The 144,179-nt window shown below is 45.7% G+C and overlaps 3 protein-coding genes across 6 annotated transcripts; 1 reads left to right on the top strand and 2 right to left on the bottom strand.

The window, feature by feature from the left end:
* Nucleotides 1-44,610: 44,610 nt before the first annotated feature.
* Nucleotides 44,611-66,413, bottom strand: FAM76B (family with sequence similarity 76 member B). Of its 2 annotated transcripts, none has more exons than XM_044285144.1 (10): nt 66,009-66,413; nt 64,105-64,169; nt 60,550-60,604; nt 58,993-59,148; nt 58,704-58,903; nt 57,508-57,555; nt 56,399-56,479; nt 55,024-55,174; nt 51,172-51,273; nt 44,611-50,039 (listed from the first exon to the last, which is right to left on the bottom strand). In XM_044285144.1, the coding sequence occupies exons 1-10, from the start codon at nt 66,090-66,092 to the stop codon at nt 49,950-49,952; spliced, it is 1,032 nt and encodes a 343-aa protein (XP_044141079.1). In that variant the 5' UTR covers nt 66,093-66,413; the 3' UTR covers nt 44,611-49,949. The 2 variants fall into 2 exon arrangements, with proteins under 2 accessions (XP_044141079.1, XP_044141080.1); XM_044285145.1 differs by having other exon boundaries at nt 55,024-55,159.
* Nucleotides 66,414-66,962: 549 nt separating this feature from the next.
* CEP57 (centrosomal protein 57) lies at nt 66,963-88,981 on the top strand. Of its 2 annotated transcripts, none has more exons than XM_044287237.1 (11): nt 66,963-67,020; nt 67,420-67,564; nt 71,816-71,995; nt 72,727-72,848; nt 77,671-77,787; nt 78,640-78,717; nt 79,786-79,884; nt 81,605-81,682; nt 82,857-83,083; nt 83,166-83,310; nt 84,996-88,981. In XM_044287237.1, exons 1-11 carry the CDS (start codon nt 66,988-66,990, stop codon nt 85,203-85,205), a joined length of 1,434 nt encoding a protein of 477 aa, XP_044143172.1. In that variant the 5' UTR covers nt 66,963-66,987; the 3' UTR covers nt 85,206-88,981. The 2 variants fall into 2 exon arrangements, with proteins under 2 accessions (XP_044143172.1, XP_044143171.1); XM_044287236.1 differs by having other exon boundaries at nt 81,602-81,682.
* Nucleotides 88,982-95,875: 6,894 nt separating this feature from the next.
* On the bottom strand, nt 95,876-138,614 carry MTMR2 (myotubularin related protein 2). Of its 2 annotated transcripts, none has more exons than XM_044284065.1 (15): nt 138,483-138,614; nt 113,307-113,425; nt 112,688-112,753; nt 111,462-111,556; nt 110,907-111,017; nt 110,711-110,812; nt 107,558-107,641; nt 107,300-107,449; nt 105,260-105,448; nt 104,739-104,924; nt 101,084-101,290; nt 100,854-100,946; nt 100,570-100,683; nt 97,664-97,840; nt 95,876-96,529 (listed from the first exon to the last, which is right to left on the bottom strand). In XM_044284065.1, exons 3-15 carry the CDS (start codon nt 112,743-112,745, stop codon nt 96,380-96,382), a joined length of 1,716 nt encoding a protein of 571 aa, XP_044140000.1. In that variant the 5' UTR covers nt 112,746-112,753; nt 113,307-113,425; nt 138,483-138,614; the 3' UTR covers nt 95,876-96,379. The 2 variants fall into 2 exon arrangements, with proteins under 2 accessions (XP_044140000.1, XP_044139999.1); XM_044284064.1 differs by lacking the exon at nt 138,483-138,614 and adding an exon at nt 118,614-118,681.
* Between the last annotated feature and the right edge of the window lie 5,565 nt (nt 138,615-144,179).

Below are 144,179 nucleotides of genomic sequence, written 5' to 3'. Positions count from 1 at the left end.
AAATATTGGTGCCAGAGAAAGGACTTGCCCCGGTTGCCAAACACCCTAGGCACGCTACTGTTTGTGGGAGCAGGTCAAACACATATAGGTCTGCCAGCTGCCCACATTGCTGGAGCTTTAGCATAATGATTGTAAAGATGATCATGTTTGCTCTCTCCTAAAAGTCCCTGCCTGCCTCCTATTCCTCCAATCATTGGATAATGAAAAGATGTGTAACTTCCTTGTGCTCCCAAAGAGTCCTGCTTTCTTCCTTTGTGTCTCCCGCTGCTCTCCCACAAACCCCTTCCTACCACGTTATCCCCTTGCCTTCAGAGATCGCCTGCCTGCTGCCTTGGGCTTCCCTCTGTTTCCGCACAGATCCTGCTAATTTGTGCCTCCTTGCCTCAACAGATCCCGTCTGCCACCTAGTGCCTCCCTCTGCTCCCCCCACAGAACCAGTGCCTACTGCCTCCCTCTGTTCCCATACTGAACCCCGCCTACCACTTTATGTACCCCGTACCCCCCAAATCCCTGCTTGGTGACTTCTATCTCCTTCTGCTCCCCAACAAAACCCCAAACACTTTGTCACCACCCAAAGATCCCGCTTTGTACCTCCCTTTGCTCCCCCACAAAATCCCTGCTTATTCCTTGTCACCCCCTGTGCTGGAAGTTGTTGTGCTGTAAACGGTCGGGCGCACTACTGGGGTTTTCTTAAAGTACATAATTGTCTTGATGCCAGTTGCAGTGAAGCAACAAGGGCACAGGACCCCTTTTAGTGGTAGTTGATGGTACCCAGGTGTAGGAATGCCAGAGTGGTGTAGGGTGGCCTACAATGTCCCTCACTGGTGTTGCAGTTGTCACTGTGCTCCTACCTGGATATGCTAGAACCCCAGGCGTGGCCCTCCAGGACCGCAGAAAAGGGATAGTTGATGAAGGGGATGATGAAATAAATTGAGTCCAGACTTTGTGATGAAGTTGAAAAAACGGCTTTACTTGAATAAACTCTTCTCCAAACTATTTACAGACTTTGTCTTGGTTTCCAGCAGGCTTTGGCATTAACTGTGGCAGGCAAAGTCCTCACTGCTACATCTGTTGCTCTCTGGCTCTGCTGTGATAACAGGATAACTATATAACTTAGCTTCTTCTTTATGCTGTACTTCACTTTCTGTAGTCGGGACCCTAACTTTATCCAGCAGGAGGTACTCTAGACTCACTTCTAACTAACTAAACTCCTCCCTAAAGGGAGAAAAGAGAATGTAAAGAAGGATCTATCCTCTGCAAGTGTAGCTCTGCCATACTTACCGCCATCCGCTGGTGAACCAGTCATATTACATGAACAATAACAGTTACAGAATAGGAAATGCATAGTGTGACGGTCCTGCAATAAATACATATGATGACATAAGGTTAACCATAGGAGATAGCAGCAAGGCGCAAAGGTGGTAACGGCACTCTGGGGCGTTACATTTGTCACTTTGGATAGGAATATAAATAATGTGTAAATTATTTGGGGCATGTGGTTTTGTCATCTTATAATACTCGGAATGCTTGTGCCTCCGCCAGTCGGTATATTATTCCCTCGATAGACTATATTTAGAATTATTTCTTCATCCTCTTAATCGTGGCTAAGTCAACTCCAGGATAGATTTACTTAGAAGTATTAATTACAGCTGGGTGACAGGGCACTTCTGCCGCTTCGACTTCACACTGAAGAAGCCTTAGCCAAGTATATAGCGGGCAGCACAAGACATGTCCAGTCAGGAAACTTAGGGGGGTCTTTAACCTGGAGACCATGACCATGATATGAAGGTTTGGTAAACCTTAGGCCTTGTGAACACGGCATAGTCATGTGCATGGAGCATGTCCTGAGGCCCCACCCAGTTTCTTGTGCCACTGTATTATGGAACCGTAGGCACTTCATGTGCCATGGTGCCTCCCTCTAAGGGACGGGGCTTCTAGCATGTGGCATTGTGGACTGCGCCTGCGCTCAAACTAGCAGGTGCTTAGTTGACCTCCAAGGATAGGTGTGCTCCATCTAAGATGATCGGGCTACAAGTGGAGCAAGCCACAGAGCATCATACCGCCTGTGGGTACTCTAGATCGTTGTGGTCACATCACTGGGGGTCAAAAAGGGAAGTTGGAGTGAAATGTTTAATGGAAACATAATTTATGTCTATGGGGTTTCATATGACTGCCCAGCCTCTTTAAGGTGCTCAATAAAATGACTTTGCTAATCAAATATGATCTGATTGTTATCAATCGATATGTAAATCCAGGTCATTTCAAAGGGGTCACTTACTTTTTTTCTTGCAACTGTAAATAGTAAAAATCAAACTTTGCCATTGTTTGAAGCAACCAAGCGAATACAGGTTTAGGCCTCATGCACACGGGGGTCCACAATCTGGAAGGTCGGTGCAGAACGGAGGCACAGAAGCACCACAGAGTGCTTCCGTGGAGTTTCTGTCCGTGCCTCCGCACTGCAAAAAAGTAGTGCATCCACCGTCGGATGCAGATCGCAGACCCCATGCAAGGGTCTGCGTCCATATGCGGCGGCCTTACGGTCGGTGCCAATGCATTGCGGACAGCACGTGCATGAGGCCTTACTCTTAGATTATTTAACTCTAGAAAACATTAATGAGAATTGGTTGGGTCCCAATGATTAACTCATTCAATTTCTTCAGGACGGTTTTATAAATGTCCTCGGTTGTTGCAAATAAACCTTTCAACAGACACTTTTATGGCGTTACATGAGCATTTAATCACTCCGAAGTCCTCACATATTTACAATGTTTAAAGTGATGTGAAACATTAGCGCCCCCTAGACGCCAGCAACAGACAATAATATAAGAGTGCAGAACGTTCAACTCTATTAACCAATAACTAATGAGAAATATTTCAGATGTGAAAGATAAGACAGACACAGGATGTGGAAATTTACAGAGGCGCTCGAAAGTTTGCTTATGGATTAAGTGCTTTTTCTCCAGGATGAAGCAACGGATCGCTAAGTGATCACTGCATTCAGCTGACCTATCCCTACAGGCCTGGACTATCAGTGAATCTTCTGGCGACACAGTCCCTTTAAATGTGAATTGTAAAACTTCAACTGAGACTTCGAGCACACAACTATATCCGTATTTCGGATCTGCAAAATACATATATCATCCGTGTGCATTCTGTATTTTCTCACTCCCATCAATAGAATTGACTTTTCTCATTCGGACCAGAATAGAACATGTTTTATAAATTGATGACTGGACATATGGATCTGCAAAAAATACGGATGCGTGCACGACCCTATAAAAATGAACGGATCAGCGTGCTATCGCCAAAAAATGCGGATAGCACACGGATGAAAAATACATTGTGTGCATGAGGCCTAATACTACAAATCGGAACAGTTTCCCATTGAACCCTGCCTGACATATCATATAATGTGTTGTGTAATACTGCTTTGAATGCTGTCAGTCTACCTATAAGCTGAGGGTCTCAGATGCCATTGGGCCATTGTAGAAAACAGTGTTTTACATGCAGCTCTGGGATCTGACTCAAAATACTCAAATAACCCCAAATCAGTACAATTTACTGTAAAACGGTAGTTAACAATCAGGTCATTTTTAGATCCAATTAATTCTGTAATCCATCCTTTTATAATAGTCAATACCATGTTTTTTTATACAAAGATCCAAATCCCCTGCATAGACATGGATGTAAATGATGAAATTCTCACTGGCTGCAGCCACCACTAGAGGGAGCCCAGGAGTTTGATTACTGAGATCAGTGTATAAAGAGTAATCTCCTCCTTCGCTCCCTCTAGTGGTGGCTGGCAGAATGGAGTTGCTTAAGAAAAGCAGAAGAGACACAACTTGCAGATCACTGGTGCAGACAGATTCATATTTTTAACTCTAATTCTTAAGGTGGCCACGTATATAGCCACATAGCAAAAGTGTAGCCGTATATTTCGCCATATGTTTCAGAGAGCGTAGGGCTTATGCTTTCGTTAAATCACTGTGGATAAGCTGAGCAGTGACATATGATACTTTGCTGGAGGTCATAGAGGAGCCAAGATTTACACAGACGCTAAGAATCTCACAGCTGCTCCTTCGCGCCTCCAACCATCTTCTATTCTGCATTGTATAAAGTGCTTAAAAATCACAGATAAGGTCAATTTCTGTGATTATTTTGCACAATTTTTTTTCCCACCGCACATGGATAAAATTTTGTAAATTATCACTTTTACTGCTACTGTAAAAAGCAGCTCTTCTGTCTGCAATTCTGCAGCGGAAGATCCACAGTGCTTCATCCTATGGGAGCATACCCTAAAGAACACGCTGCAGTGCCACTAATTCCTTTCCAAATTGCCCCATGTGGGTGTGACATAGGGAACGCAGACTGTGAGCCATACTAGGGTCTCAGCCTTATCCAGGGGCGGACTGGGAACTTAAAGTGGCCCTGAAAAAAATACTAAAAGTGGCCCCGTTTTGTATGTTGGGTCCAAATTAACAGAAGGCAGGGCCAGTAATACCATATTGCTGCACATTATACCACCTCAACAGAGCCAAGTACCACAGTCCATCACAAAATACTGCCAGCAGCACAAAATACATCCCCAAAAACTTCCACTGGCCGGCTGTGAGGAGGGCCCAGGTAGCCCTCTGGGCATCAGCCCGCCAGGAAATTTCCCTGTATGGCCAATCAACCCCTGGCCTTAGTTGAGTGAACATATATGATGTAGCTAAACAAATAATTAGGGGCTTCTATTTTTTTTTAGTTTGGGTTGTGACTTTAAAACTTTTCCACTAAAAAGATGCCGCCATTTTTTCATCGCTCTAACGTGTCTAAAAATAAAAAGTACATCAACTTAGCAAATTGTGTTGATTAAAAATCTACAGTTTTAAGTAGGAAAAAATTCCACGGCACCTCCAAGGCGTAAAATAAATTCAGGCTTTATTCACCAGACACGCAGCGTTTCGATCCGCTCCCTGGGCTCTTTCTCAAGCAGTGACAAAAAAGTGAATTTTTTCCTGCTTATTATCTGAAGGGAGGTCGCCTTCTCAGCCGCTGGCACTCCGTCTACACTTGATATACAGCGGTGGTGCCCCAATCTTTTTATTTTTTGTACCGTTTTAAGTATACAGTTCCTATGCAGAGAGGTGTGTTTCCATAGTGAAAAACCACAGCAAACTTAGGCTGATCCTGGTTGCAAAAGTGCTCTTTACATTTAGCTGTTTTACAAAACAGCCTTTCATTAAATGGGTTGTTGAGAATCAGAGGCAATGCGTGTGGAACCACTGTGTCAACCAATCTTCTTGACTGTGGACTAAACTTAAGTGCGTTATCCTGGCAGTCCCCTGGTATTGACACCTGTACAGGGATCTAGACTTCGCTTCAGAGGACAACCTCCTGGAGTAGTCCTGGTGTGGTTGACAGCTGATCCATGGGGGGCAGAGACACAGGTGTGAAGCACTGAGGGATCAGGCAAAGCTTATGGTCAGTGACAGGCTGAGGTTAGGAAGGGAAGACTTCATGCAAATCCAAGAAACAGTCCAAAGGTCAGGACAGGCAGCACGTGGAACGGTGAACTTGCACAAGTCAGGTGGCACAGAGTCAAACTCCGGGACTCAGGTAGAAGTTGATACAGAGGCAGACAAACGAATTATAAGGCATGGATCAGGTGGCAGAGAGTCAGAATCTAGGAGTCAGGCAGAAGTCAGTACACAGACAGACAAAAGGATCATAAGGCACTGGTAAGGTCAAGTGGCAAAGAGTCAGAATCCAGAATTCAGGTAGTTAGATAGATAGATAGATAGATAGTAGAGTTAACATGTTTTAGATATCACTATCAGGGGCGTAGCTATAGGGGGTGCAGAGGTAGCAGTTGCTACCGGGCCCAGGAGCCTGAGGGGGCCCAAAAACCCTTGTGCCACATAAGACCCTGGCATTAAAGAAAGTGCATTCTGGTCAATTTACACCTCTGGCTGGAGGGAAGGGGTTAGGTCAAGAATTTAGATTGAGGGGGTGCCCTTTCAATGTTTGCTTCTGGCAGTAGGAAGGCTTTGTGCTCCCCTGCCCCTTGCCAACAATGGAAGGGGGGCCAAGCTGAACTCAGGGGGCCCATGAGCCTTTAGCTACGCCCCTGATCACTATCCTTATTCATAGCAAAAAACTGCCCGATACCAAGAGAGCTTTTGAATCCATTACCTTCATATAATGCGCCCACTGAGCTCCATCACAAGCGTCAGCATGTGCTGCCCCATTAAATGAACCCAAACAGCACCACAATAAACAACCCCAGCTGTCACATAACAGATAGGCGTTGTTCACATTATGCAGGTACTGCACTCAAATACACATAATACATAATAGCCAGAAGACATGTTGCCACATAATCTGTAAACCACATTGCATAACTAAAACATATAAAACTTCACTAATAACAATAGATCAGATGTCTGATATACAGGCCTGATGGTTGTCTAGTCCCCAGGGTTTCTCTAGCTTCCTCCTGTGATCGTCTCCTGGATTGGTCTATATACTTTTTCTATGGCACAGAAAGAAAAACCCGACAACTCTTTTATGGACGTCCCTAAAGTGTCGGGATAACATAGAGATATTATAAGTGATAGTACCAGTAACATCGGACAAGTGTCGGCTCATCCTGACCTTTAAAGGGGTTTTCTGGAATTTTTCTACTGATGTCCTATCCTCTGGATAGGTCATCAGTACCTGATCGGTGGGGGTCTAACACCCAGGACCCCGCTGATCAGCTGTTTGAAAAGACACCAAGCTGCTCCTAGGTCACGTCACTGATGAATGTGTTGTCACTGGCCTAGGAAAAGCTGGATAAGGCCACGGCCACAGCACTCACAGTGCCGGTGTCTTCTCAAACAGCTGATCGGCAGGGGTCCCAAGCGTTGGACCCCCACCGATCAGAAGAAAAATCCCAGACAACCCCAGTAATGGAAGTGAAGTCTGCCCTACTGCTTTTTACAAACAGTGCACAATGCCAAGTAAATGACATTAGCTGAATTACAATCAATGTCATCTTTCATCTTATGTTCTTTGTGGGTAACAAAAAAACCAAAAATATCACCAACCTTCAGGAAAGAACAAACCTTACACTTATCATGGCCACATTAAGGGCCCTTTACACTGGCCGACAATTGAACAGATCATTGCTAACCATCGTTACAAGTAACACTCGTTAGCGATGATCTGGCGGTGTAAATGCTCCGCCGATTAGCCAATGAACGGGCAAAACGCTCGTTCATCAGGTAATTGTATCTTTTGTGCAGCACAAAAGACCGCTACCGTTCTCCTCTGCTAGTGATCAGCAGATTGTCGGGAAGGAACGCTTCTTTCCCGACAATCTGGTAGATCATCATCCCATATAAAGGAACCATTACTGGGGGAAAGATAAGAGCCTAATGTAGGAGCTCTTCAGGCCGGAAATCGAAGCCCGGCAGAAAATGTTATCCTTTGGGGCTCATTCAGACGGCCGTATGCTGTCCGCAAAAATGCGGATACATTTTTTGGCGGATTAGATGCTGCTGACCCATTCACTTCTATGGAGCCCTTTTCTTCCAATCCATGGCTCGGCAAAACAAATGAACCCTTCCTATACTTGTCAGTGAAAATCAGGACATGGCCCCATTGAAGTCTATGGGTCCGCAAAAATACTGAATGCTATCCATTATATTTTTTTTGCGGACATGCTGAACTGTCTGCAAAAAACGGATCCGCATTTTTGCGGACAGCATACGGCAGTCTGAATGAGCCCTTGGTCTATCATCCTGCATTAATATAGGTAGATACTTATTTATAATATGCTTGATTTCACCCAACTGTCTACTGTCATTAGTTACAAAACAATAATTAATATCTGGTGTCAGTATCCTCATTCACTAAGCCTGTTCCATAGCATTTCAGATTCGGCAAAAACGACCTCTTCAGATGTACAATTTCTGCGTCTTATTCACTTCCCATATGAAATAACACGCCTCGGATGGCAAGAACTGGCTAACAATATTAAATTTCCTGTAGTTTTCTTAAGATATGGTTCAACCAAAACCCTTTCCTCATGACCTACTAAACGTACATCCAAAAATGGAATGTTGGTGTTATTAAACCTGGCTGGAATAGAAAAAAAAATATCTATCTATGGTATACATTTTCTGATATGAATCCATTCATTAAACACATCGTATGGCTGCAGCGTTTTAACGCCCATTTGGTGGTAATTTGGAGAGTTTCAGAAATCTCTGATTTTGTCACCTATATCAATCATAACCATATGAGTTTGGCTTTGACATCCAGATTTAATCACACCAACATTCCATTTTTGGATTTATGTTTAGTAGATCATGAGGAAAGGGTTTTGGTTGACCCATATTGTAAGAAAATTAGATACTGTGAGTGGCAAAAGTATGCTTTCAGTATCTGGTGTGACCCTCCTTGTGCACAAACTATGATACCAAACTATTTTGGTCTCATCTGTCCACAAAACATTGTTTCAATAGCTTTCTGGCTTGTCCAGGGGATCTTTAGCAAACTGCAGTCGGGCAGCAACATTCGTTCTGTAGAGTAGAAGCTTCTGCTTGCAATCCTTCATACCATTGTTGTTCAATGTCTCCCTGATGGTGGACTCATGAACATTAACATTAGTTGCTTAGAGGTTACCTTGAATTCCTTTGAGACCTTGTGGACTATTACAGTACATGCAAGATCACTGTAGGTTGACCACACCTGGGGAGGGTAATAATGGTTGAATTTCCTCCATTTGTACACAATGCGTCTGAGTGCGTATTGGTGGAGTCTAAACCCTTTACAAATGGTTTTGTAACCTTTTCCAGCCTGATGAGCATCAACAACTCATCTTCTGAGGTCTTTAGAAATCGCAATAGTTCGTGTCATGAAACACTTTGAGAAACATGTTGTGAAGATCAAACTTTGCTAGATCCCTGTCCTTTAAATAAAACATGTCGCCCACTCACACCTGATTGTCACCCCATAGACGGAAAACACCTGACTCTAATTTCACCTTCAAATTATCTGCTAATCCTAAAGACTCACATACTTTTACCACTCACAGACACGTGATATTGGATCATTTTCCTCAATAAATAAATGGCCAAGTCTAATATGTTTACTCATTTGTTTGATTTGGTTATCTCTATCTACTTTTAGGACTTGTGTGAAAATCTGATTTAGTTTTAGGTTCAATTTATGCAGAAATATGGAACATTCTGAAGGGTTCTCAAACTTTGAAGTAGGTAGCTAGAGACAGGTAGATAGATAGATAGATAGATAGACAGACTGACGAGCAAAAGGGTAACAATGTTTTGAACTTTCAGGCTCCATATCTCACCATGCATTACAGCTTCAAACGTGAGACTACCATCATTTTATAGACAATCACCTTGGCTATCTCATACATAAATTGGACTTGCAACTATTTAGCATATGGTTATTTATGCAGATTCTTGTCATGTGACTGCATTGTTACTGTTTTGCTCCTAAAATTCTAAATTTAAAATGTTATTATTTTGTTAGTATTTTGTAAATTCACCTTTGGCTTTCATCACTGCCTGAATACTTCTGGGCATGCTCTCGATCAGATTCAAGCATGTCTTGAACGAAATCTGTTCCCAGGTCTCTTCTACACATTCCCAATGTTGGTCCATACTGGTTGACTAACTTGGGTACAAATACAGCTTTTTCTTCATCTCTGCCAACAAGTGTTCAATTGGTTGAGGTCTGGGGACTGTGGGAGCCAATCCAGCATCTCTACTTCATTGTCACTGAAACATTTCTCTGCCAATCTTGACTTATGCTTCAGGTCGTTGTCCTGCTGGAACACTAATAACACAACTGTCTTGTAGGACAGCGGTCCCCAACCGCAGGGCCGCAGCCCAGGACCGGGCCCTGGAAGATTGTTTGCCGGGCCGCGGCGATCAGGGCCGTCTTTAACGCGGTATTAATGAAGCGCTTCCATTATGGAAGTGCTTCATTAGTACAAGAGGACCAGGAAGCGGTGAAGGATCTGTACTCACCGCTTCCTGGTCCTCGGCTCGGCTATCGGCTGTGCTGGGCTGCGCACAGCATGAGGTCGCTCTGTGACCTCACACTGTGCGCCGCAATACACAGCCGACAGCAGAATGAAGAGGATCGCGATGGTGCGAGCAGGTGAGGTAAGTGGTTTTTTTTTTATTTGCACTGTGGGTTGATATAAGGGCTGATGGCTGACCTGGGGGCTGACATGGGGGGGCTTATGGCTGACATAAGGGGCTGATGGCTGACATAAGGAGCTGATGGCTGATATAAGGGAGGATGGCTGACATAGGGGGCTGATGGCTGACATGGGGGTCTTATGGCTGACATGGGGGCTTATGGCTACCCGGTGGGGTCTTCTGCTGTTGTAGCCCACCTTTCTTTTCCATTCTGACATTCAGTTTGGAGTTCAGGAGATTGTCTTGCCCAGGACCACAACCCTACATGCATTGAAGCAACTGCCATGTGATTGGTTGACTAGATAATCGCATTAATGAGAAATAGAACAGGTGTTCCTAATAATTCTTTAGGTGAGTGTATATTTTAATATGCACCTTGTGTTTTGTTATGCGCATGAATCAGTCAGTGCCGACTAGCACAACCTAAACCCCCCCCCCCCCCAAGCCCCGCCCAAGTCCCTGGGAAAATTGTCTTGCATGAAACTGGTCCATGGTGCAAAAAAGGTTGGGGACCACTGAGTAGGATACTCACATATAGCTCAGCATTGAGACCACCATCAATCCTGGTCAAGTATCCATGTCTATAAAATGATGGGAGTCTCACGTTCGAAGCTGTGGTGGATGGTGAGATATGGAGCTTAAAAGTCAAAAGTTCAAAACATCGTTACCCTTTTGCTCGTCAGTGTAGATCGATATGTGGATGTGGATCCACTGTGCCAACCACCCAGGAGTGGTAGGCCTGCTGACCCAAGGGAATCAGGGACACCATAGCGGAGTATCAAAGCAATCAGGGTAACTCATAGTCAGGAACAGGCTCACATCAAAGACCAGGAAGGCAACTATCAGAATACTGACAGGTAAATGGATTATAGCTCAGATAGCAACGTAAAACAGACTAGCAGAACCTAGCAGGACCTGTATTGATCAGGCAAAGAGTGAGAGAGACAAGCAGGTATTTATAATGAGCTAGTTAGTGAGCATCTGGACAGCAACACACAAAGCAGGAAAAGAAATGGTGCCTTCAGGGCTGAACCTGAGGTGAGATACACTGAACTAAGCTCCTGTTCACACATACACACCGGACAGACAGACAACTAGCGAGTGGAGTGGCAGACACAGGCTGCCAGCGTAACAGATATTAGATAATTTGTTCTCTTTCTGTTGTTTTTTTTTATTGTATTATGAAATGAAAGGTTCAATATCTGCTGCTTCTGCATTCTTGTGTCCCCATGACAACACTTCCAGCATTTTCCTCTTTCAGATCTCTTAGATCTGATTCTATCTCAACAACAAGATGCAATTGCTAATTGCGGCAGGGACCTCTGGCAGGCTGTTCTGTCGGGTGAACAGCCTGCCGGATCCGTCCTGCCACTAGTGACCATGTGACCCCGGACTGCGGCTCCGTCCCCATTGACTATAATCGTGGGGGTGCGGAGTTCCGGCGGCATGGCAGCGCACGGCGAGAGGCTGCCGAAATAAATGTCGGACATGTCGTAGTTTTATTTCGGCAGCCTCTCGCCGTGAAAATATACCGTATACCAAAAGTGTGGGGGAAATAGCAATGCGTCTTATACGGCGAATGCTGCTGATTTGGCGAGTTTTCAATGATACACCCGCCACGATGCCGCGTATCAGCTGTGAGGGAGGAGGGGCTGGCATCTGCTTTTATAATGACAGCGGGGCCCGTGCAGTGACTGTATTCTACTACACGGGCCCCGCTCACTGTATAATCGTATCTCTAATAGTAAATTGTTATGTATATAATCGCATAAGGAGCGCTGTGTATTACTTACAACTACAAGCGCTCGCCGCTCGGTAGGTAGCAGAGAGGAGGGAGGAGGCAGGCTGGGAGGACGGGCGCTGGCAGTGTGAGTCATACGTCACGCGCCTGCGCCACCCACTTTATGAATGAAGCAGGCGGCGTGGGCGCATGACGTATGACTCACGCTGCCAGCGCCCGTCCTCCCGGCCTGCCTCCTGCCTCCTCTCTGCACTGAGCGGCAAGCGCTTGTAGTTGTAAGTAATACACAGCGCTCATTATGCGATTACGGTATATACATAACAATTAACTATTAGAGATACAATTATACAGTGAGCGGGGCCCGTGTAGTAGAATAGTCACTGCACGGGCCCCGCTGTCATTATAAAAGCAGATGCCGGCCCCCAGCCCTGTATTGAGGGTCATTCACTACAGGGGCACTTATGGAGGGGATCTGTGGATGACACATAGCATAAGATGCTATATATGTGTCATCCACAGATCCCCCCCATAACTGTCATACACAGATCCTCATAACAGTGCCATCCAGAGAGCCCAATAAGAGCCACCCACAGATCCCCCATAAGTGTCACCCACAGATCCCCCATAAGTGTCACCCACAGATCCCCCATAAGTGTCACCACAGATCCCCCATAAGTGTCACCCACAGATCCCCCATAAGTGTCACCCACAGATCCCCCATAAGTGTCACCACAGATCCTCCATAAGTGTCACCCACAGATCCCCCATAAGTGTCACCCTACAGATCCACCATAAGAGCCACCCACAGATCCCCCATAAGTGTCACCACAGATCCCCCATAAGTGTCACCACAGATCCCCCATAACAGTGCGTCACCCACAGATCCCCCATAACAGTTTGTCACCCACAGATCCCCCATAACAGTGTGCCATCCACAGACCACAATTAGTTCAAAACCCACCAAAAGCACACCTTTTGGTTCAAAATATTTTTTTTCTTATTTTCCTCCTCAAAAACCTAGGTGCGTCTTATGGGCCGGTGCGTCTTATACGTCGAAAAATACGGTAGTCAATGGGGATGGAGCGGCAGTCCGAGGGCACACGGTCACTAGCGGCAGGACGGATCCAGCAGGCTGTTCACCCGACGGAACAGCCTGCCGGAGGTCCGTGCCGCTAGTGTGAAAGTAGCCTAACACAAAGCAGTATTGACACGGGGACACACCGGAAAGGTTTGTGTCCTCAGAGTTTGTATTTTTTTTACCATCACATTTTTAGGATCTAATGAAACTGAAAAGTTTTGGAAAGTGACATGAAATCTGTCTTGAGAACATTTCTGAAATAGAAGTTCAATGGGAGATTAAAATCGCGGCTTAACATTTCACAGTACTTATTAGCGGTGCTACAGAGATTCTTATTCAAGCACTTCGTGGATGAGGTCCAGCTGGAGGGGTCACAAGGAGTTCAAGTCATCGCCTTCATTTCATGGTGGACTTGGAGGAGCAAATCAACCATCCAACTTCCAGTGGAGCAGATAAGCAGCGTAAGCTATCATAAACAACATGTTAAAGGAACCAGGAACTCTCCATTTACATGGCTGTGAGTGATCAGCTGGATTTGTTTGCAAGGCTTGTCTCGATCAGTCCAGATTTATAGCTTGAAGATACTTCCATGATGCACTGGACGCTCCTTTCTGATCCAGATCTTAGATGTCTCTGTTGTTGTCCAAATAAAACATTGCTGAATGTTAAGCGACTATATGATTTTCCACTGGGGTGGCCAGGACCGCGGTGGGGTTACTGCAGATCTGCCGGTTACTGGGATGCAATGAACTCAGGATCATTATTATGAAAGATGTGGGATTTCTGGTTATGGAATTGGAACACTGTGTAAGGAAAAGTTCTGAAAACTTTCTAATATACTTGGTGTATTAATTATTTGCAGGGCTCAAGATTAATGCTTGCTGGCAGGGAATGAAAACCCACCCTCATCATGTCCAACTTCAGCTCTGTTCTGACATACAGGTCAAACCTATGAACTGATAAAGAGCTCCACGGTGATTGACCCAAACTAGCAAGAGATCGTGCAAGTGCGCCCATCGAACCTGTGCCAAAACTATTTAAAGGGGTTGTCACCATTACATGTCTTATTCACGTTATAAATTAGAAAAAAAAAACATATTTTCCGTTTCCGTTCCCGTTCCCGTTCCAGTGAAGAGTTGTGACATTTACACAATCACTATGCAGAGAATTGGCTCTAAGAAGAGCAACTGAGCATGTGTGACCAGAAGCACTCAGCTCAGTAGATGGACATGCACATTGGTAAACATTGTGAACACCAGGTGGCGCCCTACCATGTAAGAAAATATTATAACTATTCCATCGACCTTCACTGGAGCTTCATTTTTTTTAATCTATAAAATGAGAATGACATAAAATGGTGGGACAGTTCCTTCAAGGGACAGCCTTTCCAACCAAAAGCAAGTTGGGCGTATGCTAAAGCTGAGCTGGAAGGTCTGATCAGGAAGGGACTATGGCTGGCGCTGAGGTCACCTAACCTGTAAGGGGGACTCGCCAGCAGTGTTGTGTCTTCACGAGGCACTGCTGAGATTGTACCAAGGAGGCATCATACAAGCTGGAGAACCTCCACTTACAGTCCACTAAGTTCACTGCTGAAGAATGTTTTGTGCTCCCTTAAGTTAATCCTCAATATCTTTAATAAGATATCAGCTTTTTCAGAAATGTATGTGATTATTAGTTTTTTCCTAATATTACATTTGAAATATGTTATTCTTTTAAAGTACCTTTTTGAGGGTTTTTTTCCGGGATCCAACAATTGCTGACCTATCCCTAGGACAGGTAATCAATATCAGATGGGTGGGAATCCAACACCCCGATCGGCTGTTTGGGAGTGGATCTGGTGCTGGGGGTGGGTACGGCACTGCAGTAACCAGCTCTATCTACTACACTGGAGCTGTGCTGGAGCTGCTCCGGGACCACTGATCAGCAGGTGTGCAGGGTGTGAGAATCCAGGCCCCTATCTGATCTGATATTGATAACTGAGGCCAATAAGATTATAGGATTATTTATCCCCAGGACGGTGACTGTGACGAGGGGACATCCTCTGTGTCTGGAAGAAAGAAGGTTTGTACACAAACATAGAAGAGGATTCTTTACGGTAAGAGCAGTGAGACTATGGAACTCTCTGCCAGAGGAGGTGGTGATGGTGAGTCCAATAAAGGAATTCAAGAGGGGCCTGGATGTATTTCTGGAGTGTAATAATATTACAGGCTATAGCTACTAGAGAGGGGTCGTTGATCCAGGGAGTTATTCTGATTGTCTGATTGGTGTCTGGAAGGAATTTATTTTCCCTAAAATGCGGAAAATTGGTTTCTACCTCACAGGGGTTCAACTTGCAGGATAACAGGCTGAACTGGATGGACAGATGTCTTCTTCAGCCTTATATACTATGTCATTATGTAAGTTATGTGTACGGGTCAGCTCCTAGAATGTGCATCTCCAGTGATAATATTTCACACACACTGGTATGCCTTCTTCCGGCCACAAGAGGCCACTGTGTCTTTAAGAAAGAAAGAAAGAAATGAAGTTGTTGTTCCAGAGGATGTAGGAGGAGTTGAAGTTCCCAGGCCGCAGAGAGAGCTGGAGGCTGCGTCCTTGCTGAGGTGTACAGAGAGTGTCTGCTGTTGTGGGACAGAGCTACAGGGACTATAAAGTGATTTTTCCTGGCTGCTGTGGGACAGATCAACAGAGACTGTGAAGTGTGTCCAAGTGTTGTAGATCGTGCAATTCAGAGACCAGTACAGGACGGGTTACTCCTGTCAGAGCTGAACCAGTTCAGACAGAGAGAAAGGAAAAGACCGCACTGGGACAAGCAAGCGACCGGATAAGGAGCCAGACTGCACCTGCCTTCACGTACCAGACCAAGACAAGCAGCTACCTGCAGAACTGTGAGTGTGCACCGGTGCTAATCTGTGGTAGGGCATAGAGCAGGGAACAGTCAGTGCGTTGTATAAACGTGCCCTGGTGAGCAGGGGCAGACAGGAAAATATTAGAGGAGAGTAGCCTGCATTTTTATGTGTTTGCTGTTTGGAGCGCATTTTTGTGGATGCAAAGTTCAGTTATCCTTCCTATAAATTTATGTAAACCTGTTAACACTGATCCTGTCATTTGTCGATTGCGCCTCTGGTGCATCGGCACAATACTGTTAATCCCTCCGTTATATTTTGTCCTTTAATAAAGCCGGTATCTGCTTCAGCCTCCTTGTCTGCTGTACTGTATTTGAATCTTGCCCTGTGGCTGCGGGAAGCTACAGTTCATTGAGGGAACTATGAATGCCAACATGTACTGTGACATACTGAAGCAGAACATGATCTCCTCTCTCTGAAACTGGGCTGCAGGGCAGTATTCCAACATGATAATGATCCCAAACACCTCCAAGATGACCACTGCCTTTGCTAAAGAAACTGAGGATAAAGGTGCCTGACTGGCCAAGCATATCTCCAGACCTAAACCCTATTGAGCATCTGTGGGGCCTCCTCAAACAAAAGGTGGAGGAGCACAAGGTCTCTAACATCCACCAGCTCCGTGATGTCGTCATGGAGTGGTGGAAGAGGATTCCAGTGGCAACCTGTTAAGCTCTAGCGAACTAACTTAGACATTAATGGCTGTGTGTTGAGTTATTTTGAGGACACAGCAAATTTATTTGACTACTGTACATTGTATCAAAGTGTCAGATCTTCAGTGTTATCCTATGAAAAGATAGAATAAAATATTTACAAAGATTTGAGGGGTGTACTCACTTTTGTGAGATACTATATACTTGGTGTGAACATAGCCCTACGGAGCTGCAGGGCTTATTAGACAAAGAGTAATTGCAGATAAAATAAAAAAAATCTGTGCAACTGTGTCTTGTGGATATGATCAGGATGCAGATGCAAAGACTGTTTTGATTCCCTGACAGAAAGCAGAGATCTTGAAAATTGTGATCTACTAAAACATAAAATATGTAAGAAAGTTCATCATGTCCATTAAGGAAAGGCTGCAACACTTTCTATCCTCGCCTATTTCAGTTTCTGCTCCTGTCACATTCAGCTCTGTCTTCGCTAGCACACAGTACATGCGTGAACAAGTCACTGCTTTCCCCAAGATCAGCACACTCCTCTCCAGCTGCTGTCATCATTCCCATCATGTAAAAGGCTAAAAAGTGTTCTAAACAACATGACTATAAAATCATCCTTTCTGGCTGTAGTTACGCAGGGGATCGGATAAGCAGACTACATAACACTGCAGTGCCGTTTGTTTACTACCATAGTGTCAGCAGCACCAACCCTTCTAAAATACTCTGCACTGCTGTGATGCTCCTTACATTCTGATTTTCATCTGACTATGATATCACAGATCACTGAACAATATAGAAGTGATAAATGAAAACACTGAGACCTGTCCCCTTTAAAACACAGCCTTTAAAATTATAAACACGTGGTCAAGTAAGATGAGACAGATGAGGATCAGAAGGGAGGGGATAACTCACAAATACAGAAACTGGTAAGAAGATTACTTTCACTACAGATTATTACATGTACCTACAGGTCAGAGAATAAAACTTTTTGTAGGAGTGTTTCTTTAAGTGTTGGAGGGTGTCTGAGACTTCCTTCCCTGATCACTATGCAGTGAAGTCCAAAACACACACACATATACAGTGCTGCCCATAATTATTCATACCGCTGGCAAATTTTTACTTAAAGTTACTTTTATTCAACCAGCAAGTCATTTTTTGACCGTTGCAAAAGCTCATCTTGACAGAGAAGAAGACTTCTGGTCTTCTGTGTTATGGTCAGATGAAACAAAAATTTAATTGTTTGGTCACAATGATGTTTTCTTCATTTGGCGTAAAAAATTTGAAGCCTTCAACCCAAAGAACACCGTCCCCACTGTCAAACATGGTGGTGGGAACCTAATGCTTTGGGGGTGTTTTTCAGGCAATGGACCAGGGAACCTAATCACAGTAAACGGCACCATGAAAAAAGAGCAATACATGAGGATTCTCAACAACAACATCAGGCAAACGCAACCTTTCGGAAGAACAGTGTTTAAAGTACAGTGCACAAAACCCCTTTTGCAGTGGGCTTCTAGGACACTGCATCATCAACATCAGATTGGCAGAAGTCCGACTTCTGGCAACCCACCGTCCCCGCTCAGCCTGTGATCCATCAGTTACATGGCCTAGCCCTAGACGCAGCTCAGTCCCATTCAAAAGAAAGGGGCTGAGCTACAGTACCAAGAACAGCCATTATCTATTGGACAGCGCTGTGCTTGATAGGCTGTGGCCCTCACTGGAGTGCTGTGGCCTCTTTAAACAGCTGATCGGAGGTGCTGACCCCCGCCAATCTGAAATAGATGACCTATCCAGAGGAAAACCCCTTTAAATGCCCTCAACAGGGCCGTAGCTATAGGGAAAGCAGGGGAAGCTGCACCTTTGGGGCCCTGACCCAGAATGGGCCCATCCAGGAGGAGGACTAAAGGATTTTGTCAGGGCCCCCTCAACAGTATTACACAATTACATTATATACAGTGGCAGTATAGACGGTGTAGAAAACGGATGGAACAGCTGCCGGGCCTGGTCTGAGAGAGCGATCTTTACTAGCCATAGGAATGGGGGCGGCATGAAAGGAAGGGGTCGCTAAAAAATGTATGTGGGATAGAAAAATTTGATGTGGGGCCCAGTCATTTCTAGCTACGCCACTGTCCCTCAATTTAGCTTTTTACGTGTTACTGAGTATGGAACAGTCTTCTCTGAAATGCAAAAGAATGAGGCTTTTAGCGAGGGAGCCTGTTGGGACTTCAAAGAGCATGCCCATGACTTCATGTTTACTGATGGCTGGCGCATTATAAAGGGGAGCAAGATCATGCCAGATACTGGCTCAGCATGAGACGACAAGGCTCCGAGCCAGAGATGAAGCAATTCCACAATTACTTGACCGACACATTTGTATTTAGACTGCAGAACCAGCACAATACAAAGAGAAGAGTACTGTGCGCAGCCGGAGGATTAAAGTCTTAAGTGTTTCTCTGCTTATTGTCCCCTGCAGAGGTTGTATGTGACATAAGGAGGGTAGATCGGGTTACGTATGGTGGTTTAGTTTCACTAAGGTCACCTCCAGAAATACTTCAAAAACATTGGTGATCAACCAGTAGACATCCCCGTAATACATTTCCTGCAGTACAATCCCGACATTTATGGCATATCCACAGATTATGCCATAAATGTTCGATAGGTGCAGGTCCCACCTCTGGAGACCGGTGCTCCCTCTCACAGTGAATGGAGAGGTGGCCGCTCATGCGCGGATCTCTCTACAGCCGAGTATGTTCGGACATTTTTGGAGCTTCCATAGACGTGAATGGAGAGAGCCACACACGCAGGTTCACCACCTCATTCACTGAGGCTGCGAGATAAATCCTGAGATAGGAGCAGACCCAGAGATGGGCATCTGTGCCTGTTGGATATTTATGGCATATCCTGACATTTATGGCATGTCTAAATAAGAATACCCTTTAAAGAGGACCTTTCACCGGTCCTGACATTACAATATAAGTACCTGGCACTGTAGGACATGTTGAGATGTCTTTGCGCTTTTTCTCCAATGGGCTGCTCCGTTCCCCCGCTGTGCCCCCCGTTCTGGCTAATCAATAGCATCGGTACAGGGAGGAGGAGACGGCCGAGTTTCTCAGGGGACGTCTCCTTCTCTCTGGCTGTGAGCTGTCTGATCGTTGCAGGATCGTGTCACAGCCAGAGAGAAGGTGAGCTTTTTTTCCTCACTGGCTGTGAAACACGGCCGTCTCCTTCTCCCTGTACCGATGGTATGGATTAGGCATACAGGGCGGCAAACCAGAACGGGGGGCACAGCGGGAGAACAAAGCAGCCCATAGGAAACAAAAAAGCGCGAGGACATCTCCTCAACAGTGTCCTACAGTGCCAGGTACTTATATTGTAATGTCAGGACCGGTGGAAGGTCCTCTTTAAAGTGAATTCCAAAATTCAAAGCCTGATATATTTTTTATATCGCAAGTTTATAGGTTTTAGTTTTTAAAAGTAACAACACCATACAAGTTGTCATCAAAAAGGCCCATAGAGACAAATTGGACCATCTAGATATATATCTATCAGACAACACATTATTATGTCCAACATTGTTTACAGAAGATTGTCATCATGGTGCATAGTGAGAACAGTGAACTTTTGTTTTAAAAGAAATGTTTTGTCTCAAGTGAACAAACTGTAATGACATAGCAAAAAGTACAGATAAGGCCTCATGCACACGACCGTTCAGTTTTTTTGCGGTCCGCAAACAGTGGATCCGCAAAAAACGGAAGCCGCCCGTGTGCCTTCCGCAATTTGCGGAACGGAACGGGAGGCCCATTGTAGAAATGCCTATTCTTGTCCGCAAAACGGACAAGAATAGGACATGCTAAAAAAAAATTGACGGGCCACGGAATGGAGCAAAGGATGCGGACAGCACACAGAGTTCTGTCTGCATCTTTTGTGGCCCCATTGAAGTGAATTGGTCCGCACCCGAGTCGCAAAAACTGCAGCTCGGATGCGGACCTGAAAAACGGTCGTGTGCATGAGGCCTAAAGCTGAGTTTTGTGAAAGAGTATTAGAGTACAAGGTGTTCAAATAAACTAGGTGGCTAACTGAGTTTTCTAAATTTCTTCCATCCACCCCAAATACGTTCAAACATATAAGCAGTGTTCAATTCCCAGTGTGCTAGTTGCTCCATTCTATAAATCTGGCCACATTTGGTGAGCCATTGTGAGATTGTTGGGGACGACGTATCCTTCCAGTTTGATGTAATTATTAGACGTGCTGCCGCTAACAATGCTGTTGTAGACGTTCTTCTTGTCTGGTATTAGTGGTTATTGGGATCAATCCTAAAAGGCAGAACTGAGGTGTTTCACATACCTTCTTAGTCAGTGTCTCACAGACACCAGTCCAGAAAGGAACAATCAATGGACATGACCACCAAATGTGGAGTAAAAGTACCTGTGCTCCGGAGGCACCTCCACGTTGTAGGGAAAAAGCTTGTGTAGCTTCTCCGGGGTGTAATACCATCTAGTAAGTATTTTATAGTAATTCTCTTGGAGACGTACACATCTGGATACTTTAGGGGTGCGGGCTAGTAGCAACTTCACTTCAACCTCTGTAAAGGAATTATTTCGTTCTTCCTCCCACTTTGTTATAAAAGGTGGTTTCTCAAATATATCTCTAGAGAGAAGGAAGTAATATATTTTGGATATTTTCTTTAAAGGCTCCCCCCTTTCCATTACCATATGTTCGAAACCTGTGTAAAGAGTGTCTCCTGATACCTGTATTTTCTTCAAAGCTTGAAGAAGATGCAGCTGGTGGATGCTAGAGAGATTTGTAGGTGAGAAATTCTCAATACCAGAGTCATCTGTCCCAGTGTGATGTCCTATTACATCCCATATTGTGTTTTTATTGCTTTTGCCAGCTTCAGTAATGGTGGACCTAAACTCTACTGTGGAGTCCCATAAAACGTCCCTGACCTGAAGCATGGGAGTTAGAGGGTTTGTGAGTAAGCAGGTCGGCTAGCCATGTGTACCAAGTCTTAACTGTATTATACGTTTGAACATTAGAAACTGCCTTAACCCCTTAAGGACCGGGCTAATTTTCACCTTAAGGACCAGGCCATTTTTTGCAAATCTGACCAGTGTCACTTTATGTGTGAATAACTTTAAAACACTTTTACTTATCCAGGCCTATTCTGAGACTGTTTTTTCGTCACATATTGTACTTCATGACACTGGTAAAATGGAGTCAAAAAAATTCATTTTTATTTATAAAAAAATACCAAATTTACCCAAAAAATTGAAAAAATTAGCAAATTTCCAAGTTTCAATTTCTCTTCTTCTATAATACATAGTAATACCTCCAAAAATAGTTATTAATTTACATTCCCCATATGTCTACTTCATGTTTGGATCATTTTGGGAATTACATTTTATTGTTTGGGGACATTACAAGGCTTAGAAGTTTAGAAGCAAATCAGAAATTTTCCATAACCCACTTTTTAGGGACCAGTTCAGGTCTGAAGTCACTTTGTGAGGCTTACATAATAGAACCCACCCAAAAATGACCCGATTTTAGAAACTACACCCCTCAAGGTATGCAAAACTGATTTTACAAACTTTGTTAACCCTTTAGGTGTTCCACAAGAGTTATTGGCAAATGGAGATGAAAGTTCAGAATTTAAATTTTTGGGCAAATTTTCCATTTTAATCCATTTTTTCCAGTAACAAAGCAAGGGTTAACAGCCAAACAAAACTCAATATTTATTGCCCTGATTCTGTAGTTTATAGAAACACCCCATATGTGGTCGTAAACTACTGTATGGGCACATGGCAGGGCGCAGAAGGAAAGGAACACCTTATGGTTTCTGGAAGGCAGATTTTGCTGGACTGGTTTATTTACACAAATGGGACATGGTGTCAAAAAAACAGTCCAGCAAAATCTGCCTTCCAAAAACCAAATGGCGCTCCTTTCCTTGTGCGCCCTGCCGTTTGGCCATACAGCATTTTACGACCACATATGGGGTGTTTCTGTAAACTACAGAATCAGGGAAATAAATATAGAGTTTTGTTTGACTGTTAACCCTTGCTTTGTTAACGGAAAAAATGTATTAAAATGGAAAATTTGGCAAAAAATAGCTGTTTTGGCACCGTTTTTTGGGGGGGACTATGTTCATTTGAGGGGTTAGGTCATGTGTTATTTTTATAGAGCAGATTCTTACAGATGCTGCAATACCTAATATGTCTACTTTTTAAATTTATTTAGGTTTTACACTATAATATTCTTTTTTTAACAGTTTTTTTTTTTTAGCCGATTGTCTTAGGTAGGGGCTCATTTTTTGCAGGATGAGAAGATGGTTTTATTGGCACAGCCGATTGTCTTAGGTAGGGGCTCATTTTTTGCAGGGATGAGAACACTGTTTAATTGGCACTATTTTGGGGTGCATATGACTTTTTGATCGCTTGCTATTACACTTTTAGTTAGTTGATACTTATAGTTCAGGTTCTTATGGACGCGGCGATACCTAATATGTATACTTTTTATTTTATTTTAGTTTTACAAAATAATACCATTTAAAAAAAAAAGTCTGAGAGCCATATTTTTATTTTATTTTTTTTCTGGGCGATTGTCTGTGGCCAAATAGAAGAAAAATTGGGGAAGGGGATTATAAATTTAGTACTCCATGGAAGTGTGGTACTCCCTGAAGCAAACGTCAATGCCCGGATGATAGGGGCACGTGTCACACTGAGTGGTGGTGTCCTTCCGTATCCCCCTCCTGTGACACACTCTGCACTTTTATTGGGACCGTCCCTTCTTTCCAGTATGGGGGACCACACCTGGAAAGTGTTGGCCAGGGACGATCCGGGCGCCTCCAGTTCCCGAGGTACTCCGGCCTGCTCTTTCCCGGTCAGAAAAGATCAGGGCCTTGAGGACTGCCTCATAGAACTGGAGGAATGTCCCTGTGTTGCCAGCGCTCCGGGACAGCACAAAAGAGTTGTACAATGGCAACCTGTACCAAGTAGACCGCAACTTTTTTGTACCATGCATGGGTTTTGTGCATGGCGTTGTATGGCTTGAGGACTTGATCAGAGAGATCAACTCCTCGCATATACCGATTGTAGTCGACGATACAATCGGGCTTGAGGACCGTTGCCGCGGAACCTCGCACAGGGACAGGGGTGATGCCGGTACTGTGAATTGTGGACAGTACAAGGACATCCCTCTTGTCCTTATATCTGACCAGCAACAGGTTCCACTGGTAAGGGCACGGTTCTCACCCCTGGGGATAGGTACCTGGAGGAGGTGGGTAGGGAGGCCGCGTTGATTTTTTCGCACGGTCCCACAAGTGGACGTGGATCTGGCGGCGAGGGACTGGAATAAGGGGATACTGGTATAAAAGTTATCCACGTACAGGTGGTAACGCTTATCTAGCAGTGGGTACATAAGGTCCCACACAAGTTTCCCGCTAACACCCAGAGTGGGGGGACATTCTGGGGGTTGAATACGCCCCTCGTACACACGAAACTTGTAAGTGTACCCTGAGGTACTCTCACAAAGTTTGTACAGCTTCACGCCATACCTCGCCCGCTTAGAGGGAACATATTGGCGGAAAATTAGTCTCCCCTTGAAAGCAATGAGAGACTCATCAACAGCGACCTCCCTTCCAGGTACATAGGCCTCCAAAAATTTGGCCCTGAAGTGATTGATGACCGGCCTGATTTTGTACAGGCGGTCATAGGCAGGATCACCTCGGGGGGGGGGACGACATGCTGCATTATCTGCATAATGCAGGCATTTCCAAATGGCCTCAAAACAGGAACGTGTCATGGCCGTACAGTAGAGTGGGGTCTGGTAGAGGACGTCCCCACTCCAGTACTGCCTGACACTGGGTTTTTTGACTATGCCCATGTGCAGCACAAGGCCCCAAAACATCCTCATCTCGGCTGCACTGACCGGAGTCCAGCCACCGGACCTAGCCAAAAAGGAGCCCGGGTGTTGAGCAATAAACTACTGGGCGTACAGGTTTGTTTGCTCCACAAAGTGGTCACTGAAGAAAAAAAAAAAAATGTCATATTCAGTGAAGCCCACTGTGGGAATCTGGATTCCTGGTTGGCCTCGGGGGCTCATCATTACTAGATGATGAGGAGGATGACAAGAGGAAAGTGGGGTCATCCTTGTCCTCACTGGGGCTCTCGGAGTCGGAGACAAGCAGGGCGTATGATTACTCGGCCAGGAAAGTCTGGCGGGCCATAGGGGAGTGTGTGTGTGTGTGTGTGTGTGTGTGTGCGTGTGTGTGTGCGTGTGTGTGGGGGGGACGGGTATTAACGTTCACTTATAAACCTAATAGAAAATAAATAAATAAAACTAAATAAAAAAAAATGAAAGCCCCAAAGATTTGAAAAAAAAAACAAACGATTCAAAATCGCTGATTAGCGGTCCGAAGCTGATCAGCGGTGGCGTGGGCGATGCGCTAACAGTGGCCGGATGCTGAGAGTGTGGGCCACAGTCAGCGCACGCACACAAAAAAAGAAAAAGCGCTTGCGCCCCACAAAATGTGTGTGTGTGTGTGTGGGGGGGGGGGGCAGGTTGGAAAGCTGCAGCACCCCTGGGGGGTCTAGGGTCGCACAGCTGTGTGTGCTGTGGACCCCAGACATCCGATCAGGATGAAGCCCAAAAAAAAACCTTTTTTTCCCCTAAAACTATCCCTCAGTCTTCCTGCCTAATCTAACCTTTCCCAAAACCTGTCCCTGCAAACTTTTGAGTGCCAGATGGCACTATGGTGGCTCACGCGGGGGTGCTGGGCTCAGAGGTGGACGGACAGGCTCCTCTCTCCTGGCTCCACGGAAGCAGTGTGGAAGAGGAGAGCAGAGCTGGGGGAAGTTAACCCCCGCCCGCCCGTCCAGCCAATAGGATGCGATCCTGAGAGGTGATGTCAGGATCTAAGGATGGTGATTGGTGGTGTATTATCACACCACTGATCACCATCCTATTCCGGGTTATCGGGTCACCGGAGACCCGGAAACGCAGCAAACTGCAGGTCTGAATTGACCTGCGGTTTGCTGCGATCGCTGATACGGGGGGGGGGGGGGTCACAGAACCCCCTCGGCATTGTCATAGAGTGCCTGCTGAATAATTGCGCGGCGGTGAACGGAAATACACAGGCCTGTGTCTTTAAGGACTCGAACATCAGGCTGTGGCCTCGTGCACACGACCGTGCCATTTTTTGCGGTCTGCAAACCGCGGATCCGCAAAAAACGGAAGGCACCCGTGTTGCCTTCCGCAATTTGCGGAACGGAACGGGCGCCGGCAATATAAATGCCTATTCTTGTCCGCAAAACGGAGTGCTGTCCACATCTTTTGTGGCTCCATTGAAATGAATGGGTCCGCATCCGAGCCGCCAAAACGGCGGCTCGGATGCGGACCCAAACAACGGCCGTGTGCATGAGGCCTGTACCTGTACGCCCTGTGTCCTTAAGAGGTTAAGCATATCAAGTTTATGATTCCTGGCCAGGACCAGTGCTCATAAGGGTACCTTGGACATAGCTTATAATACAGAAGAAAGTCCGGTACTTCTAATCCTCCCTCCCTAAGGCTGGGCTCAGACCTGAGCGTTTTACAGCGCGTTCCTACGCGCTGTAAACGCTCAACAGGCAAGAACCAATGATTCCCTATGGGAATGGTTCTCACCTGAGCGTTTTACAGCGCATACGATCGCGCTGTAAAACGCCCGACGCCCCAAGAAGTACAGGAGCTTCTTTGGGGCGTCTTGTCGTGCGTTCCCGTACATAGACTTCGGCGGGAACGCGCGACAATGGGCGTTCGCTTGTTCCGGAGCCGCGATTGTAAACGCGCATACAATCGCGCATAAAGAGCGCTCCATCCCGAACGCTCAGGTCTGAACCCAGCGTCACTGGTTTGATTATATGGAAGTGTGAGAGCTTTGGTCTAGAACCGTTCCAGAAAAAGCGAGTGATTATTTTCTTCACTTGTGTAAAGAAAACCTTAGGAAGGGGTATAGGCAGAACTAGTAAGTAATATAATACTTTTGGGAGAATGACTGTTTTAATTAGGGCTCTACGCCCGAACCAGGATGTATATGAAACATCCCATGACTTGAGGAGGGTATCGATAGTGATAGGGAGATTTCTGTAATTTTCTCTATATAGATCCTTAGGTTTAGGAGTGAGATGGATCCCTAGGAAAGGGATGCTACTCGTTACCCATTTAAATGGCGAGCACCTCTCCAACTTTATCTGTGTCAAAGGGTCCATGGTAATGTTTAAGACTTGCGATTTAGCAAGGTTCCCTTTAAAATTAGAGTAAGTGCCATATTGATCCAGCAATGCATGAATCGCAGGGAAAGCTTCCGTGGGTTTAGAGGCGATTAGCAGCAGGTCGTCAGCAAAGGCTGCTTGTGTGTGTGTTTCGCCCTGTATCTGCATTCCCTGAATACTAGTATCTAGTCGGAAGGCCTGAAGAAGTGGTTCCAGAGAAAGAACGAAACAAAAATGGGGACAACGGGCACCCCTGCCTCGTTCCATTGCTTATTTTAAAAGAGGGTGCTAATGTGTTATTAACTAAGACCCGGGCGCTGGGATTACTGTACGTTGCCATAACAACTTTTATGAAGCTTTCAGGTATTTGAAAATTAAGCAAAGCTTTCTCCATGTACACCCAATCCACCCTATCAAAGGCCTTCCCGGCATCAGTGCCATGAAGTACCATAGGTGTTGGTGTATTGTGGGCACTGAATTAGGCTGATAATGCGGCTAGTGTTCATTCTACCTTCACACCCACTTATGAATCCCACTTGGTCCGCATGTATCAGCCCAGGAAGTAAGGGTTGGAGAATCAAGGCCAATATTTTTGCCAACAACTTCAAATCGTTGTTTAGCAACGAGATCGGCCTGTAACTCGAGCAGGAGGTTGGATCCTTTCCCTCTTTTGGATTTATCATAATTTGAGCTGCTAACAAGTTTAGAGGTTTTAAGAGCTTTGTTTTTCTGATACAGAGCTGCAAATTACCTCTATAGGCATAGATTTAAATGACAGAATTTTGACTGCCTGCAGCCACCACTAGAGGGAGCTGTACTATATTCTGTTTTCTCATTCAGTTCAATGTATAGATAGCATGCAATAAGCTTAGAATCTCTTCAAGGCTTTAGGGTTAACAATCACAAAATGAAAGCTACAAAAAAAAAAATTTGAAAAGGAAAACCAGTGCTGCTGCCCTTTGTGTTGTCACGTTCGTGAAAATGGCGGGTGCAACAAAACATAAAAATTTTCACCAGGGAGTCCCCTTATTCTTTACCTATAACCCCTGCAAGAAGTCATGGTCTCTATGGTCCTGGTCGGATTCTCAGGTCATGGTTCTCAGAATAATAACCCAACTGGAACTGTAGTCTTGCCAGGACCACAGTCAATGGTCATCACCAGGAAAGTGATCTGAATGTGACAAGTGGGTGGATGAGACAAAGACATAGTCAGAGTCTATTTCAGGGATCATAACCAGAAGTAGGACAACAGGTACCAGGTGAAAAATCCAAGGGGTGAGAAAGAAGCAAAATGAAGTAATGCTACTTTCACACTCGCGTTTTGGCTTTCCGTTTGTGAGATCCGTCATGGGCTCTCAGAAGCGGTCCAAAACAGATCAGTTTTACCCTAATGCATTCTGATTGGAAAAGGATCCGCTCAGAATGCATCAGTTTGCCTCCGTTCAGTCACCATTCCGCTCTGGAGGTGGACACCAAAACGCTGCCTGCAGCGTATTGCTGTCCGCCTGACGAAGCGGAGCACAATAGAAAACGGATTCGTCCCTTATTGACTTTCAATGGTGTTCAAGACAGATCCGTCATGGCTGTAGAAGACGTAAGACAACCGAATCCGTTCATGACGGATGCATGCGGTTGTATTATTGTAACAGAGGCGTTTTTGCAGATCCATGACGGATCCGCCAAAAAACGCTAGTGTGAAAGTAGCCTTAGAGTCAGCAATAAACTGGTCACTGCACTGGGGTGAAGTAACAGGCTTCTGCTCTAACTTCTGACTTAATAATATATGGACAGTTTTACATTTCAGATGGAAATCTCAACAATAATTCCAGGCACTCTGTTGTTTACAGACTTTAAAGTGCACCTATAGTTGACGTTTCTTTTCCATAAATCAATAGTGTATGCAAATATCTCATTTAAAGGGACTCTGTCCCCAGCGACCTCACCATCCAACTGTAGACACATAGCTGTGGATCACCTGATCAAAACAGTTCAAAGTTGTATGGAGATCACTCACGTTTCTCTCATTTTGTTCAGTAGTCCCTGCAAATCCTATTCATGTGAGTGTGGGAGAACCTTGCCGACCCCTACAAGGAAGTCCAGGAAAACTTGAATCAAAAAGATACCGCACCTCTAATCCATACAAGCAATCAGCTTTATTCCATATTTAATTGAAATGGTTGCATATATCTGCACACTTATGCTTTTCGAACAGACTTGTTCTTAATCATGGCACTTAAAGGGAACCTGTCATCAACGTTATGGTGACCTCACTGAGGGCAGCATAAAATAGTGACAGAAATGCTGATGTCAGCGGTGTGTCACTCATGAGCTAAAAGTCAGTGGTTGCCGAGAATCAGCATCATAATCATTGCAGCCCAGGCCTTGAGAAGAGTCCAATCTACCTGAGAAGAGTCCTGGTTATTCCTAATCTCCTGCTCTCTCGCCCATCTGCTGATGATTGGCAGTTCTCTCCTAGAGAGGAAGGGAGAAAACTCGGTAGAAGACGGTCAGCCATCAGCAGGAGAGCAGGAATTCATCAATAACCAGGACTCTTCTCAGGTGGCCATGACTCTTTTCCAGGCCCAGTCTGCAATGATTGTGATGTTGGTTCTCGGCAGCCACTTACTTTTAAATTTTAAATGACAGACCGCTGAAATCCACTCACCTGTCTCTACTTTTTGCAGCCGTTAGTATGGGCAGCATAAAGTTGATGACAGGTTCCCTTTAAGGCTGAACAATAGGTTGTCAACCTTGCTAGTTCCCTTTAAAGGTGTGGTGTATTAATCTTTCTGCCCGTGTACAAATAGCTGACCATTTACTAAATTATGACCCTCTGCTGCCTGTCCTGACCTTGGACTGTTCATCGGTTACTCGTACTCTGCCTGTCCTGACATCAGCCTATCTGTGACTATGGTTTTGTCTGATCCTTCGGTGCGTCTCACCAGTGTCTCTGGCCCCTGTTGGTCAACTGTCAACCACACAGAGACTACTCCAGGATGTAGCAGCCTGGTGATATCCCTGCAGTGAAGTCTAGGTCTCTGTATTAGGGTAAAAGTGTGAAAACCAGGGAACTGCCAGAATAACAAACTTAGGAATACTCCAAAGCCAAATCTGTTGGTTGACACAGTGGTTCCATACTGACTGCACTAACAGATCTATTACGTAAATGTATAAAGTCAACCATGAATAACTAACATGTATAAAGGTATTGATTGTGCCCTTGTGAAGCAAAGCAATCTGTGGTACTCAGAGGGTTATTGGCTCACCAAAGTGGCCCTGACTCTGACACAATAATGGACTCCAAAATTCAAGCAGAAGACAACTCCATTTGAGGTGACTCTGAAGCCAGTGACTTGCCACTAGGGTCTATTGGGGTGATTCACAATTAGAATTTACTGATGTGTACAATGGGATTAATAAAGATTAGGATAATTATAGGTGGACGCACACATGTTCTGTATAGATGGAGGGTGGTCCTTAGAATCATCTCCTCTGGTGGGCCCAAGGAACCCCGGTGTGATAATGCTGACATATAACAGTACTGCGTAATTGGACAGTGAAATCTTAAGCAGGAGGGCTGAAATGTGTGGAGGAAAGCAGGATTACATAGGTACACTGTAGCAAAAGACTTGAAATATTCCCATAGCGGGGAGATTAACAATCACGAAGAAGCCTGTACGAGATAGATTTATACCACTGATACAACATGATGTGGTACCACAGGGGTCAGTACTGGGCCCTATCCTCTTCAATATATTTATTAATGATCTTGTAGAAGGCTTGCATAGTAAAATAAAACTGAGTAAAACTAAACTGTGTAAAGTAATTGACACAGAAGAGGACAGTATACTGCTACAGATAGATTGGAGGTTTGGGCAGAGAAGTGGCAGATGAGGTTTAACACTGACAAATGTAAGGTTATGCACATGGGAAGGAATAATGCAAGTCACCCGTACATACTAAATGGTAAAACACTCGGTAACACTGACATGGAAAAGGACCTAGGAATTTTAGTGAACAGCAAACTAAACTGTAGAAACCAGTGTCAGGCAGCTGCTGCCAAGGCCAATAAGATAATGGGTTACATCAAAAGGGGCATAGATGCCAGTGATGAGAACATAGTCCTACCACTTTACAAATCACACATGGAGTACTGTGTACAGTTCTGGGCTCCTGTGAACAAGGCAGATATAGCAGAGCTGGAGAGGGTCCAGAGGAGGGCAACTAAAGTAATAACTGGAATGGGGCAACTACAGTACCCTGAAAGATTATTAAAATTAGGATTATTCACTTTAGGGTACTTTCACACTTGCGGCACAGGATTCCGGCAAGCAGTTCCGTCGCCCGTAACTGCCTGTTGCAGTCATCAAAACGTATGCAAACTGATGGCATTTGTCAGACGGATCAGGATCCGTATGACAAATGCATTGAAATGCCGGATCCTTCTCTTCGCAACCAATGACGCCGTGTGCTCCTGCTCTGAACAGGAATCCAGCCCGGCATACCACGGACCGCTCTCGACCGCGGAACACGGCCATGTGCATTCGGCCTAAAACTGATCAGTTCTTTTCCGGTATAGAGCCCCTAGGACGGAACTTAATGCTGGAAAAGAATAACGCTAGTGTGAAAGTACCCTTAGAAAAAAGACGACTGAGGGGAGATCTAATTACTATGTATGAATATATCAGGGGTCAGTACAGAGATCTCTCCCATCAGCTATTTATCCCCAGGACGGTGACTGTGATGAGGGGACATCCTCTGCGTCTGGAGGAAAGAAGGTTTGTACACAAACATAGAAGAGGATTCTTTACGGTGAGAGCAGTGAGACTATTGACCTCTCTGCCTGAGGAGGTGGTGATGGGGAGTTCAATAAAGGAATTCAAGAGGGGCCTGGATGTATTTCTGGAGCGTAATAATATTACAGGCTATAGCTACTAGAGAGGGGTCGCTGATCATGGGAGTTATTCTGATGCCTGATTGGAGTCGGGAAGGAATTTTTATTCCCCTAAAGTGAGGAAAATTGGCTTCTACCTCACAGGTTTTTTTGCCTTCCTCTGGATCAACTTGCAGGATAACAGGCCGAACTGGGTGGACAAATGTATTTTTTCTGCCTTATAAACTATGTTACTATTGCCCCGAAAAGAAGTGTCACCGGTACCCAAGAAAATGAGCCATTCAGTGCCCCAATAAATAATTGTATAGTGCCTCCAGCCCACGGGCAAAAATAAAGTACTAAACTGTAGTCTCTTGCCCCAGTTCTTGTCAATTAACACTGTGATTATTATGTCTCCCAGTGTAAATGATTTAACCGTCTGTCAGTGGCTGATGGCGGCGAAACCGGATTTTATAACAAGACACGGAGGCTTCGTATTGCATAACTCTTTCTTTACTCAAAACCACAGCAGCAAAGAATTTACATAAAAAATTAAGGACAACCCCCAGTAGAACCCCTCCCATTGGATAGTCCATAAATAGGCTCTCCTCATCCATATCATCCTCTTTCTTTGCTGCTGCCCAGCAGATAAGTACTTGTATTTACTTTGTACAGTGCTCTTGTACAATTCGTATTTTCCTTGTGGGGCTTATTACTGTCCAATTTATGAATATTCGATATACATATATTGTTTTTCGCATGTAATTCGTTGACCGGTTCTTGAGCTATTATTATAATTGTTAATTGTTAATTTTTCCGCGTTGTTGGGGTCACTCATTCTATTGTCCCTTGCTATTGAGTCAGCCTGCCTGCGATTGTCCCGGTCCCTGTTATATACCTATATTGGTTGCGTCCCCCTCCTCAGTCCGGTCCGCTCTCTACACTTACCTTATCTTAGACCGGCGCCATCTTCGCGTCTTCCCCTATCTGTTTTCGCGCGCTCTGTGCCGGCCGAAGTCTCGCGATTCGCGGGATTTCGGCCCGGTGCGAGATTCTCGGACGCCATTTTGTTTTTCTAATGCGGGGAATGTAGCGCCTGAGACTGGGATCTCGGGCGCCATCTTGGTACACCTTTTGGGGTTGAGGGACGTCTTAGCTTGCCCCGCCCCTTCCGGTCTCTGTCGGCGCCTTTTCTCTTCACCGGACAGCGGTACCTGACTGCCAGCTTCCCAGCTAAGTACAGTTTTTCAGTCTGATCTGTCCCTGCTTGCTCTGGAGTGACTACTCCTGCAACTATGTCCCTGCCTAGCGATGCCCCTTCTGACCCCACCACTAGCTCTGCTCCAGTCCCTGTTACTCAATGCCTGAATGAGCCCCAAGTTGGGGATCTGCAACTGTCAATCTCAACGGCTATTGCTAATGCCATGGGCAATATGTCATCTATGATTAGCCAGTCGATCACCCAAGCGCTCAGAGCGCAAGCTCCGGTTTCTACTCCGGCTGCAATTCCGGTCTCTGATACCTCCAGAACACTTAATGCGGATAGCATAGTTCTATCAAAAGACGGCGTGCCAAGGTCACGCAAAAGAGCCTGTCAGCGCCAGGCGGAAAAATCGCGCTCCTGGAAATCCGCTCGAGCTCAGCCCGAGCCCAGATCTGACTCAGATATAGAGTCTAATGAGGAGGTTTTTGATGAGGGTCACTATGATTCAGAGGCGGATCTGGATGGGATCCAAGTAGCTGATGCGTTGGAAGGGGTCTCCCAACCCGCTTCTTCTGCGGCTCAGGTGTCCAATGCCCCGGGACCTAGCTCCCTTGTTGACCCACAGGGCGACCCCCTGTTTGACCCAGACAGCCTGCACCATCCTCGGTCGGCTGAGTGGCTCCCCATTCCGCATGTGGCCCGCTATCTAGAGGATAGGGTCAGGAAGCCACTGTCTAAGGAGACCCGGAACAAATTGAAGGCGGAATGTCCCCGCCCCTTGATACCAAATAAGGTATGTGAGACGCCTAATGTAGACCCCAAGATGGTGCAATTCTTATCTAAGACGGGGTTTAACCCCCGCAAGGGCCTAGATTCCGCACTACGGGCTTGTCAAGACAAGCTGTTAGACAGTCTGGGGCCTCTTACAAAAATTTTTGAATTGGCTGAGTCAGCCAGGACGGAGGGCACGTCCATTGACCCGGAGGAGCTCAGCGGCTGGGCCCAGCGCGCTATTTGCCTAGTGGGGAACGTCAATTCCTCCCTCTCTATCGAACGGAGGAAGGCGCTCCTAATGAAAATAGAACCCAAGCTGTCAAACATGGCGCTGACTGAGATGGGTAAAGAGGCCCAGGGTCTCCTTTTTGGGGACGGCTTTATAAAGGATTTAGGCAAATTTGTAGGAGCATTTACTGCGCTGGACAAAGCCCAGTCATCAATGCGCAAAGTGTTCCGAGGGCGTGTCTCTTCTAGGGCCGGCAGCTTCAGGGGCCGTCTGTCCGGCCGTGCCCACTTCCAGACCCGTGGAAACGGTCGAGGTCCCTTTCATCAACACTCCTCGTTCCAGGACCAGAGACAGCAGTCCTCTTTCTTCCCGTCCAGAGGCACACCTTTTCGTTCCAGGGGATTCAGAGGCAACTCGGGATCTAGGCGTCCCCTTGGTAAGTCTCATAAATCCACTGTCTTCTTCCAACCTTTGCATAGGGGGCAGACTCCGACATTTTTTACCTGCTTGGAATCGAGTCACCTCCGATCCGTGGGTGCTGGCCACGGTTCAAGGCTTTCAGATAGATCTGACGGACGCCCGTCTATCCCTGCCAGAGGCCCCGCCCTTAGTGCTGTCTGGGCCTGCCCGGGCCTGCATGAACCTGGAACTTCGGTCCCTTTTGGTCAAGGAGGCAATAGAGAGGGCCCCCCCACTCTCACTGGGAGTGGTCAGCAACATATTCCTGGTGGAAAAGAAGGGAGGCCAGTTCCGACCAGTGATAAATTTGAGGAACCTAAACAGGTTCGTTCGATACCGTCATTTCAAAATGGAGGGTATCCATTTACTGCGAGACCTTCTGCTCCCGGGGGACTGGATGGTAAAGTTGGACCTGAAGGATGCCTACCTGACGGTGCCTGTAGCTCCCCAGTCCCGACGCCTCCTCCAGTTTCGTTGGCACGGCCATCTCTGGCAATTCACGTGCCTGCCGTTTGGCCTCTCATCTGCCCCTTGGTGTTTTACCAAGTTATTGAGGCCTGTAGCAGCGTGGCTTCGCGGCCAGGGTATTCGTCTGGTGATCTATCTGGACGATATCCTCTTCATGGCTCGCTCTCCGTCGGAGCTTCTTCTCCACCTGCGATCGGCGTTGTACCTTCTTACCGGGCTCGGGTTTGTCATCAACGCCGAGAAGTCATGTCTTCAACCTTCCAGATCGATGGAATTCCTGGGGTTTGTAGTGAACTCCATAGATCAGACCCTGTACCTTCCGGGCTCCAAGATCAAAGCCATCCGCAAAGAGTTGCGTCAGGTCCTGAAGCTCCCTCGGATTTCCTTGCGTCACCTGGCACGCATCATCGGTCTCCTCTCTTCCTCCATACAAGCGATTTTTCCTGCACCTCTTCATTATCGGGCGTTGCAGCGGTTGAAGATCGCACACCTTCAAGCGGGAGCGTCCTACGCGGACGAGGTGGATCTGGATCGAGAGACGAGAGACGAGATATTGTGGTGGATCGCCAACCTCGACGCATGGAATGGCAAGGCCATCGTGGGACCCCAACCGGACCTGATCGTGGAGTCGGATGCCAGCCTCCTCGGTTGGGGCGCTTACTGCGACGGGATTTCCACCGGAGGACCTTGGTCGGACGGCGAATCTCATCTCCACATAAACGCCCTGGAGTTACTGGCGGGATCCTTCGCCATCCGCAGCTTCACCAGTCACAAGATATCGGCGTGTATCAAGCTCCGGATGGACAACGTGGCAGCCGTGCGGTATGTCAATGCCATGGGCGGCACTCACTCTTCGGTCCTCTCCCACTTAGCGAAGGAATTTTGGTCCTTCTGCTTGGACAGGGGTTTCACGGTGGTTGCGGAATATCTTCCGGGCCTCCACAACACATTCGCAGATTGGAGTTCTCGTCACTCTTCGGACTTCAGCGATTGGAGGTTAGATCCGGCGGTTTTCTCTTCCATCGCATCGATCTGGGGTTCCCTCTCTATGGATCTCTTCGCCTCCCGTTGGAACGCCCAGCTTCCACGTTTTTACAGTTGGAGGCCGGACCCTCTGTCGGAGGCTGTGGACGCCCTGCTTCAGGATTGGTCGGGTCAGCTGGCCTATGCTTTTCCTCCTTTTTCACTCATACCTCGGGTGCTGTCTCAAGTTCGCCTACAGGTGGCAGAGTTGGTTCTGGTGGTTCCGTTTTGGCAAGCCCAATCATGGTTCCCTCATCTTCTGGAACTCCTTATGGACGATCCCCGTCTCCTTCCAACTTTTCCGGACCTCCTCGGCGGACCAATGGGCCAGCGTCATCCGCTGGTAACAGACGGTTCGCTCCGCCTATTGGCGTGCAGGATCTCGGGGAACGCTGGGATGTCGCAGGCGTATCGTATACGACTCGTGTCCTCTTGGAGAGCGCATGGGCCCCCGGCACCAGGAGAGCATACCTTTCAGCCTGGCGACGTTGGGCTGACTGGTGCGTGGGACGGGGTTTGGATCCCCTTTCGGCTCCTGTGAACGACCTGCTCGATTTCTTGTCCTCTCTGTTTGATGAGGGCAAGGCTTATCGGTCGATAAACCTTTTTAGGTCAGCCATCTCTTCTCGTCACTTGGGTTTTGCGGGCTGTCCAGCGGGCCAGCATCCCCTGGTGTGTCGACTTCTCAAGGGGTCACGTTTGTCTCGTCCTCCGAGACCCCGCTTTACTAGCACTTGGGACGTGCTTTTGGTTCTGCAGTTTTTCTCTGGTTGGCCTCACAATTCGGACTTGTCTCTGCGCCAGCTTTCTGCTAAGCTGGTCACCTTGCTGTGTCTGATATCCTGCAAGAGGGTTTCGGATGTTCGAGCCTTGGATTTTGACGCACTATCTTTTACCCCAGATGGTGTGTCCTTTAACATCTCTCGCCGCACGAAGACTAATATCCGGTCGGTGTCCTATCCAACATTCCCAGATAATCCGGCTCTTTGCCCGGTGGAATGTTTGAAAGAATATTTGGAACGTACGTCCTCTCTGCGTTCCGCTTCGGCTTTTCAATTGTTCATTTCCTTCCGCAGACCGTTTCTTCCGGTTGCTGCTGTCACCTTATCCCGTTGGGTGAAGTGGGTTCTGTCCTTGGCCGGTGTGGATACTTCGGTATTCACGGCGCATTCGGTTAGGGGAGCTTCCGCTACCTCCATGACTGTCGCAGGGGCCCGCCTGGAGGATGTGCTGCGGTTAGCTGATTGGTCTAGAGCCTCCACTTTTAGGGAGTTTTATTTCAGACCTCCCCGTCATGCTTTTTCTTCGGTTATTTCGTCACTTTAAACTTGCAATACGAAGCCTCCGTGTCTTGTTATAAAATTGCATGATTTTCCTATTCTATGACGTAAAGTCATGATTTTATTAAAGACACGGAGGCGAGTATTGCCCCCCCTTTTTTCTTCTCCCTCCCTTTTATTGACCAGTTCCAGGTACTCGAGTGTATATGTGTTGATTTGTATATGTTTCTTCCGCATTATATCATAATATTTATGTTTGCTGACTTTGTTCTTTCCTATTCAGCTACTCTGATGGGTTTCGAGTCCTATGTATTACCCGTACTCTCCTGTTTTCTCTTCTCGTAGGTTGATTCCTGGTCCGGTGTTCCTGACTGCACTCTAGGTTGGAGGTGTCCTTCCCATGCCTTTTCGTTTTCGGTTATCATCTGCTCCGGTTGAGCTCGGGTTCTGGAGGCCGGTTCGTGGTTCCGGTTTGGAGTTTGTTCCGTGATGGTGGGAGATGGTTCCAGTGTTCGTGTATGGTTCGGCTGATCACATCAAAGAAAGAGGATGATATGGATGAGGAGAGCCTATTTATGGACTATCCAATGGGAGGGGTTCTACTGGGGGTTGTCCTTAATTTTTTATGTAAATTCTTTGCTGCTGTGGTTTTGAGTAAAGAAAGAGTTATGCAATACTCGCCTCCGTGTCTTTAATAAAATCATGACTTTACGTCATAGAATAGGAAAATCATGCAATTGTGATCTAGTCAAAACTGGCTGTGTGCGCTCCATTGTTGATATTGACAAGTAGATTGAGAACAAGGACCTGCTGATTCCTATCTCTGGAGCCTGACTTATTTATTTAGGTGGAGATGTCCCATATCTGATACATGTATATGTGACAGCACAAATCCATCTATGAAATAAACCCTTGAAGCGGGGTTTGATTTTTTTTTTTAAACATTTTGGAGAACACATCCACTGCCTTATATTTTGACTTAGTAATTAATTTCTGTTATTGTACAATTTTGTGCAGTTCCTGTTTTCATGTACTTGGGTGGAGCGCAGTGAAGTCATCGTGAAATTATTTGATTTAATTCCACTTTGGAAAAGCTTTGTTGTTAATAGCCTTACATTATGAAAAAAAAATTACGAGAAAATTTTTGCTTTGTATCGAATAAGTAAAACCAACATGGCTGACATGGGTTTAAATTATGCCAACTATCCCAGATAGGCAAAGGCTAGTAGCAGACAACAGGACTGGAGCCAGATGAAGCACCAGGGAGATCCTTAGGGGAAACACTGGTGCTACTTCATCCTCGGCATATAGAAGCCACATACTACTACCATGCAGCTACAAAAAGGAATTCTCATAGTGTGCCCAAACACTACTGCCTGTGGGATGTGGAAGAGTGTTACATACATTAGTGTCCTTGGATTAATGTACTGCACCTGGTGTTACCCTACTGTCCAGTCAATGAGAGGAGAGCAAATGCAAACTACACTGGTGGCTGAGACTAATGACATCAACTGGTCAGCACAATGACTAATAATAATGCTGCCAGTGAGGGAGGAGAAGGAAGAAGGGGTGGGAAGGAGGACAATGCTGCTGTCAGTGTCGGAGGATGTTGGATAGGTGACAATGCTGCTGTCAGTGTGGGAGGCATGGGAAAGAGGGCAATTCTGCTGTCAGTGTCAGAGGGGTGGGAAAAAGGTAAAATGCTGCTGTCAGTGGGGAGGCACAAGAAATAGGATAATGCTGCTGTTATTGTCAGGGGACAATGCTGCTGTCGGCTGGGGTGGACTGGGAAGGGGGACACTGCTGCTGTCAGTGTTGCTGCACTGTGGCATTTGACTCTTCTTGTGAAGTATATCATGATGGGCTGCTGTATTTTTGGGTAATTCTGGGGAAGTGTTATGTTATGTACTGTGATGTGGCATATATTTTGTAACTTTTAGGCCGCACAAACACAACTGTGTTTTGTAGTCTGCAAACCGCGGATCCTCGAAACACGGTTACCGCCTGTGTGCACGTCGCATAACGGTGCGGACTCATTGACTTCAATGGATCCGTGCTCCGTATGTTGTGGCGAAGATCACAAAGAATTGCTTCCACATCGGTGTGGCCAGGCCTCAAAAGATAGGACAAGTCCTATACTTTGCCGCAACATGAGGAGCATAGATCCATTGAAGTCAATGACTCCGAACCATGGTGCAGCATGCACACAGTTGGTAACCGTGATTTGCGGATCGCAAAACACTTATGGTTGTGTGAATAAGCCCTTAGGGTAGTGTTTGGTACCGCTTGGAGGGGTATTTTATAGTGCATTGTGGTGTTTGTTGCTAGGGAGGTATTTTTGCTGCATTGTAGTGTTTGGCAATAGTGTGGAAGAATTCTGTGCTTCATTATGATATTTTTGGAGTGATATTTTGTGCTGCACTGTGATAGCTGTTGCTGCTATGAGGTAATGGAGAGGCACAGCGGTATTTGGCATTGTACGGTAGTATTTGTTCACCAGCCTCAAGTATAAAAAGTGATAGAAGCCCTACTCTAGGACATCGCTTACTATTCGTTTTTTTTCTGCTTGTCCCCTCTGATGACCCGCACTAGCAGCTGTATAAATGGAGGATGTGTACAACTCGTTTTATTTTTAAAATTGTGTTGGTTGCAGTCCCGATAAACATCACATAAGACCTATAAACAAGTCATTTTCAAGTTTGACATCACAAAAACGAGCATTTCCAAGACGGTTGTGAATACTTTCTACACCCACCTTTTCGTACAGTGTAAATAACTTACCTCGTACGTGTTATGTTAGCAGCACCTAGTGGCGCAATGAGTACATTATTCATTTATACACACCCTCTTCAGATTTAGGATGCACTGCCCTATCCTCATAACCCCTTAAGGACCAGGTCAATTTTCATTTTTTTTCTCTCCGCCTTCCAGAAGAAGAAATATAAAAAAAAAAAAAAAAAAAAATGGATTTTCAGGTTTTGTTTTTTTCTATACATTAAATAAAAAGGACAAGCTTATTCAGTGCAGTGGGTAAGCACGATTATGTCAATACAAAATTTAGATACATTTTTTGTTTTACTACTTTTAAATAAATTGCAAACATTTTTTTGTATTGCATTATCACGAAACCCATAAAGGCACATTCACTAGAACGTGGTTTGGTTCCGCATCCGAACCGTATTTTTTGTGGCTCGGAAACCTTCACTTCAACGGGGCTGCAAAAGAAAAACTGGAAAAAATGTTTTCTATTTTATGACACAGCCGACACCAGTCACATAGGGAGTAGGATCAGCTGACGACCCTTCTTCATATACCTCTCGTGCCCCACTGACATACAATTATGTCAGGCATCGCACAGGGTTTAACAACCAGACCCATTTAAATTTTTAGTTTTTCTTCCTTGCCTTCCAAGAGCCATAACGTCAGTGTTCTGTTCACATTGTCGCACGGGGCTTCTTTTTTGCGTGAAGAATTGTACTTTCTAATGTCTCCATTTAATATTCACATATGTCAAAAAAAAAAAAAAGGACCTTATCTGGGTAACTGTATATTAGCAGAACCAAACGAATAGCCACATGGGCTTTTTACCAAACTTGACCCAGATTATTAATTTCGACAATGATAAAATATAACTTATTTACGTATAAAAACAGTGATTATTTTTAAAACTTTTCTTTTTGCTCACAAACTGTTCCCTAAATCCAGTATCTGATTATTGTGTATATTTGCTAATAAACACTGGCTAGTAAACCGGCAGAGAGAGCTGAAAACAGGAGAATAGCTTTAGGTTTTAAGATCTGTGCTCCTGTTTTCAGCTCTCTATGCCAAAAGGAGGGTGGGCTGGGCACTAGAGGGGGGGGGGGCTGGGCACTTTTTACTGACAAGAACGCGCCTCTGGGCACCTCACTCCCTAATTTGCATAATATTTTTTTTAATTTACGTGAAAATGAAAGCAAAAAGAACAGAATGACGGGTACATCCAGAAATTAGTTATTTTATTCTACATGCCAATAGTTGTACTTTCATATTGCTAATCAACGTGACAGATTTTGCGGTCACTTTTGCACCTTTTTAATCTGCAGCATGGAAAAGATCTCAATCTTATCCACTTTGCCTGCTACTGTAAATGCTGTGGATTTCCACCAGTAATTCTGCTGCATAAAATCCACACAAAAACAAAACAAGGACCTGCCTTGTGTGGTCTCATCCATAGGCCACTTTCATACGTCAGTATTTGGGAGCCAAATCCAGGAATGGGTCCCGGACACAGAAACTGCACAAATCTTCCCATCATATATTTCTGTGTAGGTTTCGCTCCTGGTATTACAAATACTGATGCAAAGTACTGACTGTGTGAAAGCGGCCTTAGGCCTCATGCACACGACCGTTGTGTGCATCCGTGGCCGTTGTGCCGTTTTCTTTCGCGGACCCATTGACTTTCAATGGGTCCGTTGAAAAATCGGAAAATGCACCGTTTTGCAGCCGAGTCCGTGATCCGTGTATCCTGTCAGTCAAAAAAATATGACCTGTCCTATTTTTTTGACGGACAACGGTTCACGGACCCATTCAAGTCAATGGGTCCGTGAAAGAACACGGATGCACACAAGATTGGCATCCGTGATCTGTGGCCGTAGGTTGCTTTCATACAGACGGATCCGAAGATACGTCTGCATAAAAGCTTTTTCAGATCTAAGTTTTCACTTCGTGAAAACTCATATCCGACAGTATATTCTAACACAGAGGCGTTCCCATGGTGATGGGGACGCTTCTAGTTAGAATACACTACAAACTGTGTACGTGACTGCCCCCTGCTGCCTGGCAGCACCCGATCTCTACAGGGGGCCGTGATCAGCACAATTAACCCCTTCAGGTGCGGCACCTGAAGGGGTTAATTGTACTATCATATCCCCCTGTAAGAGATCAGGGCTGCCAGGCAGCAGACCCCCCCTCCCCAGTTTGAATATCATTGGTGGCCAGTGCGGGCCTCCCTCTATTGTAATAAATCGTTGGTGGCACAGTGTGCGCCCCCCATCCCTCTATAGCAGTAACAACATTGGTGGCCAGTGTGCGCCCCCCATCCCTCTATAGCAGTAACAACATTGGTGGCCAGTGTGCGGGGCCCCCCCAATCATTGGTGGCAGCGGAGTTCCGATCGGAGTCCCAGTTTAATCGCTGGGGCTCCGATCAGTAACCATGGCAACCAGGACGCTACTGCAGTCCCGGCCGGGGGGGGGGGGGGGGTCCAGATGGGAGGCCGCACACTGCCACCAATGTTGTTACTGCTATAGAGGGAGGGGGGCGGACACTGTGCCACCAACGATTTATTACAATAGAGGGAGGGGGGGGGGGGCACACTGTGCCACCAACGATTTATTACAATAGAGGGAGGGAGGCAATGGGGGGGAGCACACTGTGCCACCAACGATTTATTACAATAGAGGGGGGGGGGGGGGCCACACTGGCCACCAATGATATTCAAACTGGGGAGGGTCTGCCCCCTGCTGCCTGGCAGCCCTGATCTCTTACAGGGGGATATGATAGTACAATTAACCCCTTCAGGTGCGGCACCTGAGGAGTTAATTGTGCTGATCACCGCCCCCTGTAAGAGATCGGGTGCTGCCAGGCAGCAGTCATGTACACAGTTTGTAGTATATTCTAACCTGAAGCGTCCCCATCATCATGGGAACGCCTGTGTTAGAATATACTGTCGGATCTGAGTTTCACGCTGTAGCTCATATCAGACAGTATATTCTAACAGAGGCGTTCCCATGGGGACGCTTCAAGTTAAAATATACCATCGGATTGGAGAAAACTCCAATCCAATGGTATAAAAGAACTCCAGACTTTACATTGAAAGTCAATGGGGACGGATCCGTTTGAAATGGCACCATATTGTGTCAACGTCAAACGGATCCGTCCCCATTGACTTGCATTGTAATTCAGGACGGATCCGTTTGGCTCCGCACAGCCAGGCGGACACCAAAACGACTTTTTTTTCATGTCCGTGGATTCCTCCAAAAATCAAGGAAGACCCACAGACGAAAAAACGGTCACGGATCCCGGACCCCGTTTTTGCGGACTGTGAAAATAAACTGTCGTGTGCATGAGGCCTTAGGGAAAGGTCCACACAGGTTGGATGTGCTGCAGATTATTTCCTTCCACTATCTCAAACCAAATTGTACCGACTATGGTGCGGACTTCCTCTGTAGATTTGCCCAGCCAGCTATTTTAGGCCGGGATCTGGAAACAACTGATGTGTGTACTGCATGTCAGTGCACAGATCTGCTGACTATAGACTGATAGCATCTTTTCTGCCACCGTGATGAGTGTGGGTGGTACAAGCAATGAAAAACTGAACTCGCTGTAATCATTTCCCTACCGACATGTAGAATTCCAGTGAGAGAGATGCAATAGATGTACCTTGAGAAACAAATGGGGTCATTTATCAAACTGGTGTTAAGTAGAGCTGGCTTAGTTGCCCATAGCGACCAATCTGACTCCAACTTTCATTTGACAGCTCCTTTGGAAAATGAAAAGTGGAATCTGATTGGCTGCTATGGACAACTAAGCCAGTTCTACTTTTGATAAATGACCGCCAGCTCTGTGATGCACTTCTGACATACCGAAAAATACTGAAGGACATAGGTTGTGAGCTCACAGAGGAGGAAGAGTCACAAGATGAATGACATAAGGAAATTACAACTGTAGATAACTTCATAAACCAAATATAACAATGGCCACAAGATAGCAGCAAAGTACAGTAGATAGAAACATGGGTCAACATTTATTGTAAGAGAAGAAAACCATGTCCACTATGTAAATGGTAAGCACAGTCCTCTGAGAAACATCTGAATCATGTTATGTATTATTTACAGACCAAATAAAATACACAGCTTTTTTTTATCACTGTTTTTATTGTGAAATATTGGATTGGATTTAGAAAAAAAAATTTTTTTTTTTACAAAATGCCAACAGTAAGATGTGCAAGTACTGTATTCAAATAATCTATACAGGTGAAAAGCAGATTTTGTCAAGTTTCAGACTGCATATTTGGGACAGATATACATGATGGAAGTTCGGAAAATGCATATTCACAAGCGTCAAATGCACAAAAAGAAAAAAAAAAAAGTGAGAAAATAATTCCTCACTGTATAATACCACTAAACATCTGAAAATATCCTGAACAAGCACAACATAATACATCTTAATCCATTCCACATGAAATAAAACTCCCATTCAGTTCACTACAGAGCCAAGATCAAGAATAGAATTCCAATATATCTTTTTAATCTTTATTTAATACAATTTTAAAAGTTAAAATAAAAAAAATATGAGGTTACGATATAGTAGTAGTAGTAACATGTACTGAGGACTTAATACTGTGAAGCCCCTAAAAAAAAGTATATATAAAAGAAATTTTAAATAAAAAAAAATAAAAAAAATTAGAACACAATAAAATACTTAGATATATCTGGGAAAAGGTACTTGCTGTTATTTATATGACCTTATGATAAAAAAAGGAAAAGGAGGGATAAAATAAAAATTAAAAAAAGCTTATTACAGTCTTCACATAAAATAAACCTGTACAATGTGTGTATTTTTTAAAATCTTTATTTTTTTTTAAATATGCTAAATAAAATTCAGACAAATCCAGTTCATTGCTCGGTTTAATTAGACAACTAACAGTGTTGGGCTCTAAATATATACATATACGGTAACTTTATCCTGATTCTCGCCAGACTAAAATTAAATAAAAAAACCTGTACTAACTCCCAAACTATTTAATAATTCTACATAAATAAGTGAAGCCCGCCCCCCCATAGCAGATTGATTCGATTTTAAATTATGTAAAATTGGCCAAGTATTAAGGAGTACTCTACCCATACAACACAGACTAATTGAAGACTAAATGTGGGCAAATTCCAAGACTGGCCTAAACTTAAAAGGGCTGTGCCACCATTAAATATTACTTACAGCATGAATTACTAGTTCTTTAGAAATTGCTATTGCAGCCCAACTCCATTGATTTGGATGTGGCTGAGCTGCAAGTAGGCCATGTGACCTGATGTACAGTGACATCACATGGGTCCTGGGCATCAGACCCATGCCAATCTGTTATTGATGACCTATCCTGAGGATATAATTTCCCGGATAATATACTTTGGTAAAAAAAATGCTCCAGTTGTGAGATATTCTCTTAACTTCACTAATGTCTCCCCCTGGTGTTTAATCTGTATAGTAATGTGCACGTCCAGCTACTGAGGTCGGTTGCACATGCTCAGTTCCACCCTTGAACTGTCAGCAGCTGTATCTTAAGTTATAAGCTGTGATAGTTAAGGGGTGGGGGGGGGGGGGGGGGGGGGTGGGAACTGCAGCAGAAAGGACACAGCCCCTGAGCCGTCTGCCTAAACTACATCTAGAAGAGCAATTGAAGCAATGAATGTGGAGATCTCTGATCCATGTAAGGTACAGGGCTGGTTCTAGCTTTGTTATAAAAAGATTGGCATGTACTGTACGACGTATGATTTTCATTTTTAGATCAATCATGGGAGAACCCCTTTAAGGATACACTACTACATTGGTTTATGTAGCTTATATGGGTAACACCAATGATCTGTATGGTTATTGGCAAGTAATTTCTCTCTCAGGATGGGCAGCCCATGACCTCGTCCAGTCAAAATGTGGTGGCCAGAACTAAGGAAACAGCCGACTGTGCCGCGCTAGACTTTACATGGCTCCATATAACTAAATGGGAGTTACCGAAACGGCATAGGACAGCGAGCACCTCGCTTTTAGGGAGGGCTATGGAAGCGTACACTTAGGTGTGGGTCCTAAAGGCGAGACGTGCCTTTCAGACATTTATAGATATGCTATAAACATTTGAGACAGGAATACTCCATTAAGGAGAGAGAACCAGAGAGTCCCTCCACGAAGCAGCTCTTTGCCCTGGCTAATAGCCCCCCATCCCACATTTACATCCATATGCCCAAATAGTGCAAAAAAAAAACAAAAAAAAACATAATCGTGTGAATGTCCCCTTATACAAATTCCTTTACTGTGGCATCTGACGAACCTAATTAACAGGTCGCATACAAACGGGCCGTATAAACTAGCGCTGCAGCTGCTGACCTTTTTTTAATGCACTGCTCACAGAAATAGAATATCTGGATGTAAAAAGCAAGATGGGGGACCGGGAATATGGTTGCCTCATACACAGGACCAAATGTTAACACCATTTCACCTGGGCATATAACACCACAAGTCTTCAATGCAAGACTTATGTAAAAGAATGAAATTGCAGCATGATCTGAGAACAACAAAAATAAAAAACAGGTTCTGACCATTTCACCCCAAAATAACAACTGCACCTGCAAATAAAAAAATCATTCCAAAATGAAAAATAACATTCGGCACAAAATAAAACCTAATAGGGTCATTTATCAAACTGGTGTAAAGTAGAAATTACTTAGTTGCCCCTAGCAACCAATCAGATTCCACCCTTCATTTTTCAAAAGAGCTCTCAAAAATTAAAAGGTGGAATCAGTTCTACTTTACACTAGTTTCATAAATTACCCCATAAATACTTTATTAAATCCATATTAAAAGATGCCTTACCAACACGTTTCAGGGCTTCACCCAAAACACGCTAGTAAGAGAGTACCTACATCGCCTTTTAATATGGATGAAATAAATTATTTGGACTTTTTTTTTTGGCGAGTGCTGAAGGTTTTTCTCTTTTTGGAAGCTTTAGGCGGTACAAGCTGACACGGATCTGCAGAGCGCCGCGACCACAGCCCAGTGAAAGGATCACGATTGGGCGAAATATGGATTAAAATTCCCCAATGTTTTATCTATTACTAAGTGTATTAAGCGAACTGTGGTCGTTCTAGTGTTTGATGGGATTTAACTTGCATTCATTAGTCACAGGGGTTGGACATCTGGTCTTACAAGCCATGTAACAACTGGCCATTCACAGGTTTAGGGGCTATACACGAGCGTATCAGTTTCACCGATGTTGTCTGTGTGCATCCCACACTTTTTGCGGGCCCCATTGTAACAATATTCTTGTCTGCAAAACGGTGCGCTGCAGTCCACATGTTTTGCAGCCCCATTGAAATGAACGGGTCTGTGTGTGATCCGCAAAATATTTGCATTGGACACAAACCGAAAATACGGTCATGTGAATAGCCACTTATTGCTGTGACCAAGCCAAGAAAGCGGAGCGCTGCGGCCGTAATCCCCAGCCTCCCGCTGACAACGATGGGAGGCAATTTCCACCCCACGTTTAGCCTTCAAAGAAGTCCGTCTGGACAGTGACCGGGAAGAATAGGCAAACGTCATGCAGGTGACCTGGTTCAGGCAACAGTAAAGGTCATTCCTAGTCCTGATCACTTCTACGCCAGAATGGAGCAATCCTTTCCCTGGCCCTTTGGCACAAGAGAGGTTAAACGCCTGACCGCTAGATACATGTACAAAAATGAAAACATGATTTCAATACAGACAAAGATTTCTATGTACACGACTCCCTCAACACTCCTATAAATTAAAAGGAACACCAAAGGCACTTGCAAGTAAAAATCCACAACATATCTTACAAAAGCACGCAGGCACTGTACAAAAGTGAGGAATAGTCTTCATTCTGGTAACTACTACAAAGATGGCGGATCGCTGCATTCTCCTTAATGCGAATGGCCGCACTGGAAAATCATCCACAACAGTCCAAAATGCTGGTCTTTGTGCAGATTGCATGGGGGGAAAAAAAATATAAAATCTTTACATGGTTTCCATGTTTTCTAATACAGAGCTCCAAATCCCCTGCTCAGAGACAGGTAAATACAAATCGGGCTCAGTTTCAATAGTGTACCACCCAATTCTATTTTCTGTGCATCATGGGGGCAGCCATCTTGCCTGAGCAGCTGTGACAGGCGATATCGGTCATTGCAATCCTGCCTGTGACAACAATGAGATGTCTGCTGAGAAGCGCTCGCTACAGAGGTGTCAGCCTTAAATGAGGCTCAGTAAATACTGTTGGATTTCAGGGTTATGTTAAAATACAGTTACGGAAAATTTGTGATGTGTAAAATTTTTTATTTTTTTTAGGAAATATGAGCGACATAAAAACTTGTAAAAAGCTGTAGGAAGTCAGAATTTAATGAATTAGGCTGGGGATTCGGAGGTCTGTATCAGAAAAACTGGAAGTTAGTCGAGATTAAGAAATAATTTCCTCGGAATGTACCGGTAGGACTTACAAATGTTGCTATAGGTGGATATTCAGTAAATACAAGTCCTTGAATGATCCTCCTGTCAAGATAACCTGTTTCTGGAATAGCTGGATGTCACCGAAGCACTTAGGGCCCTATTACACCTAATGATTTTGGGGACAATTATGGGGAACAAGCCTTCCTAGGACTGCACATTCCCAGTAATTGGCCAGTATAAATCGTGCCGCTGATCAATGAGCAACTGCTTGGCATCTTTCATCAGGATTGGGCAGCATATACCCCTATGTAATCAGGTAGGGGCTGCCAATAACCATCAGAACGGAACGAGAGGAACGCCTATGACAGCCATCATTTCTCCAACATTCACTTAGCATCGGCCGTTGTAATGGGCTGCTGCAAACGAGTGCCATGTTTGTCAGCCATTGGCGCTAGTCCTGCTCGAATAGCGGGCACTGTCAGAGCCCTTAGATGTCTGGTCACCAGTCTTTCCCTGGGAAATGCAGTAATTGCCTGTCTCAATCTCTCTTGTAAGGAGTCTATTAAGCCAAGGGAGCTGGAAAGGTAAAAAAGCTTTGCTCCAGTTTCCCTGAAACAGATAGAACTGCATGTAAAGGGGGATCATTCACAAGGATTTATATTTAAATACTTTATTTCTTCTTAACTAAAATGGAAAGACTTTATATACTGACTAAAGAGGGGGTTTCCATTAGATATTGATGGATAGGTAATCAACAAAAGATCAGTGGGGGTCCAACACCCCGCTCCCCCCACGATCAGCTATAAGTGGAGAGAGGCAGAATGTTTTGTCCCATATAGTGGCATGTCGGGGTACCATGTCTGAGCTCCCAAAACTAGAGTGGACGGAGCCTTCCACCCACTGTATAGTTTCCAGAGGCTGCCCGACTGGTGAGGTGCCAGGTGTCGGACTCCCACCGATCCAATACTGATGACGTATCCTGAGGAAAGGCCATCAATATCTATTAACCGGAAAACCCCTTCATGGCTCTGTTCATACGTCTGACTGACACCATGATGGAAATCTGATGGACCTCCACTTGGGCCTGTCGTATGATGAATCCAGCCAGCAGTTATTTTCTTTTCTCTCATCCAATTACAGAGCCGAAAAAAAGGAAATTTTAACATAAGTGTGAACAGAGCCACTGGCAAAGCAACCGTTTTTGTCTTGTCAGCAGAAGGTGAAAGGACGGGGAGGTTTGAGAACCAGCAATAATCCAGTAATGAGATTGTAAAATAAAAAAATAATAATCTCATCCCCCCAAAAGCAAATACTGTAGTCATGTATTTGTCACAGCAGATGTCAGCCGCCTAATAGCACAAGGCCAGCAGCTGTTTAGCTTACGTTTTATTGCCGTATGTATTTCTGAAAATGGCGCGATGCGTTCTGCAGAAATAACCAGGTGTCCTCAAGCCAGTTGAAGTTGCTTTTTGTCTCATTAAAATTGATTACTAAGTCTGGTAAAAAACTAAAAGATAAAGGCTAGAAGATTCCCTTGTTACTAGATCATTTTTAAGGGCTTCACAGAATAGTAGTAAAAAAAAAAAATCTAAACCAAGTCCTCCAAGCTAGACAGGTCCTCAAGGAGAGGTCAGGATGCTGCCGCTTTTGTCAAACTTTTTACCCTTTGATAAAGCTGCGACCTGCTTCAGCAATTCTCGATTTTTGCCCTAAAAAGAATAAATAAAAAAATTAAAATGGAATCTAAGTAGTGGAAACTTAACACACCGGCTTATAGTCCTCGGATCCCCCATTCACTGAAAGTCTCAGCAGCCCACCTCCATACAGATGGGGTATTCCCATCTGAGACATGCCCCCATTATCTGATAGGTGCGGGTCCCCACATTTGGGAAGGTGGTGGCGAGGACCACCAAGCGCTCTCCCCGTAGTAGTGAATGGGAGCGCACCACGCTTGTTAGGCTACAGTTCCCATTGATTTCTATGGGGCCGACGGAAATAGAGTCAGCACTTAGCTATTCTCGGCTGCCCCATAGAAAAGAATGGAGGGCAGATGTACACGCAGTGCGCCCTCCATAACTTTCCAGGCTCCGTACTCAAGTGTAGGTGGGGGTCCCAGAGGTGGGACCCGCACCTATCAAACAATGGGAGCATATCCTAGTGATATGCACCCATTGTCCGAGATGGGAAAACACCTTTAAGGGCTCATGCACATGGCAGTTGCGTGCAATGGGGACTGCAATTTTTGGTCCCCAATGCACGGGCGACATCCGTGCGGCTGCCGCAGACGGATCCAGACCCATTCAACTTGAATGGATCCGTGGTCCGTCCGCACCACAAAAAATGAAATAAAAAATTATAACATGTTCTATATTTTTGCGGTGTGGAGGCATGGAGAGAAACCCCACGGATGCACTCTGTAGTGCTTCCGTACCTTCCAGATTGCGGACCCATTCAGGTGCGCATCCATGACGCGATGCAAAAATGGCCGTCTGTATGGGCCCTTAGGCTCACATGTATGTCAACTGGTTGAGTATACAAGTGCATACAACTGGACCAAATTAGCTGCTGGGATTGCAATCAGTAAATCTAAGTGTCTGTGGGCAGCTTAATAGGTTTTCTGGTACTTTTTTTATTGATGGCCTGCCCTAAGGATGAGGGGGGGGGGGGGGGGTGCTACAGCAGAACAGCTGATCGGTGGAGGTGCAGGGGTGTTCAATCCTCAGGATAGGCCATCAATATAAAATACCAGACAACCCCTTTAAAGTGCAACCACTCAAGACATAATGCAAGTGCCCAATGAGAGCCTGCCCTAAAGGGGGAGGGGGTAGCGTCAGACCATACCTGCAACTGCTCCACAGATTCTTTGTGAGCTTTTTCCATGCCATTCATCTTTGTCCTCAAATTATTCTCTTGATACTGGAAATCTGCCTTCAGTTCTGTAAGCTGAGGAAAATAATAAGATCAAAGGATTTAATATCAAGTAAAAATGAACGAATCACCTTGTAGTGGGATGCCCCTTTCTAAAGCCACACAGGCAACTTTCCAACACAGTGGATGAGACTCAAATGGGGTGCAGGAAACAGACAATCACAGGTCTTTAAAAAGGAAGGGGGGGGGGGGGGGGGGGATTTCGTAGCCAAGTTGCATAACCTACAGCCAATCAACTGCTATTGATGTCAACAAAAGGAGTTTTCCCCCTCATCTTCTGCAAAGCCTCTACAGTACAATCAACTTAAAGAGACACTGACAGGCCCAAAAAGCATGCATGCATATGTATATATATATATATATATATATATATATATATATATATATATATATATATATATATATATATATATATATATAACAGTACAGGTCATATAAAGTGTATTAGAATCATCTAAGTATCCCCCCTGTCCACCTTATAAATACAGTAAAAAGAAGTTTTATAACCTGCTTTCATCGTGTTCAATCTGCCCAAGGGTCGGTGTTTCATCTCAACTTGCGCCCAGCCAGCCTCGCCACAACTGCCGTTTGAAGCGCCGCCCAGCTAATCAATATTCACTTAGCTGGGCGGCTACTCTGAAGCGCTGCTGTGCCCGGCGCATGCGCATTAAACAGACTGCATCGGCCTCTAGGAATCAGACTGTGCGCAGGCGCGATGCGATCCTGGCCAGTGAGGGTGCCGGGCGCATGCGCTGAAGATGGCCGGGGACACTAGTAGCCGCCCAGCGAAGTGAATATTGATTAGCTGGGCGGCGCTTCAAACGGCAGTTGTGGCGAGGCTGGCTGGGCGCAAGTTGAGATGAAACACCGACCCTTGGGCAGATTGAACACGATGAAAGCAGGTTATAAAACCTTTTTACTGTATTTATAAGGTGGACAGGGGGGATACTTAGATGATTCGAATACACTTTATATGACCTGTACTGTCATATATATACCTAAATATGCTTTTTGGGCCTGTCAGTGTCCCTTTAAGATTACTGATGTAATAATGTTCAGTAAGTGAGAATCCACAAAGAAATGCGATTTAGCCTCTATAAGTGAAACGTTTTACAGGATCCAGAAAACCTCAGATGATCCGGCGACTGAATAAAAGTGGATTTTGGTGGACCAGCATGCTGCGGTGTACTTCAAATAAAATGTTTGGAAACTGTTAAACTATCCCTAAAGGGATAGATGGCTCCCATCCTGTGTATAGGTGGTAGGTATCTGATCAGTGAGGGTCTGACCTGTGGGATCCCTTCTGAGAACTAGGACAGGGTCCTAAAGTGAATGGAGAGGCGCTCATGCAAGGGTGATGCGGCTCCATTCATTCTCTATAGGTGCCCAGTCAAGACTGCCGTCTATTTACTCTGGGGTCTCCGTTCTAGTGATTGTGGGGGACCCAGAGGTTGGACCCCACTGACCAGAGTCTTTCGTGTTCGGTCAGTGGGAATTCCCTTTTCTTCCTACCAGTGCACGTACAATACAGATGACAAAAACTGACACAACAGACCCTTCACAAATATGACGGATACAGATGTGTGAGGCCTCTGTTTATAGAATGGGAAATACATAAAAAGTTGAATTCTGCCCGGGCAAAATGATGATTGGGCTACTGGACTCTGGAGGGTGTTGAGTGGTAATAAATAGTCCATTTATTGAAGCGATTTAAGGGGTGTTTGACAGGACAGTTTTTTTTTTTTTTTTTTACCAGCTACAGTCGAGTATCAAAGTGTGCTGAGGTTGATTAACTACTTCCCGACCGCTCATTGACTATAAACGTTCTGGGCTGTCGGGTTTATCTCTGATCGGACATTTCTGAACGTCCTTTCAGAGATGGCAGCTGCACGCTAATCATGCGGCTGCCAAGTGGGGGGCCTGCTGTCGGTGTGACAGCAGGGCACCCCAGAGAGAAGGCAGGGACCGTTCCTGGGGGGTCCCTGCCTTGTAGATCGCTGTAAACAATGTGCTGAACGAGCGCTGTGTATACAGCTGAAGAAGCGATCTGCTGCTTCCTGTCCGTCATGTAAACACCGGAGAAGCAAAGGAGCTCCTGGGTCTTCCACAGACCTCGATCAGCCCTGCACTGAGGCTGTACAGTATAGGATAATGCTGTACAGCCTCTCCTGGTGGTGTATTTACCCTGTAACTAGGGCTACTATGTCAGCTCCAGTTACAAGAGAAATCAATAGTAAAAAAATAAATTAAAAAAAATGATACAAACATGTCCTCCAGAGGTCTTGTATGACCTTATGGGGGACACAGTGTAAAATAAAATAAATAGTGTTTAAAAAAAAAAAAATTTACAGCCAAGGGCTATAAATGCTATGAAACGCCTGTTGGGTGAAAGTGCTCACTACACCCCTTAGAAATTCCTTGGGTGGTGTATTTTACAAAATGTGGTCACTTTTTGGGGGTTTTCACTGTGGGGATACCTCAGGGTCTCTTCAAATGTAACATGGCACCCTAAGACCATTGCAGCAAAATCTGCCCTCCAAAAATCATATGGCGTTCCTTGCCTTCTGAGCCCTGCAGTGTGCCCAAACAGGCATTTCTGTAAATTGCAGAATCACGGTAGGGGTTTGTTTTGTTGTTAACCCTTGATGTAAAGAGTTCAATAGCCAAAGGCCCTCCTCATTGGTTCAGTCTGTCAATGTGGCCCCCAACCAGGAAACGTTGTGCACCCCTGCTTTAAATCATAGATTGAGTCACTACACTTTATGTGCCTTTCATCTGAGATTATACTAAGTAAGGCTAGTTTCACACTAGCGTTCGGCTGTCCGCTCGTGAGCTCCGTTTGAAGGGGCTCACGAGCGGACCCGAACGCTTCCGTCCAGCCCTGATGCAGTCTGAATGGATGCGGATCCGCTCAGACTGCATCAGTCTGGCGGCGTTCAGCCTCCGCTTCGCTCAGCAGGCGGACACCCGAACGCTGCTTGCAACGTTCGGGTGTCCGCCTGGCCGTGCGGAGGCGTGCGGATCCGTCCAGACTTACAATGTAAGTCAATGGGGAAGGATCAGTTTGAAGATGCCACAATATGGCTCAATCTTCAAGCGGATCCGTCCCCCATTGACTTTCAATGTAAAAGTCTGGACGGATCAGCTCAGGCTACTTTCACACTTAGCTTTTTTTTGCCAATATAATGCAGACGGATCCGTTCTGAACGGAGCCTCCGTCTGCATTAATATGATCGGATCCGTTCAGAACGGATCCGATCGAACGCTAGTGTGAAAGTAGCCTAATACTATGTCATACATAATGATAACATACCACTCTAGTGTAGTCACCATAGCCAATATTACAATTGATCAATAAGCTCCATTTATTTATCCCGTATCATTATCTTCCTGACTTATGTCTGTAGTATATGAAATTGCACAAGTGATAAATGTTATTTTAATATCTATAAAATAAATGCATCAAAGCTTTATATATATCACCTTTATTTTTATTTTTCTTCTGGTTATTGCACACTGTTTAAATGACTTATGTCTATATTATGGGGGTTCTTTTTAAGCTGTTACAGTATTAATGCACCACTATACATTTTTGTATTACCCCCAAAATGTTTTTTTTTCTTTGGCTGCCAGTATTTGTAAGAGATATGAATAGTCCTAAAACTGACACCACTCCATAGGCAGTGGACGGGCCCCTGCCATGGACAGCTAAGTGTGAAAAGTTTTCTTGTGACACATGCGCTTTTGGAGCAGCGGGTGACTTACCTTTTTATCCTTTTCTAGAATAGTCTGATCTCTCTGCTGCAGGAGACGCTTCAGCGACATAACTTCCTCTTTCAATTGACTGATAAGGACAAAGTTGTCTGTACCGCTGCTGTCCGTCGACTGATTGATCGAACTACTAAAATAATACATGCTGGAATTCAAATATTTATTGTAATATCAAAAATAATATGAGGTTGGTAACATGAGCATAATTAACATGGTGGTGGAAAAATCTCACAGCACATAGGTAAACAGCTTTACAAATAGGCCTAGCCTAGTGAGTGGTAGGTGCACCAGCATCCCCCCCCCCCCCAACCCCAAAAAAAAACCCACAACAAACATCGGGGGCCAAAATGATAGAACCTACTCTGACCACAGCTGGCCATACAGTTGAGATAATGATCAGGTGCATTGTGGCTGATCAGTCGTCCATGGGATCATTCGTATGAAGGATTCCAACTAAACTGCCCGACTAGGGATTCAGTTTTTTATAAAACCAGACTCCCTGGTGCTTGAGCACAATGACAAGTGATTTGCTGAATTCAGCTGATCATGCCATCAACTTGCAGTTTCGGCTGAAGGTTTTCAGCACGGCGAATTGCATTTTCGGCAGGCAAGTCTGCTGTTGGCGATTTTTCTAATGACAATAGGCAGGAATGGACGAAATCCACTATTATGTCCGACTTTGATCTTATGTGAATGGCAACCCTTTAGGTGCACGTCCCTTCCAGATGCCTCCACTCGTAGAGCCATATTTATCAGGAGGACAATTTCATACGGCACACAGTTTCTTTTTACTATACCCATCTTTATTTCAACCAGCCAGATAAAGTGCAGCGGCAAAGTTTAGACCTCTAGTTTAAACTGTCCTTTTTCAAGCTATTGAGCGCAATCCTCTGTGTGTATGGCTGTCGATGGGGGGGGAAACCAAAGGATTCACCATGCAAATGACAGCATTTAAGTCCCGCTGATACTTTTTACTGGCAGAAGAGATCTCATGACCTCATGAAGAAGTTGAGAAGTGCAGCTGAATTTTTGAAGGAAGGTAAATAAAAGGAAAATAACTTGAACTGAGCCTAGAAAGTCAGAAACAAATACACAACTGAAAATTGCTGTTCTATGTCCTTTGACCCTCCAATCCCCTAAAACATCTCTGCAGCCCACATTTTGATAGATCTCATCCATAAGCGCTTGTCTCAGGGTCACAGGGGCAGCAGCTGTGATTTTGTTTGATAAAACCAGGAATGCTGTTTTGCAGGGCGCACCTACCGCCCCAAAAGTAGCAGGACATGTTAGAGTCTCTAAAAAAATAATTGCTGTACCATATCTAAATGAAGAGATACAGGGATCAAACCCACAATTTTAATACGCATACCTGTCTCCATTGGATGGCTTGGTTTCCAATTTGGGCTTTTTCTTTGGAGTTTCGTTCTGAATTGCTGTAGTGGATTTATGACTGCAACAAAGAGTTCACATAACTCACTGGTCTGAATGATGTAGTATCAGATATTCACAGCCGTACCAACAGGACAAAATTTCTTCAAGCCAGCAGCCATCTACTGACCATTGCAAGCCCAGCTGCTGAAAACCCCAGTAATCATCTATGCTGCCCCAAGTTTTCCCTGCAGCAAGGGCAAGGTAATCATAAATGGGACTATTTAAATGAATGGGCAGCCATGTAATACCGTGCAATCTGGACATAGGTGATCCAACCACTGACGCAGAAAACATTCTTAAGGCTCATGGATACTAATGTTGCAGTTTTTCCGCAAAACGTGGGTACCGGCCATGTGCGTTCCGCATTTTGCCCATTATTGAAATAGTCTTACCCTTGTCCATAATACAGACAAAAATAAGACATGTTCTATATTTTTGCCGATGTCATGGAACGGACATATGGATGCAGACAGCACATGGTGTGCTGTCCACATCTTTTGTGGCCCCATTAGAGCCGCAAAAAATGCAGATTGGATGTGGACAAAAAATAAATAAATGTAAGTTTGTTTGCACGAGACCTTAAAGGAATATGCAGGATTGGGTCTTTTTCAAAGTAAGCACCCTAACATGTGGTACCTAAGGAAAGATCATACCTGATCCCCACCACTTCAGCCCTGTGCCCTGGCTCCATTATGCGACCTTCTGGTACTTGGCTTGCTTACCTCTGGCCAGGGTACAGACAGATGACATGCGTGGTATAAGCCAATAACCAACCTCAGCGGTGAAGTGTCCCATAGCAGTATGTCACTGCTGGGTCATGTGCCACATGGGGACACGTGACTGCGGAGGCCATTCACTGGCTGAAGTGGTGCATATGACCTGGCCTGAGGTAGACATGCTGGGAACCAGAAGATCGCTTAAGCACCGAAGCTGCACACTATGGAGCCTACTTAAAAAAAAAAATAAATAAATAAAAAGACCCAAAGCAAAGTAGTATTACTTTGCTTCACATTTCTTTTGTTTAGTGTATTGTAACCTTGTACGTACCTTTGCTTCCAAATTCCCTGGTCTACTTCAGGGCTTAGGCTACTTAATCTAAAGGAGACAAGATACAGATTGTGTTAAAATAAAACATACTTCTAATAAAAATGCAAAAACACCTACTATCAAGTATGAAAAAAAAAAAAAATTGTTACAAACAATTTGTTGACAACCAAGAAACGATCACATTACATAGACAAATAGACATGATAGCCCATAAAAAAAAAAAAAAAAAAAAAAAAAGAAAACAGCTCATGTTCCAGAGGAAAAAAGCAACACATTTTACCAGTGTAGTTTAGACAATAAGTTATACAGTATATTTCACTTTATGGGCGATGAGGCCACATATATAGTGGTCTGATCTCCACAGATCATGAAGTGATTGCATACCCTAGTGATTTGCCATCACTTTATAGGAAGAGAATACCCCTTTAAAATTTTATTTTCCGCTATATTCTGCAGTCAATGAAATACTAGTAGCAACAAAGCAACCTGTAGTCCCGGGGACAGCAACCATCGGCACTCCAGCTGTAGAAACGACAACTCCCAGAATGTATACTTGCTCAGTTGTTCCTGAAATGCCCATAGAAGTAAATTGAGCATGCTGGAAACTGCAGTGCCGAAGGTTGCCGGCTGCAGTCTATAGGCATCAATTTCCAAAGCTGTGTAGATTACCAGTTAAAGGGGCGGTCTCACTTCAGGAAATGGCATTTATCATGTAGAGAAAGTTAATACAAGGCACTTACTAATGTATTGTGATTATCTATATTGCCTCCTCTGCTGGCTGGATTCATTTTTCCCATCATATTATACACAGCTCGTAACCAGGGGTTACAACCACCCTGCAATCCAGCCGTAGTGGCTATGCTTGTACACTATAGGAAAAAGAGCCGGCCTATGCGTGCTCCCGGCTGGTGCTGTTAACTAGTGTGCAAGCACGACCACCGTTGCTGGATTGCAGGGTGGTCGTAACCAAGGAAACGAGCAGTGTATAATGTAATAGAAAAATGAATCCAGGCAGCAAAGGAGGCAATATGGACATTCACAATACATTAGTAAGTGCCTTGTATTAACTTTCTCTACATGATAAATGTCATTTCCTGAAGTGAGACAACCCCTTTAAGGGTTACAAATACATAAAATTATGGCAAAATACTGTGAAAGCTGATCTGTAGCTCACTGTGAAAGGAGTCGACACTTACTTGTGGTGGCTGCTGCTATGCCGGTGGTGGTGATGATGGTGGTGATGATGGTGTTTAGAATGATGCTGGTCTTTCTCGGTAAGAGAAGAGGATGAAGAATTAGAGTGGGTGGAGCCCAAGCTTTTCCGCTGCTCCTTAGTCTTCTGGAGAACCCTCTTGTAGGAGAGCGTGCAAAGCCAACACAGCAACTTCCCATCAACCTGAACGCAGAAATGAGCGGATCAGAACTGTAACCACATTAGACGCCTTGGAGAAGCGTTTGGCATTGGATGCTCTACGATGCGCTTACCTTTCTTCTACCTTCTTCCTTCCGGTCAAAAGCGCACTGCTGTTTGCATTGTTCACAGGTTTGTGGAGGTCCGTATTTTTTCTCTGAGTTGGTGCAGCGCTGACACTTGGTGCCAATGAACGCTGCTATAATATTACAGTATTGACAAGGCTTAGGCTGCAAAGAATAAATGGAGGAAAAATGGTAAAGAAAACACAGTAGGAGATTCTTATGTACTACACAATGTTTGATTTTCATTTTAGTCATGAGGTAACCACTTTAAGGAACATCCTAGTTTGGGCTTTCAGGACAAATCTATTTTTCTCATCCATCTCCCCCAATGGGGAACAAAAGGATAACCATCCAGAATCTACAGTACAAGAATATGTTTTTACAAAACTAACTTTATTAAAGGGTAACGGTCATATATTTTTATAAATTTGCTAGTTTGTTAGAGCTAGGCATGTATACCAGAGTTAGTCTGTCAACTATTGTCACAGGATCTGTAATTGCCTTATAATAACAGCTTTCATTAATGTCCCCTGTCCCTTTCCTCTGCTCCCTTAAAAGACTGTTGCTAGGGCTTGTCTGTCTTCCTTTTAGTGTAAACAGAAGACAGAGGGGCGGTCCTTCACACTGCATGGCTGCATTAGGCTTCAGAGTGAGGAGGCGTGTCTCAGTAATCCAATCTGATTGGCTGGCAGGGAGCTGCTGGCTACAGCAAGTGTGAATGGGAAGTGAGAGAATGTTTAAACAGCCGTAACTAAGGGAAAAACTCAAGGAAAACAGTGGTAAGTGAAGAAACTAAAGATTGCGTTATGCATAATGCTGCTGCAGCACTAACAAATGTTAAATAGATTTGATGAAAACATGACGGTTACCCTTTAAAAAAGTTTTCCCTATTACCCAAAGCAACCACAATAATTCTAGGATCATCAAGTCTATTGAAAGTTATCCTAATGGGCAGAATGCTCATGTTTAAAAAGTTATATTTTTTTTCCTTCTGCTGTTCTCTGAGCAATTCGGAGGTGGGACCCACACTCATTGGACATATCCCATCCATATGCCAAAGATGTCGAGATGGGAAAAGCCTTTTAACAGGTTAATAAACATGTCCCACAGAGAAAGAAGGCTGCACAGAGGAAAGCATGCAGACTGCAATATTACACAAGTGTTCGCAGTGAAGCACAGGGGCCACATTTTTTGGGCAGGTCCTCTGTCATGTACACGGGTGGTGGGTGTAAATGTCACACAGCAAAGTTGGGTGCCTGGTTAATATTACCAAGTTACAGAGCTATGGGCACTGAGGGCCTACATGAGGCACTGCAAATAAACAGTGATCAGGGTTTTCACATGGCTGTGGTTAGAACAGATCCATAGGAAGTCCAATCTGTGGCGTCTTTGGGTGTAATCAACCTTAGGGGACAGTGGCAGATGTCCCAGCAAGGTATGGAGCTAGACTGGGTAGAAACCTGGGCTCCTTCCATGTATATCATGTACTATATAGAAATCTGTGACTTTGAAGTCATCTACACATCCGTCCTAGTAAAAGTACGAATAAATAAAAATGCAACTTACCGTCCCAAACTGCTTAACATTTTGCGCACATTTCTTGCATATAGTGTTGGTTTTACTAGAGATAGTCAGAAAAGAGGACAAAATAAGAAACGGCATGAAAAAGGTGAAAGCGAGGCACAAAACGTTGGTGGTACACCACTCACGTCAGTATTCAGGACGGCATTTTTGTCTTGATAAGGGCTCATGCACACGAACGTATTTCCTTTCTGTGTTCGTTCTGTTTTTTTTTTTTGCGGACTGTATGCATAACGATTCATTTTAATGGGTCCGCACAAAAAAACTGAAGTTACTCTGTGTGCATTCCATTTCTGTTCCACAAAAAATAAATAAAACATGTCCTATTATTGTCCGCATTACGGACAAGGATAGGACTGTTCTATTAGGGCCCGGTTCTGTAAAATACAGAATGCACACGGATGTCATCTGTAATTTTTGCGGATTGTAAAATACATACGGTCATGTGCATGTTAAAAGATAACTAAATACAGCATGGTAAGGCCATGTCCACCCGCACTATCAGTGTATTATTGCGCCAATGCATCTAAAACAAAAAATATATATAATCTAACTATGCGATAGGTCTCGATTAAAATATTCCTATCAATTTGGGTCTATACAAACCTGTGTCTCCATGGTAACAGACAGACAAACATGTGTAGTTTGATCCTGTGCCCAGTTTCTTCCATCAGTTCCCCACTTATTGGAAAACAGCTTTCTCCCCACGAGGAATAAATGCTGCACCACAGAATTACAGGCGTGAAAACAGCGGCAAAGTGGATGATTAAATCCGCAGAATGTCAATTTGTGCTACGGATATATCTCTTTCAATGCCTTGGCAAATCTGCAGGAACAGTTTGAAGTGATGGGGGGGGGGAACTCCGCTTCCTGTGGTATAAGGGAGCATAGGATGGGTTGGAAGGTGTTTATTTCTTAAAGTGGTAAATTTATGTATGTTGTAATTGTCTTATTGAATTAAAGAAAAAATATATATATAAAAATAGTCAGGAATATATGAAAGTTCTTCATGCCGATTTGTCATCGATTTTCTGCAGCAAAATGAGTGCATGATCAGACTACACAGAGTTTGCTTGTGGTCTGTTACCACGGAGACACACAGGTTTGCCCAGTAGCTGTAGAAACCAATGACGGGATATTGAATGCGTTTTTTTTTTTATAGGATAATCGCTTCCCTATTCTTCCTAATACATTACATCATAAGAAAGATGTTACATTATAAATTAAATAAAAATATATATAAAATAACAAATATAAAAAGTAAAAAAGGGATGATCTAAATGATGTTAGATTATTGAATTTCAGGAATAAAACTATCTAATCAAGACAATGGATATTCACTTATTATGGTATTCCTATCTCTCATAGTATGTGTCAGTCTCGCCGTCTTTCTTATTCTGCGTATGCGGGAAGCAATAGCCATTTGTATATACTTGCATATTCTCCCTTTTGTTTTATGTATTTTATATTTAATTTTTTAATCAAGAAATTAATATTTGAATGATATGGATAGGGCTTCTCTGGATTCCTCCAAGTAAAGTGTGCATGTCTAAGGTTTGTGTAATTTATTGTTATTATATGAACGGGGCGAGTCATAGTCAGAGCACCTTATACATAGAGAAAAGGGAGGCGAGCTGCTACCCAGTTAATAAAATAAATAATAACATTGTCCTGAATGCTGATGATTCCATTTCTGGGAGATACGCCAACTTCCCTGTCGGCCATTATGTCTCTTATAGACCAGTTTGGTAGGTTGTCTCAGGCCTTACTATCAACTGGCAAATCGGCACCGATTCCCATTGACGGACAGGCTGTGTCTGCCACGGCCATCGCCAACAACATCCCATGTGTTGAGAGTATTAAGGGATTCAAATTTCGCCCAGGCTCATGGACTTTGAGGAGCTAAATTTGTATCTGCCGTTGGCAAAATTTAGTGAAGATTAGAGCATGGTGTAAGTTGTTTCTATCAGTAGTGGGAAGAGTTAATCTCCTCAAGATCGTAATGATGCCCCAACTTCTATACATACTCCACAGCGCCCCAGTCTGGTTGCCCCTGGATCGATTCCATAGAATTAATTCCATCTTCGGGGATTTAGGGTCCATTCACACATCCGTGGTGTATTGCCGATCCACAATACACCAGGCCGCACATGGACGGCATGAAATAGAGGAGCGCTATTTATGTCCGCAGCTGCGGACAAGAATAGTACATGCTCTATTTTCTTGCGGAGCTATGGACCGGAAGTTCGGCGCCACAGAATGGTAATATGGATGCGGAGAGGACACAGTATGCTCACTGCATCCATTCCGTCACCATAGAGAATGAATTGGTCCGCACAATTGCGAAATGGATGCGGACCACACTTGCGGACGTGTTAATGGAGCCTTAGTATGGTGGTGGTTGGGGGAAGGGTTCAGCCTAGGATAAAATTGGAGACATTGCAGTATGCCAAGACGGCGAGGGGACTGGCTGTACTGAATCCTTGAGTCTATTCCTTCGCAGCGCAGTGTCAACATTTTAAAAGCTGCAAGGACTACACGGTCAGATTCTGCTGCAAAACATAGGTGGGAAAGATCTTATGTTGATTCTGGAAGGAGCAGGGACCCCTATTCTGGAGGAAAACATTCCCTTGATCGGTAAAAATGTAAGAGAGAAAAAAAAAAAAAAAAAAAAAAAAAAAGAAGAGAAGGATACAGGACGGATCCGTCTGTCCGCATGACAAGCGGAGAAACGGATATGTTCTTGCAATGCATTTGTGAGACGCATCCGGATGCGTCTCACAAATGCTTTCAGACACATGCAAATCGGCGGATCTGGCGGGCAGTTCAGACGATGGAACTGCCCGCCGGATCACACTGCCGCAAGTGTGAAAGTTACACTGGATACAGGCGAGCCTCCGACACTTGAGGAAGTCCGCTTAAAGGGAACCTGTCACCGGGATTTTGGGTATAGAGCTGAGGACATGGGTTGCTAGATGGCCGCTAGCACTTCGGCAATACCCAGTCCCCATAGCTCTGTGTGCTTTTATTGTGTCAAAAAAACGATTTGATACATATGCAAATTAACCTGAGATGAGTCCTGTATGTGAGATGAGTCAGGGACAGGACTCATCTCAGGTTAATTTGCATATGTATCAAATCGTTCTTTTTACACAATAAAAGCACATAGAGCTATGGAGACTGGGTATTGCGGATGTGCTAGCGGCCATCTAGCAACCCATGTCCTCAGCTCTATACACAAAATCCCGGTGACAGGTTCCCTTTAAAAGTTAACATGGTGCATGAAAAAGCCATATTCCTAAAAAACGGCTGCCGACAAAAGTTCGACAAGCTATGGAGTAACTGGATGTCTCATAACCACATTGTGATCTAAGAGTATCGGGTAAAGAGACGAACCATTGCCAGAGTGAGAAAGGGTAAGAGGGGGGGGAAATTTGTCTTTGATTTGTTTTTTTTCTGTGGCTTGTAAAGCGAGAGATTCGGCCAATGTAAGACCGCAAATAGCACAAACTCCTTTATAGCTGAGATGTAAATCCTTACCTCTCCTGCTGAAATTCGGATCGGCAGTACGTGCACTTGACCATAGGATGAGCGATGCGACACTCCTAAAGAAAGAAAAGAAGAAATGTTATGGTTAATATCTGCAAATTACACAGCAGGACCTATTCCTGGCCATTGTGCAGGACAAGAACAGTCATTTCTAGCAATTCAGACTGTATTCTGCAGACAAGGCCGAACGCTGCACCTACCGCAGAGGTCAGACCGCCAGCGGCCCCACACTTACCACCGATCCCTCGCATAGATGATAAATGGTGGCGAGTAAAACCCTTCTGTAAATGATCCCTGTGATCACATCCTGACCTCCGACACTAAGACCCCACTCACACGACCGTATGTTTGGTCCCCATCTGATCTGCAGTTTTTGCAGATGAGGACCTATTCATTACATATGTGGACGGCACACAGTGCGCTATCCGCATGTCCGTCCTGCAAAAAAGACAGAACATGTCCCGTTCTTCTCCATCTTGCAGACAAGAATAGACAAACCTCTCCACGCGCCCCCCTCGCCTGCCGCGCAAACCTCTCCACGCGCCCCCCTCGCAAACCTCTCCACGCGCCCCCCTCGCAAACCTCTCCACGCGCCCCCCTCGCCTGCCGCGCAAACCTCTCCACGCGCCCCCCCTCGCCTGCCGCGCAAACCTCTCCACGCGCCCCCCTCGCCTGCCGCGCAAACCTCTCCACGCGCCCCCCTCGCCTGCCGCGCAAACCTCTCCACGCGCCCCCCTCGCCTGCCGCGCAAACCTCTCCACGCGCCCCCCTCGCCTGCCGCGCAAACCTCTCCACGCGCCCCCCTCGCCTGCCGCGCAAACCTCTCCACGCGCCCCCCTCGCCTGCCGCGCAAACCTCTCCACGCGCCCCCCTCGCCTGCCGCGCAAACCTCTCCACGCGCCCCCCTCGCCTGCCGCGCAAACCTCTCCACGCGCCCCCCTCGCCTGCCGCGCAAACCTCTCCACGCGCCCCCCTCGCCTGCCGCGCAAACCTCTCCACGCGCCCCCCTCGCCTGCCGCGCAAACCTCTCCACGCGCCCCCCTCGCCTGCCGCGCAAACCTCTCCACGCGCCCCCCTCGCCTGCCGCGCAAACCTCTCCACGCGCCCCCCTCGCCTGCCGCGCAAACCTCTCCACGCGCCCCCCTCGCAAACCTCTCCACGCGCCCCCCTCGCAATCCTCTCCACGCGCCCCCCTCGCCTGCCGCGCAAACCTCTCCACGCGCCCCCCTCGCCTGCCGCGCAAACCTCTCCACGCGCCCCCCTCGCCTGCCGCGCAAACCTCTCCACGCGCCCCCCTCGCCTGCCGCGCAAACCTCTCCACGCGCCCCCCTCGCCTGCCGCGCAAACCTCTCCACGCGCCCCCCTCGCCTGCCGCGCAAACCTCTCCACGCGCCCCCCTCGCAAACCTCTCCACGCGCCCCCCTCGCAAACCTCTCCACGCGCCCCCTCGCCTGCCGCGCAAACCTCTCCACGCGCCCCCCTCGCCTGCCGCGCAAACCTCTCCACGCGCCCCCCTCGCCTGCCGCGCAAACCTCTCCACGCGCCCCCCTCGCCTGCCGCGCAAACCTCTCCACGCGCCCCCTCGCCTGCCGCGCAAACCTCTCCACACGCCCCCCTCGCCTGCCGCGCAAACCTCTCCACGCGCCCCCTCGCCTGCCGCGCAAACCTCATAAAACACTTTACAAATCTTTCAAATGAATAGAAAACTAAAGTAATCCCATTAATCCTCAAGAGGTTCTGCAGCTGCCGATGTGATTATTCTAAGGACTGATAATCCTCGGGGCCCTGCATGGAGAAGTCTCCTGGGTGACTTGTAATAACGGAATGATTTACAGTGGGAATAACAGAGGGGCCACATCCCTCCCCCGCACTAGGCCTCGCCCCCACTCACGGACCTTGCAGAGCTGCTGGCCCTGGGAGAGCTCCTCGAACGGGTACCGCTGGTTACACTTGGTGCAGGCGTACAGAGCCGAGGCCATCCTGCGGGCACGGAGGAGGGCGGGAGGCCCGGGGTCACACACGGCGTCTGACTGCTCTCAGGAGCGGAGTCTCTCTCTTCTGTGTCCGGCGCCCTTCCCTTCTCCTAGTCTGTCGCTCCCCTTCGCATTACACAATCCGCCCACAGGATGAGACAAGAGGCCGCACGGAACACGACGCTTTTTCCTCCTCACTTCGACTCTATTTGCTCCGGTTCCGTTTCCGCTCCGCTCTCTTCACCCTTCCGTTTAAGAAAGAAAAAAAAAATCCCAAAATAAACAAAAGGAAAAAAAATTCAAGAAAGCTGCAACCGGATACTGACAAATCTGCATCACCACAAAGGAAGGGGCCGGTGCAGCCAATCACAGCGCGCCTCTCAGGAGCGGGAAACACCCGTTTGAATCTATAAGCCAATAGAGACGCAGGATAAATGTCCTCTCCGCCAATCAGCTGGCTGAAACTTCCGTGCATCCTGAAACGCTATTGGTGGCTTCGGTCTAACCAATGAAAAAAGCAACAGGTGGAGCCACGCCCACAAACATTCCCATTTGTCAATCCTCCCTAACCTTGACTAGACCCTATTTAATTATTTTCGCTATGACTTTACGAATCACATCCAGAAAGCAATACTCATAATAACGACACCGAGCATCCCCGTGCCCGCCGCTAGAATACATCACGTTACAGGGGAGGCCGGTTGCTATGGTGCCGACGTGAGGCACCGCCTCCTGCTCTCTTCGACGCTCTGATAAGTTGGCTAATTTGTCAATCATTCTAATTGTGATGACGTAAGCAGAGCTCTACCGCCACCTAGTGGTCATTTGTGTGTAACGCGCTTTGTGTATTATAAGTGACCCGGATTAATACAGCCAGCTGCTAAAGCTTCCCGGAAGAGAGATGGCGGCGGCTGCTTCTTTCCAGTCCAGGACGGTGGGTTTGTTGTCATGGTTTTTATTTTATTTTTCTTGCAGGTTAATATATAAGATAGGCGGCGGACTACAGGTCTCAGCATAGCTGCAGCTTGTATGCAGAGCATTGCATGTACTCATTGGCAGCAGTCCTGGCTTATCTCTATGCATATGGCTGAAGGCTGCTCTATGGGTACATGTTGCAGCATGCTGGGCACAGCCAATAGGGCCGCCATTACTAATCCACCCAGCTTTCCTGGGGTCCTGAATGGCCTCTGTACCTAGTCGTGCTGTGAGACGGGAGCTCCGCAGCCTATCTAGGCGCATTTGCCATTCAGGACCTTGGAAAAGCAGAGTCTAAGCTCTAATGGATGCCAGGTCTAATCCGCCCGTGTCTGATGTCTGTACTTCTGCGTTTCAGTTGCACAGTCCATTATCTAAAGGAGCCAGCAGTAAAGACGCCTTCTCCTCCACGTCTTACACCTCGTACCCCAGAGGGGACCCGTCCGACCTGCAGGGTCCCCCCAGCCGGCTGCCACTTGCCTATCCAGAGAGCAACAGCAGAGGTAATGATGCGCTGGGGCTGATGTATTCCTGCTGGAAATTCTGAATGACTTGCTAGCAGTCTGCAATGAAGGGCCAGATGGGTGTTACCAGTTGGGGGGGGGGGGGGGGGTGTCGGTGTCCCTGCACAGTCTGACACGGGCAGCACTGATAGGATAGTGTCACACTGTGCAGGGACACGCTCCCAACTGGTAACTTTATTATGAATGCAGACTACTAGTAATTTGTATATGTAACTTCTAGCAGGAATAATAAAGGAATGGCACAACATAGAGCCGTAGTGTCTCCACAATTGTTATTACATGGGGAATGCAAGTAGTTACTAAAGCTGACAGGTCAGGAGAGGGGAGATGTCCTCTTTAAATCCATCCCATAGGAGGGCATCCAAGGAAGGAGGCTGCCATATCTCACATCAGTCACCACTGCAATGAGGCTTAGAGAAGTTGTCAGGCTACTTTCACACTAGCGTTTTTGCTGGATCCGGAAGGGTTCAGCAAAAAACGCCTCAGTTAGGGTACTTTCACACTGGCGTTTTTCTTTTCCGGCACTGAGTTCCGTCCTAGGGGCTCTATACCAGAAAAGAACTGATCAGTTTTATCCCCATGTATTCTGAATGGAGATAAATCCGTTCAGGATGTCTTCAGTTCATTCACTGGCGTTTTGGACGGAGGAAATACCGCAGCATGCTGCGGTATTATCTCCGTCCAAAATTCCGGATCAGTTGCCGGAATGCCGCATCCGGCTTTAATTTACATTGAAATGTATTAGTGCCAGATCCGGCATTAAAAATACCGCAATGCAATGCATCCGGATCCGTCTACAAATGCTGTCCGTTTGCATGCAGATTACCCGATCCGGTAGGCGGTTCTGGCGATGGAACTGCTTGCCGGATCACTCTGCCGCAAGTGTGAAAGTAGCCTTACTGATAATACAACCATCTGCATCCGTTATGAACGGATCCGGTTGTATTATCTGTAACATGGCCAAGACTGATCCGACATGATCTCCATTGAAAGTCAATGGGGGACGGATCCGTTTTCCATTGTGTCAGAGAAAACGGATCCGTCCCCATTGAGTTGCATTGTGGATCATGACGAGTTTTGCTCCGCATCCCAGGACGGAAAGCAAACCGCAGCATGCATTCTGGTGCACTCCGTTTTGTTCAGTTACGTCTTGTCCCCATTGACAATGAATGGGGACAAAACGGAATAGTTTTTTTTCCGGTATTGAGACCCTATGACGGATCTGAATACCGGAAAATATTAACGCTAGTGTGAAAGTAGCCTAACTTCAAGATTGAAACCTCAGAATAGGGGATCTGACTGGTGGCACCGCCATATGTCTCCAGAGCAGGAGTCGTGGCCCCCCCCCCCCCTTCCTCGGGCCCCGTGCACTATATGAATGGAGAGGCGGTCAAGCATGTGTGCTGCTGCTCTAATGCACTCTGTAAGGGCTCAAGTACACAGCCGTATGTAGTTTGAGGTCCACAAAAACTGATCAGCAAAAAATACGGATGACGTCTGTGTTCATTACGTATTTTACGGAACAGCTGGCCCCTAATAGAACTGTACTATCCTTGTCCGTAATGCGGACAATAATAAGACATGTTCTATTTTTTTGCAGAAAGAACATACGTTAAAATGAATGGGACTGCATATGGTCCGCTAAAAAAACCGGAACGAACGTGGAAAGAAAATATGTTCGTGTGCATGAGGCCTAAGACTCCTGAATAAGACCCAGTGGCGTACTTGGCTTCCCTTCAGCAGTCTTAGAGATGAATGGCATGGTGATGTGCATGCTGAACCATTGTTTCATATGGATAGGGGGAAGGCATAGGGCCCCCCCCCCCCCCCCCCATTCTCATAATCACTGGGGGTCCCAGCAGTCGCTGTCAGACACTTATCCTCTGTCCTGTCCATAGAAGATAAGTCCTGTAATCATGACATAATGAACGTTTCTGCTCCTTGTGTATTAACTTCTTGCCAAACGCGCTGCTTGCTGTCAGTGAATGACAATCCATACTGACTGATAGTTTGCTTCAGTTATTCTGGTCTGGGTAATCTACTGCGCTCACACGTCTGGCTATGTGACAGCGAGCGTGCGGCTACTGCATAGTGACTGGTTGCCCCCCCCCCCCCCCCGATCTTTGTATGTAATGGGGTCCCAGTAGCTGGATCCCCATGATTTTAACTCTTTAGATCCTGCTCTTGAAGTCAATACAGTTGACACAGGCACGATGGACCCTGTATCCTATAGACACCCATCATCTGCAGCGTCTTGGCCTGATATTGTCGCTTTGCCTGTAGACGTATAAATAATTTCCGAGCTTGGTCACCGATAGCGCAGCGTTAAATATTCATGAGCGTGCTCCTCGTAACATCTGCTGTGAACAGACCGCGGGTACTGAAACTTATACCGCCAATCTGACTGGTGGCATCTTAAAGGAGAACTACACGTTTCCTTTTGTGATGTTGTTTTTTTTTTCTCCGTTCACACCCAAAGTGGAACTAAGAATTCTGCTGATTTCCTCTTGGACTCAGATCATCAGTTTCCGATCGGTGGGAGTCCGACTCCTGGGGCCCCTGCCGATCAGCAGTTTGAGAAGGCAGTGGCGCATTGTATAGCTGCTGTGCGTGGTATCGCGCTCAGCTCCATTCACTTCAGTGGGACAGAGCTGCTCCTAAGCCACGTGAGTGATGAATGTGACTCTGTTCTCTGTGCCACAGCGTCCAAGGCCTCTTTCACACGGGCGTGACGGATTAGGTCCGGACGCGTTCAGTGAAACTCGCACTATTTTGCAAGCAAGTTCAGTCAGTTTTGTCTGCGATTGCGTTCAGTTGTTCAGTTTTTTCCTCGCGGGTGCAATGGGTTTTGATGCGTCTTTCATGCGCGTGATAAAAAAAACCTTAAGGTTTACAAACCACGTCTCTTAGCAACCATCAGTGAAAAACGCATTGCATCCGCACCTGCTTGCGGATGCAATGCATTTTTCACGCAGCCCCATTCACTTCTATAGGGCCAGGGCTGCGTGAACAATCGCAGAATATAGAACATGCTGCAATTTTTCACCAACGCAGAAGTGATGCGTGAAAAAAAAAACGCTCATGTACACAGACCCATTGAAATGAATGGATCCGGATTCAGTGCGGGCGCAATGCATTCGCATCACGCCTTGCACCTGCACAGAAAACTCACTTGTGTAAAAGGGACCTAACAGATGATATTATATGGCTGATGATTTAAACTGAGCATGTTCGACCACCTCAGCGAGGGGGACAACAAAATAAGGAAAAGAAACAAACAGCAGGTGGCGCTATACAGATACGTTTTAGTGAATAGCTCACTGGCTATACTACACTGTTAATGACCCGCAATTAGAAAAGTATTCAGATCCAGGTGGCACAACCCCTGTAACTCAGTGTGACTGTCCCACAATGCATTGCTCTCTGCTAATTTTGACTTGAGCTTTCTGTGTAAATGGAGAATAAAACATTGGAAGGCTAAGTACTTCCAGATCTTGTGTGTATATGTATATATTAGATTTTGTAGAGCTTTGCTATAAGTGGTTGTCTTCCCCTGCAATTGGCTGATATTAAAGGGGTGAACTTATACTGTGGAGCCTAAGGGACTCCCTAATAAATATGTTCTTTGAGCACAGAGCTCGATAATCGGTGCCCAATTTAGTTTGGACCTCTGGTTGACAACCAGCCAAGTGCCGCTCTTGTTAGGATCCAGCAGGTAACTCTAGCGCAGTGGTGGTGAAACTTTTAGAGACCGAGTCCTCAAACTGAAACCCAAAACCCACTTATTTCTGGCAAAGTGCCAACACTTTTTATTCCCCTAAAGTGGGGAAAATTGGCTTCTACCTCAGTTTTTTTTTTTGCCTTCCTCTGGATCAACTTGCAGGATGACAGGCCGAACTGGATGGACTGATGTCTTTTTTCGGCCTTATGTACTAGGTTACTACACGCCAATCTAGTATATCCTCCATGTACTTTATCACTTAGCTATAACAACCTGCCTACATTTACTGCGCTGCCCGTGCTGTTCATAGTGCGCCCTGCGCTGATGAATGGCAGGAAAAGTCTAAGGCATACTGGTACACCATAGACTTTATCCAGGCTGCGGGTGCCTACAGAGAGGGCTCTGAGTGCCGCCTCTGGCCCTAGCACCACCAGCTGTTTGTGGATCCTGTTTTTGCCTGATTAAATTTTCCTCTGTGCCCCCCCCCCCTTTTTTTTCCCCCCACACAGCTATAATGTCAGCCTTAAGGAACCTCCAGGAGAAGATCCGACAGCTGGAACTAGAGAGGATAAAAGCTGAGGATAACCTCAGACTCCTGTCCAAGGAGTCCACGGACTACAAGCATCAGCTGGAAAAACGGACCCAGTCCACGGACCATGTCAAAGATGATATGTCCAGGCAGAACAGAGGTAATGTCCTAGAACGGATCTGAGAAATGGCTCAGACATGAAGGTAGGCTCAACAAGGGTAACGGGGTAAGGGTTGCTGGACTCAGATTTTGTTTTCTGGTCTCCCGGGCTCCTTCCTCTGCTTACAAGCCTTCGTGTGAAGGTTGCCCCTTAAAGGTGCTGTGCCAAGTTTAGATTTTTAACTAACTGATCGCTGGTGATCCGATCGCTGGAACCCCCACTGATCCCGAGAACAGGGGCTCCCGTTCTCTCGATCTGATGGAGCATCAGGTCGGGCAGGCCTCCCACAGCTCTATTTATTGCTGAAGATGACTGCCATTTCCGATTGATCCCATACAGAATGAATAGAACAGCAGGGCACATGCCTGACCTGCCGCTCCTTCAAATCGGGGGAACGGGACCCTCGTTCTTGGGATTGGTGGGGGTCCCAGCGGTCAGACCACTGGTGATCAGTTAGTTATCCCATCTCCTGTGAATAGAGGGAAATTTGTAAACTTGGCACCACCCCTTTAACGCCCTTCTTTCCCTATCCATCAGGATTAATGCCCTCCCATTATCAGACCCTATTGGATGCCGACATATCATACAGCCGGACAGCAAGGACTGTAGGGAGCTATAATGATGTGACTGAGGGAAAGGTCCTGGCAGGGCACTAGACCGCTATTTTCTGTTACAACGTCTGTAGGAACAAAATCACTTGGAAATAAAGGTTGTGGTTTTGTTTTGCGCAGATCTCTCCAGACAGTTGTCAGCAGCAGAATCTCGGTGCGGCCTTTTGGAAAAGCAGCTGGAATACATGAAGAAAATGGTGCAAAATGCGGAAACGGAGAGGAATTCTGTTCTGGCCAAACAGGTACCCGGGTGGTAGAGGGCATATGTCATGGGCTTTGTGTATTGCAGATGTAACTAATGTCTGTGCATCTTTAACCCCTTCAGAACCTCCGCTGTACATGTCCGGTCTTTAAACATGGTGCCTGCTCACACGTGCAGCAGGTGCCATGCACACAGGGTTTCTGCTATAGCAGAGACCCACGGCACATGTATGCGATCAGTTAAATGTGAGCAGTCTGGAAGCAGAAGCCGTGTGCTTTCGCTCCGGTAACAGCGTTCCCTAGCAGAGATTGGGGAACCTGTTACAGTGCTCTAATAGGCCGAAGCCTCAAGCAGGCTTCGGAATCTGCTAGAGATTGCACCACCGATCTCTAGAACGAGGAGAGAGACGCGCTGTTTCCTTTCTGCAGGAGAGACAGCGAGATGGACTCAATAGAAAGTCTATGGGCCCATCTCTTTTTCTCCCCTGCAACGAGGAGAGTGCGATATGTGAGCACTTCTCTCCTCATCAGTGATCGTGGGGGTCTCAGCACTCAGACCCCGTGGCTTAAAAAGAAGAAAGAAGGTATGGAATCCAGCGTGCAATAAAATCTGCATCATTTATTTCCACATATTAACCGCCTCCGGACCGCCTAACGCAGATCTGCGGTCCAGAGGTGGCAGCTGTGCGCTCAACGACACATATACGCGTCATCTCGCGATAGCCGAGATTTCCTGTGAACGCGCGCACACAGGCGCGCGCGTTCACAGGAACGGAAGGTAAGCGAGTGGATCTCCAGCCTGCCAGATCGTTCGCTGGCAGGCCGGAGATGCGTTTTTTTTTTTTTAACCCCTAACAGGTATATTAGACGCTGTTTTGATAACAGCGTCTAATATACCTGCTACCTGGTCCTCTGGTGGTCCCTTTTGTTTGGATCAACCACCAGAGGACACAGGTAGCTGTGTAAAGTAGCACCAAACACCACCTACACTACACCCCCCCCGGTCACTTATTAACCCCTTATGAACCATTGATCACCCCCCTGTCATTGATCACCCCCCTGTAAGGCTCCATTCAGACGTCCGTATGCGTTTTGCGGATCCGATCCGTGGATCCGTAAAAATCATACAGACGTCTGAATGGAGCCTTACAGGGGGGGTGATCAATGACAGGGGGGTGATCACCCCATATAGACTCCCTGATCACCCCCTGTCATTGATCACCCCCTGTAAGGCTCCATTTAGACATTTTTTTTGGCCCAAGTTAGCGGAAATTGTTTTTCTTTTGTTTTTGTTTTTTCTTACCAAGTCTCATATTCTACTAACTTGTGTCAAAAAATAAAATCTCACATGAACTCACCATACCCCTCACGGAATCCAAATGCATAACATTTTTTAGACATTTATATTCCAGACTTCTTCTCACGCTTTCGGGCCCCTAAAATGCCAGGGCAGTATAAATACCCCACATGTGACCCCATTTCGGAAAGAAGACACCCCAAGGTATTCCGTGAGGGGCATATTGAGTCCATGAAAGATTGAAATTTTTGTCCCAAGTTAGCGGAAAGGGAGACTTTGTGAGAAAATACAAAAAAAATAAAAAATCTATTTCCGCTAACTTGTGCCCAAAAAAAAAAATTTCTATGAACTCACCATGCCCCTCATTGAATACCTTGGGGTGTCTTCTTTCCAAAATGGGGTCACATGTGGGGTATTTATACTGCCCTGGCTTTTTAGGGGCCCGAAAGCGTGAGAAGAAGTCTGGGATCCAAATGTCTAAAAATGCCCTCCTAAAAGGAATTTGGGCCGCTTTGCGCATCTAGGCTGCAAAAAAGTGTCACACATCTGGTATCGCCGTACTCGGGAGAAGTTGGGGAATGTGTTTTGGGGTGTCATTTTACATATACCCATGCTGGGTGAGAGAAATATCTTGGTCAAATGCCAACTTTGTATAAAAAAATGGGAAAGGTTGTCTTTTGCCAAGATATTTCTCTCACCCAGCATGGGTATATGTAAAATGACACCCCAAAACACATTCCCCAACTTCTCCTGAGTACGGCGATACCAGATGTGTGACACTTTTTTGCCGCCTAGGTGGGCAAAGGGGCCCACATTCCAAAGAGCACCTTTCGGATTTCACAGGTCATTTTTTACACATTTTGATTTCAAACTACTTACCACACATTAGGGCCCCTAGAATGCCAGGGCAGTATAACTACCCCACAAGTCACCCCATTTTGGAAAGAAGACACCCCAAGGTATTCCGTGAGGGGCATGGCGAGTTCCTAGAATTTTTTATTTTTTGTCTCAAGTTAGCGGAAAATTATGATTTTTTTTTTTTTCCTACGAAGTCTCATATTCCACTAACTTGTGATAAAAAATTCTAGGAACTCGCCATGCCCTTCACGGAATACCTTGGGGTGTCTTCTTTCCAAAATGGGGTCACTTGTGGGATAGTTATACTGCCCTGGCATTTTAGGGGCCCTAATGCGTGAGAAGTAGTTTGCAATCAAAATCTGTAAAAAATGACCGGTGAAATCCGAAAGGTGCTCTTTGGAATGTGAGCCCACCTAGTCTGCAAAAAAGTGTCACACATCTGGTATCGCCGTACTCGGGAGACGTTGGGGAATGTGTTTTGGGGTGTCATTTTACATATACCCATGCTGGGTGAGAGAAATATCTTGGCAAAACACAACTTTTCCCATTTTTTTTTTTTTGATATTTATCTCACCCAGCATGGGTATATGTAAAATGACACCCCAAAACACATTCCCCAACTTCTCCTGAGTACGGCGATACCAGATGTGTGACACTTTTTTGCAGCCTAGGTGGGCAAAGGGGCACACATTCCAAAGAGCACCTTTAGGATTTCACCGGTAATTTTTTACAGATTTTGATTGCAAACTACTTCTCACGCATATGGGCCCCTAAAATGCCAGGGCAGTATAACTACCCCACAAGTGACCCCATTTTGGAAAGAAGACACCTCAGGGTATTCCGTGAGGGGCATGGCGAGTTCCTAGAATTTTTTATTTTTTGTCACAAGTTAGTGGAATATGAGACTTTGTAAGAAAAAAATAAAATAAAAAATAAATCATAATTTTCCGCTAACTTGTGACAAAAAATAAAAAGTTCTATGAACTCACTATGCCCATCAGTGAATACCTTAGGGTGTCTACTTTCCGAAATGGGGTCATTTGTGGGGGTTTTCTACTGTCTGGGCATTGTAGAACCTCAGGAAACATGACAGGTGCTCAGAAAGTCAGAGCTGTTTCAAAAAGCGGAAATTCACATTTTTGTACCATAGTTTGTAAATGCTATAACTTTTACCCAAACCATTATTTTTTTTTTACCCAAACATTTTTTTTTTTTTTATCAAAGACATGTAGAACAATAAATTTAGCGAAAAATTTATATATGGATGTCGTTTGTCGTTTTTTTTTGCAAAATTTTACAACTGAAAGTGAAAAATGTCATTTCTTTGCAAAAAAAATCGTTAAATTTCGATTTAATAACAAAAAAAGTAAAAATGTCAGCAGCAATGAAATACCACCAAATGAAAGCTCTATTAGTGAGAAGAAAAGGAGGTAAAATTCATTTGGGTGGTAAGTTGCATGACCGAGCGATAAACGGTGAAAGTAGTGTAGTGCAGAAGTGTAAAAAGTGGCCTGGCCATTAAGGGGGTTTTAGCTAGCGGGGTTGAAGTGGTTAAAATCCAGGTACAAACACACTCCTGTTAGTGCTCCAGAGCCGACGCGTTTCATCCACACTATGCGGTTTTGCTCATGGCCATCAGTAAGACCACACAGTGCAGCTGAAACGCGTTGGCTCTGGAGCACTAACAGGACTGTGTTTGTACCTGGATTTTAATATGTGGAAATAAATGATGCAGATTTTACTGCACGCTGGATTCACCAGTTTAAGCGCTTGAACACACGATGGGATCCGGAACATGAAGTCCAAAAGGGTGAGCTGATCAGTCTCTATGAAAAGTTTTCTGACAACTCCGTGACCCTTTAATTGATGCAGCACCAAAGCTTTTGTTGGTAAAGCCAATGAGGTTTCCCCCCCCCCCCCCCCTTACGATGGTACAGGGGAAGCTATCAATAACTTTGTGTGGATGAAGACCTCCCTGTGTACCCCACAATCCAGCGGCCCCTGTCACCTCCTCTGACACGTTTGTTTAGTGTACACTTGTACTTCCCATAAAATAATTCTGCAGCGTTTATTTCTCAGAACGCTGAGTTGTGACGATCCTCTGTTATTTTATCCTGGAAATGTTTAAATAAATTGACAACTGGGCGTTACCTTTCTCCTGGTTGAGGAGGCGTGCCCTACTCAGCCTGGCACCGTCTGCTCTTATTGGTCAATTGTATTGTGTTTATGGACACAGCACTGGAAACGCCCAGTTATCCATTTATACACAGAAATAACAGAGGATCGCCACAACGTGGTTCTAAAAATAAATGTTGCTCCAGAATTGTTATAATATAGGGAATGCAAGTGTTCACTAGAATGGACCTGTCACCGGTCTGTCATTGAAGGGGTTGTCCCGTTATGACAACAGGATAGGGGATAAGTGTCTGATCGGCAGGGTCCGATCTCGTGAACTGGGGCTGGTGCTCCTCTGTTTGGATGGAGAGGTCGTGCATGCACGCTGTTCCATTCGCCTCTCCGGGACTGCTGGAGATAGCTGGACGCCTGTGCTCGGTTAGCTCCAGCAGCGGCAGACACGTGCGCGGGCGTGTAATAAATGGCTTCCTCCTCCGCTATCCTATATGAGCTCTGGCGGGTTCTCTGTACATTTAGTAGTATTTTGTGTGTGCTATGGGTTGTAGAGATAAAGGAGTTTGTGTCATCGTTAGGTATCACTCGAAGGAGACCAAGCACTTGAAAAATCTAACTTACAAGCCAAGCTGGAAAAGTTGGACAAGCTAGAACAAGAATACCTGAAGCTGACCACCATGCAAGTGCTGGCGGAGGTGGGTGACGGCACAGAGGTCTCTACCCCCCAGATCCTGCCGGCAGTCTAATCAATACTTTGCTGTATCTGCCGAACTTTACTCTGAACTGATTAGATTGCTGCATAGTTCCTCCAGCCTTGACTAGCGGATGACCTACCTGTGTAATCAGTACGGGGGGAAAACCCCTTTAAGAACCCAGTGAATGAAAGATAAAATTAAAGGGATTTTCTGGGGAGAAGATTTGTTAAAAAAAAAAGAAGAAAAGGTCCAGAATGGCTTACAATGCAAAAGAAGCATTTCTCCCCTCACTGATACCACTCTCTAGATCCTGCCGCTCTCCATGTCTTGGCCCTGCTCTACACATTGGAAATGCCCACTCAGCCAATCGCTGGCCGCAGTGACTCGCCTGAGCAGGCGTTTCCTGTGTTTTGAGTCAAAACCAGGAAGTGAAAAGCAGCGGAGACCTGAGCAGTGTCAGAACGGCAGCAGCGGGACGTATCGGTGGGGATAACTAATGCATATTAAAGGTTTTATCCGATACAAAAAGAAAAAAAAGTTCCCCATAGGCCCAGGCCCTCACACTGAATGTTTTTGTTCTGAATCTACAACTCCCAGAATGCATCATTCACTTCTATGGGAGATACAAAAACAGCCAAGCAAGTGTGCATACTGGGAGTTGTAGTTTCACAGCAGCTGGAGTGCCGAAGGTTGCTGATCCCTGTGCTACGTGATCAGTCGGCCTGTATCAGCAGATAAGCTGCCCATGTAAAAGGACCTTTACTGTAGACTTGTTTCCCCCGACATCAGCTCTGATTTCATTCATCTAATCAGCCGTAGTCACACATTTTGTCTTATTTTATTTTTTTAAAGAATAAAATCCGTGATATAGAGCAGAAGCTGCGAGAAGAGGAACATCAGCGGAAACTAGTCCAAGAGAAGGCCGCTCAGGTCGGTGGCTAATCATATGGGATCCATGTTTTTTAAACCCTGATATTGCAACAAAAAAAAAGTGCAGCGTGACACAGAAAAAACTGCCTAAGAATTCTGTTTATTGCAAGCCCTATCCATAAGAGAAGAGCCCCCATAAACTAATCCCCAACCCTCCAAGTCATAAGGCCCTACATGGGTAAGGGAAAGGTGGCCATCCTCTGCCAGGGCTTGGGAAGAGACTGGTCATGCTGGATTCCACCCGACCTGCCACACACATGTCTTCCAGGAGCCCAAATCAAGGTATTACTCACCAAGAAGGGGGGACCAGGGGTTGCAGAGGAGAGAGAAACCTTTTGGTCACATCTCCAGGAGGGAAACTCATAAGGGCACCGCATCCTGAAGAATTCTTGTGACAAACAAATTTGGATAGTAAAAACCCATGTGAGTCATTTATTATGACCCCCTGCCCCAGAAACTGCTAGCTAGGAGCACGGACTGCCAAAGGATGGGCCTTTTTTATGATTAGTCTTGCGCCTTGTCATAAATTAAGCGTGTATATCGAAGACCAGCGATAAATGAGCCCCCCCCCCCCCCAATGACCTATAAAAAATAAAAGCAAATATGTGCCATTACAGCCCAGACATTCAGCCGGAATGATGAAAATAAAAAAAATCCTCTTCTCACCCAACCATAAGGACCAGGGAAAGAGGGGTGAGTGGGATCCCTCCCCCAGTGAGTTCAGGTGCACTAGGGTCACCACTCCTGGGGCACTTTTCAGGTTTTCAAACAACTCTGCCCATGGGATCCAGGTCTTCTACAGCAGTGTTTCCCAACCAGTGTTCCTCCAGCTGTTGCAAAACTACAACTCCCAGCATGCCCGCACAACCAAAGGCTGTCCGGGCATGCTGGGAGTTGTAGTTTTGCAACAGCTGGAGGCACACTGTTTGGGAAACACTGTTCTACAGGTAGCCATCAGTAGAATTAGGACAGGAATTACAGTGCATCCAATATTCTTAAATTCTATAAAAAGTTGTGCCAAGTTCTTCTTCGCCGGATACTAACCTTGTGTCACCACTTGTCTCACAGCTGCAGACGGGTCTAGAGACAAATCGCATTCTGCTCAAGTCTTTGACTCCTCCTACAAAGCAGGGGAAGATAAAGAGGCGCGCGTCACACGGAGAGAAGGTAATAACAACCTCCGTTATCCACTTAAGATGAGGGCATGAAACACCAAGGAGAGCATAATGTAAGGGCAACTACAGAATGGGAAGACATGTTCCTCCATTGAGTCGCTGGCAAGGGAAGCTGCCAGTACGGGCACTTTTTTTTTTTTTTTTTTTTTTTCTGCATCATTTATTTTTTTCTGCATCATTTATGTAGTGTTTGATTGCACCAGGTCCTCCAAGGTTGCTCTTTGCTGTAGCTTTCTGCGCTGCCCCATCCTTCTCATAGGGCAAACTTTTTTAAAGGTAACTAGTTTTTATTCTTATAGTATGAACACTTGACATAGTATACACAGGGTTACATAGTTAATACGGTTAAAAAAAGGCAAACGTCCATCAAGTTCAACCAAGGGATACAGTAGGTGGGGACGTGAATCCCAGAAGGAAGTGAGACTCAGATTTCTACATGTTTTCATAAGCATTAATGTTTTTTACTTTTTAAGAATTCATCTAAACCCTTTTTAAAACTGTCCACTGTTCCTGCTGTGACCACGTCTTGAGGAAGTCTATTCCACAGATTCACAGTTCTTATAGTAAAGAAGCTTTGACGCTTCTGGAGACTGACCTTTTTCTTCTTCAGTCGGAGGCGGCGCCCCCTTGTCTTTTGAGGGCATTTTACATGGAACAGTTTTTCACCGTATTTTTTGTATGGCCCATTTATATACTTGTACAGGTTAATCATGTCCCCCCTTAGACGTCTCTTCTCAAGACTAAATAAATGTAATTATTTTAATCTTTCTTCATAACTAAGACCCTCCATGCCCCTTATCAGTTTGGTCGCTCTCCTCTGTACTTTTTCCAGCTGCAGTGCGTCCTTTCTATGGACTGGTGCCCAGAACTGAACTGCATATTCCAGATGAGGCCGCACCAATGCTTAATCTATATGGGGTTGAGTAACTTCAGATACATTTTCTTTTTTTGTGAATGGCATTGGGGGACACAGCCAGATGGGTATATGCCCAGCTGCCACTAGGAGGCTGACACTAGAAAGGAAAAGTGTTGGCTCCACCCAGATGGGCTATACCCTCTGCACAGACACTAAACTAACCTTGCGGGTGCATACTATTGTACCTCACCGGTCACCCAGTCCCACATTACTGCATCCGCAGTGGCATGCCGGCAATCCCACGTAAGTGCGAGTTTGCCGAAGTGGTGACCCTGCGCCCCCTGAAGACGTCGGACGATAAGTACTTTTCCCTGCGTCCTGGGGTCTCCTGGGTTAGTTCCCCTCTTTTGGCCAGGGGGTGGGATTCACTTTATTTGGGGGGCCTGTGATTGAAGACAGGTAAGGAAATGGTGAGCGGTATAGGGCAGTGATGGCTAACCTCCAGCACTCCAGCTGTGGTGTAACTACAACTCCCATCATGCTCAATTCATTTCTATGGAGTTTTGAGAACAGCCAAGCAAGTGTGCATCTTGGGAGTTGTAGTTTTACCACAGCTGGCGTGCCGGAGGTTAGCCATCACAGGTATAGGGTAATGAGTGTGTTGGGGTAAGCTCCTCTGCATGAGCAGTCTGGGGCATTCTGCAGCACATAGGGTTGGCTGTGTCCGCTGTTTCCCACCCCTCTAACTCCTTTCGTCAGGGGATGATGTCGGTGCCATGATTGTTTCATTTACTGTTGTCAGCATTTACACTATATATTAATCTTTCTGACCTAATTCATTTCTCTGTTTCAGAAGGCCGACCATCAGAGCTGCAGCCATACACAGCCTCACTACAGGCTGAGCCTGGGAGATGTGCCCTTTGTTGCTGGAAAGGTGAGCAATACGATAGAAAGCCACGGTGGAACCGGCTCCAGTAATTCTTATCAGGAAGAATATCGCAAGAGTCACAGCTTGGGCTCATTCAGTGCTTTTTCCCTCCAGTAGAGAAATATAGGAATAGCGCTGCTAAGACTATGGACACTTTGGGGGTATTTTTATTATTATTGCCTTTTCAGTTTTCCCTGTACAGCTTTCTATTTCTGTGTAATTGCAGACTAGTCGGCTCTATGAACCCCTGACAGCTCATAAAAGCTCATTATAGCTAAACCCTTTTCAATTTATTAGGAATTTTGGCTTCAGTGAGTGTTTATGAGCTCTCGGGCATTCACAGATAAGGGCCACGCATGGAGCCGTCAGAGCAGTTCCCTGACAGTCGCTGTGAATCCGAAAGCCTGCTAGTCTGAAAATACACAAAAGTTTCAGGCTAAAGTCAGCATTACTTCATTCTTTATTCAGCTAGTAACCTGCCCCTGGTTTTAGACTTTTCATACGTACACTGTTTGCCTTCTAGTAATACAAGCTGGATGTGAGATCTGTGTGTCCAGGTTGCTGCTGTCTTCATTAGCTCTTTTGTATCAGCACAGCTTCATACTTGGAGTGATTTCTCCTTCTACAGCCAATATTGGGATATCTTTTCAATTGTATTGATAGACACTGATACAGATGAGTGTGTGATTTCTCCCACCCTACCCTGCAGTCAGCTGCTGGTTTTCTTCTCTCTGTCTGTACACTCACACACAGCCTGTGTGATCTCCCCACTGACTTGCACACATTTTTCCCTTGCCATCTACACTTTGATACAGTACGATCTAGGCATGGATGCTTTTCCCCTCTTTCCACATCCTACCATGTACAACCTCCTCCCCCTCCCTGCTACAATCTCTGACACTGAGAAGGGAGGGGGAGAGCAGAGGGCCATCAGAAACTGGAGCAGTCTGCTGTCAATCTGCTCGAAGCAACAGGACAGCCATCTGTATACTGGACTTACACAAACTCTACTGCAGGGAAATAATAGGAAGTTTTTGATTTAAAGTTTATTAATTTCTGTATTGAGAAAGCAAATGAACAATAAAAACCAGTCCTACGTTGTCAATAGCCTTTAAGTAATGGGATATCTTTACACATAGTTGGTGCAGGTATATGACTGAATTTAGTTCTTGTTTTTCAGTCCACCGCTCCCAGTCACTCTGTGCGGGCCAATGTCCAACATGTCCTTCATCTGATGAAGCAGCACCATAAGGTCTTCTGCAATGACCGGGTTGTGAGCGATCAGCCTTTAGAACAGAAAGAGAGCAGTGTCCGGTGGACTGATCATTTTGTGCCGTCCTCTTCATCCTACCGGGAGCTATCGGAGGTTCTGCTCACATTGGAAGATGAGTTTGGGCAGATGAGTTTGTGAGTATTGCCGGCAGTCTGGTGACCGAGCGGGGCTGTATTATTGACAGTTTGATCCTAGCTTTATTTTTTGCTCCACTAGTGATCACCAGGAATTGGTGAAGCAGATTAATGAAGCACATTCCGACCGTCTCAGGGAAGATCTAGAAGAAGAACTGGAGGTTTTAGTGAGGAGAATGGAGGCAAAAGCTGACCAGATAACTAAAGTACGCAAGCACCAAGCCATGGTGAGTGACACGCTCAGCACAGTAGATCAAAGCTGCTCTGTCACCAGATCACCCCTATTAAACCATAGCCTAGTAGGGCTGATCCTGCAGTTTAAGGGCTGTTTCACACTTGCATTGTGGCATTCTGGTTTTAAGATCTGGCAGAGGATCTCAAAGCTGGGCCAAAATGGTTCAGTTCATGGTCAATGGGGACAAAACTGATGAGGATGCATTCTGTTCCGTTTTGTTGTGTGTTTTTTGTGTGTCCTGTCTGAAAAATGGAACAAACTGGATTCAGCAGCAAAATCAATGTCGGTCAATGATGCCGGATCTGGAAAAAAGGATCAGTCACCCATCGATTAACAATGATTTTAGTGCCGAATCCGTTTTTTACGGAACAGATACATCCAGATGTGTTAAAGGTGGTTGTCTCACTTCAGCAAATGGCATTTATCATGTAGAGAAAGTTAATACAAGGCACTTACTAATGTATTGTGATTGTCCATATTGCCTCCTTTGCTGGCTGGATTCATTTTTCCATCGCATTATACACTGCTTGTAACCAGGGGTTATGACCACCCTGCAATCCATCAGTGGTGGTCATGCTTGCACACCATAGGAAAAAAGCACCAGCCTATGTGAAGTCCCAGCCACTAGAGAGGCTGGCGCTTTTTCCTGTAGTGAGCAAGCACGACCACCACCAGGGTGGTCATAACCATGGAAACGAGGCGTGTATAATGTGATGGAAAAAATGAATCCAGCCAGCAAAGGAGGTAATATGGACAATCGCAATACATTAGTAAGGGCCTTGTATTAACTTTCTCTACATGAAAAATGCTATTTACTGAAGTGAGACAGCCCTTTAAATATGAAACAGAACTGTTTTGGTCCGGTTTTGAGATCCTCTGCCAGATCTCAAAACCGGAAACCAAAACGCAAGTGTGAAACAGGCCTAAAATAATATCTTCCTCCTCACTGTCGGCACCACAGTTGTTGATGGAATCGTACTTCTATTCCTTTGCTGGCAGGCAATTTCAAGCACCAGGAGGTTTTTTTTTTTTTTTTTTTCTTTCTTTTTATTTTCAGTACGAGCAACGTTTTGCCATATTTTATTTTTTTGTCATCTTGTCCCCTCAAAAGATGTACATACCAAAAATGATGGTTAGGGGTAGTGTCAGATGAATGGTCGTCTATTACAGTGCTCCTCAGGCCCATCTACCGGTCATGTTTTCAGGATTTCCTTAGTACTGAGCAGGTGTCCATGCATTCATTCTGTGGGATATTCTCAAATAAGACCAGCAGGTGGGCCCCGAGGACTGGCGGTGAGTAACTCTGATCTGTTACATGGGCAGTCCAAGCCTGCTGTCAGTTCTGACTGGGTCATCAATATTTTACTCCTGGAAACCCCTTTAATCGGTATTGAGTGTCCTATAGATCAGCATTCCTCACCGCCAGTCCTCAGAGCTGCTCATGATTTGAGAATATCCCACAGATGGACTACCTGAGGTGAGTCCTGATGCATTGACACCTGCTCAATACTAAGGAAATCCTGAAACCATGACCTGCAGGTGGGCCCTGAGGACTGGAGCTGAGGAACGCTGCTATAGATGACCTCATTTCAAGCCTTTAGGCAGATCTAACACAAGGGAGAAGTAGAAGTGTCTGTCGTGTCCGGTCAGATTCCATCTAATTTTTATCTCCAACAGCTTGGAAAATTATTAAAGGAATCAAGGCTGAAAAAGAAAGCGTCTTGTGAATCCTCCAAAACCATTCATAGCGGCAAAGACCAACCAGCTTCCAAACACGACCCCAACAGAACGAGTCCGGGGGAGAAGAGCAGGAAGAGTCTACAGCTACTGAGAGAGATGCAGACCCTGCAGGGCTCGCTACAGAGGGATGACGTACACTGGGAGTAACATGGCTCTTACTGGGAACCACTCGGGGATAGTGACTGTCCGCAGCTGCCGCACCCCCGCCTCGGATATCTCACGATTGGATGCTGCCGGAAACGTTAAGTGTCCGTTCAGTAAGAGAAAAGGGGGCGGCAGAATAAAACCCTCCTTTCTGATGTCCTGCAGGTGGCGCTCATACTGACTGTACCTTATTTATTATCAAGCTTGTGAAGCGTTTTGGGTAGCATTTGAAGTCTTAAGGGTTAATGAGAGAATGCTATTGCACTGCATACAACCTAGTTAGTAGGTAAGTGCTGGTAGGTAGGTGCTTGGTCAAGGTCTGGCATGCCCAGAGCTGCAGTTCTGCAACCAAAGGGGTTGTCCATGGTTAGAAACACAATGCTGTTTTCCTCCTTTTTCACAGGTTTCGTGCGGTATTGCCGCTTAGACTCCTGTAGCCCTACAGAGATGAGCTGCAATACTAGACACAACCTGAGGACAGGGCTGACGACTTCTGGCTAAACGCTGGCGGGTGAAGACAGTAGCAATTTGTCACTCATTCATGTCCCTGGACACTTAAAGGGGTTATCCTGGTTCAGATCTAAACTCGGACATATCCCCTTTTTCACCCCTCGGGCCCTTCTGACATGAGTATCGGAGCATTTCATGCTCCGATGCTCTCCCAATTTTCGTAAGATCCGGTGATGTACTGGGCTCTCCATGGGCATGCTAGACGGAGTCTACCGCCTAGTAGTAAGCACGACACAACTACTTTAATGTAAACAATAAAAATCATATAGTACATGACTATCTATTTCTAAAAAACGTAGAACCAGCCCTGTACCTCGCATGGATCCAGAGATCTCCCCATTTTTTGCTCCAGTTTACTCTGCTAGATTTATTTTAAGATGGCAGCACTGGGGCTATGCACTTTCTCAGGGAGCGTGTCCTTTCTGCTGCAGCTGGCAGCAGTAGAAGGATGGAACTGAGCATGTGCGTCCATCTCAATGAGCAGGACAGAGAAAGTAGAAAAAGAACAGACAGCAGGTGGCGCTGTACAGAGAGCTGGTGAGATATTCACTAAAATCTAAAATGCTTAATTGCATGCAATTACCAAATTATTCAGGTCCAGGTGCTGGTTTAAAAATTGTACAATATTTTTGTGGGACAACCCCTTTAAAAGGAAGTTGTGTTGGGGGGAGCAGTTATACAGAGAGGGGAATCTTCCCAACCTATTGGCAGCTTTTAGAGAGAATGTGTGTCATTAGAGTGTCAGCTCAGTTGCCTTATGTACTTGTTTGTGCATCCAGCAGCCTGTTTTACCTCCGGCCCTTATAACCAGTATGGAGATAGGCCGCCAACAGAGTAGTCTCTAGTGAGGAGTATGCAGCAGCTCCCGTCCTGACCTCCCAGCACTACCGGGTTTTATAGCATTATATTGGTTTATGATGCTATGTAACACTTACAGTTCTGGAATGTATTGGATATTATACTGTACAGTAAATTTCAGAACTGTAAGGGTTACATAGCATCATAAATCAATATAATATGCGACCGTCCTGCTCTTGCCCCCCCCCCCCCCCCCCTCCTGTGCTGGGAGGTCAGGACGGGAGATCACAGGCTGCGAGTCGGATGCGTGGGACTTGCTTGTGTGAAGGGGCCTTATAGCTGAGGCCAGACCATTGGATGGGTACCCCATGACATGCACTTAGTAGTTTAGGATTATTGGGGCAATCATAGATGCCCTGATTGAAAGGGGTCATAATGAATGTAAGTGAATGGAAAACATTCAAATCCTGGAAAAAATCTTTCTGAATTGTATAATTGTAAGGTTTCTGTAAATGCTGCTGTACTTGCGTCTCTCGGGTGTACAGCGAACAGAAGGTCACTATTTTTTACATTATTAATACATTTTCATGAACACTTTTTGAAGCTTGCTTTGGGCTGGGGTCTCACATGCAGGTTAGGCCTCATGCACACGTTTTTGCGGCTCTGATGTGGACCCATTCACTTCAATGGGGCTGCAAAAGATGTGGACAGCACTCCGCGTGCTATCCGCATCCGTTGCTCCGTTCCGTGGCCCCGCAAAAAAATATAACATGTCCTATTCTTGTCCGTTTTGCGGACAAGAATAAGCATTTCTACAATGGGCCGCCTGTTCCGTTCCGCAAATTGCGGAAGGCACACTGGCAGCGTCCGTGTTTTGATGACCACAAAAAACGGAACGGTCGTGTGCATGAAGCCTTAAGGTACAGATTTTTATGCATTTTTTTTTTTTTTTTTTTTTTAAAGCCAGAACCAGTGTGCAGGTGAATGCACATAAGATCTACACATGTTTCTGCACCAAAAGCTTCAATGTCTAATAGCGGATTTGATGCGGTGTAGCCGCAGATCTCGCCCTTCCATTGAAAAGGATGAAATCTGCAGCTAAAACCGCAAACCTAACGGACATGCTATTTCATTTGAACTGCGCTCGGCAGGTCACTCTCCGAACTGAAACAATCCGCAAAGTGTGCATGAGATTTGAGTAAGGCTTCTTTTACACTGGTGATTGGATTGTCCGGCAGGGGAACAGCCTGCCAGATCTGTACCAATGTCCGCACACGTGTGCCACCGTAAGTCCACTCTGGCCCCATTCACTATAATGGGGATGGGTCGGAAATGCGGCTGCAGCACAGCAAACATGCCGAGGGGTGGCTGGACAAAAACCACAGCAATAGTGAATGGGGCACTTCCTAATGTATTGTGATTGTCCATATTGCTTCCTTTGCTGGCTGGATACATTTTTCCATCACATTATACACTGCTCGTTTCCATGGGTTATGGCCACCGTTGCAGAGCAAATACAAGGTGGCTGGGATGGGAGCTGCTGCACGTGTGTGCCTATGTATATTTCCACAGTCCCTGCTGGCGTCTTTTCCTATATTGTGCAAGCACGACCACCACTGCTGGATTACAGGGGTGGTCGTAACCATGGAAATGAGCAGTGTATAATGTAATGGAAAAAAATGAATCCAGCCAGCAAAGGAGGCTATATGGACAATCACAATACATTAGTCAGTGTGCGGCTCTGAATATTAACATTTTAGATTACAGATGGAAATCCCAGTTCAGGTCAGTTGACTTGCAGTCGGGCTGAGATTTATGGATATAATATAGATGTTATAATGCGCCCATGCTGTGTGAATAAGGCCTTACTGATAAAATCCTGACGTCCTGCTGTAACATCGTATGTATATTGGCCTACCTGCCTATGTATATGGATCATGTGGACTTTACAAAGATTGTATATTTATATAAAGTATATAGGGGAGATGATGTAGTTTTTGGTTGCGGTGCTCTTTTCTCTCCAGAAATAGCGCCTCTCTTGTCCCATGTGCGGTGTCGGGTATTGCATTCAATTTAGAGCTGAGCTGTTAGGTCAGACATCACCTCCTCTGATCCTCAGCTGTGTCATGTGACTGACACCATGATCGTTTGCATGCGTCAGATCGCGGTGTCTAATAACGATCTGCCGCCGGCAAACCACTAGACAGCATGTGGACGAGCGCTGGCATAGCGATCTCCTCCGCTAGCGAGCAGGCGATTGCCGGGAGGGAACGCTTCAGTCTCGACAATCGTCTGCTCTATCTGTGATACAGGCTTCAGTCTGAAACACTTTGGTGCTTTTATTGTTATCGCTGATAGAACGTTCACATGATCAGGGATCCTTCTTCAGTGTCCCGATAATGCACTTTTATATGATAAATCTCATTGTGTGTCCTGCTTGCACTATATAAATAAACCTATGTATGGCTAAATGGGTGTCACCAGTTACTCCAGTGCAGTAGAAGTGGATCGCACTCCGGTGTAGCAGAGATCTGAATGGTCAGCAATCGCGCTGTGTCCTATTTTATAATCTAGAGGTCATCCCTCTAAATAATCTGGAACTGGACAAATGTAAGAATCATCATCACGGGGACCTCAATTATCCCAGACCTCTACATCACCTTATGTTACATGTCTCGTTTACTCAACCCAATTAGGGAATTCTGGTTCAAGTAGCCAAAGTGACTACGACGACTGTCTTCTTGGAGGACTTGGCATGTCCAGTTATTACACAGGCAGTCCTTTAAAGGGGGTATTCTCATCCTACACTGGTGACATATTGCTAGGATATGTCCTCAATGTCAGATAGGTGCATGTTCCACCTCTGGGGGCAGCACCCTGCATTCTCCGCTGTAGGTTATTTCTGTCTGTCCCATAGCCATGAATGGAGAGGACGCTGCGCAAGCTTGGTGTGTGCGCTCCCCTTCATTTTGGAGGACCTGTTCTAGAGATGGGAATAGTTCCCAAAAGTGAGACTTGCAGCTATCAGACATTGATGGCATATCCCAGCACAGGGATCAGCAACCTCTGGCACTCCAGCTATTGTGAAACTACAACTCCCAGCATACTCCATTCACTTCTTTGGGAGTTCTGGGAGCAGCCAAGCAAGTGTGCATGCTGGGAGTCGTAGTTTCACCACCGATGGAGTGCTGAAGGTTGCTGACCCTTGTCCTAGCGATATGCCACCAATGATTAAGATGCGACAACCCCTTTTTAATTTCAGAAGGCACTGTGTAATGCTTCATTTCCCCTGTGGAGGCGCCGTAGGGCAAGCGTATACTTTCAATCAGAGTTCAGTTAAGCACTCTGTGATCACCGTGTATTTTATCCACATCCGATCTGGCTTTTTTTTTTTTGGTGGTTCGGATGCCTACCTGTTCACTTCATTGGGGTCGCAAAAAAATGGTGTGCTGTCCGCATCTGTATGTCCATTCCGCGGGCCGGCAAAAAAATAAAAATAGATGTCCTCTTCTTTATGGCCAAGGATAGGGCAGGACGTTCCGCAAAATACAGAATGCACACGGATGGTATGCGCATTTTTCGGATCTGAAATTTGCAGACCGCAAAACGGCTAAGGCCGTGTGTGTTCGCCCTTAAAGGGAACCTGTCATGTGGATATTTGATTATAATCTAACTAATTATATACAATCATTAACTACTGAAAAGTGCCTTAGATGTATTCACTTACTGGTGTGACAGATGGTTACCTCATAATATACACACAAAGATGCCGCATGCTAATGAGCCGCTTTGAGTCCAGCGTTTATTTAATTCGGAGCTATAGCCACTCACCTGCTGCTGATTCATATGGAAAATAACTGTCAATCAGCAGAAGGTGGGCGGGGCGAGTCAGGAGCTCATGAATATTCATGACTCATCATTATCAGCCGGGAGATTTCAATACAAGATGTTGGCATATTGACTGGGTCAATTAAAGAAAGTGACCCAGCATTTTGCTAAGAGAATCAGTCACTTATTTATGTTGCCCTTAGTTAAAACACCATAAAACTGGTGACAGGTTTCCTTTAAGTAAACCTATTGTTATGTGTTGGTGTAAAAAGAACGAGCCTGGCACCAGTTGCAGCCATAGTTTATTAAGTCTTTAGCGTCCCAAAAATCTACACATTTATAGTAAATCACAGGTAAAATGGTCAAGTATTAAGTAATGTAAGAGAACCGCTTAAAATGTTACATTAAAATCAGTGCAAAGTCCTGCAATTCATTACTTGCATAGTGTTACTTAAAATCATTAGGAACCTATCTGCGGACAGACCCGTCTAGATGAGAGCAGCGAGGGGGCGTCCCATGGCTCCACTGAACCCAGTGTAAATCACCACAGATCCAGATGACGGTACATGGTCGGTTCAGCAGAACTGGGGGAGGATCAGGGTATCACAGCTCTAATAGGAACGCTGTACGAAACCACCCTAAAGCTAACAGCGCATCACCGAAAAGTATCGTACATGAGGTGCTGGGCTGCCATGATGCCATAGATCCAATGGAAGCAGACCATTACACAGACACTTAAAGCGACGCTCCGGTTCGAGAACAAAAAAAATTACTGATATATGAACAGACACATTAAAATCAATGGGTACCTAAAACGTGTGCTCTCCGCAGAAAATGTGGACAGGACATGTCAGTGAGAAATGGAAATGTGAATGAGGCCTTAATGCAATTTATTTTTTTTAACTGACCATGGTTCAGTGAAAAAATCCCGGAGACATGCGCGATTTTGGTCTGTGAAGCGGAGCCCATTATAGTCTATGGGTCTGTGAAAAAACACAGATGGCATCCATGTTTGGTCTGTTTTTTTTTGTTTTTTTTACTGACCACTGATAGCAGATGCTTTAGAAATAAACTTTCAGCTGAGCAGTGTCTGTGGAATACAGATGACACGTGGAGAGTAAAAAAAAAAAAAAAAACCGGATGGATGTCAAATGTGAATGAGGCCAAATTGGGGGGGGGGGATATACAGGACACTTACCTGATGACCTCCTTTTAAGCTGTAGATCCATCAAATCCTGGCCTCCTCTTCTGCCATCAAAGACAACCACAGATTTGCTGGTGTGCATCTGGTAGTCTAAGACACCCCCTGCTTGTCCAGCCCTGCTCTTTGATTGGCCAGCACTGCTCATGTGAGTAGTGTTGGCCAATCCAGGGGCAGCAGAAAGTTTCTTTCGCTACCAAACGCACAGTAGTGTGCACCAGGTAGTCCAAGAAGCGGTGTGGCCATCTTGGATGACAGGAGAAGAGCCTGGGAATATAGATCTGCAGGTAGGTCTTCTGTTTCTTCCCAGGTCCATGTGCCTTTTTTTTTTTCCCCCCCTTGAACCGGAGAGTCGCTTTAATGATCTGACCGGTGTATGCCTCGATTCGCGTGTAGCAAATGAAAACTAGCCATCATGCCAACCCAAGCAATTACCTCTAATTGCACTCGCCTCATTTGGTGACGTGTCATATAAGAAGTGGGCACCCCTTTGGGGTATGTCCTGCTTACTGCACAGTTAGGGTGCATTCACACGGCCCGATCGGAACGGATGCGGACCTGGAATCATGGTCGTGTGAATGCACCCTTACAGAAAAAGCTCAGTGCAGAGAAATACAAAATCAAATTTTTAAATCGAGTAGCGGTACATACCCTCAAGATATCATGGGAACCTCAAATCACTTACCAGTGAGCAATCTGGGGTGCACCTGTTAGGGCGGCATTCACATGGTCATGGTTTTCAATTGAGATTAGGATGTGTATACAAAACTAGGAGTGGATCCCATCCAGAATAAACTTCTTGGGAATTTTTTAATTTATTTATTTAATAACCTTCCGATGCGGAAAAGACAGGAGCGTGAATGCCGACCTTTACAGCCGCTGCGGTATAAATGGGTCTGTCCGTTTTGTGCTTTGTGAGCACTGTCACTTTGGTCCCCCCCCCCAGGTGACTGCTCGGGATCAGAAGGCACTTTTTAGTGATCCAGTCAATATGGATGACTGGGGGTAAAGCAGCGGTGGTCGTCAACGGGGCCTCATTTATCAAAACTGCAAGACTGGCCTTGTTGCCCATAGCAACCAGTCACAGAGCAGCCATGATTAATTGCTATGGGCAACCAGTTTTGATAAGGAAAGGTTCACTATCTTATTTCTAGGGGGGAGGGGGGGCACTTTCTACGGGCACCTGATAAATTTCGGGGTTCCCTCGCACGTCTACGTAAGTTACACTAGTATAAAGTAAAGAAGCGCTATGAAGGCTATCCTCTCCATTACCGTATTACCTCTAGTAGTCAGGACACAATAAATAACGTAAGGCAGCAGCAGTGGCATGTTATACCGGTCTGTGGGCTGCAACCAGCAGATCGGGGGTCACCCACCACAGACGTAAGACCGTAAGTCGGACGTGAAAACACGTTCTTTGGTTATAATGATGCTAGTATAGTCATTATATTAGAGTTCATGATAATCAGATAAGGCACAGTGACTACCCGGAGCCGCCGCCGCATGTACATCGGGCCTCATCTTTGTTGCCCATAGCAACCAATCAGAACTCAGCTTTCATTTCTTAAAGGGGTTTTCTGGGATTTTTGAACTGATGACCTATGCTATATCTGATTGGTGGGGTCCAACACCCGGGACCCCAACGATCAGCTGTTTAAGAAGCTACCGTTGCGTACCGTGGTCTTCTCTGAGGATAGGGCTTCAGTTTAAAAATCTCGGAAAACCCGAGTGATAAAGACAGTTGTGATAAACCTGCCCTTCTGTGAGGGCGGTACGTGACCGGAGAGAACCCCAGTGTCATGCCCCTTCAGACACGGCACTGGGCTTAACACAGTGGGGCAGGTTAAACAAAACAATAGCAGAACAACCAATCACAGCGCAGCTTTCATTTTTCTAGAGCAACTTAAGAGATGAAAGCTGAGCTCTGATTGGTTGCTCTCGGCAACAAGGCCAGTTTCACTTTTAGACAGCCTTGTTCTGAGGTGCTGGTCATATCCTGTACTGCAGCAGCATACAGGCAGGGGGCGCCATAATGTCTGTCATCAGGTTCATCTGCTGTGAATGTGCAGGATCTGCGCCCCTGCGCAACAAGACGCTGACCCACATCAGTCACCCCTAATGACAGTAATTACCAACGGGGGTCGTTTATCAAGGCTTCTGCGCCGATTTCCTGCAGAAACATCGCATTTTTGCACCGTTTTACATCACAGTTTGCAATTTCTTTCATGGTTATACCACGCTCGGCGCTTTTTCTAAAACGTGTGCGGCCTACGTGGTCCAACACAAATGTGATATTATTTCTGCCAAAAAACTGGTGTTTCTGCATGGCACCCAAATTACGGAGAGGTTTGCACCTCTTACGCCAATATTAATAAACGCTCCCCATTGTGTTTCAAGGACTTCAGAAGTGACCTGGTAACAGTCAGCAAGTACAACACCTAAGATCTATGGGGTATCTTCCTTGAGATTGGAAATACCTGCACATTGTCCCCTAAAAACAGCACCACTCTCATCCACAGGCCGTGTCTGGTAGTGCGACCCGGCTGCTTTTAATGAAAGGAGGCTCCTTCTATAAATTACAGCTCTATCCAGTGCAGCAGGTTAATGGTTTCCAGGTAACTGGAGAATGTAGTTTTCCTACGTGAAGAATGCGCACATGAAAACAACTAAAAAAGCTAATGAAAATATAAGCTAGATTTGATATTTAAAGGGTATCGCCGACGGTAGGAAACCTAATGGTAAAAGTGTGCGACGCAGCCGAGGAGGGAGGATGCTGAATGACTCTCCTGCATGTGAATGGGTTTGTAGGAACCCCAATCAAAAGAAGAGGAGGTACTGCAAATGGAATTGGCGCCAAATCAGCGCTGTCAGGGGGAGTTTCACTTTATGGCATCAAAATCTACATAAAATATTGTGCAAAAGTAATTAATTTGCTCCTTTTATCTTGTACTGTATTTTGAAGTTACATTATGTATTCATACCCAGAGCTGCCGATAGGTGACCCGACAACTGTGCAATCAGCATTAGTTCCTAAAATGCACTGCACCCCAGTATGCACATGCAGAATCCTGGATGTAACTGGTGTATAAGACATGTTGAGGGCGTTTTATGGAAGTCTTTAATCCCCCCCCCAACTGCGCCTAATTTATGAATTAGGCGCATTCCCCGAGAGTCTGTGCACCCAGCGTAAAATCTACTCCAGCTCCTGTTTTGAGTATATTTGAATCATTATTGGAAACTAATGTAAATGTTGGTGAATTTGCCGGTGGTGATGGGCCTGCTCCCCGGTGGCAAGGACGGAATAAAAATGTAGTGTGCGCCTAAATTTAGGTGCACGGACGTTCAAAAAGTTGCAAAACGGACCCGACCGACATTTTTGTATGCCAGTTTCTGGCATAGTGCTTTTTGATAAATAACCCCCAATATAGATTGCAGAATAGACTAGATTACGATAGATGGATAGATAATGACAGATGGATGGATGGATAGATAATGATGGATAGATAGATTATGACAGATGGATGGATGGATGGATAGATAGATAATGATGGATGGATAGATAGATAGATAGATAGATGACAGATGGATGGATGATAGATAGATAATGATGGATAGATAGATAATGATGGATGGATGATAGATAGATAATGATGGATGGATAGATAGATGACAGATGGATGGATGATAGATAGATAATGATGGATGGATAGATAGATAGATAGATGACAGATGGATGGATGATAGATAGATAATGATGGATAGATAGATAATGATGGATGGATGATAGATAATGATGGATGGATAGATTATGACAGATGGATGGATGGATAGATAGATAATGATGGATAGATGGATAATGACAGATGGATGGATAGATAGATAGATAATGATGTATGGATAGATGGATAATGACAGATGGATGGATAGATAATGATGGATGGATGGATAGATAGATAATGACAGATGGATGGATAGATGGATAATGACAGATGGATGGATAGATATATGTGAGATAGATATTAGACAGATATGAGATAGATAGAATAGATAACGACGGACGGATAGCTATATGCGAGATAGATATTAGATGCATAGATATGAGATAGACAGACAGATGACACTGGCGTTTTGGCTTTCCGTTTGTGAGATCCGTTCAGGGCTCCCACACACGGTCCAAAACGGATCAGTTTTGCCCTAATGAATTCTGAATGGAAAAGGATCCGTTCAGAATGCATCAGTTTGCCTCCGTTCCGTCTCCATTCCGCTCTGGAGGCGGACACCAAAATGCTGCTTGTCCGTCTGTCCTCCACTGACTTTCAATGGTGTTCAAGACGGATCCATCTTGGCAATGTTAAAGATAATACAGACGGATGCATGCGGTTGTATTATCTGAACGGATCCATCTGTGCAGATCCATGACGTATCCGCAAAAACGCTAATGTGAAAGTAGCCTTAGATTACGACGGAAAGATGGATAAATATATATGGATAGATATTAGATGACAGAATAGATTACATTACAATGAATGGACAAATAGAGATAGATAGAGAGATAGATAGAGAGATGACATTATAGGAAGATGGAGGTGGAAACTTCCTTTATGACAAAAGTCAGAAAAAAATTCAGTACTGCAATACCAGACACAGCCTGTGGACAAGGGGGGTGCTGTTTCTGGAACACAAGCAGATATTTTTTTTCCAATTTCATGGCAATGCCTGTGTTGCTCTGCTATGAAGGTAACACTAATGTATCAGCCCCGCTAACTACGACTCTAATCCAAACCGTCAATGTATATTCCCAGCCTTGAGTAAGACTTTAGAGCCACCCTGTACAATAGTATTATACCACGGTCTGGGTGACGGACGCCACAGACCCCCCCCTCTCGGAGGACAGGGAGCGGTTGCTCATCTCTTGCTGAAGCTCGTCCAGTTTCTTCTGCAGCTCTGCACGTTTGGCCAGTAGATCCTTGCAGCGGCTACTGATGGTATCCTGGAGGGAAGGGAGAAATCAGTCAGTGCAGTGTGTAACCTCTTCCTGCTGCAGCGGTTTTCTGAATTTTAGTTTTTTACTTCCTGCCTTCCCGGAGCCATAACTTTTTTATTTTTCCATTCACATAGCCATATGAGGCCTTGTTTTTTGCGGGACAGGTTGTACTTTCTAATAGCACCATTTAATATTGCATACGATGTAGGGGGAAGCTGGAATAAAAACCTATATGGGGAAGAATTATTTTTAAAAATGCACTTCTGTCACAATTTTAAGGGTCTCATTTTTACGGCGTTCCCTATGCGGTAAAACAGACCTGTCCCCTTCACTTTGAAAATATGAATCATTCTTTGTATCACCATATTCTGACCCCCATAACTTTTTTATATTTACATCTATGGAGCTGTCTGGGAGCTCGTTTTTTGCAGAGCAAACTGTAGTTTTTATTGATACAATTTTGGGATATGTATGACTTTTTGATCACTTTTTAATTTTGTGTGTGTGTAAGGGGGGGGGGGGGGGGTTGTTAGTCGAAGTGACCAAACAACGGCGATCGGCCATTTTTTTATAGTTCGGGCATTTTATTTTTTTATTGTCCATGTTGGTTTATTATAAGTTTTTATTTAAAATACTATTATTTTTAGCCCCCCTAGGGGTCATTAACATTTGATTGTCTGATCTTTTCTCCCATAGACTGCAATTATTTACCACTGCATTATCTATGGGAGAATGAGTCCGTTCCTATTAAGCCCAGTTTGCTAGTGCAGGGTTTGGAAGCTTCAGAAGGCCCAAGGAACTGAATGGGGCTCCCTTGATCTAGGTGCAGGGGAGACACTGACCAAAGCATCCGAGGGGTTAAAATCTGTGATGGGCATTGTCACCAATCAAAGACTCTGCCGCCGGGTGGTTGCTGTGTAAAACAGCAGGCACCTAGCAGCTGTGGCGCCCGTTCAGATCCTGAGCTGGTGCCATCTTTAAAGACCCAACATCGGGCATACATGTACACCCAGTGTTGGAAAAGGGTTAATACTCCCCACAATACCCCCCACCCGCAGCACCACAGATAGCACCCATCCCACGACCCGTTGGACTATCTGCAGGTATCATGAATATAATGAAGAAGAATACAGTATATACCTGGGGCTTAGTTCTTGGGTTCCACCTGATGTAGTATCCAGTCCACAGCTGCAGATGTCTAGTACTGGTGACAGGATACAGAACGTGGTCGGAGTAATCCACAAAGAAAGGATTGGCAAAGTCCTCAAGTTGGCTGTTGATATAGGACCACAGAGAAACACTCTCCAGTGGCACTGTCTGCAAAAAAACACAAAAAGCAATAAACACCAACATCAGACATTACAAGTGGCTGAACTGAAGAAAGATGCTATGGACAAATCACAACCGGATGAATGTGCCTGGGACGGGTTACTGGTTGTCACTATCTTCTCTCGGAATAAAAAAAAAAAGACCTGCTGCTTTTTAGTAACTACCTGCGCTCCCCATGTGATAACAATTCTGGAGCATCTATTCTTATGACTCTATGATGTGCCATTCCTGCATTATTCCTGCTAGAAGTTATGATTGAATTGCTAGCAGTTTGCAATGAAGGTCCAGATGGGTGTTACCAGTTGGGGATGTGTCCCTGCTAGTGATGAGCGAAGCTACATCCGAAGTCGCTTCGTTCAAAACTTTGGATTAATACTGTGCGGAGATCCGTCTACATACAGTGTTAGAATGTATGGGCTCCGATGAGCTGAAGTTATTCGCGAAGTCGCGCGAGACTTCATATAATAACTTCGGTAATTGATTTTCAAAGTGGAAAAACACTTTAAAACTTGAAACCGAACTCGGGTTTGGTTCCGAGGTACCAGCTGAAACTAAAGCAGAGTTCGGTTTCAAGTTTTAAAGCGTTTTTTCATTTTAAAAATCAATTACCGAAGTTATTAAACAAAGTCACGCGCGACTTTGCATCGGAGCCCATACTATTTTGGGATACTCTGGACTTGCAGATGAAGATGCACTTTGGCCACCGATATATAATGTTTTATAGTACAAGCCGTTACATTTGTGGTGATGCCAATTATTTTCCGCATCATAAATCATTTTGTAAGGGGACATAGGCGTTTTTATGTTTTTCGTTGAATTTTTATGTTTATTTTTTTTAACATTTCTGTTTTTTTTGTCCTTTTAGAACAGACCATGTGATCTCTTTGATCACTGATCTAACACACTGTAATACGGCTGTATACACAGATGGCAGACCAGGACACCTTTATGGGGATGCCAGAGGGAGCTGCCCATGCCTTAGTACTCAGCTGTTACTACTGGCTCCGGCATCTAGGGGCGGGCTTACGCTGCACGATGTAACAGCCGATTGTTGGGAAGGAAGCGCTCCTTCCCGACTGTCGGCTGCTCGTTCACTGAAGGAGACCTGTGCATTTCCATGCCACGATCTCCTCCACGGTATGAGAAAGAGGGATCGCTACTGTAATTGCTCGTCCTCATACAGCTGCGCCGTTTCTGGGCAGCATATCGCTGTTTAAACCGCACGATTTGCTGCCCAGAAACCATAATTGGTGTGCCAGCACAAACGACAGGAGCGTTTCGCCCGTTCTTCGGCAGCACATTTAGATGGGCAGATTGTCGGGAACGAGTGTTCGCAGGAACATTTATTCCTGATAATCTATCTGCCCAACAATCGGACCATGAAAATCCACCTTAAGAGGTTAAACGGCAGGGACTGGATTCGTTATCCAATCCCTGTCGTAGCATCAAAACGCGCTGCACCCGTGCGGAAAAAACGGAATAACTGAAGGCAATCGCAGACAAAACTTGCTTGCAAAATAGTGTGAGTTTCACTGAACGCACTCTGAACGCATCCGGACCTAATCCGTCACCCTCGTGTAAGGAGCCGAACTGCACTAACAGACATAAGCCATACACAGGTGTGCTGATGATTTAACCCTGTACAACCCATCATTAATGCTTTACAGTACGGGGAAAGGGAGCCTTATATACTAGCACTACAGGGGGAGAAGCACATTATATACTGGCGCTACAGGGGGAGAAGCACATTATATACTGGCGCTACAGGGGGAGAAGCACATTATATACTGGCACTACAGGGGTGGGAGAGCATTGTATACTGACACTACAGGCTGGGGAGCATTATACACTGGCACCACTGGGGGGAGCATTATACACTGGCACCACTGGGGGGAGCATTATACACTGGCACCACTGGGGGGAGCATTATACACTGGCACCACTGGGGGAGAAACACATTATATACTGGCACTACAGGGGGGGATCATTATATACTGGCACTACAGGGGTGGTAGAGCATTGTATACTGACACTACAGGCTGGGGAGCATTATACACTGGCACCACTGGGGGAGAGCATTATACACTGGCACCACTGGGGGGGAGGCATCATATACTGTCACTACGGGCTGCCAGAAGAGCATTATATACTGGCACTGGGGAAGGAGACTGAGAAGCATTATATATACCGGCAGTACGGGGGAGCAGGGAAGTATTATAGATACTGGCACTACAGGGGGGTTATAACTGCAGGAGTTAATTAGAACTCTAGGGGGCATTATAAATACTAGGGGACACTATGGCACAATTATTAGTACCAGGGTTACTGTGGGGGCATTATTATTATTATTGGGCACAGAATGGAGAGCATTGCTACTATTGGGGGCTCTCTTAGGGAGCATTATCACTATTGGGAGCACTGTTACTAATGAGGGCACTATGGGAGACAATTATTACTATTGGTGGGTTATTAGGGAGCACCATTACTATGGGGGGACTTTCTGTATAGGGGGGAGCACAGCGGCCGCCGTATTGGGGGTAGAAGCAGGATAACACTGTTGGGACATCAGGAGGGAGAGTTTGTGCTGAGAAAGTGGGGAGGATGATGGTAAAATGAGGAACCTAAAGTGTTTGTGTGGTAAACCCTGCGGCTGACATATGGCTTTTGACATCTGTTTAACCCTGTACAAGCCATCATTTATGCTTTGCAGATCTCACCTGTTCTACGCGCTGCTGCTCGCTGTCGCACAGAAATGTTCCAAACAGACAGCTGTAAAGATGATCCAGAATAGTCAGGAGGAAATGCTCATTAAACTCAAAGGCGTGAGGGAACTGAGGACGTGACAGAGAGACACAGCATCATGTAAGGAGGTGTAGCACAGCACATAACATGGGGATGTTGGATTTCACAATGTCCAATTTCTGTTTCGTCTGGGGATAAGCAACGCCAGAGAAGTGGCAGCTGCTTATCCCCATCTCTCTATGGAGGTATATCTGCATACCTGTCTAGTCATTTGCCAGACACAGTCAATAAACTGCAGGAACACTGGGGATCTGTCAGCGTCTGGGTGATTCTTGTTACCATGTCCGACCCTCTAAAAAGACGAAAATATTTCCAATAAAGCAACATGGATTTGGAAAAACAGACAGGGGTGTAGGCAAACTCTGAAGCCAAAATATAGGTTCATTATTATTTTTAGAAAAAAAATGATAATCTATATTTATTACTCACAAGGAAGAATTTATGCCCGAAGCTCAGCCATTCCTTCTCTACCAGCACTTCGAACCCTCGGATGGTCCGATAATACCCATCAAGCATGATCATAGCCAACGAGGTGAGCTGTGGAGTCCGATCCCAGCCATCGCTGCAATGAACGACCACGGACGTCTTCCCCGATTCCACTTTGTCAGCAATTCTCAGAGCGCTAGAAAGTATGCACTAGAAGATAAACCAAAACACGCTAGCATAGGATTAAAAAAAAAGTCTGCCTGCAGCTGCCACTAGAGGGAGCTCACTGCACAGGGATTTGTACAGCTCAAATGTCATTTCATCCAGTGATGAAAGAAAGTTTTTTTTTTTACTTTCGTATCCTGTCTTTTCATATCCTAATGGATGTGTCACTTTCCATCAGGACGTGAAGATGTGTCCACCGCTGAGATAGCGGTGCTGGGGCTCCCCCTCTATCACTCTGCTCAATTCCTGCCATAAGTATGGACACAGTGGTGGGGGTGAGCAGGATTTGTGTTGGTGATCAGCACAGTGGTGGGGGTGAGCAGGATTTGTGTTAGTGATCAGCACAGTGGTGGGGGTGAGCAGGATTTGTGTTAGTGATCAGCACAGTGGTGAGGGTGAGCAGGATTTGTGTTAGTGATCAGCACAGTGGTGGGGGTGGGCAGGATTTGTGTTAGTGATCAGCACAGTGGTGAGGGTGAGCAGGATTTGTGTTAGTGATCAGCACAGTGGTGGGGGTGAGCAGGATTTGTGTTAGTGATCAGCACAGTGGTGGGGGTGAGCAGGATTTGTGTTAGTGATCAGCACAGTGGTGGGGGTGAGCAGGATTTGTGTTAGTGATCAGGTCAGTTACCCCTTAGGTGCCACGGTCAACAACAGCCATGGCATCTAAGGAGATTGACAGAGGGAGGGAGCTCAGCGGCCAGAGAAGCAATCACATAGGTTCGATGCTTTACCAGGGCAGCTGGGGAGATGTGACTATGGCCTCCAATGGGCAACTGTATATTAGAGATGTAGCCTAATAGTTTACCCATAAGTTTTACACCGACAGATACAAATGTATTATATGCTATTTATGCCAAAGCATACCGATCAAAGGATCGCAGCTTTCAGTGCCCTCTGGGGAAAGGGGCAAAAATAATTACATTAAGTTAAAACTAAATTATCAAAAAGCCCCCTCCCCCCACCAAGACTTGGGAAATAAATGCACTTAAAAAAAAAAAAAAGGCAAAAGAAAAAAACCTATAGTCCCACAAAAAAACATGGCTTGAAAGAAAAAAAAAATAAATCACAAAAAACAATGGCCGAATTGTTTTTCCCTAATTCCCCAATAAAAATAAAACAATATGTTTTTGTACCTCAAAATGGTGATAAAATACAACTCAACATGACAAAAAAATAATGTAAATGTTATGGGTCTTACAAAGTGGACTATCACTGAGAGCAATGTCCTAAAACATAACTTTTATTATAATATAAAAAAAAAAGGCAAAATACAGAGCCTAGATAAAACATCCTTATTTGTGTGAAGAAGCTATCAACGGTTATTTCTAAGCGGTGAGACATTGGGATGTTGGGTTAGGGTGAAATATATCCCTATTCTTACCCTCCACCGTCTGCTCAGCCCAGAGATGCACCTTGATGGTAGATGCACTCTGGAGCTATCATCTGGCTCCAGGAACCTTCCGATTGGTCACACAACTGAGTTTATATCAGCAGCTCTCCCACATCCAGCGGAGTGGTATGTAAAGCCTGACTTATTATTGCTTGGAGACAACATTGGTCAGTATGGTGTAAGAAACATATTATTTTACACTGGCCTGCACTATCGAGTGACAATATAAGTGTCATTAGCCGGAGCTCTATGATACCCGGCACTATGTCCTTGATGAGTGCGCCTTCACATACCACGTCTGCTGTCTGACCCCTTATTATTATACTCTGCATTTTAAGAGTGGTTGTGTGTACCTATAGTTCCTGGAGCTCATTCATCCTTGTGCTGGCAATTTCTGTTTTATCGTTTTTGACCTCTATAATAATTCTCCCCTAATGAACCCTCCTTTTACCGGGAGGGGGAAACGCATTGGGATCTGTGACATTTGGGATCTACGTTACACAATAGGGTCTTTGCAAGGACAGACTATTCCTAGAGTGCATCTACCATCAAGGTGCATCTCTGGTCTGAGCAGACGGTGGAGGGTAAGAATAGGGATATATTTCACCCTAACCCAGCATCCCAATGTCTCACCGCTTAGAATTAACCGTTGATAGCTTCTTCACACAAATAAGGATGTTTTATCTAGGCTCTGTATTTTGCCTTTTTTTATTTTTATATTATACTAAAAGTTATGTTTTAGGACATTGCACTCAGTGATAGTTAACTTAAATTAGCAAGTGTCCTTCCCAATATGGATATTTTCAGTGATTAGTCTCTTACAAAGTGGCACTCAACATTTTTTTTTTCATAAAATATTAGCAAAAGTACTAAATATAAAAACAGCAGATGGTTGGTTTGATCCAAGAACCCACCATCCCCAGTTACATCATTAGGGATTGTACAGCAACCATCTGTATGTAATCTGTGAGAAAGCGATTCACCTGCAATATCTCCACAAGGTAAATGAAGCATTACACGCTGCCTATTCAAGCCAATACTCTGGGTACAGATGCACAGTCAGGTTTCCTAATGCAATTTTTGAAACTAAAACCCAGAACGGTGTACATATTTGGGGGCCTTTTTATGATTGCATTTGACTCATTTTGGGCTAAAAATAATTTTTTCAATTGGTCTTTATTAAAAAAATATAACAGTTTTTCTAGCTGTGTGACTGGTACTTTCACTTTGTGCCTAATGACCCTTATCTCTAAACTACTGAGGGGCCATAAACACTTATTTAAGCCACATTCCTATCAGTAAGATGAGAACAGAGCTATAATGAGTGTTTATAGGGTCAGAGAGCAGAGATAAGGAGCCCTGAGCAGAGAGAAAATACAGATCCTGCTAGTAAATAAACTCAAAACTGTGCTGGGAAAACGGCTCAGTATTTTTTAATAAAGACCAATTGAAAAAAATTATTTTAGCTCAATATGAGTACAGTGCAATAATAAAAAAATTGCCACAAAAGGTGTCCATAGCCTTTAAAGTGTTAGGGATCATTCAGATGACCATATGAATGGGTCCGCATCCGTGGTGTGGACTCATTAATTTCAATGGGGCTGCAAAAGATGCGGACAGCGCACAGAAAGGTAGAGCATGTCCGATTTTTGTCCGCAATCGCGTACAGGAATAGTAATTTCTATTATAGTGCCGGCCATGTGCAATCCACAAAATGCAGAATGCACACGGTCGGTATCAGTGTTTTGCGGATCGCAAAAACACTACGGGCATCTGAATGAGGCCTGTCTTTTTTTTATTTGCTAATGTGTAGGGACAGGGAACATTTTTTAAATATACCGATAAGGGACATTTCAGCCCTAGTTTTCTAGTAAAAAATAAAAGTATATTAGAAACATGTTCCCTGTCCTTACACAATAGCAAAAAAATAAATAACTATGATACTTTCTTCTCCTGATTTTGGCTTCAAAAGCTGCATATCAGAAAACCTGCCCGGGAGGCAGCACCGTCTCTGTTCCGGCTACCTGTTCTCTAACCCACCTTAATATGCTCCAGCCAGTGAGTAGACTCCAGGTTTGATAGCCAATGTGACTCCTGAATGATGGGATACGAAATCTCCTTCAGCTTTCTCAGAGACTCTCTCATGACGTGGATGTTGTGGATTTCTAGGAAGATCAGCTCTGCATTCTGATAGGCGTCCTCGCTCTCAAATCCTCCACCTTTTGACTGTGGAACGGATTAGCAGATTACAGCCCGTTGTTAGTGAATACTTCCGACTTCTGACAAAGAGGAAACTGAAATTACAGGCAAGGCATTTGGTGCCATCCGGGAGCATGCTTGTAGAGGGCTCGTCCGGTATTACAAAGCATCCTCACGGCTCAATGTAAGCCAAAAAGGTCAGTAACTTTCTAATATATTTTGGCCCTGGTTTATCAAGGCCACCATGTGCTATGCCGGTCTTGATAGGGCCTGCGCTGCCGCAAGAGGCACTGCATTTATGATGAGGCATAAACGACATGCCTCCTCCGGCAGTCCATGTGCCATCTTGACACAACACTTACCTTACTTGCTATAGCGTTGGCACTAGGTCTTGCATCGAAAATAAAGATTTTATGGGACTGTGCGTTGGCATCCATGATGGACTGCAGATACTTCTCATCCTCCTTACACCTCTTCCCGTTGACTCCTGGCAGGGGCTGGCTGCAGCGCACAATAGTAGCCTGGGTCTCCGGATGAATCCAAGATAGTACCTAATTGTGAAGGAATAGAACAATTCAGCTAGAAACATCGCTCTTCATGTGGCACGGCCTCATTACAAATGGGCAAAAGGGATGCATTGTGTTATGCCTAGTGCAGGGGCCAAGGGGCGGGGCATGACACAGGGATTTAAGAAACCCCAGAGACAATCTCTGTGTCATGCTCCACCCCCCCAGGCCCTGCAAAATTCACATTACATTTATAACAGATATCACAGCATTGGTGATAAATGTCTGATTACTGAGGGCCCCTCTGATGACATAAATGGAGGCCCCATGCACCGTAACAGTGAAGAGGAGCTTGAATGAAGTGACAATGGGGTGCTCATCCATTCATCTCAATGGGTCTTCTGCTTCTCTTCCGCAGTCCCATAGACCGTGAATGGAGCGGTAGCGTGCCTTCTCAACCTGCATTTAAGCCTCTCCTCATTGTCATGATCAGTGGGGGTGCCAGTGATCAGAAATGTATCCCCTATTCAGTAGATGGGATATAGCACCTAGCCCGGCCGAGCACACCCTCTATGATATCCATATTTACTGAAACAACCCTGTTATGCCACGGCTACACTAAGGCCCCTTTCAGACAAGCGAGTTCCACACTCCGGACTTGCAGAGTGAGTATGCGGCAGCTCCCGTCCTGAGCTCCCAGCACTGACAGGGTCACATAGCATTTTATTTATTTGTGATGCTATGTAACTCTTACAGTTCCGGAATGTATTGTACAGTATAACACTGACAGCATTATGTCAGTGATATACAATACATTCCAGAACTGTAAGGGTTACATAGCATCATAAATCAATATAATGCTATGTGACCCTGTCAGTGCTGGGAGGTCAGGACGGGAGCTGCCGCATACTCACTCTGCAAGTCCGGAGTGTGGAACTCGCTTGTCTGAAAGGGGCCTAAGAAATCCCTAATTCATAAAACACCAGGGACCCATCTGAGCGAGGCCTTGTTCTGCAGGCGGACTCATCCAATTTGATCAACATGTGCACTCGTAGTGAATAGAGCAGTAATGCGTTTTAAAATACTCCAAATATTAGTTGCTTTTGCATTGTAGCCACAGCAGATTTGATCCTCCGTATTTATTTCACTTTATTAGGAGGCGCTGAGTTAACTTTGTCTTAAAAATCTCTTGCAAATCACAGTCATGGGAATCACTGGCAATTTTGTTTTGCTGCCACACACTGTCATATGCGCTTGCACAGGTCCTGGAAACCCAGGGAACTAGCACAGCCGCAGATTGTTTAAATGGAGGAGACTAATGGACGTGTCTCGTCACATGATCTGTCCATCTGCAGCCATTTTCTGGACAGGAGCGGCATGTGGTCTGGGCATAAGACCGGGCTAACAAGGGACTGGAACTTCTAACAAGTCTATATCAGTGAATTGTGGATATCCATCTTTCCCACACATCTGTAAACGTTTGACATAAAACGGTCATCCCCTTTAAGGGTAGGTTGTGCTAAATGGATCTGGCAGGCTGTTGCGGCAGACTGGAGTTCACTGGATCTGGCGTAGCTGGATACTGCCATTCTCCACCGGACCCCATTAGCTGTAATGGGATTACTGCTGGTTTGTGGCTGCTGGATATACCGGTTTCTGTCCATTCGAAAGCTGGCATTTTGGCAGAAAGTGGCCGGATCTCCACCGGATTCCATTATAGTCAATGGGTCCAGCAGTGAACGGCATTATCCGGCCTAGGCGGAATCCGGTGAATTCTGGCAGGCTGATCCGGCAGATCTGCTCAAAGAAAAAGTGAACCTACCCTAAGCACACTGGCTGTGGTTCCATTCCCCACAGTAACTTTAAATAACACGTGTTCTGTACTTATCTACACACAGGGATCCGATCTTTGGCTCTGAATGCAGCCACCCTCCGTAATTCATCGTCAGACATAGTCACTGGGACGACTAGTATTGCCGGATAGCTGTCGCACAGCTCGTACCGATCATTCAGTCTAGTAATTCTCCAGCTTTCATTGGGCACACCCTGAAATATTAGGTAAAAAAAATAACAATTGTACAAATAATATCTAAACTAAAAGAAGTGGAAATATCCGGAGATACACCGAGTACATATAACGACCGCACGACTCACCTGCCTTTTGTATTCTGTGATCGGATCATAGACTTTCCAGCCATTTTCAGCAAACACTTCTTTATAGTCAAAGGCAAAGAGTGGCTGAGGAGGAAGAATAGATTGCCCTTTCAGGAGGTCTTTATGGGCTTATAGGGAGGCTATCACATTGCATGTCACTTATCTTAACCTCTTGACCAGGCCTCCCCCGCCAATCAGCGACTACCTTGCAGCTCCGGCATCAGAAGTCGGAGCCAGAACCACACAGCTCAGTCCATTGTGCGGTGGATGGACCTGGTAACTGCTGCGCTTCTCTCACCGAAGTGACTTATTTTTTTTCTATTTTTTTGCTTATGGTTTTTATTACTATCCCAATAAAGGATTACTATTTAATGGTAGCCTGTCACCAGGCAAAATGCCGTGTAGGGCCAGCTCAGCTGAATGTAATGACACCTTAATTCATTCTGGAGAAAATGTACTTCTAATCCATATACAAATGAGCAATTAAGTGCACCGAGGGCGGACACAGGCCAATTTGTGCACCCTTACTCCTCCTGCTTCCTCTGCCAGCCCCTCTCTCTCCTTTTTGACTGACAGGGTCATGCAAGATGACTATGCAGTAACCTGGCCCTGTCAATCAAGGAGAGCGAGGGGCTGGCAGAGGAAGCAGGAAGAACAAGAGTGCACAGAGTGTTTAGGCCCGCCCACAGTGCACTTAACTGCTAATTTGCAAATAGATTAAAAGTACCTCTTCTCCAGAATAAAGCAATAGATCACTAAGTGAAAGGTATCATTACATTAAGCTGAGCCAGTCGTATAAGGCATTGCATTTCCTGGTGACAGGTCCCCTTTAATAACTTTATTTTAAACTAATAAGGCATACCAGTACCAGTACCTTTTTATCTGGGCTTCCAGGACACAAGCCCTAATAGAAAGCTTAGTGTACAGACGGGAATGGGGTCCTTTTTAGGACAGTGGCCCCCCATGGTCTTGCCATAGTTTCTCCCATCCTGGCCATTACAGCAGGAGTTGGCATATTATTGGACAGTTAAGCATCTGATTCTGAGCAACATGGTGCCAGGGAAGGACTGAGAACTTAAAGTGGCCCTGGAAAAACTAAAAGTGGCCCCATGTTGTAGGCAAAGCCAGCAATACAATGTCGCGGCACAAAATACCGCCCCAGCAGATCCAAATGCCACAGTGCAGTAAATAATAAAGCCCCAGCAGCTATGGAGGTCGGCACAAGCTGCCATGCTCTGGCTTCCTACTACAGTTGCCTCAGGATAGCAATACAGTTGAATTCAGAAGTCAGGAGGGCACCTGCGGCCGCTGCCTAGGTACATGACTACTTGACTGCCCCCCGGGGAGTTTTCCTGTAGGGTCTATGGCCAGTCAGCCCCTGCGCAGCGCTACAGAATAAGACCCCTATACCACTGCTAGAAGAAGGCACCCAAGCCACAGCTGCACAAGCGCCCATTAATAATGGCTGTAAAAGGGTGTATTGGCGGTCATTCAGGGATTAACAAAAATATAAGCGAAAATATAAAGCTTTGTATTTTCTAAATGCAATGTTTTACATGATTTACAGGATATATAATATATGCAAAAATAGAAAGGGGATGTGCTCTTTAACAGCTTTAAAGGGGTTTTCCCATCTCAGACAATAGGGAAATATCACTAGGATACGACCCCATTGTCTGATAGCTGCGAGTCCCACTGCTGGGACCCACACCTACAATGAGAACGGAGCGGGGAAATTCACTCAGTGCGCACTGCGCATGCGCAGCCACCCTCCATTCATTTCTATGGGGCCGCCGAAAATAGACGAGCGCTGGCTCGGCTATTGCCATCTGCCCCATAGAAATGAATGGGAGCAGGGGCCGCGCATTTGCGGTGCGCTCCCATTCACTTCTATGGGAGCAGCGCTTGGTGGTGGACGGACCCTGGGAAATCCGGGGTCCTCCAGACACAGCTCTCCCCGCTTTGTTCTCGTTGTAGGTGCGGGTCCCAACGGAGGGACCCGCACCTATCAGACAATGGGGGCATATCCTAGCGATATGTGCCCATTGTCTGAGATGGGAATACCCCTTTAACTTCCAAAACCTGAATTAGGTGGGCAGTACTTCATTTTCTCTGCAGCGCCACCAGAGCAGAAATTAAGCATTACACAGTGTGCATTCAAATGAAAGGTCTATCTGTGTTATGCCTCATTCACACGTCAGTGTTTTGATCAGTGGTTTTCAGTCTTTAGCCTCATTCACACGTCAGTGTTTTGGTCGGTGATTTCCATCAGTGATTTTGAGCCCAAACCAGGTGCGGCTCTAAACGCAGAACAGGAGCAGATCTTTCACTTATACCTTATCTCTGTGGAGGCTCCACTCCTGGTTTTGGCCTCACAATAACTGATGGAAACCACTGACCAAAACACTGACATGTGAATGAGGCTTAATGCAGGGCAGGATGCGTCCTCCGAACTCAGAGAAAGGGACTACACTCTGAGCAACAAAGGACAAATAAAAGGTCTATCTGTGTAATGCAGGACAGGATGGATCCTCCAGACCAGAGAAAGGGGCTACACTGTGCAACAGAGGACACCCTTATATGGAATTTCTGGAAAATAAGCCTTAGGCTACTTTTACACTTTGGTTTCCGTTTGTGAGATCCGATCAGGGCTCTCACACGCGGTCCAAAACGGATCAGTTTTGCCCTCATGCATTCTGAATGGATAAGGATCCGCTCAGAATGTATCAGTTTGCATCAGTTCCGGCTCCATTCCGCTTTGGAGACAGACACCAAAACGCTACTTGCAGCGTTTTAGTGTCCGTCTGACGAAACTGAGCCAAACGGATCCGTCCTGGCACACAATGTAAGTCAAAGGGGACGGATCCGTTTTCACTGACACAATATGGCACAATAGAAAACGGATCCGTCCTCCATTGACTTTCAATAGTGTTCAAGACAGATCCGTTTTGGCAATGTTACAGATAATACAAACGGATCCGTTCTGAACAGATGCAGACGGTTGTATTATCTGAACGGATGCGTCTGTGCAGATCCATGACGGATCCGCACCAAAAGTGAGTGTGAAAGTAGCCTTATTTTACTTCCCAGCATTTGGATGCGAACCCTAACAGAACTGAGTCAATGCTTTGTAACTGCTCATAGTGATCCTACCAATTCATGATTTAGAGCGAAGGCGTAAGCCATCAGGCTCTCAAACACAGTTTTTCGGACGCGCCCGTCTGGTTTATAAGCAAATCTCAAATTTCTTATGTCCTGAAAAAGATAAAAAGTCAGAGTAGGAAAAACTATTTTACTAGATGCATAAACAAGTGTTTTATGGCACAGAGTTTTTTTTCCTTTTTTTTACCTTGCACACAATTTCAACTCCATGAGAAGTCTCTCCGCGGCCAGTAGATACGCCAATCTTTTCAATGCGACTTACGATTCCTAGAGGAGCATCCAATATCAAGCGATGATCCTAATGGGACGATAACTTTAAAAGGCTATGGACACCTTCGGGCCGTTTTTTTTTTTTTAATAACTGCATTTTACTCATTCTGGGCTAAAAATCATTTTTTCAATTAATTTTTATTAAAAATGTTCAGCCTTTTTTGAGAAGCAAAAGGTAAAAATAATAAAATATCTGTCTGTTTGCAGAATATCACTTTGCAGTCCCGTCAGCTGATGGCTTGTTACAGTTCAGTTATCAGAGCTTTGCCATGTAAGGAGGACAGACAATGAGTGGTCCTCGAGTGACAGCAAGCAGAGATCTAGAAAACTGCTGAATAGATACTAGGAGAGACTTATCAAAACTAGTGCACGGAAACGTGATGCACACAGTAACCAATCAGATTTCAGCTTTCGGCTGATGTTCTGGGTCACCTTTCCACTTTTCTCTCTGTCAGAATCCGGAAGGACTTACCCGTTCCAGACTCTTGAAGTACAGTCTGTAGTTGGTAACTGTGAGGCTTCCACGAATGGCCCCCGTGAACGGACAGATGTAAGAAATGTCCTTAGCTGTAAGATAAAAGTAATGAATAAAAAACAGATATTTCCTGCATATATATATATCACACATCAAATCTGAACCATCCCAGTAAACACACGACTTCTATGTACAGCATGTCTGATCATACATGTCCTATTCAGCACCCAGTGAAGCCGCCCACACGGCCCCTGCACAATGTGGCCATACGGTTACGTATTGTGCACCAGTGGTATAGTATGGCACACAGCAGATGGAGGGTGCCGTATTACAGACCTCTATAGCACTGTGGGCCTGAAGCCATACACATTAAATAAATGGCGGTTTTTCGGTGGGACTATCTTGTGTATGGGCATGTCATGACTCTCCCCTCATGGCAGACGGTGGAAGGAAATAAGTATCCGGCATGTCTGAATTCAAAATGCCTGATACTTTATTCTCATGGGAGATAAGGGTAAAGCAGAGGTGTCTGTCCGTTGATTATTCCCTTATCCCTGTAAGTTATATAAGGTGAATGGCCGGCTTTAAAGGGGCTGACCAGGCTTTATGGACTTACCCGTTAAAAAAAAAAAAAAGAAAAACAACAGTCACCTGCTCCGTACCGCTCTGTTCAGTAGAAATGTGCCATTTGGGCACACATCACCATTAATTGGCTGCAGCGGCGCACATGACCCTGTCCGTCTGTCTGGCAGTTTATGGGACGGGGACTGGAAGGTCAGTGAAGAGAGTCAGGGGGGCAGGTGAGGATGTTTTTTTTTAAGGCCTCATGCACACAACTGTATCCTTTTTTGAGGTCCACATAACATGAATACCTGCCATATGCATCCAGCACTTTCCCGTCCCGCACTATTGTAAAAACACCTATTCTTGTTCGCAAAACAGACAAGAAAAGGACGTGTTTTAGCTTTTTTTGGGGGGCGTCGCGGAACAGACATACAGATGCAGACGCACTGCGTGTAGTCCTCGTATTTTGCGGCCCCGCTGACATGAATGGGACCGCATCCGATCGGCAGAAATTGCTGATCGGACGCTGACCACAGTTGTGCATGAGACTAAACAAGTACAACAGGCTGGGGTTGGCGGTTAAAAAAAAAGTCCACAACGTTGGACAACCCCTTTAAGGTGTTTTTTTTAGTTCAAATACAATTAAAACTATGCCTTACCCATATCTTTAACCACCTCTCCCGGCAGCAGCAACAGGTCCTCCATCCCAGCAAGCATACTGAAGGCTGAAAAGAGAAAAAAAAGTACACGGGTCAGGAGACGTAATACCTAAAATCTACCGTCTGTACATGCCGGGTGAAGGCTGACGGCAGTGGCCTTCAATGGAGATCCTATGCCGTCTGCTTTGTCTACATAAAACCATTGATGTTTTTTGGGAGTGGCGAGGGCCGTGTCATTGGCCCCCGGTATATTTCTTTACATCAACGCCAGTTTTAGGTGTCAACGTAGTCTAAAAAGTCTTCCACGATAGGCACACAACACAGCAGGCTGATGCACCTAATTTACACCCAGGTGCACGCCTCGTCATAACTTAGGCGCATCCCCCGCCAGCGCGAGCGGGAAACAAAGACCAGCGTCAAAAGCCAGTCTTTGTAAATGAGCCCCCAATGTACTGAAATATGTCTATATGACGGTACATGATTGCCCTGTGCAGACAGAGAGGCTTCCTTTGTCTAAAGCACCGATGACAGTGCTTTAAGGGTTAAACAGCAGGGATGCGGCGCGATCAAGGGTGACATATACATACGGCACTGCTCGGGAAGCGGGTAACACACTCACCTTGATAGGTACAGTATCATACGTTACTGTGGTACTTCTGTGCAGAAAGCACGTATCTGGCGGGGGCAGTCACATGGTCTCGGCTGCTAACCTCATCATCATCATCATCATCGTAGGTCCTGTAGATATTATCAGCGATAATTATTATGAAGGTTTAGACTTTCCCACCTCACATGCTCACTCCGGCAGGGAGGGGAGACAAGTCATCCCCCAATGACAAGGTATATTTATAAAGGGCGTGCCGGCGGCGGAGGAGCCCAGCCCTGGTGTTTCCCAGCGTCTGAAGCTTTGTAAGAAACTCACAGATTCCAGGAAAGAACCAGCAATGAACAGTACTATACAGCATGCTGGGAGTTGTAGTTTTCACACCAGCTGGAGAACACCATAGGATTATTCATTGGCACTTCCATTCTCCTTGCACCCCCTCTTCCCTCCGACATCAATAATGATATAACACACAACTATTCATAAATGAGATCCAGTTGTTTCAGAAACGCCCCAAAATATAGGACAACCCCTTTAAAGAGGATCTGTCTCCTCTCCCGACATGTCTGTTTTAGCACCCAAGTTCTCCTTAAATAACAATTCTGGGTCAGTTGGATTTACAACTTTTCATTGGCAGGTTCTTCTGTTATTCCTCCTGGAAATATATGAATAAATTGGTGTCACCATTCCCTTTCTCAATAGGACATCTCCCTATGCAGCCAGCACTGACTGGACAATGGCAGATTGTGTAGGGCGCATCCTGGTCACACCCAGTTGTCAGGTTTTTTTCCAGTGGGGATAACAGAGGAACGACACAAAAAAGAATTCCAAAAATTGTCATTTTATGGGGACTACAACAGACATGTCAGGGAGTCCCATGATCATGAGAATGGTGGTCCTGTGCCCCCCTTATAAATGGAATGTCAGGTATGTGTGCTGCTGCTCCATTCACCACTATGGTACCGCCGGAGACAGCCCACCCCTGTATTTCCCACAGTCCTATAGAAATGGAGCGCACATGCTCGACCGCTGCCCCACTCACCTCTACGGTACCGCCGGAGATAGCCCACCCCTGTACTTCCCACAGTCCTATAGAAATGGAGCGCACATGCTCAACCGCTGCTCCATTCATCTCTATGGTACCGCCGGAGACAGCCCACCCCTGTATTTGCCACAGTCCTATAGAAATGGAGCGCACATGCTCAACCGCTGCTCCATTCATCTCTATGGTACCGCCGGAGACAGCCCACCCCTGTATTTGCCACAGTCCTATAGAAATGGAGCGCACATGCTCAACCGCTGCTCCATTCATCTCTATGGTACCGCCGGAGATAGCCCACCCCTGTACATCCCACAGTCCTATAGAAATGGCGCGCACGTGCTCAACCGCTGCTCCATTCACCTCTACGGTACCGCCGGAGATAGACCACCCCTGTATTTCCTACAGTCCTATAGAAATAGAGCACAATGCCCGACTGCTGCCCCATTCACGTCTACAGTACCGCCGGAGATAGCCCACCCCTGTATTTCCCACAGTCCTATAGAAATGGAGCGCACATGCTCGACCGCTGCTCCACTCACCTCTACGGTACCGCCGGAGATAACCCACCCCTGTATTTCCCACAGTCCTATAGAAATGGAGCGCACATGCTCGACCGCTGCTCCATTCACCTCTACGGTACCGCCGGAGATAGACCACCCCTGTATTTCCCACAGTCCTATAGAAATAGAGCACAATGCCCGACTGCTGCCCCATTCACGTCTACAGTACCGCCGGAGATAGCCCACCCCTGTATTTCCCACAGTCCTATAGAAATGGAGCGCACATGCTCGACCGCTGCTCCACTCACCTCTACGGTACCGCCGGAGATAACCCACCCCTGTATTTCCCACAGTCCTATAGAAATGGAGCGCACATGCTCGACCGCTGCTCCATTCACCTCTACGGTACCGCCGGAGATAGCCCACCCCTGTATTTTCCACAGTCCTATAGAAATAGAGCACGTGCTCGACCGCTGCCCCATTCACAAGTGGGGTGACTGGTGAAATTGTGATCGGTGGGGGGTCCAGGAGGTCACACCCCACCAGGATAGGAGATACATTTAGCATTAGATCTCTGGGTGTAAGAAAATAAATAAAGGGGCAGATTGACTAGTTTAAAAAAACTTTTGCTATATCGTAGCAACATATCACTGGTGCTGACCCCCACAGAGCTCTGTGTCTCCTCACTAGAAGGAGGAGAAAGAAGCACTCACATGAAGTGCGCTAATGAGCTTAAAGGGGATAAGTGTCTGAACGGTGGACGTCCGCCCACTGAGACCACTCACATCGAGCGCTGTCTCTCCTCGCTGCTGCTGGTTAATGATAGAACTTAAGACTTAAAGGGGGTTATCCAAGGTTGGAAATGGACCCCCATACTGATTCTACTTACCTGGCTCCCCGCGTCGGTTCTGGTTCCCGCAGCGCCACAGCTTCTTCTCCCTACGAGCGGATGAAAACATGGGAGCAGCCAATTGCGGGCGGGGACGAGCGATGCTAGGGAGGCTCCCCCCCGTCAGTGCCTGCCATTGGCCCCCCCCAACACCGGATGTTTTAATCCACGCTTTGGGTAGAAGCAGCTGCGGCCGTGTGGGGATCAGGAGCAGCGCAGGGAGCGGGGAGCCATGTCCTGTCAATCAAAGTGCAGGGGGCGCAGCAGTTGCAGAGAGAGCAGAGCCTCTAGGTGTAATGACAACACCCCCATTGCTCCTAGAGGCTCATTTGCATATATTAAAACATTTTTTCTCAGCAATATGGGAAATATATGCAGACAAGAATAGGCATTTCTATAATGGTGCCGTCCATTCCGTAAATTGCGGAAGGCACACGAATATGCAATTTGCGGACTGCAAAACACGGCATGTTCGTGTGAACAAGCCCTAAGGCAGTAGCAGGGACCAGTCATAGGGAGGTGACCCGCCTCTCTATTATACAGTGTAGATTATATTGCCACTGAGCGATACTATTGGCTCGCTGAACTAAGCATATGGATATACGGACATGCGTTAGGGTCGCATGATGCTATTGTCCTAACCCTACTCTGAGCGAAGTCGCTGACCGGACTCACTAACCACTGCCAAGAACTGACCAAGTAGCTATTTAGGCTACTTTCACACTAGCGACAGGACGGATCCGACAGGCTGCTCACCCTGTCGGATCCATCCTGACGCTATTTTGTCCTGCCGCCGCTCCGTCCCCATTGACTATAATGGGGACGGGGCGGAGCTCCGGTGCAGCACGGCGAAAGGCCGCTGGACTAAAAAGTCGGACATGGGGACGGAGCGGCAGCACGGCGAAATAGCGGCCTGTCGGATCCATCCTGTTGCTAGTGTGAAAGTAGCCTTAGCACAGTGTGGGTCAGGGCACTTTCACACTAGCGTTAGAACAATCCGGCAGGCGGTTCTGTTGCCGGAACAGCCTGCCGGATCCGGAAATCCGCATGCAAACGGAGATCATTTGTTTCCAGATCCGTCTGACAAATGCATTGAAATACGGGATCCGTCTCTGCGGTGTCATCTGGAAAAACGTATCCGGTATTTATTTTTTTCACATTTTTATAGGTCTGCGCATGCGCACACCGGAAAGCCGGGTCCGTCGATGCGGCAATTTCTTGAACACTTGGTATCGGATCCGGCATTAATACACAACCGGATCCGGCATTCCGGCAAGTGTTCCGGAATTTTGACCGGAGAAAATACTGTAGCATGATGCAGTATTTTCTCTGGCCAAATACCGCAAAAGGAACGTTCCATTCAGAATGCATTAGGATAAGGACTTGTTCACACGACCGTATGGCTTTTTCAGTGTTTTGCAGGCCGTTTTTAATGGATCCGTTTTTTGTTTCAGTAGTGTTTCTGGTTCAATTTTTCCATATGGCATATACAGTATACATAATTACATTTAAAAAAAATTGGGCTGGTCATAAAATTTTCAATAGATGGTTCCACAAAAACGTAACGAATACAGAAGACATACACAGTACATTCCGTATGTGTTCTGTTTAGTTTTTTTTGCGGACCCATTGGCTTGAATAGAGCCACGGAACGTGATTTGCGGGCAATAATAGGACATGTTCTATCTTTGAACGAAAAAGGAATGCATACAGAGTACCTTCCGTTTTTTTTTTTTGCGGAAACATTGAAATGAATGGTTCTGTATACAGAACGCAAAAAACGTCCTAAAACGGATGCGTTTTTTTCCGGTATTGAGCCCCTAGGACGGAACTCAGTACCCCTGAAAACTTTAACGCTAGTGTGAAAGTGCCCTTAGAGGATAGAGGAGCCCAGTAAGAGGCTCCCCGCCTCCGATTTGTGTTAGAGATCACCACTGTTATATGTTTTACTGAGGCGTCTAATAAAGTGTTTTTTTGTTTTACTTTTTAGCGCCATCGTTCAGGCAGTGAATAGGGACCTATGCTACGGAGAGGCAGCCATTCCACTCTACAGGACTGCTGGATACAGTCCAGTACAAGCGCTCAGCTTTCTCCACCGCCCCATAGCGCTGAACGGGACCAGACCGCCCCTATTCAAACAGGGGAGGACAAGCCCTTGTTCCCCAGCATTCGGCCCCCTGCCGATCAGACAGATAAAAGCTGTACTGGTGGTCCCAGTAATACCCCTTTAACCCCATCAGCAGCGAGGAGAGGGCACCCGCTATGTGAGCTTCTTCCTCCTCCTTCTAGCGAGCGTGGGGTCTCATCACCGACACTAAGATTTATGAAATGTACATGTACAGAGGAGCTAGGCTGGAGATGGGGCCCCCGGGCCCGCGCGTCTGACTGATTTCTACATCTTATCGCTAGTTTACCGTTAATCTGGCGCATTTGCCAAATCCGCAACCCTTCTGTAGGTACAAAAAGAGTCCAAAGCAGATAATGACTGACGTGGTGCGGGCGCCTTTATTATTGTTATTATTATTACATTACAAGCCAGAATTTTGACCTTAGTAAATCTGCCTCAATGTTCGTATTCACTGACAGCAAGCAGAGGTCACCTGATTCTATATTTAGATAACCCCCTCTCACACAGTACAGGGCTGCATTCACACACACACAGGCTGAAACACGTCCCCAAAAAACCCTCCAGGCCTCGCAGAGGCTGCTGGGACATGTAGTCCAATCTCAGCACAGGCTCCCTGGTCCACAACTAGGAGGAAACTACAACTCCTATCGTGTTATAATGGTGGGGGTGCAGTTCCAGCACAGGCAGCAGACAGCGGAGTACACAGCGTCTTCCTCCCACCCGCCAGCAGACCCTCCCCGGCTTCTGTCTGCCCCCTCCTCACCCGCACTGACAAGTAGGAGGAATCGGCCGGCGGCTTCTTCACCGCTTCCTGATACAAATATCGCGAGATTTCACCTTGGCGGCGAGAGTCTGCGCGGTGCTTGGGAGGAGTGACGGTAGAGGGCGCTGCTCAGCACTCCCAAACCTGTAATATGATACTGCTGGCCCGAGCACCAGGGATGGAGACCTGTGCTAGACCCCTATCTGGTGTGCAGTACTCGCATATGTTCACACTGAGCGTTCTTAAAATTATTATTTTTTGCACTGAAAAAACCTGATGTGGAATCCGTATTGGGCTTGTCCACGACAAAATCCGCTGCGTATCCCACGGCAGAAACCGCATCGTTGCTGCAGAGGGTTTTTTCCGTTTAAAGTGGTGTAGACCTGCCCTCGGTAGAGATGAGCGAACTTCTGTTTTAAGTTCGGCGTCTAAAGTTCGGGGGCGGGTTAGCGGAGAATCCCGATCTGGAACCGGATATGGATTCCGACTTCCGTTGTGGTCCGTGGTAGCGGAATCAATAATCGGCCATTATTGATTCCGCTACCACGGACCACAACGGAAGTCGGAATCCATATCCGGTTCCAGATCGGGATTCTCCGCTAACCCGCCCCCGAACTTTAGACGCCGAACTTAAAACAGAAGTTCGCTCATCTCTAGCCCTCGGTTTATCTGAATGGCGCTAAACCGCAACCAGGCTCCCGCCGCAGCTTTACGAGGGGTCCGAGCATTAACCGCGCCAAGAACGGAACTGTACCAACAAACTTTTGAAAAGCGCAAAGAGGGTCCCTCGCCACTCACACCGCTGCAAATTCTATAATACTAGGCCACGCTTCTAACTCCGCCTAAAACATAACTATACACAAACTATCCCACCCAGACCCTTAATGCCCACACATAGTAGTTATTCCCATTATGCCCACATTGGGCCCCCTCACAGTAGTTATGTCCAGATATGTGCCCCCCCCCACAGTAATGTCCAGATATGTGCCCTATTACAGTAGTTATAACAGTTATGTCCCCCCTCACAGTAGTTATGCCCAGATATGTGCCCCCTTCACAGTAGTTATGCCAATATATGTGCCCCTTTACAGTAGTTATGCCCAGGAGTCCCCCTCACAGTAGTTATGTCCAGATATGTGCCCCCTTCACAGTAATGTCCAGATATGTGCCCCCTAACAGTAGTTATGCCCAGATATGTGCCCCCTTCACAGTAGTTATGCCAATATATGTGCCCCTTTACAGTAGTTATGCCCAGGTGTCCCCCTCACAGTAGTTATGTCCAGATATGTGCCCTCTTCACAGTAATGTCCAGATATGTGCCCCCTAACCGTAGTTATGCCCAGATATGTGCCCCCTTCACAGTAGTTATGCCAATATATGTGCCCCTTTACAGTAGTTATGCCCAGGTGTCCCCCTCACAGTAGTTATGCCCAGATATGTGCCCCCTTCACAGTAATGTCCAGATATGTGCCCTCTTCACAGTAATGTCCAGATATGTGCCCCCTAACAGTAGTTATGCCCAGATATGTGCCTCCTTCACAGTAGTTATGCCCAGATATGTGCCCCCTTCACAGTAGTTATGTCCAGATATGTGCCTCCTTCACAGTATTTATGCCCAGATATGTGCTCTCTTCACAGTAGTTATGCCAATATATGAGCCCCCTTTACAGTAGTTATGCCCACGTGTCCCCCTCACAGTAGTTATGCCCAGATATGTCCCCCCTTCACAATAGTTATGCCCAGATATGTGCCACTTTCACAGAAAGAAGAAAAATCTGTAACTACTCACCTAGTTCCTCAGATGGTCACCACAGCTCAGCTGCCGGCGCTCCCCAGCAGGCAGGATACACATTGTGCTGCTGTGTAAGAGGAGCAGAGGCTGATTCCCAGGCTGCGCAGTGTGGAGCGCCGGCAGCTGAGCTGAATGGTGAAGCGTGGAGTGAACGGCTCCCTGCTTCACCACTACAAGCAACTGACTCTGTGTCCTGTGAATGCACAGACAGCGGGATGTACCTCAGCAGTTCTGGGACCGCGGGACGGCCACCGAAATCTGAGACAGTTGGGAGGAATGGGCACGTTTGAAAAACCACATGAAAAAAAACTCAGCCACGTGAACTGCAGCACAGTCTCCCATTGAAAACAATGGAAGGCGGTTTCAGCCCGCTTTTCTGTACCAAATCCGCGCCGAAACCCACATCCCAAAAACTCTGTCTGAACACACCCTTAGGGCTCTTTCACACAAGTGAGTTTCCTGTCCGGATGCGAAAAATGGACCGCAAAACAACAATGGTCGTGTGCATGAGCCCTTAATATAACACAATGGGGGGGAGGGAGATAATTCTTTGCAAAAAAAGTCCAACATTTTTGCTGTTATGGGATCGTGTACATGTGCGATTTCATTGCCACCCCTGATATGCAACCTGAATCAGACAGAACTCACATCGGCACCATAACTGCGTGCAATTTATCATCAAGTCTAAGATGCCAAATCAACGGTAGATAAAGGACTATGGGGATTATTTATTAAGACCGGCGATTTAGACCCCGTCTTAATAACCGCGTGCGCTGACGGTGAATCCGTCGAAGGTTTAAAGAGGCGCCAGTCTCTACATAACTTTGGCGTATCCACCGCCAGTCTAAATCTACGCCAGATTCCTTGCTGGCTTAAATTTAGACCATTTTCTACTCCTAAAATAGGTGGGGAAAAAATTTGCAGTTTTGTCACCACCAGACATCTGAGAAGCTCTGACAGACGTCCTTTAGAACCTCCTCCTTGAGGTTCCTTTTGTTTTGCTTTCATTTTCCCATCTCGTTAGCCTCTCTCAGCTGTCATGTAGTTGCACTGATTGCATCCCTTTAAATCCCTTCCCATACTGCATCACTTTGCGGTTTATACAACTTCCTGGAGTGTATGCATGCTGGATGCTACTACTGAGTCTTCTACAGATAAGTTTTGTTCATTCATTTGTGTTTTCCTGTTTGCTGGATTCCAGGTGACCCTGACTCCCTCCGTATCAAGTGTAGGGAGCCGGTGGTCGTGTCCCCTCACTATTATAGGGTGTTCAGGTGTTATACAGTCGAGGAACGAGGATATGCGATCATCTACCATTGGGATTTTCGCATAGGCTGAGCAGTTAGGGATAGAGCCAGGTCTGTTGCAGGGCTCTCCCTTTTGTTCCTTAGTTTTGGATCCAGTCAGTCGGATCTTCATTTTGTGTCTTCTAGTTTTCTATACACCTTCCGTGACATTATAAACCACCAAAACCGTCTCAAGCATGGATCCGGTTTCACTTTTGACTGAACACATGCAGGGTCTTTCATTGGAGGTAGCAGATCTCCGTAAGACTCTTTCTCAGTTTCAAGTGACCGGTTCAGCTTGCGTTCATGGAGTTTGTTCTGAGCCTAAGATCTCGCTCCCGGATACGTTCTCCGGGGGTAGTGAGAATTTTGTTTGTTTTAGAGAGGCTTGCAAACTCCATTTTCGCCTTCTTCCCCATTCCTCTGGTGATGAGGAGCAGAGGGTGGGGATCATCATCTCACTGCTCAAGGATAACGCTCAGTCCTGGGCCTTTTTGCTGCCGGTGGGGGCACGGCCCCTCTGTTCAGTGGATGAATTTTTTTTAGCCCTAGGTCAGATATATGATGATCCGGATCGTATTGCTCTGGCTGAATCTAAACTGCGTCTTTTATGCCAGGGTAAACAATCCGCAGAGATATACTGTTCAGAATTTCGGAGATGGGCAGCAGATACTGGTTGGAATGATGCTGCACTCCGAAGTCAATTTTGCCATGGTCTTTCAGAGGGATTGAAAGATGCATTTGCCTTTCATGAGAGACCTACCTCCTTGGACTCTGCCATGTCTCGGGCCGTTCGTATTGACAGGCGTCTTAGAGAGAGAGGAGAGATCACTCCTTCCTGTCATACTCAGTCCAAGGACAGTGCAGCGGTCTCATTCAGTGCACAGGGGTCTCAGTCGCTCTCAATCCCTTCTGAGCAGGAGCCCATGCAGCTGGGTTTGCTTGCTTCTGACAATAGAAGATTCAGCTCTCATAGGAAGGTTTGTTTCTGTTGTGGAGGTATAAATAATTTGGCAAATGTTTGTCCCTCTAGGAGATTTAGGCAGTTTTTTGAGAGTAATAAAGAAACAAAAAGAAAAAAATCCTCTAAAGACGTTCCATCTGTTACTATTAGCAGGGTTGATGCGGAAATTGAAGGTTTTCCGTTTGCTTGTAGTTCCCATTTTGTCCTACCTGCCAGGGTGGCGCTAGAGAGCAAGAACATTTTTTGTGAGATTTTTGTAGATAGTGGAGCAGCTGTCATGCGCCGAGCCCAGTGACGAGGATGAAGCTCCTGCCCTCAGTCTCCTGCAGATCGCACTGGCGCAGCCCCCAGTGGGTACTGCGCCTGTGCGAGAGTTCGTTCGGCCGTGAGGGAGGGGGAGCAGAGGGATGAGAGGCTGTGGGAGGCTGGGGGCGGTTAGACAGTCGCAAGGAAGGCGGGCTGGGCACTGTAAGAGGGGCGGTACTGGGCTCACTAAGGGGAACAAAACTCCCCTCTGGGCACCTTCAGGGCTAATTTGCATAACCATAAAAGTCGATTTTCTCATAAACTACTGGACGGATTACAAGATAGAAGAGCACAGCCTATTCAAGGTAAGCTGTGCTGCATGACTGCTTTAAAATCCGATTTTGGGTTAGGGGAGGTGACAGAATCCCTTTAAGACACAAGATTTTTAAGGAGCACCACGATACTGTCCTTGCTGGGCACCCGGGGGCAAGAGCCACAGTGGATCTCATCGCTCGGAGATTCAGGTGGCCGGCGCTTCGTAAGTCAGTTGAGGGTTTTGTGGCAGCCTGCGAGACCTGCGCTCGTGCCAAAGTCCCTCATTCACGGCCATCAGGTCCTCTCCTTCCGTTACCCATTCCTTCCCGTCCTTGGACACATCTGTCCATGGACTTCATTACGGACCTGCCTCGTTCCTCAGGGAAGACTGTGATTCTGGTGGTGGTGGACCGTTTTAGCAAAATGGTGCATTTCATTCCTTTTCCTGGCTTGCCCAATGCTAAGACGCTGGCGCAGGCATTTATTGATCACATTGTCAAATTGCATGGTATTCCTTCAGACATAGTCTCTGATAGGGGCACACAGTTTGTTTCCAGATTCTGGAAGGCTTTCTGTTCTCACTTGGGGGTTCGGTTGTCATTCTCTTCTGCTTTCCACCCGCAGTCGAATGGCCAGACAGAGCGCGTCAATCAGAATCTGGAGACATATCTGCGCTGTTTTGTGGCAGAGAATCAGGAGGATTGGTGTTCTTTTTTGTCCCTTGCTGAGTTTGCTTTAAATAACCGTTGTCAGGAGTCCTCTGATAAGTCACCATTTTTTGGTGCATATGGGTTTCATCCGCAGTTTGGGACATTCTCTGGAGAGGGGTCTTCTGGTTTACCTGATGAGGACAGATTCTCCTCGTCTTTGTCATCTATTTGGCAAAAGATTCAGGATAATCTAAAGAGCATAAGTGAGAGATATAAGCGTGTGGCGGATAGAGACGTGTGCCTGGTCCGGACCTGAATGTTGGTGATCTGGTGTGGTTGTCTACTAAGAATATCAAATTGAAGGTTCCCTCCTGGAAGTTGGGTCCTAAGTTTATTGGGCCTTACAAAATCTTGTCCGTCATCAATCCTGTTGCCTACCGTCTTGATCTTCCTCAGACTTGGAAGATCCATAATGTTTTTCATAAGTCCTTATTAAAACCTTATGTCCAACCCATTGTACCCTCGTCTTTGCCTCCTCCTCCGATTGTGGTTGATGGTAATCTTGAATTTCAGGTCTCTAGGATTGTGGATTCTCGTGTTGTCCGCGGTTCTCTCCAGTACTGAGGGTCCTCGGGTATATAAGGCACCCTGTTCATTGGGAGGGTTATGGTCCTGAGGAAAGGATGTGGGTCCCAGTGACGGACATTAAGGCCACTCGTCTCATCAGGGCTTTCCATAGGTCCCATCCTGAGAAGGTGGGATCTGAGTGTCCGGAGTCCACTCGTAGAAGAAGGGGTACTGTCAACACCAGACATCTGAGAAGCTCTGACAGACGTCCTTCAGAACCTCCTCATTGAGGTTCCTTTTGTTTTGCTTTTCTTTCCTCATCTCGTTAGCCTCTCTCAGCTGTCATGTAGTTGCACTGATTGCATCCCTTTAAATCCCTTCCCATACTGCATCACTTTGCGGTTTATACAACGTCCTGGAGTGTATGCATGCTGGATGCTACTACTGAGTCTTCTACAGATAAGTTTTGTTTGTTCATTTGTGTTTTCCTGTTTGCTGGATCCCAGGTGACCCTGACTCCCTCCGTATCAAGTGTAGGGAGCCGGTGGTCGTGTCCCCTCACTATTATAGGGTGTTCAGGTGTTATACAGTCGAGGTACGAGGATATGCGATCATCTACCATTGAGATTTTTGCATAGGCTGAGCAGTTAGGGAGAGAGCCAGGTCTGTTGCAGGGCTCTCCCTTTCGTTCCTTAGTTTTGGATCCAGTCTGTCGGATCTTCATTTTGTGTCTTCTAGTTTTCTATACACCTTCCGTGACAAGTTTGTGGTGCAAATAACATTTGCGCCACAATCTGCGCCAGAATAAGGTGAATTTCTGTTAGCAAATGACCCCTCTATGTTTTTCCCAACTTGTCAGAGGAGATATCTTCTGTCTTCTGTTTGTAGAGGTGCAGCGGATGTCTGAGGCATTTCGTTAATGCACCACTTCATTAATAATAACATTGATAAAAGAATGTACAGTAAAGGTGAAAGTTTTGCCAAAAACTATTATCCAAAAATCAGCTCACATTTCCTGGAAAGCCCTTCAAAGGCTCCGTCGTCAATCTAAGAATACAGCGGAGCAACCAGTACCTAAGGAGCAATTCTTCCGCAAGAGTTGTGTTTACCTCCAGAGAGTGCTGGAGAAAGATTTCTTTACTACAGGAAATCTAATAGTAACTAGAAAGAGCAGCTGCACATGGCGGGTCCGGCCTCTGTGACCCCCAGCGAATCTCTGCCGGGAGTTATGGCCAGCCATATTGTTAGCGCTACGGTCTGTGCCCACCATGCTGCCTGGCATCCTCTGCAAGCTGCTGTCTGCATTGCTCCAGTCTCTGTTCCCTTAGGCTTTGCGCACCTGTGACCTCTTAAAGGGCCAGTGTGCGCATCTGCAAATCCCTCCCCAGCCAATAGCTGAGGGTCCTCGGGTATATAAGGCACCCTGTCCAGGCAGAGGGGGCCTGAGCTTTGAGATTCTCTGTGACCACCAAAGATGTTTGGAAGAGAAGACTTGTGCTTCAGCGATTCTCTTGCATTATCTGTTGTGGTCATTGTATGTCAGGTATTACTCTCCATTTCTTTAGCAGCCCTGGGCTCCATGTTGATGGAGGCAGGTCAGGAGGATCTTGTAAGGCCTCTTTCACACGGGCGTCATGTTTTTTGCCCGGATAAGAGGCGGGTGCGTTGCGGGAAAATGCGCGATTTTCCCGCGCGAGTGCAAAACATGGTAATGCGTTTTGCACTCGCGTGAGAAAAATCGCGCATGTTTGGTACCCAAACCCGAACTTCTTCACAGAAGTTCGGGCTTGGGATTGATGTTCTGAAGATTGTATTATTTTCCCTTATAACATGGTTATAAGGGAAAATAATAGCATTCTAAATACAGAATGCTTAGTATAATAGTGCTGGAGGGGTTAAAAAAAATTAAAAAGTTAACTCACCTTATCCTCTTGATCGCGTAGTTCCCGGTCGGTCTCTTCTTTAGCTGTGGGCTAAAGGACCTGTGGTGATGTCAGATCACATGCTCCATCACCATGGTGATGGACCATGTGATTGGAGCATGTGATCTGACATCACCACAGGTCATTTAGCCCACAGCTAAAGAAGAGACCGACCGGGAACTACGCGATCAAGAGGATAAGGTGAGTTAACTTTTTTATTTTTTTTAACCCTTCCAACACTATTATACTAAGCATTCTGTATTCAGAATGCTATTATTTTCCCTTATAACCATGTTATAAGGGAAAATAATACAGGGAATAGACTGTCACCTAGAACCCATGCGTGAAAATCTCACCGCATCCGCACTTGCTTGCGGATGCTTGCGATTTTCACGCAACCCCATTCATTTCTATGGGGCCTGCGTTACGTGAAAAACGCACAAAGAGGAGCATGCTGCGATTTTCACGCAACGCACAAGTGATGCGTGAAAATCACCGCTCGTGTGCACAGCCCTATAGAAATGAATGGGTCAGGATTCAGTGCAATGCGTTCACCTCACGCATTGCACCCGCACGGAAAACTCGCCCGTGTGAAAGGGGCCTAAGGGTGTTGGGTATTTTTTTGGTGCTTTCCGACCTTCGGTGCAGGTTTTTGAGGTGGTGACATCTCAATACAATAGGGGTTTCAGCACTGCGATATGAGCCAGAGAGATCTAGTCTGCTGGAAGATTGAGGCCATTTGAACAAGAGCACCCACAGTGGCCTGTGCAGAAGATGCGAGTAAAGACTAGGCAGACAGAACTTTTCCAAAACTACCTGGTTAGACTGTGAGACGCCGTGTCATAAAATGGAAGTGTTGCAGTCAAAAGCAAGAGCCAAGAGAGAGAGACATCAACCGGGTCCAACCATGTTGTGGTCTTCCAATGACTGCTCATAAGCTTTGTACTATTGGTTCCACTAAGATAAAACGTTTTTTTTTTTCCCCTATGAGCAGTGTCTAATCAGTCAGGTCATGAGAACAGGGATCCAAAATTCCATGGATGCATGGAGCAGAGGTCAAGCATGGGATGATGGGACTGCCAGAGATACCCGTGTTCTGTGCTGCTCCACCAATACCATAGAGAAGGAATAGTGCGGCAGCGAGCATGCTTGACCTCTACTCCATTCATTGGCGGATTTGGGACCCCCATTCTCTTGATCAGTTTCGGATCCCAACTGTTGGATCCCCATCTTGGTATGATGACCCAGTTAGTAGATGGGTGAGGTTGGCTGTATATAAACCTTAGGCATCCATTTTACAGTAGTTGGATCCTGGAAGTAAAGTACTCATAAACTGAGGTCTACAGGATGACCATAGGAGCAGTAAAAAAAACTCAAAGGAAAACTGACGGGCAAAGAAAAGCAAGGGCAGTAGTCTGCCAAACCAGCAAAAAGCTAGAGAATACAGACAGAGAGGAGACCTTCTGCCGATGTGATGTAAAGTGTTCATGTCAAGTGTACTGTACAAAAGAAGTAACCATTAAAGGGGATGTCCCACAAAAATATTCTACATTTTTAAAACCAGCACCTGGATCTGAATACTTTTGTAATGGCATGTGTGTTAGCCCAGCGGTCCGTGCCCTGGCGCCGCTGCCCCTAACCGCTCCCTCTATTTCCTCCTGCCGCCATGCTGACAAACGCGGGCAGCAGGTAGCTTAACTATGCTATCTGTGTTCCATGCCAAAGTTTCCTTCCTGCTGGAGACTTGCTTGGACTTCGTTGATGAACTTTGGCTGTTTGCCGCCTACCCCTGACCTCGGATCTCGTTTATGGACTTTGTTTTTTTACCGCCTGCCTCTGACCTCGGACTTTGCTTACTGACTTCGATTGATTGCCGCCTGTCCAGACCTGGAAACTCCTTGCCACGCAAGTCCCCTCGGTGCTTCCACCAAGTACTCTAACCCCCTGGTCAGCTGCCACTGACTCGGGGACTGTTCTGGAGTAGCCCCTGGCAACTACCCTAATGGCCCAAGCCTATCCTCACCATCAGAGGCTCTAGGTAGTTACGCCCCTCCAGAGTATACCCAGTCAGTGGCGCAGTGGGTCCACACCCTCTTGCATAACAAGGTGATAAAAAATTTAGTATAGCCACTGAGTTATTAACTGAAATCTCTGTATAGCGCCACCTGCTGTTTGCTGTTTTTCTAATTTCTCTGTCCTGCTGACTGAGATGGAAGCACATGCTCAGTTCCATCCTTCAGCTGCAGCAGAAAGGTCTGCAAAGGGCACCTCCCCACAGGGCCCCTCTATACCGCAAGTCCAGGTTTAGTAGGAATGCCGAGTGGTGTAGTGCAGCCGAAATATCTCTTTATGTGTGTCACGGTGCTTCTACCTGGATACCGCTGGACCCCAGGCTTTGGCTCCCAAGCAATATAAAGGAGAGTAATTGAGGGATTGGAAAGAATAACGAGTCCAGACCTTGAGATGAAGTTCAACAGCAGCTTTACTTTAAAGGGGTTCTGCAGTTTGTTTAACCACCTCCGGACCGCCTAACGCACATGTGCGTTCCGGAGGTGGCAGCGCTGCGCACAGTCACGCATATACGCGTCATCTCGCGAGACGCGAGATGACGCGAGTATGCGCCCGCGCGTGCGCAGTTCGCGCCGGCATTTCATCGAGAAGTATTTCGTCAGCAACCTGCCAGCCAATGATCGTGGCTGGCAGGTTGCTGATTTTTAAAAAATCCAATCAAAGTGCCAGATAGCAGATCATATTTGTAAATATGATCTGTTATATGGCTGCTGTGCTCCTCTGCTGGTTCTTTTCGTCGGTTGGATCCAGCAGAGGAGCAGGCTACACTGTGAGTACACCAAACACTACACTATAGCCCCTGATCACCCCCCTGAACCCCAATTAACCCTTTGATCACCCCTGTCAATCACAAGTGAAAAGAAAAAAGTGATCAGTGCAAACTGTCACTTTTTTTTTTCACTGGTATTGACCGTTAGGTTTTAGGTATAGTTTAGGTCCCTTGGTTAGGTAGTTAGCGATCAGTTAGCGCCCAGCCCACCGCACCGCAGTCTGTTATTCGCTGATTAGCGTATCGCTAATCAGCATTTGTACTTTTATAGTATCTGAAAGTGATCAAAACTGATCACGGTCAGATCTATAATTGTATTAGTGTCACTTTAGTTCTCCCTCCACCCAAAACGCAGTGTTTGCCCGATCAGGCCTGATCGGTCGCCCACACGTGCGTTCGCCCACACCCGCCCCACCGCAGTGACAAATAAATTTTTTTTTTTGATCACTGCACATTCACTTTACACGCACTGCGGCGATAAAAAAATCAGTTTTGATATTTTTTTATCAACCGCAGCGGCCTCCGGTACTTCGCTAGCCTCCCCTTTGTAAGACAGGCTTGCTTTTTTTCTTGGGTAGTCTCAGGGAATACCCCTAAATTTAGTTGCCCACATGTCAAACAAGGGGTATTCCTCTGAAGAGGCCTACAGGCTTCTGACCCAGTCGGATGAGGAGTGGGAACCCTCATCTGATGAATCCAGCGGGTCAGAATACGAACCTGTAGAAAGCAGTGGCTCTCTGACCCAAAGTTCGGACGAGGAGGCTGAGGTCCCTGATAGCAGCAGGCGTACCCGGCCCCGTGTCGCTAGACCGCAGGTTGCGCAGGATCCGCTTCAAGAGCAGCAGAGTGGGGCTGGTGCTGTCGGATTACGTGGTGAGGCATACACCAGCAGCCCAGCCCTCCCTGGACCTAGTACCAGCACTGCCGTACAACCTGGTGAAGTAGCGAGCACCAGAAGGGCAGTTGAAGCTGGTACGGTGGCACGTGCAGTAGTGACCCCGTCGCAGCCACCGCAAAGACGTGCCCGTAGAGCCCCTAGAATCCCAGAGGTGCTGGCAAACCCTGATTGGCAGTCCCCAACTTCAGCCGCACCTGTAGTTTTCCCTTTCACTGCCCAGTCTGGAGTTCGGGTTGAGACGGCTCAGATCGGTTCAGCCCTGGGATTTTTTGAGCTGTTCTTGACTGCGGAGCTTTTAGACATAGTTGTGGCCGAAACAAACAGGTATGCCACACAATTTATCACCGCTAACCCGGGAAGCTTTTATGCCCAGCCTTTCCGGTGGAAACCAGTCCAAGTTTCCGAACTTAAAACTTTTCTGGGCCTCCTCCTCAACATGGGCCTGACAAAAAAGCATGAATTGCGGTCATATTGGTCCACGAACCCGATTCATCACATGCCCATGTTCTCTGCTGCTATGTCCAGGACACGATTTGAGACCATTCTGCGTTTCCTGCACTTTAGCGACAACACCGCCTCCCGTCCCAGAGGCCACCCTGCTTTTGACCGGCTCCACAAAATTCGGCCCCTCATAGACCATTTCAACCAGAAATTTGCAGATATTTATACCCCAGAGCAAAACATCTGCGTAGACGAGTCCCTGATACATTTTACCGGGCGCCTTGGCTTCAAACAATACATCCCAAGCAAGCGCGCCCGGTATGGGGTCAAATTGTATAAGCTCTGTGAAAGGGCCACAGGCTATACCCACAAATTTTGGGTCTATGAGGGAAAAGATCAGACCCTGGAGCCGGTCGGTTGCCCTGACTACCTGGGGAGCAGTGGGAAGACAGTTTGGGACTTGGTGTCACCCTTATTCGGCAAGGGGTACCATCTTTATGTGGACAATTTTTACACAAGTGTGGCCCTCTTTAGGCATTTGTTTCTAGAACGGATTGGCGCCTGTGGTACCGCGCGAACTAGTCGCGCGGGCTTCCCCCAACGGCTCGTTACCACCCGTCTTGCAAGGGGGCAGAGGGCCGCACTGTGTAACGAAGAACTGCTCGCGGTGAAATGGAGAGACAAGCGTGACGTTTACATGCTCTCCTCCATTCACGCAGACACGACAATACAAATTGAGCGAGCAACCCGTGTCATTGAAAAGCCCCTCTCAGTCCACGACTATAACCTCCACATGGGAGGGGTCGACTTCAATGACCAGATGTTGTCTCCGTATTTAGTTTCCCGACGCACCAGACGCTGGTATAAGAAGGTGTCTGTATATTTAATTCAATTGGCTCTGTACAATAGTTTTGTTCTCTACAGTAAGGCTGGGAGAACTGGATCCTTCCTCAAATTTCAGGAAGAGATCATCGCGAACCTCCTGTATCCAGGAGGTTCCGTGGCCCCAACCACCAGTGTAGTTAGCCGTCTACACGAGCGACATTTCCCCAATGTCGTTCCTGGTACCTCAAACCGACCGCCACCCCGAAAAAGATGTCGTGTCTGTAGCAGGAGTGGAATAAGGCGTGACACCCGCTATTTCTGTCCTGACTGTCCTGACCACCCTGCCCTATGCTTTGGAGAGTGTTTCCGGAAGTACCACTCACAGGTACACTATTAGCATAGGGATCATCTCACCAGGATAGGCACACAGGGCTATTAGGGCCCATTCACTCACTGCTGCTGCAAACGTCTCCTTTCACATGGGACAAAGTGCATAACGCACTTCGCCACATCTTTGGGCGATTTGCGCTTTGCACATTGACCCATGGGGAAGGAGAGGTTTGTTCTATAAAGGTAAAAAAAAAAAAAAAAAACACACCAGTAAGCAAACACGTTAATGTTCAGTTAAAAAAGTTAAAGTTACATGTTCTGTTGCAAAGTTAATAAAATTATTGCGTTGCGGCCTGGTTTTTTCTTTTTTTTTTTTTTTTCTTTTTTTACCTTCCAGGTGGACCAACCGATTGACTAGCTGCAGCACCGATGTGCATTCTGACAGAAGCATTGCGCTGCTGTCAGATTACACGCAAGTCGGTGTATGCGGCGCTGCAAGACGGGATTTTCTCCTCTGCAGTGACAGATACGTTTGCCGATGCATACGAGCTGAGGAGGAGGCGGCGTTCCTATGCTTTGGCAAACACTTTGTATATATATAAAAAAAAATAAAAAATACCGGCAATGATTTATTCATCCACATCGATTGATGTGAATGGAGAAATCTGGTTTGCCAGGGCATACGAGCTAAGTGGGTATGGATGTTGGGCGGAGCTCCTATGTCCTGGCAGACGCCTTTCCCCTCCTTTTTTTTTTTTGGCAGAGATTTTTTCATCCACATTGATCGATGCGAATGAAGAAATCTGTGCCGTTCATTTTTTTCTTTCAGCCCAGAGGCTGAACGGAAAAAAAAATCTCATTACCTGTATGCTCAATGTAAGGAGAATAGCAGAAACTCCTAATGCTGGCCATACATGTAATGATTGCGGAGACCCTCAAATGCCAGGGCAGTACAAACACCCCACAAATGACCCCATTTTGGAAAGAAGACACCCCAAGGTATTTGCTGAGGGGCATATTGAGTCCATGAAAGATTTACATTTTTGTCCTAAGTTAGCGGAAAGTGAGACTTTGTGAGAAAAAAAAAAAAATAATCAATTTCCGCTAACTTATGCAAAAAAAAAAAAAATTCTATGAACTTGCCAGGCCCCTCATTGGATACCTTGGGGTGTCTTCTTTCCAAAGTGGGGTCACATGTGGGGTATTTATACTGCCCTGGCTTTTTAGGGGCCCTAAAGCGTGAGAAGAAGTCTGGGATCCAAATGTCTAAAAATGCCCTCCTAAAAGGAATTTGGGCCCCTTTGCGCATCTAGGCTGCAAAAAAGTGTGACACATCTGGTATCGCCGTACTCAGGAGAAGTTGGGGAATGTGTTTTGGGGTGTCATTTTACATATACCCATGCTGGGTGAGAAAAATATCTTGGTCAAATGCCAACTTTGTATAAAAAAATGGGAAAAGTTGTCTTTTGCCAAGATATTTCTCTCATCCAGCATGGGTATATGTAAAATGACACCCCAAAACACATTCCCCAACTTCTCCTGAGTACGGCGATACCAGATGTGTCACACTTTTTTGCTGCCAAGGTGGGCAAAGGGGCACATATTCCAAAGTGCACCTTTCGGATTTCACCGGTCATTTTTTACAGATTTTGATTGCAAAGTACTTCTCACACATATGGGCCCCTAAATTGCCAGGGCAGTATAACTACGCCACAAGTGACCCCATTTTGGAAAGAAGACACCCCAAGGTATTCCGTGAGGGGCATGGCGAGTTCCTAGAATTTTTTATTTTTTGTCGCAAGTTAGTGGAATATGAGACTTTGTAAGGAAAAAAGAGAAAAAAAAAAAAAATCATCATTTTCCGCTAACTTGTGACAAAAAATAAAAAATTCTAGGAACTCGCCATGCCCCTCACGGAATACCTTGGGGTGTCTTCTTTCCAAAATGGGGTCACTTGTGGCGTAGTTATACTGCCCTGGCAATTTAGGGGCCCAAATGTGTGAGAAGTACCTTGCAATCAAAATGTGTAAAAAATGGCCTGCAAAATCTGAAAGGTGCACTTTGGAATATGTGCCCCTTTGCCCACCTTGGCAGCAAAAAAGTGTCACACATCTGGTATCGCCGTACTCAGGAGAAGTTGAGGAATGTGTTTTGTGGTGTCATTTTACATATACCCATGCTGGGTGAGAGAAATATCTTGGCAAAAGACAACTTTTCCCATTTTTTTATACAAAGTTGGCATTTGACCAAGATATTTTTCTCACCCAGCATGGGTATATGTAAAATGACACCCCAAAACACATTCCCCAACTTCTCCTGAGTACGGCGATACCAGATGTGTCACACTTTTTTGCTGCCAAGGTGGGCAAAGGGGCACATATTCCAAAGTGCACCTTTTGGATTTCACCGGTCATTTTTTACACATTTTGATTGCAAAGTTCTTCTCACACATTTGGGCCCCTAAATTGCCAGGGCAGTATAACTACCCCACAAGTGACCCCATTTTGGAAAGAAGACACCCCAAGGTATTCCGTGAGGGGCATGGCGAGTTCCTAGAATTTTTTATTTTTTGTCGCAAGTTAGTGGAATATGAGACTTTGTAAGGAAAAAAGAGAAAAAAAAAAAAATCATCATTTTCCGCTAACTTGTGACAAAAAATAAAAAATTCTAGGAACTCGCCATGCCCCTCACGGAATACCTTGGGGTGTCTTCTTTCCAAAATGGGGTCACTTGTGGCGTAGTTATACTGCCCTGGCAATTTAGGGGCCCAAATGTGTGAGAAGTACCTTGCAATCAAAATGTGTAAAAAATGGCCTGCAAAATCTGAAAGGTGCACTTTGGAATATGTGCCCCTTTGCCCACCTTGGCAGCAAAAAAGTGTCACACATCTGGTATCGCCGTACTCAGGAGAAGTTGGGGAATGTGTTTTGGGGTGTCATTTTATATATACCCATGCTGGGTGAGAGAAATATCTTGGCAAAAGACAACTTTTCCCATTTTTTTATACAAAGTTGGCATTTGACCAAGATATTTTTCTCACCCAGCATGGGTATATGTAAAATGACACCCCAAAACACATTCCCCAACTTCTCCTGAGTACGGCGATACCAGATGTGTCACACTTTTTTGCTGCCAAGGTGGGCAAAGGGGCACATATTCCAAAGTGCACCTTTTGGATTTCACCGGTCATTTTTTACACATTTTGATTGCAAAGTTCTTCTCACACATTTGGGCCCCTAAATTGCCAGGGCAGTATAACTACCCCACAAGTGACCCCATTTTGGAAAGAAGACACCCCAAGGTATTCCGTGAGGGGCATGGCGAGTTCCTAGAATTTTTTATTTTTTGTCGCAAGTTAGTGGAATATGAGACTTTGTAAGAAAAAATAAAAAAAATTAAATCATCATCATTTTCCGCTAACTTGTGACAAAAAATAAAAAGTTCTATGAACTCACTATGCCCATCAGCGAATACCTTAGGGTGTCTACTTTCCGAAATGGGGTCATTTGTGGGGGTTTTCTACTGTTTGGGCATTGTAGAACCTCAGGAATCATGACAGGTGCTCAGAAAGTCAGAGCTGTTTCAAAAAGCGGAAATTCACATTTTTGTACCATAGTTTGTAAATGCTATAACTTTTACCCAAACCATTTTTTTTTTGCCCAAACATTTTATTTTTATCAAAGACATGTAGAACAATAAATTTGGCGAAAAATTTATATATGGATGTCGTTTTTTTTGCAAAATTTTACAGCTGAAAGTGAAAAATTTCATTTTTTTGCAAAAAAATCGTTACATTTTGATTAATAACAAAAATGAAAGCTCTATTAGTGAGAAGAAAAGGAGGTAAAATTCATTTGTATGGTAAGTTGCATGACCGAGCGATAAACGGTGAAAGTAGTGTAGTGCCGAAGTGTAAAAAGTGCTCTGGTCATGAAGGGGGTTTCACCTAGCGGGGCTGAAGTGGTTAAACTGATGATATATCCTCTGGATAGATCATCAGCATCTGATCACCGGGGGTCCAGCAGCACCGCGGCCTTCTCACTGTTTACCGCAGGCCCAGTGACGTCACCATGACTAGTATCAACTGACCTGGGCGGGGCTAAGCTCCATTCAAGCGAACAGAGCTTAGCCGTGCCCAGGCCAGTTGATACTAGTCGTGACGTCACTGGGCCTGCGGTAAACATTGAGAAGGCAGTGGCGCTGCTGGAGCGCCACTGCGTTCTCAAACAGCTGATCGGCGGGGGTCCTGGGTGTCAGAGCCCGGCCGATCAGATGCTGATGCTGATGATCTATCCAGAGGATAGATCATCAGTTTAAACAAACTGCAGAACCCCTTTGAATAAACGTTTCTTCCAACAGCTTACAGGCTTGGGCTTGGTTCCAGCAGGCTTTAGCATTAAACTGGCAGGCAAACTCAACTCTGCTATATCTTTCTCTCACTCTGATGTACTGACAAGCTGACTGGATAACTTGGCTTTTTCTTTATGCTGCACTTCTCTCTTTAATCAGACTTAGTTTTAGCCGAGGAACTAATCTCCTGGCTCCTGAGGCTTCTATGCTTCAGCCTCCCTGACCAGCTGGCATGGGCAAGTCCAGCAGAGACATGCCCCTGCACACCCATCCCCTTGCAGGGGGTAAACTACACTCCCACTGGTCCCCACCCTTACTTCAGGAAATAGGACTAGCCCACTTCCCTACGGGGGGGGGGGGGGGGGGGGGGTTAGAATAGAACGCTCCATTCTACCTACATACAGCTCTGCCACCTGCTGGTGAACCAGGCACAGTACATGAACAGTTACATAACATTATTATAAATGCACAGTTTTGAGGAACCTGGAAATAAATATATAGATGAAATACAGGTTAGACTATAAAAGATAGAAGCAAGGTGCAGAAGTGGTAACACCACTCTGAGGTGTTACAGGTCCCCTAGGAAAGGACGCACCCTTTAAAGTGCCAGCTTGGTATAAATCTAGCAGAGCGATTAAAACAATGAATGGGGAGATCTCCGGACCCATGTGAGGTACAGGGCTGATTTGTTAGAAAGAGACTGACATGTACTATATGATGTTCGATTTACATTTTTTACATTAATCACGGGATAACCCCTTTAAGCACAAGTACTTCTGTGTGTTGGAAGCAAAAGTAACAACATGTACAGAGCTGCCATCACACGATTCTGTGTCTGCGGCCTGCAGAGAAGAAAGGACCGGCCATTGTGAGGGGCCTGAAGTACACCCTCTTAACAGAACCTTGGGAGACATTACACAAGGTCATAGCTATAGGGAGCTGATGGGTCATATGCCCTAGGTCAGTGATGGCGAACCTGTTATAGTCCGGGTGCCTAAACTGCAGCCCAAAACCCACTTATTTATCGCAAAGTGCCAACACAGCAATTTATCCTGAATACTACAGTCCAGTATCGTATATTTTCCATGTACTTTATCATTTAAGTATAATGACCTGCCTACATTCAATGTGCTGTCCGTGCTGTTCATAGTGCGCCCAGCGCTGATGATTGGCTGGTAGAGTTTAGAGTATATTGGTACACCATAGACTTTTTCCAGGGTGCGGGTGCCCACTGAGAGAGCTCTGAGTGCCGCCTCTGGCACCCGTGCCATAGGTTCGCCATCACTGCCCTAGGTGGTGGGTGCGAAAAAGCAAAGATACGTAACTAAAACACAACTAGGGCAGCAAACGAAGAAATAATATGAGAAACAATGCATATCCTTCAAATATGTGGGACTAAGATGCAGAAAGACGTGGAGAGGAAGCAAGACTGATACCCACAAGAATCGTCTCTACATGTAGCTGCTGGATCTAGACAGTTTTTTAAAATTTGGAACCTAAGGTAGGCTAGAAAGAAAATGTAAAAAATATATAACGAGAGAAAGGAAAGGAGGAACAAAGGGGTGTTAGAAGATAAAAGGGTGGGGGAAAAGATGGATGACAAGTTGCGGGTAAGATGGGAGATCTTCAACCCACCAACAATGAGCTCCTCAAGGAAAGGAGATGGACTCCAACCAAATTCTGGAGACATTAAGTTAATAAAAGTGGTAATAAAATGGTGGTGACTCCTTAGTTTTCAGCAGAGAGCCGGACCGTCTCATCAAAGAGTACATCACATAACAATGTGTGATGGATACAATTTCTTGACAAAGAATCATACCTTTGCTTTTGCCAAACATCTAAGGCCTTGTATGTTTGTGGAAGTTCACCGTACGGTGGAGGCCTTCAGATCAAGTAATAACAACACTGATAAAAGAACAGCTAGATACCGTACCTATTATCCAAAAATCAGCTCAGGTTTTCTGGAAAGTTCTTCAAAGGATTTGTAGTCAATCAAAGCATAGCAGAGCAACCGGTACATAAACATCACGAGGAGCAATTCTTTTTGCTTCCAATTTTTTTTTTCTGTAACAGTTGTGGTAACTGCCAGAGACAAACTACAGATGAAATCTTTGAATAGTAGCCTTAAAAATGAGACTGAGCAGCTTTTTGCCATTGGTACGGCTATTGAGACCCCGAGTGATCTGCTGTTGCTGTTGTAACCACCATACACATGGTACTACATGTCGCCCATTGAAATACGTGGCCAGTCATGGACAGGTCCACCAGTCAGTGGACCCAGTGTGGCTATATCTTTGAGGCAGGGTTTTCGTTTGTGGCTAACACTTTTACCCATTGTTGTTGTTTTTTTAGATTTATCATATGTTTAGCAAGTACAAAACTGCAAAACTCATACAGAAGAGATCTCAATAAGCAGGATATGTGCGAAAGAAACGTGAACATACCTCAGACCCACATTGTGCCGCAGACATGCCGCCTCAGGCCGGACTCTCTTACTGATAATATGCTATATCCTGCTCTTTGAACACAGGCATATGAATCCCTGACAACGTACTGATTAGTTATGTGCGCTGGTGATAACGCTCAGCCGCTTTCCTGTGTGCAGAGCATTGTGTAATAGTCACATGGAGCATGCAGAAAAAAAAAAAAACGGTCTAGTAATTTTTCCATCATGAAGAGGAAGTGGTCAATGAACGGAATATCATGTTCTCCAGGTTTATAACTTCACACAGTTGTAGTAAATGACTACTTTAGAAAATCAAATAATAAGCACGTGTGGTTTAAAGGGGGTTTTCCAAGATTTTTGAACTGATGATCTATCCTATTAGTATTTTTGGAGGGCAAATTACGCCATGATTGATAAATGTCCCCCAACGAGCGTATGAACTGAACTTAATTATTGGGCACTGGATTCCTCCAGGGAGGGCAACTGGGTAACGCTGTTAGGTTGACATGTTTCGCAGTAGTGTGCTGATGCCATGTTTATTGTTGGTACCTTGACATGTTCATTTGCAGATACTGGCCCTTTATCTGGCTGTTTATTCTGTAGTGGTGGACACATGGACAACATAGGTCTCTGGGTATTGTGCGCAGATGGAAGAGTGTAGCACTGCACAGGCTCCATACCAGGGGTAGAGCCAAAGTATACATGAGGTGGATTGGCATGGCTTGTTCACTTGGTGTAGTGAACAGTGATAGAGAGCAGTAACTTGTCACTTCAGCGAAGTCTAGGATCAAGACTGGCCGAGCCTGGGCCCTGTCAGTGTACGAGACGCAGTGACCCAGTGGTTCTGTAAGTGTTTGTGTACTGCTTCCAGTGGTACACTGATTCTAATGGGACTGCTGTGTTTGGTTCTGACAGGTGAGAATCCTCCGTGATTACCTGTGATCCACTGGAGTCTACAAGTGGTTCCAGACAACTTCCAGTGCTGTAGGCCATGGGAAGCCCCGTTACTCTTACTGACAAAAAAGGTGAGCAACTGTATTGTACCTTCTTTGTTACTGTGTGCCCACCAGAGAATTTTAACCACTTAGCTGTGTGCCTGCAAGAGACGTGTAATAACTAAGCTGTGTGACCGCCATAGGACTGTAACCACTAAGCTGTGTGCCTACCAAAGAACTGTAATCACTAAGTTGTGTACCTGGCAGAAAACTGTAAACACTAAGCTGTGTGCCCACCACTGAACTATACCAGGGCACTGTAACCACTAAGCTGTGTACCTACCAGGGCATTGTAAGCAATAATCTGTGTACCTACCAGGGCACTGTAAGCACTAATCTGTGTACCTACTAGGGCACTGTAAGCACTAATCTGTGTACCTACTAGGGCACTGTAAGCACTAATCTGTGTACCTACCATGGCACTGTAACCACTAAGATGTGTACCTACCAGGGCATTGTAAGCAATAATCTGTGTACCTACCAGGGCACTGTAAGCACTAATCTGTGTACCTACCATGGTACTGTAAGCACTAAGCTGTGTTCCTGCCGGGGCATTGTAAAGACTAAGCTGTGTGCCTGCCAGAGAACTATAACCACTAAGTTGAGTGCCTGCTAGAGAACTGTAATCAGCTGTGTGCCCACAAGAGAATTGTTACCACTAAGCCATGTGCCCACCATATAAATGTAACCACTAAGCTGTGTGCCTGCTAGAGAACTGTAACCGCTAAGCTGTGTGCTCATCAGAGAATTGTAACCACTAAGCTGCGTGCCTGCTAGAGAACTGTAACCACTGAGCTTTGTACCTGCCAGATAACTGTGATCCCTAATCTCTGTACCTAGCAGAGAAATGTTAGCACTAAGCTACGTGTCTGCCAGAAAACTGTAACTACTAAGCTGTGTGCCTGCTAGAGAACTGTAACTACTAAGCTGTGTGCCTGCTAGAGAACTGTAACCACTAAGCTGTGTGCCTGCTGGAGAACTGTAACCACTAAGCTGTGTGCTTATCAGAGAATTGTAACCACTAGGCTGTGTGCCTGCTAGAGAACTGTAACCACTAAGCTGTGTGCTCATCAGAGAACTGTAACCACTAAGCTGTGTGCTTATCAGAGAATTGCAACCACTAAGCTGTGTGCTCATCAGAGAATTGTAACCACTAAGCTGTGTACCTACCAGGGCATTGTAATCACTAAGCTGTGTGCCCACTAGATAACTGTAACCACTGAGCTTTGTACCTGCCAGATAACTGCGATCCCTAATCTCTGTACCTAGCAGAGAAGTGTTAGCACTAAGCTACGTGTCTGCCAGAAAACTGTAATCACTAAGCTCAGTACCCATGTGTGATTGTAACCACTAAGCCAAGTGTCCGTGTGTGTAACCATCAAGCATTTGGCCCTCTGTTAAAGTTTCTTTCAGTTCAACTGTATAATATCCACTAAATTATTGCGACATCCTTAAGAGGGGTCCCGTGTCAGGGTCATGGACCACACACAGAACTGACTCTCTTACCACCCCCTTCCCCATATACCACATAGTAAGCCTAATCGGTAGTACTGTTACCACGATCCTCAGCCTGTGGTCAACCTGTCAGACCCTGCTATCGACTCCGCCACTAAAAACCCCCAGTCTTGAATGCCAATATATGAAAAACATACCATGATCTTGTCACACAGAGAACCATACATGCAGGTTTGAAATGTAATATTTTATTATATAGTCGGTTTTATGCTTGTGTTAATATAAAATAAGTCAGACATGGATACTTTATAGTGAAAACTGTATTTACATACAATACAAAAAGTAAAAACCATTAGAACACAAGGATATACTGAGTACAATAATGAATATGAGAACACAATATAATGCGGTAGATAACCAGGCTCAGAACCTGCAAAATCATCCTAAGTATTCATACAAATTCCTGTACAAAAATGACCAAAAAAAATTATAAATGTAAGATTGTGTATTTGATGGGACAGATGAAGCTTATGCATATAGTTGGAGCTTATGACAAGTGAGCTTTATTCAGTATGTTCGATCCAGAAAACACTTATAAATACAAAATTACACATAATTATACAAATGCTGCGATGTATTAAAAATGATACTCAGAGCAAAAGCCGAAAATACACTGAAATTGGTGACCTATGTGGTCTGCACGGGGGTTTACTGGCAAGTCACTCCTGCCTGAAAGTAACAGTATTCATGCCCTCCCAGGAACCTGCATAAGGAATCATTTATTATAAAATCTACCTGTGAGACATTCTCTAGATAGGTTCCCGGGCAGGTTCCTCTGCCTAGGATCTAAATGGAAAATGAGGTTGTAGAAATCAAATAAAATTATATTTAAATTTTTTCTTTTATTATACCCTATGGAAAAAATAATCACAAGGTTACTTGCAACGTTATAGAAAATTCGGAGGCCCTCTTTAACCCTTATGTTGCCAATCAAATGTGTAATACATAATGACTTTAAACACTTGCCGTGGCTAGAATATAAGAGGTACAGCTTAAATTGGGATGATATTGAAGCCCAAAATCAATATCTGATGCAATATTTCGGGCACAGTACTCATTTGAAGTTGGGGGCATGGGAAGGGGCAAGTGACATCAGAAAGAGAGATCACAGCCTGTTACTATCCCCCTGTACAGCCTCCACTGACCCTGGGGGAGAGATATAGAAGCTTTTTTTCATGTCATCTCCCCGCCATCCTTACCTAACACAGCCTGTTACTATCATCTCTCTCCTTGTACAGCCTCCAGTGACCCTGGGGGTGTACAGGAGCTTTTCTTAATGTCATCCTCCTGCCTCGCGTACGAATCACAGCCTGCTGATGTCATCTTTCCCCCTGTATAGTCTTTAGCAACTCTAGTGGCAGGATACAGGAGCCTTTCTTCGTGTCATCACCCCCTCAAAGAGAATATGTGCATTTAGTAGGAACTTTTTTCTATTTAAGAGGTAAGAAGATGTACAGCTAGGCCGCAGCCTCCTCGCAGCTTACCAAGCACAGCGCCGTGTATATTTTATAGTGGCTGTGCTTGGTATTGCAGCTCAGCCCCATTCACTTGAATGGGACTGAGCTGCATCTAAGGCTACATGCACACGACCGTATGTGTTTTGCGGTCCATTGTAATAATGCCTATCCTTGTCCGCAAACTAGAAAAAAATAGGACATGCACTATTTTTTTTGCAGGGCAACGGAACGGACATACTGATGCGGACAGCACGCGGTGTGCTGTCCGTGTTTTTTGCGGACCCATTTAAATGAATGGGTCCGCATCCTATCCGCAAATAAAACTGGAACAGACATGGAAACAGACAACATTCGTGTGCATGTAGCCTAAGCCAAGTGACCAAGGAACGTGACGTCACTGGCCTAGGACCCCTGCCGATCTCATATTGATGAACTATCCTGAGCATAGGTCAACAATCTTTAAATCCCGGAGAACCCCTTTAATGATGTGACGATATGTGCATATAAACGTAGATATAAGTGACACACATGAACTTGGATTTTTAGTAAGTTTTGTGCATCTCAACTCAGGCTCTGCTTGGGTCAGATCTTTAGCTGGAAACATGATTTTTTATTTTTTGTGTGCATTTTTTACAAAACATTACACAGCGATGCAAGGTTGCATGAGGGTGCCCATGTTTGTAAAGGGAATTTTCAGAATGTACCAGGTGCCTTCTTTTTAGAAGCTATAAGGTATGCCGATATTATATTTTTTTATAATTCATGTCTCATTTTTGTTTCTCAAGTGTGGAAATTGGCCTGGCAGTGAAAGGGTTAAAAGGGAAATAATAATAATAATATTAATAAAAATAAAAAAAAGCTGCAATCAGCAATGCCCTACTGGTGACTCTCTGGATGTTATGGAATAAATGCTTCCGCATCATAATTACAATGATCAATTCTCTACCTGAACACCAATGTGTTCTCTTTTACGGATAGCCGCGATGAGCTCATGTTGGACAACTTGGGTGTAGTTCTGATGTACTACCACCAGATGGCAGCGTAGGCCATGGTCTTGTATTATTCCATCTTTGTACCAGCGGCTTTTAGAAGATCTTAATTTGGAGGATGTGGTTTCTGGTTTTGTTTGTTGTGTATAATACTTTCGATTACAAGCCATGAACACGTTGCTCTGCTGGTAAAAATCAGAGCTGAATCTAATAGTTTGTATACTGTACGAGAAAAGATTATTTTGGCAGCCCGCGGCCAAGTCTAACTAAGCTTGTAAGAGCAAATAAGCAGCGTTGCATAGACTGTCGGGATTTTACGGCTCGTAGACTGTCGATTGTTCTGTTTGTAATTATTACAGTACTGTCTATTTTTTAAAAAGTCGGATGAGCATTCAAAAACTGCTATGGGGACACTGAAGGTTCTGTCTGCTCCTCTGACATGTCTGTTTTAGGGAATACTTGCATTTCCCGTAAAATAACTTTTCTTAGAACTTTTCATTTTGTCATTTCTCTGCTATTCTTCCTGGAAATGTCTGAATAGATTGACGGCTGGGTGTTACTATTTCCCTTGTTGATAGGGGGGTTTCTCTACACAGTCTGACGCTGTCCAATCGGTGATGTGTACATAGACACAAACAAAAAGGGAATAGTTGAATTCAGTCATTAATTTATAAGAGGAATAACAGAGGGACAACACAACTCAGAATTCTAATAAACATATTCTAATATATTAGGCAAC

Source organism: Bufo gargarizans, chromosome 3 (assembly GCF_014858855.1).
Source record: "Bufo gargarizans isolate SCDJY-AF-19 chromosome 3, ASM1485885v1, whole genome shotgun sequence".
Lineage (NCBI taxonomy): Eukaryota > Metazoa > Chordata > Amphibia > Anura > Bufonidae > Bufo > Bufo gargarizans.
The sequence above is the reverse complement of the archived record's forward strand: the minus strand, read 5'-3'. Positions and strand labels throughout refer to the sequence as shown.

Bases quoted from the DNA above. Each gene is read 5' to 3' on its own strand.
- FAM76B (XM_044285144.1), bottom strand. From the start codon at position 66,092: ATGGCCTCGGCTCTGTACGCCTGCACCAAGTGTAACCAGCGGTACCCG. The intron at 59,149-60,549 runs GTAAGTTGCATT...TATTCTTTGCAG, and splicing joins ATGTTAAGCAGTTTGGGACG to CCTAAGCCTTGTCAATACTG. The intron at 56,480-57,507 runs GTACGTACAAGG...TCTTTGTTGCAG, and splicing joins CAGGGAATTTGGAAGCAAAG to TCATAAATCCACTACAGCAA.
- CEP57 (XM_044287236.1), top strand. From the start codon at position 66,988: ATGGCGGCGGCTGCTTCTTTCCAGTCCAGGACG. The intron at 67,565-71,815 runs GTAATGATGCGC...CCCCCCACACAG, and splicing joins TCCAGAGAGCAACAGCAGAG to CTATAATGTCAGCCTTAAGG. The intron at 71,996-72,726 runs GTAATGTCCTAG...TGTTTTGCGCAG, and splicing joins TATGTCCAGGCAGAACAGAG to ATCTCTCCAGACAGTTGTCA.
- MTMR2 (XM_044284065.1), bottom strand. From the start codon at position 112,745: ATGCTTGCTGGGATGGAGGACCTGTTGCTGCTGCCGGGAGAGGTGGTT. The intron at 111,018-111,461 runs GTAAGTCCTTCC...TCGTCCCATTAG, and splicing joins ACTTCAAGAGTCTGGAACGG to GATCATCGCTTGATATTGGA. The intron at 110,813-110,906 runs GTAAAAAAAAGG...TATCTTTTTCAG, and splicing joins GAGTTGAAATTGTGTGCAAG to GACATAAGAAATTTGAGATT.